This window comes from Takifugu rubripes, chromosome 7 (assembly GCF_901000725.2).
Source record: "Takifugu rubripes chromosome 7, fTakRub1.2, whole genome shotgun sequence".
NCBI lineage: Eukaryota > Metazoa > Chordata > Actinopteri > Tetraodontiformes > Tetraodontidae > Takifugu > Takifugu rubripes.
The window spans coordinates 1,337,903-1,479,589 of NC_042291.1; the positions used below are offsets into that span (position 1 = coordinate 1,337,903).

General features: G+C 43.3%; 9 protein-coding genes and 2 long non-coding RNA genes across 13 annotated transcripts; 8 read left to right on the forward strand and 3 right to left on the reverse strand.

Moving 5' to 3' along the window:
* The first annotated feature begins 1,295 nt into the window (after positions 1 to 1,295).
* Positions 1,296 to 37,570, forward strand: myom3 (myomesin 3). Its single transcript, XM_011605098.2, has 37 exons — positions 1,296 to 1,420; positions 3,007 to 3,141; positions 7,191 to 7,289; positions 11,008 to 11,161; positions 11,611 to 11,768; positions 12,798 to 12,890; positions 12,990 to 13,078; positions 14,073 to 14,117; positions 15,701 to 15,832; positions 15,912 to 16,070; positions 18,456 to 18,597; positions 19,424 to 19,623; positions 20,410 to 20,463; positions 22,051 to 22,178; positions 22,898 to 23,081; positions 23,764 to 23,938; positions 24,027 to 24,148; positions 25,484 to 25,671; positions 27,181 to 27,307; positions 28,701 to 28,882; positions 29,133 to 29,247; positions 29,518 to 29,671; positions 30,976 to 31,094; positions 31,326 to 31,370; positions 32,662 to 32,798; positions 33,661 to 33,805; positions 33,925 to 33,984; positions 34,282 to 34,349; positions 34,765 to 34,875; positions 34,934 to 35,021; positions 35,204 to 35,242; positions 35,324 to 35,429; positions 35,988 to 36,151; positions 36,251 to 36,287; positions 36,424 to 36,446; positions 36,537 to 36,592; positions 36,697 to 37,570. The coding sequence occupies exons 2-37, from the start codon at positions 3,035 to 3,037 to the stop codon at positions 36,964 to 36,966; spliced, it is 4,275 nt and encodes a 1,424-aa protein (XP_011603400.2). The 5' UTR covers positions 1,296 to 1,420; positions 3,007 to 3,034; the 3' UTR covers positions 36,967 to 37,570.
* A 214-nt stretch (positions 37,571 to 37,784) lies between these two features.
* Positions 37,785 to 38,676, forward strand: fabp10a (fatty acid binding protein 10a, liver basic). The gene is made up of 4 exons (XM_003965635.3): positions 37,785 to 37,966; positions 38,050 to 38,222; positions 38,312 to 38,401; positions 38,564 to 38,676. Exons 1-4 carry the CDS (start codon positions 37,900 to 37,902, stop codon positions 38,615 to 38,617), a joined length of 384 nt encoding a protein of 127 aa, XP_003965684.1. The 5' UTR covers positions 37,785 to 37,899; the 3' UTR covers positions 38,618 to 38,676.
* Positions 38,677 to 38,925: 249 nt separating this feature from the next.
* On the reverse strand, positions 38,926 to 42,554 carry pnrc2 (proline-rich nuclear receptor coactivator 2). The gene is made up of 3 exons (XM_003965656.3): positions 42,415 to 42,554; positions 41,732 to 41,943; positions 38,926 to 41,559 (listed from the first exon to the last, which is right to left on the reverse strand). Exon 3 carries the CDS (start codon positions 41,537 to 41,539, stop codon positions 41,072 to 41,074), a length of 468 nt encoding a protein of 155 aa, XP_003965705.1. The 5' UTR covers positions 41,540 to 41,559; positions 41,732 to 41,943; positions 42,415 to 42,554; the 3' UTR covers positions 38,926 to 41,071.
* A 4,902-nt stretch (positions 42,555 to 47,456) lies between these two features.
* On the forward strand, positions 47,457 to 48,072 carry LOC105416609 (uncharacterized). The gene is made up of 2 exons (XR_964642.2): positions 47,457 to 47,595; positions 47,979 to 48,072. It is a non-coding gene; the product is annotated as an uncharacterized lncRNA (long non-coding RNA).
* A 3,517-nt stretch (positions 48,073 to 51,589) lies between these two features.
* Positions 51,590 to 53,604, forward strand: cnr2 (cannabinoid receptor 2). Its single transcript, XM_003965657.3, has 2 exons — positions 51,590 to 51,865; positions 52,365 to 53,604. The coding sequence occupies exons 1-2, from the start codon at positions 51,703 to 51,705 to the stop codon at positions 53,450 to 53,452; spliced, it is 1,251 nt and encodes a 416-aa protein (XP_003965706.2). The 5' UTR covers positions 51,590 to 51,702; the 3' UTR covers positions 53,453 to 53,604.
* Positions 53,605 to 55,085: 1,481 nt separating this feature from the next.
* On the forward strand, positions 55,086 to 59,752 carry akirin1 (akirin 1). Its single transcript, XM_003965658.3, has 5 exons — positions 55,086 to 55,506; positions 58,116 to 58,262; positions 58,786 to 58,914; positions 59,135 to 59,206; positions 59,282 to 59,752. The coding sequence occupies exons 1-5, from the start codon at positions 55,302 to 55,304 to the stop codon at positions 59,290 to 59,292; spliced, it is 564 nt and encodes a 187-aa protein (XP_003965707.1). The 5' UTR covers positions 55,086 to 55,301; the 3' UTR covers positions 59,293 to 59,752.
* Positions 59,753 to 60,130: 378 nt separating this feature from the next.
* Positions 60,131 to 64,105, forward strand: rhbdl2 (rhomboid, veinlet-like 2 (Drosophila)). 2 transcript variants are annotated; one of them, XM_011605053.2, is made up of 9 exons: positions 60,142 to 60,267; positions 60,355 to 60,584; positions 60,988 to 61,231; positions 61,803 to 61,951; positions 62,256 to 62,368; positions 62,466 to 62,566; positions 62,728 to 62,788; positions 62,866 to 62,927; positions 63,314 to 64,105. In XM_011605053.2, the coding sequence occupies exons 3-9, from the start codon at positions 61,001 to 61,003 to the stop codon at positions 63,491 to 63,493; spliced, it is 897 nt and encodes a 298-aa protein (XP_011603355.2). In that variant the 5' UTR covers positions 60,142 to 60,267; positions 60,355 to 60,584; positions 60,988 to 61,000; the 3' UTR covers positions 63,494 to 64,105. The 2 variants fall into 2 exon arrangements, with proteins under 2 accessions (XP_003965708.2, XP_011603355.2); XM_003965659.3 differs by having other exon boundaries at positions 60,131 to 60,584.
* A 1,516-nt stretch (positions 64,106 to 65,621) lies between these two features.
* Positions 65,622 to 67,290, forward strand: gja9a (gap junction protein alpha 9a). Its single transcript, XM_003965660.3, has one exon. The coding sequence runs from the start codon at positions 65,935 to 65,937 to the stop codon at positions 67,288 to 67,290; it is 1,356 nt and encodes a 451-aa protein (XP_003965709.2). The 5' UTR covers positions 65,622 to 65,934.
* A 550-nt stretch (positions 67,291 to 67,840) lies between these two features.
* LOC101069896 (c-Myc-binding protein) lies at positions 67,841 to 69,406 on the reverse strand. 2 transcript variants are annotated; one of them, XM_029839053.1, is made up of 5 exons: positions 69,267 to 69,406; positions 68,839 to 68,911; positions 68,688 to 68,736; positions 68,454 to 68,607; positions 67,841 to 68,266 (listed from the first exon to the last, which is right to left on the reverse strand). In XM_029839053.1, the coding sequence occupies exons 1-5, from the start codon at positions 69,279 to 69,281 to the stop codon at positions 68,228 to 68,230; spliced, it is 330 nt and encodes a 109-aa protein (XP_029694913.1). In that variant the 5' UTR covers positions 69,282 to 69,406; the 3' UTR covers positions 67,841 to 68,227. The 2 variants fall into 2 exon arrangements, with proteins under 2 accessions (XP_029694913.1, XP_029694914.1); XM_029839054.1 differs by having other exon boundaries at positions 68,454 to 68,583; positions 69,267 to 69,402.
* A 543-nt stretch (positions 69,407 to 69,949) lies between these two features.
* Positions 69,950 to 76,791, forward strand: rragca (Ras-related GTP binding Ca). The gene is made up of 7 exons (XM_003965636.3): positions 69,950 to 70,320; positions 71,325 to 71,528; positions 72,044 to 72,243; positions 74,004 to 74,118; positions 74,821 to 74,963; positions 75,044 to 75,192; positions 75,274 to 76,791. The coding sequence occupies exons 1-7, from the start codon at positions 70,138 to 70,140 to the stop codon at positions 75,426 to 75,428; spliced, it is 1,149 nt and encodes a 382-aa protein (XP_003965685.1). The 5' UTR covers positions 69,950 to 70,137; the 3' UTR covers positions 75,429 to 76,791.
* A 22,357-nt stretch (positions 76,792 to 99,148) lies between these two features.
* On the reverse strand, positions 99,149 to 99,803 carry LOC115250493 (uncharacterized). Its single transcript, XR_003889054.1, has 2 exons — positions 99,612 to 99,803; positions 99,149 to 99,466 (listed from the first exon to the last, which is right to left on the reverse strand). It is a non-coding gene; the product is annotated as an uncharacterized lncRNA (long non-coding RNA).
* Between the last annotated feature and the right edge of the window lie 41,884 nt (positions 99,804 to 141,687).

Consider the following 141,687-nt stretch of genomic DNA (forward strand, 5'->3'; position numbering starts at 1 on the left):
TTCCTGATAGGCCTCGAGGCTCAGGAGTTTCCCAAAAGAAGAACTGACAGAGATAACCCCTAGTTACTGTAGTTATTCTTAGTCTCACAGTCATGGCTGATGTATGAGCAGAAAATCCCTAGTGACCATAGCATGAAGTGATATTCCAGAGGCAGGTGTAGCCACTAAAGGCTTACAGTATAAATAACCCCCATGCTTCCAGACAACATTGCAACCATTGTTGATGTTTTCTTCGATAGTGGCCTTGCTCTGCCCGCAACAGGCGCCCTCTGTCTCCTTCAGACAACAACCCTGGACAAACAGATCACATCCATGGCAACACGGAGCAAAGTTGACACTTGAGGCAATAAACGCAAACACAAACACACCTAATGAGCTCAACCAGACACACCTTGTTAAATGACACAGGACAAAGCATATATCCCAACAATACGTTTGGCAGCAACTAGGTAGTTAGTTAAGTTAGAAATGAGTAGCTGCTAGTTGAGCAATTGAAATGTTTTAAATCGTTTCATACACTAGTTTTTCTACTGTAGGTCCAAAAACACCCCCCACCCACCCACCTTCCACACTTCTTAGGCGAGGATTTATGTTGGAACAGTGTAACAGGCAACGGAAACATCGGTAGTGGTTTACAGACCTGGTGGGATTAATCCTGGGATGACACTGATTAGGAATAAATCCCATCACATTTTCATGTCGCTGCTGGCATCATAAATACTGTAATGTATGGACACAATAGCGACAGGAAGAAATTAAGTATGGACACGTTAGGGAGACAATAAGACAAAAACAATATAGATCAGCTATTATATGACAGACAGACAGACAGACAGACAGACAGACAGACAGACAGCCAGCCAGCCAGCCAGCCAGATAGATAGATAGATAGATAGATAGATAGATAGATAGATAGATAGATAGATAGATAGATAGATAGATAGATAGATAGATAGATAGATAGATAGATAGATAGATAGATAGATAGATAGATAGATAGATAGATAGATAGATATCTTTACTCCCACCACAGTAAGTTGTACTTGTTCCAGCTGTTCCTTTCAGCTGTTCTGGTTACTTAGAGCAGCTTCATTGTCCTGAGAGTAAGTGTGACATCCTGTCTGTAAATGGATCTGACTGATGGATATGATGCATGTGTGTGTATCTGTAAGCATTTGTGTGCATGTGTCATTGCTCTATATTTACTAGCTAAAGAAAGAGCGAGCATTGTGGTGTCCACATTCTTGGCACCGATGAAGGCTTTGTGCTTGGGGTTCCTCTGACAAACAGACAGAGAGCGAGAGGTGAGACAACAGCAAACAAGGGCTACAAGAAGAGGAAGGGAGAGCTAGGTGGACAGAAAAGGACGTGGGATATATATCCATCAGAGTTTTGACACCCAGAGGACATTACCTGTTGTGTGAGTGGAATGTTATTATCTCTGCAGCTTTGAAGACAGAGGACTGATGCATTAGTGGACCTCTCACTTTGATATAAGACCAAAACACTTACTGGGACTAAGCAGTGCTCACTTTTCTGGGACGAATAGAATAGAATAGAATAGAATTTATTACTCCCGAATGAATCTATTGACATCAAGAAATGACAAAATGCACAGCTCATTGATTATGCTAAAAAAAAAACAGCTATAGAATGATACAGTTTTGATTTGTTTATTTGGAAATTAAAGGTTATACCACTTTAGTTCCAGGTGGAAGAACAATGTAATAAAAGAAGGCCTAGAAATGGCAAGAATACAAAGATGGCATTATAGTGACATTTGATTTTTTTTTAAATAAATGATCATTATGTTTTTGCTCCATTTACATTTGCCTTCACCCACAGCATTCAATGAAGCCTTTTTTTAATTAAAAAAAGAAAAAGAAATCACAAACAAAAAAGAAGTGATTTTGTTGCCCAGTTCCAGCAGGTACCGTAATCATGGTGCATGAGCTCATTTTAAGGCCACATTGTCCAACCCACACGTATAACAGAGGGTGGGCTAAAGCACTGGAAACTACACTGCATTAGCACAGCTTTCCACCCTCCTGGCACCCATGATGCAGGCCTGCCCAGGGAGACTGATCAATTTTAATGGGTCAGAAATTGACCTTCTGTTACAGGTGTTCATATTTCTTTCCCTTTCCAACAGTGAGCCACAAAAACAAGCAGCAGTTGAATCAATCAGCCCATTAGCCTATCAGCTAACTCACTAATGGTGCTCCAAGGGTTACAGATGCAGATGAGAAAAGAAACCACATCATGATTGTTTATCTTGCTAACACAGGTGGTTGCTATCGGTGCCGAATGAATGGAGCTATAACTCAGGTGTGACAAGATTCTCTGTGTTGGGCACGTTCGGCATTCAGCCTGCAGGAACAAGTACATGATTAATGATGGGCGGGGTGCAAAGAGTAGCACGGCAGGTTTCAACAGATGAAATAGTGGTGGCTCAAGGGTGATTCATTTAACATGAAACTGGAACAGACCTACAGGTCAACGCAACAAATGGGTTCAACCAAACCAAACAAAGCAAAAACCCACAACTGACAGGTTAAAACATCTCTGAAAGCACACTGTACTACTTTATGGAGCTCATTGATTAGCAGTTGTTGTAACACATGTATTACTGCGGTATTGACGCCAATCCTGAATTGAGAGATGCTGAAGATTGCTGATGGTATATTGTGCAGGCCCAATTTCGGGTTGCTGATTAAGTCAATTTGATTATAAAGAGCTATTTTACAACAACATTTTTTCAAAAAACTAAACTAAATATTTCATTTATTGACATTTTTCAAAAGATTATTCAAAATTATTGAATGAATTGTCAATCTTTAAAACAAAACATATACAACACTCTATGTTCTTTCTGGTTAAACCTTGAATTTTGAAATTCAGGGGAGATATTTCAAGTTTCAAACCAAGGCTACAGTGTTTTTTATCAGTCACCGTCCATCACGCTGCTTCCCACAGCCTCACTTCCAGGTTCTCCTCTTTCCACAGGTGCTATTTGGCAAGGAGGAGGGTTACTATGGAAACCAGGACAGTAATGCGGAGAGAGATGGAGGAGCAGTCGACCCAGATGTCTCACAGCATGCAGCTGTCCTCCCAGATTAAGAAGAAGACCTTCAAATCCAGGTGCACACATACTTTAGAGTTAGGGCAAATGATAGGGAAGTAAAAATCTATTGCTGGGGGAAAGGATTTGTCCTCCTTTGTTATTTTTAAAATGATATTTTGATTTGTTTGAATGATGAAATCACTTAAATGGAACCTCTCTGACAAGCTGAAGCATGTTAAAATATCTCACAAAGTAACTCATCATGCTGTGATCTAAAGAAATTCATGAAGAGCTGAGAAACAACATAATTAAATCTTTCCAGTCTCCTCCAATCAAAATGACTCCAACAAAAATTGCTTCGTCACTGACCCAAGAACAGCATCTTAACACCTGCCTCAGTTCATCTCAGCATTCATTATTCAACAGTAATGGAGAACCTGGGAAAAAATGGTATCTATGGCAAATTTCCAACGTCTGCACTGCTGGCCAAAAAAGAACACTTAGGCTCATGACACGCTCGCCAAAAACATTGTGATGATCCTCAAGACAAAGACAAAAGAGTAACCTTTTGAGAGGTGCACATCCTATTAGATCTGGTGTTTAACGAACGCAGATAAGATAAAACAACTTGGTGGTAGCGTGGTGGTCTGGAGCTGCAGGACCTGACCAACTTTCTGTAATTGATGGAACAATAAAGCCAAGGACACCCACCAACCACCTTCTGACTGAAATGCTGTGGCATACCCTTACACAAACCATTGATGATTGAAGGCCCACAAATATGGCTGATTTAAAGCATTTCTGCAGAAATAGCTGGGCAAAATGTTTAAAATCATTCGTTTTATTATCGTCGAACTGAAGAAATGACTCGTTTTGCTTTCTTTTTCCCACCTTTATTGGATTTGCCCTACGGTAATTCCACACTGCAAATTAAATTTATGTCTTATCTCAAGTCTTTTGTTTCACTGTATCTCCCAACACACCAGCTTATGAATTGTCTGGTTCATTATTTTCTTTTTAGCAAATAAAATCTATTGAACTATCACAATTGCAAGCAATATATCACGATATTGTATCTATTCAAAAGTTGGAAAGAGTCTCATGCCAGATTTGGAGATGTTTTCTGCTCATATGACCTTACAGAATGGCAAAAAAGAGACTCAGATCAATCCAGACCTTGCTGGGAAATCATCAATTCAAACTTTCTAAACATAAAATAACATAAGCTGTTAGATAAAGCTGTGGTTTATGCACTGAAAGGGAGAACAGTTCACCAGGCAAATGAATGAATATGCCACTGGGCATGCAAAACTTTGTTTTTTTTATCGACATGTGAACAGGACAAACAAGAAAGTCAGCATATTTGCTGCTTTAGTTGTCTAAGAATTGACCACAGAAAAACAGAAAAACACTGAATATGAGTGACTAAATACTTCCTGTTGGGCTTACAAAGGTGGGAGTGTAAATACATATGAATCTTCTTTATAAAATGACACCACTGACACGTGCCTGGATGAGGAAGCAGTCATGTAATTCAGTAACTCTCTTTTGTTGCGTTTCCATTGAACTCTTGACCCCAGAGGTCAACGCTGCCCCCTCTGGTTTTTAATGGTACTTTAGCATCCCAGTTGTCAGAGAAATTTGTGCAGAAACACAAGTCTAAGTTGGCTTAGTGCAACTCAGTGCACAGTCTAGTCAACTAAAATAGAATCTTATCGCGACTGACCTGCACTGTGGTCAATGAAAATTCAGGGAACACCTTTAAAACTTCTACCTCCATCCTCTTTGGTTTTAGGTCTGATTTTTGAATTCCAATTCTGTTTCAGAAATTAAGTTATTTTTTCCTGTTTGTCACAAGTGCTAATGGAAAAATATTCAGCTAATTAACTTTAGGTCATGTGACCTGGGGTGGGCAAACAAATATATAAAGGCTTTTAGTATCTACCAAAAAGGGCATATTTAATACTAGATATTATTTGAATTATTCCTAAGAAATTTCTTCAAAAATGAAAGAAGTAAAGGCCAATAAGCCAGTGCCCTCGCATTGTCCTAAATAATTGTACCTGAGTATGCTTGCTTGCTTTCATGTGTGCATGTGCAAATTCACTTACATTTTTAAGGAGTATCAGAGGGTACAGAGCTGAATATATGCTGTTTATTTGCACTTTTACCTGTCCCTGCACAGCTGAGGCTCCGACTGTCAGCGCATGTTCAAAGGGAACTAAATCAATCAAAAAGAGGAAAAAAAAGAAGAAAAAAGCAGAAGCTGCCCCCTGAAATAGGGAAATTCCAGTCTACAAACAAACACAAAAGAGAAGTCATATGGATTTGCATTGTTGTGTTAAAGACGTTGCATTGGTGGTTAGCTGTATTCACACAAGCATTGTTTTTCAAGCAATGTTCCAGCCCTTTAACTGAAAGGGATAAAGAGTTAAAAACTATTTTTTGGATGCTCTAGGCTCCTGATTTCTTACCCAGAACCTCACAGATTTTTACCAGGACCGCTTTTATCTCAATGAGTGAAAGCAAAAACATTGCAGGGAAACTTGCCACCGGGCCTCAGCCACACGCACTTTTCCCTTTTTTTAAAAAAAAGTTCTGTTGCTTATGTACACATCTTTTGAACTTGTATTAAGTATTTTCTGGAAGCATTATTCTTAATATTACTCTAAATATACTTTTAATACATACAATTTATGATGTACGGTTATAACCGATTGATTGATGAGCGGTAAGAGCGCTCAACCTGCCCCCTCACTCTGCTTATGAGTGACCTTTTCAACAGAGCTGGAGTCATTTTTTATACAGGAAGAAGGAAATTGATTATTTTTTCTTGATTCTCTCCTGGTTTTGAAGGTGCCCAGTGAGAACATCCCCTCAGTTAGTTGGTGCTCCTTTAAGTCAACAGTTCATGCTTCATTGGGGGCTTCCACAATTACTGTGTGTGCCGTTTATCTAGTCTAGAATGCTTTAACTGACTGGTCACTGTTCCATTAAAGGGCACACAAACACTGCCAGTTGTCACACGCATTGTGGACAATATTGCAGATGATTCCAGGCTGTAATGAGAAGCAAATTAAATTGCAGCACAGCTCATTGACTCTCTATCCAACATGACAGTGTTGCCTAGAAATGCTGTATGAATTTCTCAATTTGCAAACATAAGAGTGGCGTTGGTTCCCAGTCGACGGCTATGGCTCACAGAAACGACCACGTGAAGGAATTAATCCCCCTGGCTATCTAGCTGACTGCATCACTGAGATTTTCACATATTGCAGATGTCCTGTTCAATTAGTTCCTGTGAAGTGTGTAAACAGATGGAGTGAGGATCTTTAGCTACAGCAGAGTAGATGCTCTCAACATCACTCACGTCTAAAATTGCAGAGCGATATTAAAGCTTGTCACCACTCGTTTGCATGTGAATCTCCACGTTCCTCTTTATTAAACAATCCCCTGGTGGACTATACCATGCTGGTTCACACATCACAACATAGCTCATCATATGTGGCAATGAGCGTGACCTTTTGGTGTCCTCGATCAGGCTATGCTTCGGTGTCAAAATTCCACATAGCAAGTGGTGGAAAGGAACCCTACGTAGGTGTCGAAAGCATAACCTGCCATCCAAATGGCCTGAGTTTCATGTGCTGGTGACTGATTTCTTTCTACTGATGTCTCACCTTTTAAACACACAAAAAAGCTCACTGGTAGCTTAATTTGTAATTCAGGCTGACTTTTTATACACTAAAGGGCATTTGAATACTAACACAACTGTAAAGTACTTCATTATTTAGTACTTTATGAGATAAATCTCGAGCTCAGGAAAATCGGTGCAACAGGATGCTATGGCAACCGATATTTCCCCAGCACCACCAACTGTCACTTATGTTTCATGTTACAGTGGAACCGCTGTGCCAGTGCCCACAGAAATGAACACATAGGTGTGTTTTTGTGTGTCTGTATTGTATAATGTTCTATCATTAGTCGTTGTGCTTCACTATGATTACATTTTCATCATTTATGACTAATTAAAGGGCAAATATTTAAGGGCGCTTCCAAGTGAGATGTTTACTCGTGCCAGCATTTCGTGCAAGTCAGGTTGTGTTTTTCTGATCTCTAAATTCAACAGTGATGAAGAAGGCCCCTATTCTTATTTCCATCCCATCATCCCTGCTGACGTGATGTCCGTCAAAGAGATCCTGAACATGGACTCCTGCCGCAGGACGTGGTGAGTTTTCTAAGCTTGTAAAAGTGTTACTGGTCGAGCTGTAGAGGGAGGTGGTATCTACATTTGTATTCTACACTAAACAAGCATGAATTGTCCAGCCTGCATGGATGAATAGGTGAAATAGCTAATAGCTCCTCTTCCTAACCGTTTTATCCGGTGCCACCAGGAGGGTACACAATGGCCGAAGGCAAGGTCCACCTAGATAAGTTGCCTGTTCATCACAGAGCCCTATATGACCATTTGTGGGTTTGGTACCTTGCTCAAGGGTACCTTGGCAGTGCTCTCAAGGCACATTCTCCTACTACCAGAACACCTTCCGAGTTTTGTCGGCACTGGGGCTGGAACCAAGAACCCTCTGCATCTCAGCCCAGTTCCTAACAGACTGCTACCACCACCCAACCATCCTAAAAGCTGCTGTGGGAAATTTTTCCTAATAGCTGACTTGGAAAAATTAACTACAGCTGCCTCATACAGCAGATAGCAGTGTGGAAACTAATCTACCGAATATTATTATTTATGTGTGGTTCAGTGTTGTTGGAAGGTTTTTTATTCTTTAATAGACTCCAGTTATAGACAGTACTTTCCGTGTAATGATGTGACAAATACTGACAAAAACACCGAACTCACTGAGCATTGCTCAACTGGAAGCAGATTTAGACCTTTTACAGCCCATTTCAGTTTGCAGGCCATTTCTTGTTTGCGGTTATTTGACGGTTCAATCTGGCAGCAACTGCAATGAGTCTTTTTCTATAATTCTCCACTTTCCTCCTTCCTGGTTGATTCATGCATCTCATTCAAATTCCGCCTCACCATCAGTTGTCAAAAGCACATCCCCCCTCTCTCTCTCTCTCTCTGGTTTCATCTGTGATCTTTCTGCAAAATCCAGCTGGGGACTTTTCTTAAAAAAAATCTTTTGATGTTTCTGAATGTTACTAAGACAAAAAGCCAAAAACTGAAACTGTTAAATACGGCTTTTCACATTAATGAGGACAAGGAGCGAGCATTGCATTACTGAGGAAGAAAGAAGAGCTGGAAATTGAACTTTACATTTAGCGACTTGCTAAAATATATCTAAAGCAAATCCTGCATGTTTCCACCCTCTCACATCCTGTAGTCTGGTTCTAAACTATTACAATGATGACTTCTAGTGTGTCAAATAGAAAGTTTGAAATTCACATTCCTGTGAATTTAATTCATCGCACTTCAATGGAGGGGCAACTACTGAATGTTTTCTATTCATTAATCAGTAAAAACGAATATTAAAATGACTCGATCTGGTCACTATGTGACCTTGTTTTGCCATTTAAAGTTTGTCTGCCTACTGCCTGAAAGTAAGCACCACTGGAGTGATTCAGGTGTGAGCTGGGTGAGAATCTGGGCCTTGAGATGGAGTCAGAGAGAAGAGACCTCAGAGCCGCAGGCAGACAGGAATGCAATTCTTGTAGTCAGAGTCAGAAGCCTGGTGGTCTTACTGCAGCAATGGAGAGACGACGTGAAACAAGGAAAAAGCTGAGAGTGGTGAGCAGTTGCTTTGGGGGGGGGGCTGCAAAAGTGGTGGAGAAGGATCAACGGGACAGTAACACCAAAGGCTTTTTATGAAATGTTTCATCTCCTTGTGGCTGGAAAGGGAATTGCAACAAAAACACAGAGGGATTCTAACTCGCACATAAATCAGTCATTGAGAGGATTCCGTAAAGGTCACATCGGATCCATCTGGTGGGTAATAAGTGATTTAATGATGATGAAGCTAAAACTGCCCACTATTTGTTAACATGATGGAATAGGTGTGAAAATAGAGTCCAAACAAAGAAACTTAAGGTCACCAAGAACAGGAACTTCTGCAGCTGTTGTTGTTTTTGTTTTGTTTCTTTTCTATTACACAATGTCCATATTTTTTAAAGATTGTCAAAATATCCGCGAGGATTTTATGAAACCATCAAAGCAGCACAAAAAAAAAACCAGAAAATATATTTTATCCATTAAACCACAGAAGGACGAGGTCACAGTGATTCTGAAAATATGAGTAAGGGTAAGACAGAGCTGCCAAAGAGTGTATAGACGGGAAGTCATTGACGTAGCAATCAAAAGCTTTCTGAGACACATCCTCAGCTGCAGTGAGCTGGCCTTGCCAACTAGGAATCTCATTATTGTCCCTTCTCCAGGCCAAACGACAGATAGAAACACACACACACACACACACACACACACACACACACTTCTGATGTTTATTATTATTATTTTTGTTAATTTTCACTTTACCTCCCAGTATCCTCTGAAACTTCTCCTCACTTTTTACAAATTTCAGCCTTCCCAGAAGTTTTGGCAGATATTCAATGGACACTAGAAACACAGGAAATGGTCAATTATTGCCAAAATAAGACAGGAGGGACAGGGTGATAATGCTTGAAGCTGATCGGAACAGCACTAATTCTGGCAGCCAGGCCCTTGTTTTCTACGACATTTTCATTTCCGAGGAAACTGGCGTACTTGAACTTTGCTCGTTGGCAAGTGCGGCTTCACTTCCATTATCTGTCTGTAATGATGTTTTCACAGTTATCATCCAATAGCGTCGCGGCAGAAATATGTAAATTGCAGCTGACTAATGCGGCGCACGCCTGCTTTACTTTGTGAGTTGACTCCGCTGTTCTTCTGCACCAGTAGACAACAGATGCCCCTTTGGAGTACTGTTTACCCATAAATAGCGCAAGTGTGTTTTGCTTTGATGTGCTGCATTTCCTTATCCCCCCAAAACTTGGAGCTTCCCAAGGATTGAACGACGCACACCTAAAACAAAGCAGGTGTGTGTGTTTGTGGAGATGTGCTTGTTCCTGAAAGCAAGCACGTCTTCCTGCCCTTTGTTCATTACCATTTGGCCTTTGAATCATCACAAGTCTATGGGGGGAAGTTCACGCTCCGAGATGTGTGTGTGAATAATTGATAAATAATTAAACACTGGGGGCTGTCGAGATGACAGAGAGGTCACAGGATGCACCTCTGTGGTGTCGTAAACATTCCGGCACGACGACAGCAAGACGTTAGGATGGAAGTTAATAAATGACAATGAATATGGATGAAGTGACGGCACGCTAGAGAGTGCACATATGGAAACCCAACCTGTTACGAGTGGATGGAGAGGCTCACGACACCTGTAAAGAATTTATGGTCCAAATGTGAATGTTGTTATCTTCAATTCTGTAAGGGGTCTCAGTTCACAGCTCCTGGGATTTAAGGCGAGGGGGGCGGCTCCTTGATATAATATGTAGTACATATTTAGATGGACGGTTTTTAGCTCTGGTTTTGTAATTGCCATGACTACCAGGCTGAGGTGGGCTGTTTTTTTGGTCACAACTCCACTTCGGCAACCACCGTCAGACCCACCTGTTGCTTAAAATGCACCATTATGCTTCCCAGATTTTTTTTTTAAAAAAAAGAAGTTATTTCTCTGAGATGAACTGAATGTCTCACAAATCTGTCTGATAGTTATTTTAGAACAATTTGAGCCTTTCACAGCCTTAGGAGTCCTCCAGAGGTTCCCATCTTCATCTGCCATTTACCAGCACTGTTATTTTTTTTCCTGGAAGTGAAACCTTTTTGCAAATCACACTGAAAAGCCTTGAATGTGCTGTAACGTTAATTGGCAAAGAACTGACAAACACACGGTGAGAAAAAAGCATTTAGGGAAAAATTCTGTATTAACACCTGTCTGGTGTTTTGAAAGGGAAATGCTGTCTGAACCTCTGGCAGCTGGGCATGAATACTATAGAGAAAAAAGGACGCTGTTTGGAAATGAAACTCAGAAGGTGGAGCTCGATGTGCTGAGGAACCAGCGGTTGCTACGCCAACGCGTCGACAGACGGACGCTTCGTCAACAGGTAAAAGTCCAGTTTGGACAAATCCAGCTTCACGACCTTTGCAGGACAACGCATCAACTTAAACGTGTGCGCAGTAACAGCAAGACTGTGCAAGATATTGGGTGTTCTCCCCATCTAGTGGAGAGAACAGACATAGCAAGACTTGAGGAGCAGAGGATGATTAGATGGTTAGATTTAAAGAGGCTTTCAGTTGATTTCCGGCTGTAGATTTCTACGCAGAGCGTTAAATACAAACTTAAATGGTAGAATTCCAAAGCAAATATAAAACCAATGCTTGTGTTGTTATTTCACGGCAAATTAATGCGTCTATGCATCTTTTTTTTTTTTTAATTCCCATTTCTTGCCTCATAACTCTTGTCTATAATAAAGCACAGCTAATAATTCAGCACTGTGTCGGTCATATTACCAGCAAAATGTGAAAACATCCGTGAATCTTCTCTCTGCTGCAGGCTGAAAAAAAGGCGTCTGCCCACATGAAATATCTGGAGCGACTGAGGCAGAAGCCCCCAGACTTCACGGTCCCTCTTCGAGCTCACACAGTCTGGCAGCACATGAAGGTGGTTCTCACCTGTGTGGTCCAGGGTTACCCACCTCCAAAGGTCACATGGTAAGAACTTGGAAATTAACATTTTTGGAGAAGTCTATTAAATTTTAGTGAGTCGCTCATGCTGAAACCTCAATTACATTTATTTTCACTCTGTGAGTAAGAGCAGAAATATTCCTGAGGGCCAAAACTCTCACAGTAAAGACCTATACGAGGCATATAAACGCCTTCTCTCCTCATCTTGAGATTTAATGTGTGACATTAACAGCAGGCCAACTGCAGCTGTTATAAAGTCCGTAGAAGTGCAGTTATTGTTAAATATTTTTGAAACTAACCTCAGCAAGAAAAATCCTTTAATTTTACACCCAGGATTTTCTAACTGAACACTTTTTCTTCTTGTGTAATAAAAAAAATGCTTTTTTGTTATTCTATATCATAAATCTGCTCCCACGTTGTCACTTTTGCCTGATGTGATGAAGCCTGGTGGTTCTTGGTTCTGAAGGCATTCATTATCATTTTCTAAATCAGAAATGTAAATGCAAGCAGCCAGTACAGAAACACCTGGATGCCCTTTAGCTGGCTGAAATTTAATAAAGTCGTGAAAGTGAAAGGAGAGAAGTGAAACCAACTATAAACATTCAGGTAATTTGGCTGATTTATCCCTTTATTTCTTAATTTGCCGAGCAACTCTCCAGTTGCTGTGATTAAATAAGCCTCAGAGCTCCTCCTGAAGGTTCTGAGCTTTAAATTATAAAAACTAGACCTGGTCATCAAAATATCAATCTGTCGACCTCAAACGGAGACGAGCTGAGCAGCCTGTGCGTGTTGAGTATTCATGAACCCTCAACTGAAGCTGGCGGGCTTCTCCACTCCCATCAGGGAGCTGTGGACTTCAGCACGCTGCCCTCAACGCTGCCCAAGAATGCAAGAATGCCAGATCAAAGGTTCCCTACAGCTGTTACGCATCCACCCAAACTGAGGTGTGATTACAGAAAGATCTCCTTCGGTGATCAATAGAAGTCCGCTGTTTGCTTTGATCTTCAAAACACGTCCTTAAATGACCTCAGATCTCTGTCAAACCACCTACTGCAGGTACAAGAATGGTGTGCCTCTGAGAAGGTCTGAGCAGCCGTGGAACTACAGTCTCCAACAAGAGTTTGGCCTCAACGCACTGGAGATCAGAAGGTAGGCCTCCTCAAACTGCTTGGAACCTTCGTGCATGTGTGAGGGATGCATCGCGGCCGCGCCGACTCTCCGACCATGCGTGTAACTCTTTGTCTTCAGATGTTGTCCTGACGATGCTGGAGAATATAAAGTCATAGCCAGAAGTCCCCTGGGGGAGGCCATGTCGTTTGGAATTCTGGTGGTGAACTGTGAGTAGTTTTCTGTTTCATATCAACTCCCCCCACCTTGGAAAATCTCTCCAGATAAAAGGAGCAGCGGCTGAAATAGAGGAGATCAGCATCAGGCTCTGAACTGGGAAGGATGATGCTTACAGCAGAACACAGCTGTCAGCTTTAAACTGGTTACATTTGTCCGCTTTGTTAATTTGACTGCTTAAAATTTGATAGTAATTTGATCTGATTCCAGGAACGTCCCTTTATTTCATAGGCACTCAAAGAGGGTGATTTCATCAGCTTGCAGAAATGATTACCGGTACATAGAAAATCAATTTTAACAGAAGAAACAACCAAAACTGCCCAAATGTGTCAGTACGAGCCTCCTTCCTTAGATGCTCCATGTCCGACATGTTGCCAGTTCAAAGTAAAGCAACGCGGGTAAATTGGCCACCTACCCTGTGCACTTACGGCCTCGGGTGAAGCGGGCAGGCACCTGCGTGTGGGACCGGGGGCATAACTCAAGGAGGTGCCTCCACCCTCCTCTTACGCAACATCTCCTCCCGTCCGCTGGTGGCTCCTTCGTCTCCATTATCCTAGACAGACGGACCTCAGTGAGTTACGATGGGTGCATCATCGCCTTGCAGCGCCGTGACTGACATATTCATTATATTAATAGTTTAGTTCTCCCCCGTCTTCTTTGCACTTTCAAAATGACCTCTTCCTCTGCTGGTGCCAGTAGTACAGTTCAGAAACGCTCCGGATCAATTAGCGGAGAGCCTTTAATGAGGCACTTCAAGGCTTCTCCTTGTCATCAATATTTCACAGGCTGCTCTGTTTTTTTTTCCTCCCCTTTGGTTGTTAAAAATAGGTGAAAGGGAATATGTGATGTGACTCGCATAAATGCGGCCTTGCCAAGTCTGATTTGTCTGCTGTTTCTCTCTGTCGCGTCCATTCACAGTTTCTGCCTCTGTTTCTCTCTTCATGTCTGATCCTCCCTGCCTGTTTCCAATCTGCTCCTCCGTTTCAGCATATCAAGGAGCCCTGGCTGGTTCAGTGCACTGGCACACCCCTGGTAAGTTTTGCACTCGGGCCTAATAAAGAGTGTCCCCTTTCATTTTCTGTGGCGCCCTTTGAAGTCGCCCCCTCCACCTGTAAATGAGGGACGGCTGGGGGGGGGCTTTGAAGATAGTGACGCTGCCGCCTGTTCTGCTGTGCAGGCTGCGCCTCACAGAGATAAAACGTGTTGGTGGGTTAACGGCGTTTGTTCGCAGACGCTGCCACGTCAACGTGGGTGTTCGTGTCCATGGGTGCACGTATGTTAGCGGAGAGTTGCTGGGGGGAGGGCGAGAACAGGGACGAGGTCGTCTGTGTTTCATTTCAGCTCTGCCAGGGATTTCTTCCCTTGCTTTGCTCCAAGCTGTGCGTGCTGTCATCATTTGGCCTGGGTGAGCACAGCAATGTCATGAACTAAGTCTAAAATGGCCCTTTTTAAGAATTTATTTGATGCTCAGCACATGAAAACATGCCAATCTCTTTTTTAATGTTTAAAAATGAACATCAACAGTGCAAGTTTACCCAAAAAGATCATTGCCGGCTCCACTAGACTAGGTTTTTGACTCATACTGCTCATGTACCTACATCCTCTGCCCACCAGCAGGAGGTCCTCCCCCTTCCTCATATCAGCCTGGTCCTGCTGGAGGTTTCTTCCTATTAAAGGGATTCTATAAAGCACCTAGAGACAATATTGATTGTAACAGATGCTTTATGAATGTAGATGAAATGAACTTAAAGTAAAATGAAAGTTAGTGTCATTATTTGAAATGAGCCCACACTGAGATTTAAATATAACTGATTTATTGCTTTTTTTTAAACCTGGCACCCAATCCGCTGTCTCCAGATCTCACTTATACCAACACCTAACTCCCTCCGAGCCAAGGAAACCACTTCACAATAGACACATGGAACAATGTGAGCTGGACCCAAAGTAGCAAATTTTACACTAAAGTGATTCTGCACCCATTTCAATAAATGGGTCACTTATTTTTTGTTCAATCGGCCAAATTTCACCAATAATCTGGTAAAACTTTTGCGGGAGGGACGATAACTCTGCCCACGTAGTCGCTTCTGCTGCTGAGTGCTGCTATTTGTTTGGAACAAACATCAATGAATAAAACGGAGACCACATTACTTTAATCACTGCACAGAGAGAAGCAGCAAATGTTGACAGTTGAGCACATTTATCTTTAATAGTCTGAAGAGCTGAGAGTAGCAGGATCATCCGGGGGGGGGGGGGGGGGGGCGTCCCAGTCTCGCAGTCTCATCCCACACAAATGGAACTGACAAGTGCTGGTGCTGCACGTACGGCAGACAAGTGGGAAGAGTAGCTCACGCTAACTTTCTGTTCACTTTAAAATAAGCTCCTCAGCAGACGTAGGTCCATGTAGGTCTCCTCTTACTGTTCTTTACCTCCGTCTGCTCTCCCGGAGGCTCTCGACTCTCCTATTTTCTTTAACATTTAGCTTCTCTCAGCTCTTCTACTGAGAAAAAGACACTTTTGCTCCTGCTAACCTGCAGAGAATGACGAATACCACCAGAAAAAAGCACATCTGGGCCTGCAGAAGGGAAAGTTTGAGTGCTTTGCTTTCTCTCTTGGAGGCTTAAACCTGGAGGAAGAAGCCCATTTTTTGAACACCTTTCCACCAACATGGGTAACCGAGGGTAACGACCTCACCCTGCAGTGTTGCTTCGCGCCAGCTCTGCCGCAGGAAGTTAGCTGGTTCAGAGACGGTGAGCACTGCAAAAGCTGGACCTCAACAGAGGTTTGATCAGTGGAGACCGGAGCGTTGACATTATACACGTTGTTTAGGCATCCAGCTTTATCCTTCAAGCACCGTGGCGATAACGACTGTCGACCACATGACCTCCATCACCTTGAGGGCAGTGCACAAGGAGCATGAAGGTTTTTACACTGTCCGTCTGAAAACCTGGAATGAAGTGGAGCACACTGCTTACATCTATGTAAAAGGTAAGAGTGAAGCGCTAAACGAACCTGCGCTACGAGCATGTTATTAATAATCCGAGTAGCACTTTTAAAAAGGTAATAATAGAGGTTTAATCCTGACTATTTGCACTACTGGCTTTATTTTCCAGTCTGCTCAATAGTTTACTGTCCAGCTCCTCCTCTTATATTCACATTCCTTCTGTAATGGACATGAAAGGTTAGCTAACACCGCTGCCCGCATGAAGCGTGACCCTTGACCCCGTAACAGATAGGAGATGAGATTGTGTACTCACTGTATGCCAGCGAAATCACAACTGTCATAGGAAAGAACGGTTCCTTCCTGCCTCCTTAATGTCTTCCTTCCTTCCTGCCTGCCTCCTTCATTTCTTCCTTCCTTCCTATCTTCCTTCATTTCTTCCTCCTCGCTTCCTCTCTTCCTCCTTCTTTCCTTCCTTCCACTGTTCATTGCACACGAGATGTATGCATGCACATGCAATTATTCAGGGAGAGGTGTCACTGTGACCCGGCTGCCATCGACAGGCGCTGTGATCATCTGGGGGTTCTGTGCCTTGCTCCAGGGCACCTTGGCAGTGCTCAGAAAATGTCCTGGCAGTTCACATTCCAATTTTTGGATTCATTTTTAAACCTTTTAAACCTCCTTATCGGAGACAGCTCCAGCAGACTACTCCAGCTCATGACTGTGAAGCACTGTACTGTAAAACTTTACTGTTTTAACTTGTATTCTGACACTTGGCGCAGCTTGAAGCTAATAGCGATCAGGGTTACAGGTTGGTTGAGGGCATCAAAAGCGGATCAGGAAACAAAAGTGTGTTGATTTAAATGACAACTTATATGTTAGAGCTCATTAATAATCCTCGCCAAACACAGGTGGAACAACTGACACACTTTTTACAGTGTCTGTGCATTCAAGCTTATTATTTATTATTATTTAACTCTGCAGTTGGCTGTTTGAAGTTAGCAGACGGTCACTTTGTCCACGCGAAAACCTGAACTTTTCAACATTTTTAACCACATCTGCAGTTTGCAGTTGCTCTGTTGTCATGGAGACATAAGAATCCATAGTATAGAGTCATTGACAGTGTAGTTTATGGCTCACAACAGCCTCCCAGGCTTCATTCGGGCGTCAAGCTTCAACTTGAAATGCTCTGTTTATTGCTTTGGACTACATTACTGGCAAACTCACCGAAATATTCCTCCTTTCAAGGATATGATTATCTGTTTTCCGTATTTGGATGATGATATTTTCTCTTTAATATTCCCCCAGAACAGCGGCGCATTCAGCTCTTTTACTTCCATTTCTGTCAGCAAACTACCGGTAACCTGAATCATAGCTGAAAATTGCACCATCAATCATGCTGTCATGCAGCAGAGGTCAGGTTTGTCCAGAAACACTATAGATTCCTCACACGCTGCTCTTTTTACTCTGCAGCATGCAAATAAGCCAGAATGCAACTCCCACATACACTCTGCAAGTGAATTTTTCTACAACACTTTCATACTCACTGCTGCATCAAACAAAATCTTCCTTCATGTGGGTTTTGTCCTTCAATCAGCCTTTAAACCTGCATTCCAAATAAGTGTAGTGAGACAGCAGAGAGGGGGACGAGAAGGCGAGGTCACAAAGCTGAAGCCGGAAGGAAATGTGCTTGATGTTGCTGCCTGTCTTGTTAGAAAAATAACGCGTGTGTTTGTGGCCTCAGGTTACAGCCCGTGACCGCGTCTCGTCCGCTCAATCCGCTTGGCATAAATTCCCCATTTCCCTTCCTTCTATTTCCGCTCCGTCTCTACTATTTTGTCCTGCTGAGGTGCAGCAAAGTCATATTCTCTTACTTCCTGTGTCCATCCATCGCTTTAAAAACAAACTTAGACGAGCAGGAATTCATCCATCAGCAGAAATCTGAATCATTACAATACATCAAACATGATCAGTGCTTTTGCAACTTTTCCCCCCGCATCTAAAAGACCATGAAGAGCAATAATGACAATAATACTAACAAGACTAAATAGTAGAAGTGGATCTTCACACCTCTTCTGCATTTCTTTGATGTTAGTTTCCAGTAAACTCATATTAACACCTGGTTCCTCATGTGCAAGAACCCTGGAGTGTCTCATTCTCTGTCCTACTCTGATGTTGAACCCTCCTAACTAAGTGAGTTTAGCATTTTAGTTCATTTCAGACATTCATGAGGATCAAATAAATATGGAAATGCACCAAACTTGCATTAAACCATGAAAATCTCGGCACTCCTGGTTCTTTTTTCTACAGAAATCAATGATTAAGTCAAGTGAGTTATGGATGGATGAAATGAGCAGCAAGCGCCACTATCAGCCTTGTTCAGCTCAGTTTTTCCTTATTTTCAGTCGTTTCTCCGCCTCTTCCTCCTGCAGATGCGTCTGCGACCGTGTTGGGAGCCCCGGCTTCTCCTCTGGCCGTCCAGGTATCTGACGTCAACAAGGATTACGTCTTTCTGACGTGGCAGCCGCCCAGTGCTGACGGAGCCTCACCTGTCGATGGCTACTATGTGGAAAAGTGAGAATGGATCTCTTAAAAACCGAAGCGCTGCTTCATACCACCTAAATATGTAAAAAATAAATAAATAAATAAATTACCAACTAAAGCAATTTAAGTAACTTTGGAGGTTGCATAGTGAGCTTTTTTTTTTAAGTGCTGATCTTGAGGGATTTTCACGCACGCACATCTTTTCTGATACGAAGTCAATGGTCTGAAAAATAGCATCCATCCAATAAGCAGTTTTCTGGGGGGAAATGCCTTGACGACGTTCACGTCAGATAAATTAATGCTGGACCGGTTTGAGCTGAATGAGGGCGAAGCAAGCGTCCGTTGTAGATCAACTCTTACTACTCTGCAGGCTCACTGGGAACAGGCTTTTCCTTTTCCCCGATGCTAATCAACCGTCCAGTTTTTTTTACGTGTGTGTCCATGTGTTAAATGGTGTTTATTGTTACATATTTAGACTTTGCCCACCTGGTTTACTCCAAGGAGAAGATGGAAGTGGTGGTACCATTGATGTCTCTGTTTCCTAGCAACCCCCTGCATTAGGAATCATTTTTCTCCCATTCTTTTGTCTATAATTGGCATCAGTTGAATTTGATGCCAAACTCGTTTGTTTTTTAAATGGTTTTATATGTTGAGATAATATTACCAGGGTGCAATTATGACCCTCGATGGGGCATTTACCCACTTAAAGGTGACGTCTACAAGCTGGGATGCTTTGCAATAGCTGCACCCTGCAGGCAGCACATCACGCGCTACAAGTATGAACGTCTTTCTTTGTCTCCTTAACAGATTTATAACTTTTTTTATCGTCCTCTTTCTTCTGCCAACTCTTTCTCAGATATGACGTCAGTCAGGGCGAGTGGGTGCGCTGCAACATGCACATTCAGAAAATGTGCCACTACCCGGTGTTTGGGCTCAAGGAAGGGAGTCTGTACCAGTTCAGGGTTTGTGCCGTTAACAAGGCCGGGGTGGGACGTCCCTCCAAGGCTAGTGAGCCGGTGCGTACTGCGGACCCTCTGGAACACACTAGGACAGCAGGTACGAAGCAAACCGGCCATTGGAAAAACAAATGAAACACAGTTAAATTTAAAAGAATTTAAGCTAAAATCAACTAAAATTTCTTCTCAGTAACATATGTCACATACCGGTATGTCCAAACCAGTCCCCTCCCCCCCAAATAATTTGAACACTTCTCTCTTTTCTTTAAATAATTCCATATTTCTTTATTTCCTCCATATCTCCCAGTTTCTCCCTGTTGCTGTTGTGTACATACAGTAGAGTATTTATGATGCCAACAGTGGAAACCTGATAGGATCTATCAATTTATTTATCTATTTATCAATGTATTTATCTATCTGTCCTCCCATTCTCCACCCCATCATCTATCTGAATAGAGTTACAATGTGTGTGTGCGTGTGTGCGTGCGTGTGTGTGTGGGTGTGTGTGAATTGGGTTTAGGTTAGCTTTAGATGGTTAGGGGGTTATTTGGGTTGGTTGGGGTTATGAGCTGGGTAATGCATTATGTCAATAAAAGTCCTCACAATGACAGAAATACAAGGAGCTGTGTGTGTTTGGGGGTGGGGGGGACAGATGGGCTGTGGACAGGCGCTGTGGATCATTAAACGCAGATGAAGGACAGACAGAAGGTTGACTGGTCTCCAGTCAGCTCCGTCTCGCTGTGTCGCTGGCTGCCAGTAGCAGCTCCGCTAACATTAACATTAACAGTGTTATCATGGGCTCTCGCAGAACATCATTAAACCGTTATGACCTACAGTTTTATTCCTTCCTACCCCCACCACCACCACCCCCGCTCCCCTCACCCAGTGGTCAAAGCCGACAGAGGACGGACGGTCACCATTACCAAGGATGAACTGGAAGGTGAGCGCGTTCTTTATTTATTTATTTGCAGCGTTGGGGGGTTTGGTCATTAAAAGGAATTTGAACACCTGTTTCTAAACAGGGGTTGTGCTAAACTGGGATACTGGTCCCCCGTCCCACCCCAACCCCTCCCCACCTCACGTTTCCTGAGGCAGAACGCCCACCATGGTGGTGCAAAGCTGCCTGATAACCTTGGAAGTCACTCAAAAATGGTGGCAGAGTGGAGCAAAGCAGACGTGGAAGCTAGCAGAGACAATGTAGCTTTTCCATGCTAACAATAAAAAAAAAACAGGAAATTAGATTTGAACTGGAGGTTTTGGATGTTAACAGGAAATTATATCCCAAAAGGCATCTGTGAACAAAAACAACACCTGGATTTAACCTTAAAAATGTTACATTTTGAAAGCTTGCGTTGAATTACAGAAGGAATATTTGCTAGTTGGATCTGAATGGGAAGATCTGAAGCTTCTAAATGTCCTCCTTTTTATGGAAAAGGTAGTTTAAAATTGTGGAAGCACCTACAGACCTTCACGACAGCAGAGATGAGTAGATATTCTTTAATGTTAAAGTTAAAGTTTTAATGTTGTCAAATATCTCTGCAGTCATGGAAATACTGTTTGCATTTATTTATTGTGGACTAAACACACTGACACTGTACCGGGGCGACTATTGTTCTTTTCCTAGTAGTTTCTACCAGAAATACTCTAATCTGGGTCTGTTTCTTAAATCTTTTCATGAAATTAGGATGATTTTACTTTGAGCTGCAGTTTTGGAGAAAGAGGTGTGAACATCCATAAATCCGTGATGATATGGACTAACCAACGTGCACTTACCTCACACTTCCTGTCGTGATTTTCCCTTTATTTGCATGTTCAGGGAGAATCGTCTGCTGTGTAAGGGTGAGTAAAAAAAAGTACGGGACTCCTGTTGTACGTGAAAGTGACCCTCCTGAAAGTGACCTTTTAGAATGAAACATCAGCACTTTGGATTATTGGAATTGCATCTGTAGTAATTCACTGTTGCCACAGGCAGCAGGACTCCTTACAGGAATTAGCTAGGGATGTAATTTCTCTGAAAGTGGCTTTTCTTCATTGGTTACCCATAAAATCCAGAATGGATTTTAAAATAATTCTTCTAATCTACAAGCTCTCACTCTCTCTCTCTCCATACCCCCATCCATACACTTATACACTATAAATAGTCAAATTGAATGTTTATGCTTCCCCTTAAACCCAGTTTATTTCACTGCAAAGGTAAGACAGAGAATGTTAAAGATCTCAGTGGCTACACTCCCACAGCCCTATGCAGGCTTAAACATCTCTCTTCAAGCTCTCCCGTTGTCTGGAGTTCCAGTCTGATCCACGCAGCAGCTCTGCAGAGAAAAGAGACTGTACGGAGAGTCGGAGGCCCCCTAGATATGTAGTCTTATGAAATCCCCCTAAAAATGGGCTGAATTAGGCGCCGCGACACTGTAACATGATCAGAAATGACACATAAAAAGGCATTGATAGAAAAATGCACTCTCGACCGGCACTTTAAGGAGCCTTCCTCATCCCACTTTCTCCTCCTCGTCTTCCTCTTCCACAGGTCAGGTTAAGGTTCCTTTTCCGCCCACGAATGTGCACGCCTGCGAGGTGAGCGACACGTACGTGGTGCTGAGCTGGACCGAGCCTGAACCTCGAGGCAGGGAGCCGCTCACCTTCTATGTGGAACGGGTCAGACCTTCTCTCACACACACACTCTCTCTCTCCCTCTAATAGTAGTTTTACATCATCATCATCATCATCATCAGGATGATGCTAGGTGCGATTTGGCCTGGCTGTGTCAGGGAGAATCATAGCCTAAAAACCAACTAATTAATTGGACAACACAGACGAGACGGTGTTTGTTATCATTCCGACGCCCAATAGGGCCTAATGCTCTTCCTCTCTTGTCAGTGTGCTGACGGATCACACAGTTAAATATACCTTAAATGTCAAAATTGGCGTGAAAATAACGGCGTCTTCGCGCGGGTCTGGCCTGTTCTTTACCACAATAAAGAATCTCAGCATCCAATAATCCCAGGAACATCCAACAACTTCAATAATGAGAAAACTGCCACAGGAAAAATATGATTTCTTTTATTGGACTTTATAAGTTAAGGCCGTAATAAAACTGTCAAATCTTTCAACGGGATCTCCAATTATTAAGGTCTGCTGCTTCACATCCTCTTATATAACAAAGGCAACATTAAAATGACCCTCATACATTTGGGAATGCCTTTATCATCATCGACGTGCCCCCCCTCTTCTGAGGATTGCTTCCTCCAAAAAAGAGGAACGAGTCTTTTTTGACCCAGCTATTGAATATCAAACATACCTTTCAGGTCGAAAACCAAAAAACAAAATTTTCTTTTTCAAGATCTCCATGCTCATTACCTGTGTTCTTGCCCCAGTCCCTGGTGGGGAGCAACAGCTGGGAGCTGGCCAGTTTGGACTTGGTGGTATCGTCGCCTCGATTCCCAGTGTTCGACCTGGTCAAGGGCAAGCAGTACCACTTTAGAGTGCGCTCCGTCAACAAGCACGGTGTCAGTGACCCGTCCAAGCCCAGCGAACCCATCTCCTTAGGGAAACAGCAAGGTGAGGTGAAGTCACGTCTGCTGGATTCCATCCATTTATCACTCTGCCTTTTGTGAAGGTCAGTCAGATTTTTTTAGATCTCATCTTCTGCTTAAAATGCTGCTTTTGTTGACTTGGACGTCACATATCACACAGACTCGTATAGAACAATATGGGAAAACCTCCTTTGAAATGCATCTTTGTCTCTTTTAATATAAACAGCGAATTAAATGCTGGTTTATGCATCAGTGCTTCTTTTAATCATTTTCTTTCATTGTCATTTTTATCTTAAATGGTGATGGGACACAGATGTAGCCCTTGTTGTTGTTTTGTTTCCTTAACAAATTAATCGTAAACTCTTGCAAATGACCTTTTTAGCAGTCGCTCATCAGAAGTCTTAATAAAAAAGGTCAATGATATAACAGACCATAATAAATGACCAATTTTGTTAGCAGCAGAAATGTTCTCACGCATTAAACTGTCGCTTCCAAAGACTGGCCAATAGGGGGCAGTGTAGCAGACGCAGGTGCGTAACTATTGCAACAAAATGATGTTGATAAAGAAAATCATAATTTACTAGTTTAGCAGCATGTGTTCCACGTTAAAGTATGCTCATACATGAGTAGATATTTAATCAGTTCCAGTTAAACAGTAGCATGAGGTAGTTCATTTAAATTTGAATCCTTTCTTTGTCACCTTACAGCCATCCCCGCTCCCCCTCACTCTGTCCTGGCCATCAGAGACACGGACACCTCGGTGCTGCTTCAGTGGAAGGAGCCCAAAGACAAAACTGGTGTCCTGGGTTACTATCTGTACTACTGCGAGGTTGGAAAACAAGACTGGAACACTGTCAACAACAAACCTGTTACCAGCACCAGGTAGATGGGTCAGATCTTAAACCGTGGAGAGTTCCTGGGGGGCTGGAACCATCATCCCTGCAAGATCATTACCCTCTCTCTCCCCCAGATTCACCGTCCACGGCCTGGAGACACGCAAGACTTATATCTTCAGGGTCAAATCCGTGAGCCACGCAGGAAACAGCGACTACTCAAAGGAATCCGAAGCCATCCTCGTCAAAGCGGCCCTACGTGAGGATTCATCTCACAGCGTTGCAGCCGTTGCATCCCAGATGAATAAATCATATCCACCACCATATGTTCAGGGACAGAAGCTAGGGAGACGGTGCGGTGTTGCTGAAAGTTGGGAGTCTCTGACACCAGCGGGCCCATATTCAGACGCAGTGTAACACACAAACATCAAATCCACCATATTCATACATAGGCGACTCAAGATCCAAACAGTAGCCTTGATAACAGTGTTCTTTATAGAGGAAAGGAAAGTGAGTCTATTTCATCTGTGCTTAAATAATATTCTGATTACTGAGGGTTTGATCCCGAGGAGAATTCCTGGCGAAGCTCAGAGAGATAAAAGAGCCTTAAGAATGGAAAGATTTTCATTCCACAGACCTAGTTAAAGAAATAGAAAAGCAATCTGAGGTGAGCCCAAAGCTCCGGGAGGACCCTGATTATGGAACGTTTGGATGTGGTGCTGATGGCGCCCCGCTGCCTCTTTGTCCTACTCCATTTAAGCGCCGCAGTTTGGTGACCAAGCAGTTAAGTTCTCTGATAGGAAGCTACAAGAAGTGCTATCACAGCACAAACTTGTAGTCATTTAGTACTCTGAGCCTCCGAAGCATCACAGTGGAGGGGAAATATTATACTTTTTTTTAAAAGGAAGTGTTCTGTGGTCAAAAACTACTGAAAAATACGTCAAAAAGCAATGATGAATGCTAACTTTATCTATAAAGCCTGTGTTCCAATTCTAAATTATGGGAGACAAAAAAAAGACACTGGAAATGTTTTAAAGATTCTCACGTTGGGCTGTTTTTTTCTTTCTGTTCGGGGGGGCTCACATTTCCGTGCCTTAGAAGCATTTTATCGGATGTGATACCACAGAACGTTCATTCTTGGAGGACAAAAGCAATCTCCGGAATCTGTTCTTACCGAAAGTCACAGAGAAATGTACATGTGGGCAAGAAGAGTAACGATTAATGTCACTGATATCCTATCTGGGCAGCCTTTAGGAGATTAGGTTAAGTCAGACTGGATAAAATCGCCGCTTTAGCATATTGCGGTTGGATTAGAGGTGTGGACCCTCTTTACTTTCTGCCTTTGTCACCGCAGATAATCTTCTCTTTGCAGGATGCAGTGCTGCGCGGTGATGACTCACTCCACTCACACATTCCCTCGCTCTTCCTTTGAGAGGGGATATGATGTGATATGATGTGATATGTCTCTTTTAGGAATGATTAAAATGGGCCCAGAGCCGGAGTTATGGCGCTCCAGAGTCCTCTGCTGAGCAGAAATACCTGCCTCCACACGTCCTTCATCACCTCTCTTGGAATGTACTGTGTACATTTTCAGGTGTTCCGTCACCCCCGTCAGCTATCGCCCTGCTGCTGTGCACTGGGACCGAGATGGTTCTGGGATGGAGGGCCCCTGCGCGTAATGGAGGAGACCCTGTTCGGGGATATTACCTGGACCAGAGAGAATTTGGCCTCACAGCGTGGAGAGAGGTCAATGTAAAAGCCACCAAGGAGAGGAAGTTTAAGGTCAGTGTTTCTCCTTGTTGCTGGTGTCGTGGAGACATGAGTCACTCAGTCCTGATTGTTGATCTTCTAAACTAGTAATCACCACTAACTGTGCTAAGAAAGTAATTGTAGCATGCTAAGCTAAGTGCTGAGCATTTCCAATTAAATGATTTACTTTTGTTTTGTTTCTTTTATGTCATCTAGCACAAAAAATAGAGTTTAGAAGAAGCCCGGTGATTAAGCCTGCAATATAATTACTGTAATACTATATTTGCAACGTCAATGACCTCTTTATTTGGCAACTACCTCAATAAATTGGGAACATTGGCTGGAGCTCTTGCACCCTGGCTGCGTCACTAGGCAACAGGCAGTGTCCATGGAGATCCGGATGAAAGTTAAATCTAAGGCCGCTCTAATGGAAAATATAGGTGCGCTCTAATTGGACTTTGTGGTTGTTTTCATCTGCCAGGAAAAATACATAACCAATGGGGGAGAGACTACTGTGTTCTGGGAAATACCAACTGCTGAAGACTAGACAGACAAAGAACAATTTAAAAAGATCATGCAGCGCCACCTTTCGGACATAACGAACATTTCCAGTCATTTCAAATACTCCAAACTTCATCCTTTGATGTCATTATAATGTAAAGTAGGAATCTGTGGATCAACTATAATAGTTTGTTGTTTCTAATGAATTTTTAATGAGTTTAATTATTTTTAAAATCTAGAACCTCAGATATTAGATCAAAGATTAAAGCTTAATTTAAAACATTTGTGAATGTAAATGAAAATATGAAAGCAGGATCCACACAATGATTTTTTTCGATACTTTTTCGATGAAAAATGATGCCGATGCACCTCTGGCGCCACCTGATGGACAAATTATGTAACATCAATTTGTTCAGGACAATCGTGAACTTCTTAGTGCGGGCTGTGTAGTGATCAAATACGAAGGATGTCCTGACACCCAAATGTGGTTAGAGAAGGATTTATAGATAATGAATCAGGTGTTGGTTGGATGGAAATTGGTTTCTAGATAGCTGAGATGATATAAGCCCTCTCTGCTTATGTCAATTAAGTGTTTGGGTCGGGGGACTGTGAGCGATTGTAGAAGTTCTCAACAGTTCACAGAGCCGATAATGGCCTTAGAGTTTAAGTGGTTGTAAATAGGAAGATCAATGCCCAGATCAATTATACCCTCCCTTCCTAATGCAATGGGCTCAGCTAAAACTGCTGTCATGGCTGCAGTGTTAATGCCCCATAAACTGCCTGCTTGATTTTAGAAGGGTGTGTCTAAGAGCGTGTCTTGGGGATTTTGCTGCTGTACACTGCGCCAGATTGTCACCGTTTCGCCTGAAAAACGGCCAGAAATAGCAATTCAGATCTGGTCGTTTTGAGTTTTTTGCTCCATTAGGCAAAGCTCTGAAACACAGAATGAACTCTGCTACACTGTAGATGTATGATTAGCACTCAAACAGGCCCTGTGAGGCCTTTCTTCAGTGTCAGCCTGTCTTGGTTGTGTGTTCATAGGTCTGCAACCTGATTAATGGAAGTTACTACCAGTTCCGTGTGTTTGCTGCCAATTTGGTGGGGGTCGGAAAACCCTCCGACGCAAGTGAGGCCTTCTTGTGTGAGAAGTGGACAATGCCAGAGCCAGGTAAGGAGACTGCCCTCTGAGAAATAAGTGTTGTTATTATTATTCAGGAAGCTGGTAATATATGCAAATTAAGGGTGTTTCAAAAAGGAATCATTTTTAATTAAAAGTTCCTTCTCCTGGAGGCCAAAACCAGTTTACCAATAATGTTTTGCTCTTTTTTTTTTATTGTGAAAAAAATACAGATGTATAGATGGTTCTTCCCAGTTATAATTGACGTAGACTCCTAAAGCACCGTGCTGTATAAACTTGATGCCTTTCAGATATTTGGGACATGTTTTGGGACGTAACTATATGAAAATGTGCATTATTAATGTAATTTACATACATCCTAGTTTGATTTTACGGTCAAAAAATTCACCACACTCCCTTTAAGAATGAACAATTTTATCTTTACTGCATGGACCATTTCCATATCAAACCACCGGTCATGACCCTGATGTAAAAAATTGAGAAAAAGCATGAGCAAAGAAGAAAAAATGTTATTTCTATTTTAAATAACCCCATTAGGAGCGTACAGCATTCATCTCACAACAGAACAGGTCGAAACACAGATATTTGCATTTTACGCCATTAAAATGTAAAAGAGAGGCAGAGGTCAGCAGTTAAGAGCATAATGCAGGAGCTGAAATGATACCTGAAGGATGATGCTCGGGCTGGAGGTAGTTTCAGGGATTTTATTTCCTATAATGACTCTTTTCTTCTTGTCCTGTCTGGCAAAAAGTGCCAAAGCTGATGTGAAGCTAAGACTGTTGATAACAAACAGAAATGCTGCACTATCAATAATACCATGCCTTTAAGTCCCCTCAAGGACTGACTCACACGTGGCAAGAACTGGGGACTCCAGTGGGAATAGATTTGCCTTTATAAATTAAAACTATTCTTCCTTTTGGAGAGAGGTGGGTGAAACAGAGATTTTATGAGGAAAAATGAGCTTGACATAAGTAGCAGAGGTGAGTAAATCATTTTGACGTGCGCGACTGGATAAAGTGCTCTTGCATTGGCTTTACAAAGAGTTCTGCATATTTGCAAACAGGCAAAGCCCACGCAGACCCGTCGGCAACATCCTTCCTGTGTCCTTCCATCCTTCCTGGAAGCTGAGCCGGACCTCAGATCAGATGCTGAGAACAGAGGGGCGCTCGTGGAAATGGCCCTTTAACAATGCACCCCCCCCCCCCCCCCCCCCCCCCCCTCCCGTCCTCTGTGTTGTTAATCATTTTAGAGGGACTAGAGATCATTACCTTAATGACCTTCTTAACTCAGATAAATTACGGAAAAGTCCTGACTCCGCTGGTTTTGTTATGATCACCGAGAGAAAAGAGGATTTATCCAAATCTTCTCAACAATTGTTTGACCTTGACCTTGACCTTGATGTGTCTCTCTGGCCGATGTTCAGGTTGTCCTTACGACGCGCAGGTCAGGGAGGTCAGAGACGACTCTCTGGTCCTGCTGTGGGAGGCCCCCTTGTATGAAGGCAGCGGCCCCGTCACCGGATACTTAGTGGAGATCAGTGAAGGAGAACAATCAGACAGCTGGATGGCTGTGAATGAAACACCCGTCTGTGACACGCATTACAAGGTAGGTCAGGCTGTGAAAAGGCTCCAGTTCCCAATCACAAAGAGGCTTAAATGACACCCCCACCTTTAAAACCTGTCACATACAAATGCTGCCTTTAATACCTGTACATGCCAGGGAATCAGCTTACTCAGCAGAAATGACGAGCACTCCAGGGTCCCATAGTCTCCTTCCCCTTGAGTCCAAATCTTTAAATAATTCTAAATTCTAAGAGTGATTGGTGAATATTTCATGTGTTTCTTATGACATCCAGGTGTCGGACCTGCAGGCGGGTCAAACCTATCGTCTCCGTGTGCTGGCTGTCAATGAGGCCGGGGTGGGATGTCCATCGCTGCCCACTGAGCCCGTCACTGCTCAGACCCCACCAGGTCAGCCGTCGTGGCTTCACATGCACGCATTTTAAACACTCATCCTCCAGGCTTCGGGTTCACTGCTGGATCTCCTGCGCCATTTATATTTTTCATGTTTTTAACAAAAAATAAACCTTACTTTTCAGGCATATTCAACAAATAAGAAACAAAAAGACAGTATTCCGTAGGAAATAATGCCAGTTAATAATAATACCAGTTAATAATAATGCCAGTTAATAATTCCAGTTAATAATAATCATAAAGAGTGTGAACGCTTCCTGTGTGCAGGCACCAGAAGCATCGAGATCGGAGTGGACGATGATGGTTTCATATTTCTGGGTTACGATGCGGACATGGACGCTGAGGCCGAATTCATTTGGAGGAAAAACTACACAGAGCCCATCGATTCCAGTCGAGCTCACGAAGGAACCAAAACAGATGGGTATGGTTGCTCGCGTGCAGCGCGCACTCCGGCTTTCACTTTGACTCGCAGGAAACCTGCAGGAATGCTGTCGATCCCTGTCCTCATGTGATATTAGGACAGGACGTAAATACAGACGTGTCATTAGAGTTCTTTAAGGGTGAGCATTTGCTCAAATATTCATCAGAGGCTTTTGCTAAATACTAATCCAAAGTTGTTCCATTTTTCTGCTGCCTGCAGCGACTTCCTAAAAACTGAGATATAAATTCACTCCACATATCATTCTAAGATTTTAGTTGCTTTGTTGGAGTTAGAGTTAGGGACAAGGGTGCGGGTAAAAAAAAAGATTTTATTTGACAGGTTAGGCGTCTCGCCTCACCTTCTTAACCCTTTCGGGGTCAGGGGAGGGTACACAATAGTTGAAGGTAGGGTCCACCCCTGGATGAGTTCCCAGTTCATTGCAGGGCAGCATTTGTGGGTTTGGTACCTTGCTCAAAGGTACCTCGGCAGTGCCCGGAAGGTGATCTAGCACCTTCCATGTTCTGTCTGCACTAGGGCTTGAACCAAGAACCCTCTGTTTCTCAGCCTAGTTACCAACAGACTGAGCCACCACATGACAAGAAGTAAAATAACAATAACAATCACAATAATTGTGTAATGTTTATGTTGTAATTTTATTTCTGTTTTATTCTATATTTATGTATATATGCTTATAATATATGCTGTATATATGCTTATAATGCATATAACGTTCTAATCATATTTGTATTTTATTTACTCTATTTCTATACTTTGTAAATACAAAACCTACACTACAGCTATATTAATCCACTTTAGGTTGCTACTACAATTTAATTTCCCTACAGAGATGAATAAAGTACATCTTGAATCTTGAAAAATAGAAAATTCATGACAAAAATTGGACTTTATTGGACTATATAGATTTTTTTTCATTTACAGTGCATACATTGGGATGAATAGTATAAGCAAAGTTAGATATCCAGTGGATGATATCATAATAACAGTATAGGGAGTATCAATGGTTGCGATATTTATTCTTTCCACTAGGTGGCATTAAACCGCATTTTGGACCGAGTTTTGTCAGTATTTGGTAAATTATTGTTGTTGTTGTTGTTGTTGTTGTTGTTGTTGTTGTTGTTATTGTTGTTATTATTATTATTATGGAGTGTTTACTCCACGTATCTGTCAGATATAACTTTTAGGTACATTTGTTGGGTGCACTGTTAATAAATGAACCTCACTGTTTTATTAAAAGAGAATGCCTACAGAGTGTCTGATTTAGATGTGTGTGTCCCTGTTTACAGTGTGTCCGTCAAGTCAGTCCTCACCTTCACAGACGCCTCTGAAGAGGATTTGGGCCTCTACACGGTGGAAAAGAGCGATGAGCCAGAGCTGTCATCCAGCTACGACTTCACAGCTGAAGGTAAAATGAATTTATGCAGAGTTAAAGCATCTCCACATCAACACCTGGTAATAAGATGTCTTTAGCAAGGTCATTTGCATAAATACGCATTTTCACACACACTTCAAAAACTAAAGTCATGAGCATCATTATTGTAATAGGTGACACCTGCAAAATATAAGCATTTTACATTCATGGCAACTCTGAGGAAAGGGTCGGTTCAACTTCCACTATTGTTGTTCTTCTCTTCAGATCTTGAACGGCTCAAAGAACTCAGCTGGGAAATCCGAAATCCACGTATGTACTAAAGATTTAAACTATTACTCCAACAGGTGGTTTGATCCTTAATGAGCTTGATAAATGTTGAAATACACTAACATATGAGCCGTGAAATAAGATGTAAAAACCATGTCCCGGATTTTAATCCAGAACTGACTTGTTACTACTTGTTTGTTCCTTGAAAACTTGAATTTGATTAAATCAATCAGTGATGCGAACTGATGACTCATCGTGCACAAGTGCAGCTGTCATGGAACCATGCATGCACACTCTGCCTCAACTGTTGCAGATATTCGGAAGCAAGTCCAAATAGTTTGATTCAATTCCACTTTTAACCTCAAAGGAATGAAGGAAAAATGGGTGAATTTTGACTGTGAATGACCCATAATGCATCACTGGAAACTGCCCTGAACTTGGATAATGAAGATAAGACTTTCTCCAGCATCTCAGAATTAGACAGCTACAGCTGGGTGATCCCTCAGACCCTCAGGGGCATCAGTATGTAACTGACCTCTTGATGATTTCGAACCTTCTCATGTTAAATGCAGCTAAGACTCACCAAGTGGTGATAGATACTTATCTTTTCACCCACGGAGAGAGATTGAAATCAACCTTTGTCGGTCTCCATACTTTGATAAAATCCACCCAGATTTGTCTCAACACAATGCTGAATTTACGTGTCTTCTAGGTTAGGCTGTTGCAATGTTCTTTTGTCTGGCCTCAGAACTCTGCAGCTAGAATTTTGATCAGAACCAGTAAAAACAGCCATGTAACCCCTGGCTTTGCATCTCCACCCTGGTGAAATCCAGGCAAGAGCTCATTTTAAGAGCCTTTTTTGTTTTTACTTATAAGGTATTACATGGTCTAGCCCCTTCATACCTATTCGAAACTCTAACATCCCATATTCTGCCTCCTCCTCTGCACTCTCTGCACGCTCTGAGCTCTTAGCTTCTGTTCAGTCCCTTTGTTCAACAGGTCAAGTTTTTGGTTGCAGGGCCTTCTTATACCAAGCACATTAATTATGGAATAGCCCCCTGCTACATATTACAGAACCCACCTCCACTGCAGTCTTTCATACACTTTTTTACCCACTGATTTAGAGAAACTTGAGTTTTGTACTTGTGATAATCATGTCTGTTTTGGTGCTTGTTTGGCGTCTCCTTTTTCCTTTGGTCATCGTGTCATTGATTGCACTTGTAATTAAATTATAATTGTAATTGATTCTGTAGAGTGTCCTGACACCATATTGCTGCCGTGATGATTTTACGCTGATTTTACAGTCCTGAACCGCTCGTCTTGTTGCCCTCAGTGATCAATCTGAAGTCAGGCTGGCAGGTGGAGGTTTCTGAGGAGGGCAACGTCCGACTTTGGCTTCAGACGGAGAGTCTGAGCGACTCCGCTGAGCTCCGGCTCATCTTTAATGACCGAGAAATCAGCAGCAGTCCAGTAAGAACTGTCTCACTTTATTCTACAACACTGAATATATATAAATAGAACTGATGAAGACTATAAAAAAACTCAGTAATTCTTCAAGTAATGCTGCTAAGTGCTATAGTGTTTTGAAATAAAAGTGAAATATTAACAATGAAACCTTGATCAGACACACTATAATGTATGGAAAGACAGTGATACCACATCTGTGGTTAAAAAAAATAATGAACTGGTACAACAATCTCAATGCACTGGGTTTATTTGCCAAGTCTTGAAGCAACACGGCAATGTAAAGCTAGCTGAAGGTAAATGACCGGCTGCAGGTTATGTCATCAGGCTAAAAATAATCAGCTGTGCCATCACGGTTATTGAACCATAAACCAGAAAAATGTGCTGGCAGAGATGAAAACAGACAGAGCAGCAAAGTCTCTGTTCTGTATTCTCCGTCGCATCATGATAGATGTCCTGTTGGCCCGTGTGAGATGAGGCGCAGCCGCTCTTCCCCAAAAATCACTGTGGCGTCTGAATGGTGCAGATTCCGCGTCACTTATATATGAGCACATCACAGGGTTGTGGGTTGAAACGCGTTGCAAATAATAACAATATACGAACGGGGCAGCGGTAGCTCAGTCTTTAGGGGGGGCTGAGCTGAGAGGCAGGGCGCTCCCGGTGCAAATAATGGAAGGTGTTCTGGTAGCAGGTAGAGGTGCAAGAACACCCTCCACGGTACCCTTGAGCAAGTCACCAAACCCCCAATGCTCACATAGGGCCCTGCAATGAGCTGGCAACTCGGAGCTGTTCCCTGCCTTCACCCGTATGCAGCTGGGATAGGCTCCAGCACCCTCCCTAAAAGAGATAAATCCTCTGTCTTCTGCAGCACCGCCAGATCAAGTTCAACAAGGCCGAAGGTCTGGTGGAGATTCTGTTTGACCAGCTGTCTCCAGAGGACGAGGGCTCGTACACGGCGCAGCTTCAGGACGGTCGGGCCAAAAATCAGTTCACTCTGGTCTTTGTGGACGACAGTGAGTCACATTGAACACGTTGGTTCATGACACAGAGCAACATGACATGTTTAACACATCCAAAGACCCTCCAGAGTATTTAGTCTGCTCTTTGGTCGTGTTTCTTGCCTCTCCGTCAGATTTCCGTCGGACGTTGGCCCTGGCTCACGCCAAACGCAGGGACCATCAGAGGAAATCTGGTGAGAAGTCCGCGGTCTACCACAGCTCAGCCTGCAGCTGGGGCAACGTCCGGGTTGCTCAGATTTAGAATTCAGAACGTTCCTCAAATGTAAGCTGTGCCTTCCCCACGGCGCAGCAGAACTACAGGGGGAAAATTACACAATAGCTGGATGAAAAACACACTTGTGTTTAGACTCAGCTGTCGCCGCGCAGTCACAGCCAGTTAATTGTGTTGAATCAATGAATTAAGTTCTATAAATGTTTAATTAATTGCCATGAATAAATGACCGACCAATCACTGCGTTCTGTTTTCTAAGGACCGTATTTCCTGGAGTTCCTGTCATGGAGTGTAAATGAGGAGTGTGAGCTCATTATAAAGTGCAAGGTACATTTAGCTCCAACTGTCAATGAAAACACTGTCTAACTGACATCTGGCAAATGTTTCAGAACTGCTAAAGTACAGTTTGGGAGAGTTTTATGAGGAGATTTATTAGAAAGGGTGGAGATGAAAAAAAGGTTCAAGGTCTTCTTTAATTCTGAGGAGTTTCTGTCATTTTTAAGGGACATAAATAGCAACATTAAGACATTTTTGGAGCATTCTGCATCAATTTGGCTTGAACCTCCACTTGCATCAATGGATGTAGATTGACGCATAGAAAATGCATTTGTGATTTTACATTATTTATAGAAATAAAACCAGAATTTCCATTCTTGTTACATTTCACACTTTTCCCTAAACACACTGAACATGAATAATATAAGTTATATATGATAATTGAAGGCTTTTTGTTCTTCCACAGGTGACAAACACCAACAAAGACACATCTCTCACGTGGTTTAAAGAAGACGGGCTGCTGTCCCAGGCCGTCTACGACCAGTCGTCAGGCCTCAGCACACTCACCATCCAACAGGTACCGAAAACTTTTTACTGTCAATTTCAATTCCAATAATTTGCAATCCTCCATCCAGGTTACAAAGAAAACTGCCGGTTCCTACAGAGCTGTGGTGTCAGACAAACGCGGCGAGGATGTCAGCACCTTAAATTTACTGGGTGATGGTGAGGCACTATGGTCCCCTCATTTGTGAAAGTTGGTACTTAAGCAAGCTTATTCCTGCCTCTTATTCCTTCCCCATCCACCTCCCCTGTAACAAACATCCCCCTGCAATCTCGTCTGTTTTATTTCTGCAGGAAAGCACTAGAACGCTGCCTGAAAGCTTAATCATTATTTTGCTTTTCAGAGTATGACAAGTTTCTTCAGCAGCTGAGTCAACGCTGTGGTGAGACCTGTGTGAACTATGCGTTTCATTTTATTCAATATCAGGATATGTGGATAGACAATAACCCATTTCCTTCCGCAGCCATGTCGGCCGGCCCACTAATGATTGAAAGCACCGCTGAAGGCTTCAAGCTCTACTGCTCGCTCAAGTATTATGTGAACCAACTCAAGACCAGCTGGCTTTTCAGGTGAGTCGGGATTTAGAGTGGCAGCTGAGGAAGTAAACATAGGCTGTCATGTTATTTGCACACAAAACCAGAGTTAAATTGCATAAAACATTTGCAAATATCATTTGCACTGTAATGTCATCATAACTGCCGTCAGCTACTGCTGGGGCTGCTGAAATATTCTTGATTTGCTACTAATTCGCTACCAAACCCGGAAAGCCTATTTTGACAGTTTTTTTTTTAATTTCCTGTGATATTTAACTGATGAGGAGCATCTAAATGGTAATTAAAGTTCCCCAATTAACATTTTTGAAGGTTATGCAAAAAGAAAAAAAGACAGACAGAGCTAGTAGCACCACCTGGTGGTAGAAGTAACAATTTCTATGAATAAATCCAATAAACAGAATCCTTATTCATCTTTATTTGATTCGACTCTGCATTTGTTTATTCATACCAGTGATTGATTAATGTAACAGAGGGCGAGCAGAAGGTTGCAAAAGAGGCAGGTTTAGATTTGTGTGAGGCACTTTGGTAAAAACAAATGCAAACCTGTGACTGTGACTTCTCCCGTCCACATAGAGACAAGAAGATTGAGCCGAGCTCCAGGATGAGAACTGGCAGCAGTGTGCAGAGAGTCTGGTTGGAAATCCAAAACCCGACTGAGAGCGATAAAGGCAAATACACCTTGGTGATGTTTGACGGCACCGAGACACACGAGCGGTCTCTGGACCTGTCTGGACAAGGTGTGTGTGTGTGTGTGTGGGGAGGTGTCAATCCCAGAATTTTCTTCTATACTGCGGCAGATGTGTTGAGACTTTTTTAAATGTTTTTTTCATTATCAGTCTTTGCTGATGCGCTGCTGGAGCACCAGAGGTTAAAGTAAGTGCAGTAGTTGATGCTTTAGCATGGGTTGCTGTCACACTAACAGACAGCTCAAAGGCTTGAACGTCAGCATGATAAATCCATCGCTCTGTAATGTACCTGCCTAATGTGACCATGTCTTTGATTCTCTCAGGCAACTGGCCATTACTGAGAAAAGTGAGTCACAGATTATTTATCATTTCTATCTACAAGAATGAAAGCCACCACAGGAAAATCGCACCACATTAATGTCCTCTTCCCCCCCAGATCGAGCCAAAGTATTAAAGGGTATTCCAGACGCTGTGGCCATCATGGAGGGGAAGGTATGAGCTGTCAGGAAACTTAAATTCACAAATCATTCCAACTATTTCCTTTTACAGATGATAATTGGACTTTTCTGGTGTCTTTCCCATCATGCTTTGCTCAGTCGCTGTGTCTGACGTGCTTTATTGATGGCACGCCAGATCCAGAGATCATCTGGCTCAAGAATGACAAGGAGATCCTCGACCAAGGCCAGTTTACCATCTCCAGGGAGCACAAGGGCAGCACCATCACAATCAACAACGTCATGGTGGGAAATTCAGGAAAATACAGCGTCTTTGTGCGCAACGAGTACGGCTCAGAAAAGGTGGATGTGACCGTGAGCGTCTACAAGTGTGGAGAGACACCTCCGGAGAACGCTGTGGAGATGGGCTAAGAGATGTCCACGCAGGATGGAGACACGTGTGCGTGCAAGAATCTGAGTTAGATGGCTACAAAGTGGAGTGGTGTGTTAGTTTATAGAGCATGAGGAACTTTTATTTTAGCCTTTAAATGTTTGCTGAGACTGAAAATAGGGCCTCTGAAAGCTGCTTTTAAATATAATTTGACAGCTCATTTCACAAATGACTAATATCAACTTTAAAAAAAGAATTTCTCCAAACAAGCAGCACAGTACCTTTACAAGTATGGATGCATTAAACATACAGACTTAGCATGCTACTATTAGCAGCTACTATTAGCAAGATGAAAAGTTCCATTTGCAAGATTTAAACTGATTTGTTGATATTTATTGGGATCTTTTTTAATCTGTATTTGTTTTAGGGATATTTCCCCTTTATCGTGGGTTCTGACCAGCTCATAAATGCTAGTCCACATATTTCTGAATGATTGTGTAAGCCGCTCCTGTACTTTAAAAGCAAACAGTCCGCCATGTCATTGCCCCCACCGCCCTGTCAGGTGATGCGCTGATGGGGTTCAAAGGCAGGCTGAGAGATGTTCAGTCAAGATGTTGCCTTCATGGACGCTTCCTGGAATCACTTTAATAAAGAGTTGGTGTGTGCATAAAAAGCGATTCTTCATTTGGTCTCCAAAAGTTTGCTTGCATCACTTTATCCAGTCAGGCTATCTAGTCAGTGATGGACGTGGATGCACGTGACAAATATCACAGGAGTAAGTGAACCTAAGGTTGTTCAAACAACTGTGATTACCTCAGAGGCCTGTTACTCATTAGACACAGAGCCGGGCCCCTAACCTGTCCCCTATAACAATCAGAACCACTCCAATCACATCCTTCACATTGTGTTGAGCTTCACACAGCTGTCACAGCCTCCAGCCCACCTCGGTTAAGGAGAATCCAGATCTAGACGACATGGACTTCAACGGAACATGGCAGGTTTACGCCCAGGAGAACTACGAGGAGTTCCTCAAGGCCATGGGTGAGAAATAACACCGGGCCAGACCTTGCTCTGATTCCAGATAGACTTAGTGTGTTAAATGTGTGGATTTTTTTTTAAACCAGAACTGCCAGAAGATGTCATCAAGATGGCCAAAGACATCAAGCCCGTTACCGAGATCAAGCAGAACGGCAATGACTTTGTTGTCACCTCCAAAACTCCCGGAAAGACTGTGACCAACTCCTTTACCATCGGCAAGGAGGCTGATATCACCACCATGGACGGCAAGAAGCTCAAGGTCGGTCGGCCCCTCTGGCATGAGCCCGCTTTATTCACGCTTCCAGTTTTGATCACGTTCTCACTTGCACCATCTCCACAAACCCACAGTGCACTGTCTCCATGGAGGGGGGCAAACTGGTGTGCAAAACTGGAAAGTTCTGCCACATGCAGGAGCTCAAAGGTGGAGAGATGATTGAGGTACAGTAGATGTCTTCTACAGACACACCTTTAATAGTAATATGAACAATATAGGTCTTCATATGTAGTCTACATATGAAGACGTGTGTGTGTGTGTGTGTGTGTAAAGCTGACGTTGCTATGTTTTTGAACAGTCACATTGAAGAATTTGATTATTTTCAGACTTTGACCATGGGCTCAACAACTTTCATCAGGAAGAGCAAGAAGATGAACTAAGACGGGAAAGCACAAGGCCTATTTAAAACAAATATGAATTAAATATGTGTCCCTACAAATGTGATGTGTGGCAATTCTTTACTTAAATATCTAATTTTCATTGGAACATCGGCGTGCATCTGAAACTTTTTCCATAAACTTTAGTCTGAAGTTTGGATTTTAACTGCTGCGGCCTTTTTACGTGGTGTTGAAAGACGATCTTTGCTCTGAAAACTGACTTCATGGACAGGTTTTAATTAAATGAGAAACCATTGATAATTAAATGAGTGAGTTATACTTATCAACCAAGAAAAAACACAGACAAGAAGTGGGGGAAGGGGGAGGGATTTATTTTCTTTTTTTAATTTAGACATGAATTTAAGAGTGCATTTGCCTTTAAAAACAAAACAAAAAAATAAAAACTCCAATTGTAACAAATCTTGAATAGGGGACATCTTCATCTTCTTGGTGACAAAAAAACAAACAGTGGGACTAAATTGGCAGCCAATTGATCACAGGTTTCAAATTTGGAGTAGAGAGACGTTGCCATGTATGAACCAATCAGGAAAATGTGATGATGAGAAAATGGAAATGATTACAGAACCAAAAACAGACCCGGTTGCATCTTCAACTGGCGGAAGATACAGTTGAAAAACGGCGGCCGGATTTCCAATATTGTCAGTTTGAGAATAAACTTCAAAATAGGCACAAAAGAGGGGGGGGGTACAAGGATCATGATTGATAACACAATAGCACGTCTCCCACGGGGTCCAATTCATACTTTAGTTTCAGTTCATGTGCATTTAGCATCTTCTCCCTACACTGCATAGTACAAAATATAAAACATGTGCAACAACTCAGTGCAGGGGTACTGACAAATGCTATAGGCAGTTTTTTTTTAAACAAAAATATTCTTCAGTATTGAAGTTAAGACACGTCCTTAGCATGTCTTATACATTCAGTGTTAATACTAAAAATACTTTTGTCAGACAGGCCACAAATCGGGCCTGTAAATGTACATATGCTACAAGTACTTTACACCATTTCATTATTTACATGGCTCTTGAAGTCACAAATAAGCTCTCATACTTTGTTTAGTCATTTTAGGCTGGCTGTAAACAGCTCCAATTCTGCACAGGGAAACCAAAGACAGCCCTCTAAGAAGATTGACTCACAACAATATAGAATCCAGAAGGAGATAGTCGACAACGCACCTGGCCCTGGAACTGATGAGGAAGTTGACAAGATTGCAGTGCAAGAGGATGAAAAAGAGGCTCTTTTGATTATGTGTCAGTCACCCTCCCGAGACCTAGTCTGTAAACATAAGGTTTGGCTCCATGCCTCATAACAGGACCCCTTGATCACACCTTTTTGCCAAGTTACTGCTTATCGATGCGTGCAGCCAACAGGCCCCTGCCGTGTGAAAAAAAGCACACAGGCCTGGCCCCTTCCGCGTGTTAAAGCTGCAGATCTATTGTAAAAGAGTGGAGGAATAATGGTACTGACCACAGCGAGTGTGTCGGGTGACCAAGGGGTCTAAAAATCATTCACTGCTCAGACTGGCAACATTTAAGTGGCAGTGGATAACACACCGACCACATAAAGGATATCCAAGAAAATAGAATGAAGCATTACTTTGGTTACAAACAGAAGTTCACATCTTTAAACAACAGAAATGGACCTATACAAAATAATGCAATGTTATTGATATGGCCTAAGACAAGGTCAGCTCCTATAGTGCATGTGCGCACAGCGCAATAAAAAAAGTTACAGGAGCTGCCAGTCCGAAGCCCTGTGCCACGGTGTGTAATTACCCTTCAGTTAGGGGCTTCTCTATTTACCTGTACATACTCACAATAGCTTATTACCACCCGTAAAATGGCAAACTTCCCTGCAGAATTGCAGCCGAGTGTCTATCCCTTCCAAAAAAAAAATAGGACAAAATTTAAAAAAAAGTTGGACCCTAGTCAGAACACGGAGCTAAAATGTTGAGTTTGTTTGCACCTGAACATCTAGAGGCGCCTCTGGAAATCAAACTCATGTAAAGTAATAAAAAGATACGTCAAAAAAGGATGGTAAATTCTTACAAGGGGCGGCAGATATGGAACTACTTTTGGAAGTATGGCACTACCATACTTTTAGGTTTAAAAACACTCAATCTGTTGACAGCCAGCATTAAAGGAAAACAGAAGTACATAAGAAATCCAGTTAGTCATCAATTTCAGAAACTGACTCCTTACAAGCATTACCCACCAGCAAGACCCAAAACCTGTAAATTGGTCAAAACATATGCTTAAAACTACAATTTCCGTTGAATAAACAATCACAGTGAAGGAGACTGTAAATGCTTGACAACGTTGGGGTCAATTTAAAAACAGCTAAAATTGCTACAGCTCCGGCGTTGCTGGTGTGTACGTACCTACAAAGAGCAAAGGTCGTTGGGATTGTTTTGATGAGCGGGTGTTGGCGTTCCTCTCAGCCTTGCACCTTGAGGAGGCTCTTGAGCTGGAAGGCCATCATTTCCCTGTTATCACAGGAGTCCATTGGGAAGGACACCCAGTGACTGGGGGGCTTAGGCAACACGCTAGGCGAGGGCGGCTCACTGAATTTGGGCCCAGCATAGCTGGGACTTCCCTGGGTGGTCAGAAACGCGCTGAGGTGAGACACTGCACCCTCCCAGTTCTGGTCGTAACTGGTGGCAAAACGGACAGAAGCATTCTTCTCTGCAGACACGGCCTGCCGCGCCTCAGGAGACCTGTGGTAGACCGAGCCTTTGTCATTCCTGCGATGCCCGTGGTGGTGAAGGGCTCCCACCCCTCCCGCGGAGGCTGCCGCCCCGTTCTGCTCGCGGTTTCGCTGCTTCCCCCGACCCAGGTGGTTTTTCTTGGGCAGGGGGTGTTCGGGATGAGAAACTGGAATGTGGTATCTCTCTCCACCTCCCATGCTTCTGCACTAGATGTCACCTGTCAGAGGGGGGTAAAACATTAGAAATAAGTCGGAAATCTATACAATGCTCCCGCTCTTCCCAGCAGCCGCACGGCCTCCCACTAGAACCGGCCGAGGGCTACGTGCAGGAACACCAGTCTAGACCGCCCCTCCCCCCGCGCAGCTCCGACCAAAACAGCTCCAGCGTACCTCTTTGTTGTGGCAAAGTGGGCTGAACCGATTTTGCTTGGGTCTTCAACTGGGCTCCGGGTCCTTGGAGCAGCTCTCGATCTGCTTCTCACTGCACTTCTATGTCCAGCAAGACCCAGGGTTTTCATGTGCCAAAGAGCGTTGTTTTGCCGTGGAACCGAGCTGAACATCAATTCACCTCGGAACACGATGCTCACAGAAGTCGGGAAAAACTGCAAAGGGAAAAAAATTATATAAATATTTTAACCCAAAGAATTCCAGGCGTTCGTAAATTCCTGGCGATTTTCTATTGAAAACGTCTGTTTTGTTGTGGGCTGTTTTTACTGTTTATAATAATATAAAATAATATATTTAGCACTGCATTTACCAAATGCAGTGCTAAACGGGGGAAGAAAAATTAAATACACATCATATGATCATATTAGGTCCAAAAAAATAATCCCAGCGACGTCATATTCCAACTGCGACATCTTACTTCCTCCTTTTTAAGTCGCTTGAAAGGGGCTTTAAACATCTTTGTTTGGTCACTCCAATTCGACGCGTTTGATCAGGACGAATATTTTTAAGATAAGCGATAAGACGCGATAAAAAACCCCGAAAGGGTCGGACTACGCTGGCAGAAAACCAAAACAAAGGAAGGCTGAGCTCAATATGGCGACGAGGCACCGAGCTGCGTCTCTTACCGACTTCTTCTGGCCTGATTGACGACGACTTTCGTCAAAGAAAAATGAACGCCTGTAAAATCACTCGAAGGACTCTGCGAGAAGCACAGCGAGCTGTATTTTCCCGACGAATCTACCGACTTCAACAGTTGTGGTGTTCGATGAGGTTTCAATAAACCACCATCTTCCCCCGACTCCGTCTGAATTGCAACAAAATGGAATCTACAGGACGACTATGTAGCGCAAGCTTTCTCGGAACTGACCAATCACGTTCCGAGAACGCCCACAAGGACCAATCAGAAAGCGAAACGCGAGACGCTGCGCTGCTGTTGCCACACCGGTGACGTCAATCACCGACCCTCCTCTAATTTCGGGTTTTCTGACGAGAAGTTAAAAACACAAACAAACGAGAAACAAAACACTTCCGATCGACTAAACTTTTAACATTTTGGCGAGAATCACACACATAAATCACCACGCAGAGAATTCGAGTAATCTCCGAAATCGGGTTATGTAACGCCGGTCCTTTGTTCAAATAAGGCAAACTCAGCTCTGTCCGCGTCGCAGCCTGAATTAGGTGCTTTGTTTTCTTGATTTCTGCACTTACCGTGTACCGATCATTCTTGTTTCGCTTCCTGTTTGTGCACATGAACCAAACATTTCGGTTGAAACAGCTGCAACAGCCTGTACTATACAATAAAACCTGGCTTTAGGGTTGCCCATCCCCCATCTGCGCAGTTGTCTTCACAACAAACTAAGTTCGATAGTCAAGCCTAAATCATGAATCACTGCTATGAATGCTGCTATTAAAACTAATCATCTGTAACTCTGTAAATCTTTACCCTTGATGTTTTTTGGGGGGTTAAAATTAATACTATTGTTACAGTTTCCCCAGCAAGGCAGATTACTGTTAAACAGAAACCACAGTGTCATTTGACACCAGCAGTTTCCATTTTTCCTGTTCTAACTTGTTTAAATGTCTGTACTTTAAAAGAGTTGCGCAACAGTATTTGTGCCAGCCAGATCACCCAGCTGATGACGTGGGTCCACTCCCCAGGGCGAAGCAGCCTTTGAGGCAGGCCGTTCCAAAAGTGAGCCGTCTATGGAAAATAGGTCAGCCACAGGCTTCTGTAGGTCATCAGGTGGACAAACATCCATATATGAGGGCTCCAAAAGGCACGCTGTCAATGCACAGTGGCTATTCCTTAGAAACGGAATGAAATAAAGTTGTTTGAACTCTACTAAATCCACTTTTTGCTTCCTAATATGAGCCTTTATTTGTAGCTGTTGACTGGGAAACCAGAGCCAGGTTCATAAGCCCCTTTTCCACAGAAGGAATTTTTTATCATTTAATTGTGCTTTGAAGGGTTTTCTGTGAGTTTTTGCAGAAACTACCTGGGGGATGGGGCCCCCAAACCACAAACTTTCCCTGATAAGAGGGGGGAGGACTTTCAGATTATCTGGAATCCTCAGGGGGTGGGTCTCTGGGCTGGGGAAGGCTTATTATCATTTGGAGAATGGAGCAAAAGATAAGATGTGAGAGGTGGGCGGGCGATGAGGTTAAGGCCGAGGAATAAATTCAGAGGCTCAAAACGATCAAGTCTGTGGAAAAAGAGCTGACAAGCCGGCGAAAGTAGGGCACACACCAAAAGAAATCTGCAAATAGTTGAGAAGGCTTCTTTTAGTACACTCCTATCATTCAAAAGCCTGATTTTAAAAACGTTTTTCAGAAATATGAAGTTTGGGAAAATGCACACAGGTTAACAGGAATTTGTGTTACCTAGGAGAATAAATACCTGTTAATAAAGTTCCCTGGAAATATTGGTGGAAAAAGGAAAGTTGAAGTTTCAAATGAATTTGAAGCCTGTTACAGAAAAGCACCCACAGAAAAACAATAACAAAACAAAAAACAGCAGTGTCTGTAAAGCCAAACCCCTTGTTACTTGCTTGGCACTTTAGTGGTTCCTGGTGGTGGGTAAGTGTAATTGCAAGTAGAATAGGGAAATGTTTGTGACGTCACCACACAGAGGCGTGCCTTCCACACCTGCAAGGTGTTTCCAATTGTCCTCATTCCCAAGCTAGAAAAGCAATGAGACAATTCTCGAGGTGTTTGCTCGCAATGATCTGGAGGGACAGTTGGTAAGCACTAGTGATGGGACGAGCGACACTGGCGCGTCAGCACTGTGCCGAGAGCTCAAGAGTGAAACCCCGTATCGGTGCGTGTATCGCTTTAAGAAAGACTGCCAGTTTTCCCCAGTTTAGTCACCTGACAGCTGAGCGTGAAGTTCTTCACCGCAACGCGTATGTGGATGATATACTCACATCACATGATGACCTTAAGCAATTGCAGGCTACTACAAAAGGGGTGGAGGATATTCTTAAAGCAGGAGGGTTTGCCCTTAAGCCATGGGTTTTTTCTGGCCAAAGTGGGAGGGGAGACCACATCGACAGACAAGAGACCATGCAAAAAGATGCCTTTGTGTTGCCCAACCAACTCCCCGGTGGGCGTTTCAGGAGGCTAGAAGTGAGCAGCATCCTGCAAAGGATACTTGGGACAAGGCCCTCTCAGCGGAGCTAAGAGAGGATGCTATCAAGCTCTTTGAGGAATATGTCAGGCTCAGAGATGTGAAATTTGAAAGGGCTCTAACACCATCAAACTTCATCGGAAAGCCATGGGCGCTCACGTTCTCTGATGGAAGTGAGCACTCCTATGGGGCAGTGATGTACCTAAGATGGGAGACGGATGAAAGCCCAATCATCAGACTTGTGGAGGCCAAAGCTAAACTGTCACCCCTTGACCAAAAGGGCGATGCTGTGAAGGCAGAGGTGTGTGGTGCTGTCATCGCTTCACGGCTAAAGAAGTATTTTCAGTCCCACAGTCCAATTCAAGTTGACAGGTGGTTCCACTTTGTGGATAGTCAAACCGTCCTTGGAGCCATTCAGCGAGAATGCTATGGGTTTCAAACATTCTTTTCCAACCGGATTGGTGAGCTCCAAACCAACTCCAGAGCTGAGGACTGGTGGTGGGTCCCCGCCCCACAAAATGTCGCTGACATGATCACAAGGGGTGCGAGTCCTGAGAGTCTGACAGAACATTCCATTTGGCAGAGAGAGCCCGATTTCCTGAAAGATCCAATAGACACTTGGCCAGTCAAGTCTGCCAAAGATATAGCAACCACCGCCAGAGAAAACATAAGCAAACTACAAAGGAAAGCTTTTGTAGCTGCCATCACCAGGTCCATGGCAAATGACCCAAAGCAAAAGATGGTGACGTCTAAAGCGGAACCAAGAAGACCATTGGCAGGGTCTGAAATCAAGCACCTTGTTGATGCCAAGCGATTCAGCACTCTCGCAAAATTCATCAAGACGGTAACGCTAGTCTGGAGGGCTGCTAAGAACTTCTTGAGCTTTTTAAAGGATTTTGAGAACAAATACCCCAGTATGTCAAAGTGGGAGGCAGTTTCTTCAAAGGGACCCATTTCTGTTAAAGAGAGAGAGGACACCCTGAGGGACATCTTTCTTGCCACGCAGCAAGGTGTAAAATTTCAGGACTCCACTCGAAATCGTCTGGTGGTCTATAAAGATCCAAGCACTGGACTGCTAGTCGCTAGTGGGCGTGTTCAGAGCTTTAGAAATGATAACAGAGGAGTTCCTCTATTACCTTATGATGCTTGGGTGTCCACGCTGCTGGCTCGTGAAGCTCACGGTTGGAGTCATGATGGAGTGGCAGGGACATTGCTTAAGATGAGGTGCAAAGCGTAGGTCATCAAAAGCAGAAGGGTTGCTCAAAGGGTCGTTGACGGCTGTGTGTTGTGTAGGAAGATACGGGCAAGACGTTGCCAGCAGGTGATGGCTGACCTACCCCCTGAAAGGACACAGCCTGCAGCACCATTCCAATTTACCACTGTGGATCTCTTTGGTCCTTACCTTATGAAGGATGATGTCAAGAGAAGGGTGACACTGAAAACCTGGGGTGTTGTGTTTTCCTGCATGGCTTGTAGAGCAATCCATCTAGACCTAGTGAATTCTGTGTCAAGTGAAAGCTTCTTGATGGCATATCAACGATTCACAGCCATAAGAGGGCATCCCAGTAAGCTTTGGTCAGATCCTGGCACTAATTTCATCGGAGCAAAGCCGGTACTACAAGACCTATACCAGTTTCTGGAATTCCAAAATAAAGCAGCCTTGGTGGAGTATGCAGTGAGTAGAGGCACTGAGTGGAGGTGGCAGATCCATCCAGCTGACTCGCCACACCGGAATGGCACTGCGGAGGCTGCTGTCCGTGTTGCTAAAAGAGCTCTCCAAGCCCTTGACAAGAACACCATGTTGAGCTGCAGTGAGTTCCAGACGGTCCTTTTCACAGCTGCAAACTTGGCTAATGAAAGACCAATTGAAGCCAGAGTGCAGAGCAAGGAGGACTGCATCCGGTATGTCTCACCAAATTCTCTCCTGCTTGGCCGCGCTTCTAACAGCAGAGACTTTAACACCTTCGACTTTAAGAGTTACTCTTACAAAAGACTCCAGGTGATCCAATGTGAGGTAAACAACTTCTGGAAAAGCTGGAGTCAACTGGTATGCCCAAACCTATTCATTTGAAACAAGTGGCACACCTTGCATCGAAATGTCTCAGAAGGGGACATTGTTTGGGTGTGTGACCAGAATTCTCTCCGGGGACAGTACAAACTGGGCAAAGTGGTCAGGGCCAATCCTGATGCAAGAGGCATCGTCAGAGATGTTGACGTAAAAGTGGTCCAAAGTCATTGCATTCCAATGTTTAAAAATGTAAATGATTCTGTTAACTGTAGGACAGCTAAAAATGACAAGTCGCATTCCACAGTTCTCCATAGAGATGTGAGGCATTTGGTAGTTCTATTGCCTGTTGAGGAGCAAAAGTAAGGGTAAGATCTCTATAACAGTAAATATTTAGTTTGTCTTTTGTACATGGCGATCATCACAACAGTAGTTTGTGTGATCGAGTGGGAGGTGTAAAGCCAAACCCCTTGTTACTTGCTTGGCACTTTAGTGGTTCCTGGTGGTGGGTAAGTCTAATTGAAAGTAGAATAGTGAAAGGTTTGTGACGTCACCACGCAGAGGCGTGCCTTCCACACCTGCAAGGTGTTTCCAATTGTCCTCATTCCCAAGCTAGAAAAGCAATGAGACAATTCTCGAGGTGTTTGCTCGCAAGATCTGGAGGGACAGTTGGTAAGCACCATTTTAATTTGTTTTAAGCCTTAAATGTCAGTGTGTCGGAAGAAAGACGTAATACTGTATTGTGACTGCGCTGATTGTTGAGTTAGAACGTTCACTTTCACAAACAGTACTGTTTACAATTAGGATGTTGGTGTTCAGTGAGAGGCGCAGGCCCAGACATATTGTTGTAGTTTGTAGCGACTGAAACACAGTTAAACCTGGTTGTCTTAATGAAATTATGGTGTAGCCTACTTCCTTGGTTACATTATTGCGAGTTTGCACATTTATATTTATGACTGTTGGGTTTTATGTGTAATGTCTGTGTGCGTTCTTAAACATGTTCATTTCTTTGTCGAACAGTCCCATATGTTTATATTTCTCTTTTCTATTTCAAGGTTTTTCACCTAGTGGCCACTGGGCTACCTGTTGTGATCTTGGGCTGTCTGTCTCTAAACTAAGAAGTCACCCTGATGGAAATATTATAATAAAGGAAAAAAAACGGAAACCCAGACTGTTGCCTTTGAGTGAAATCCTATTCAACCTTCAATCTTGCAATTCCTTTCAAGTTGGAAAATAAGGGCAAATAAACCTGAGAGAGAGAGAGAGAGAGAAGGAAAACCTTCTCCCCCAAAAATAACTTGACGGTGTCACTACAAACCAATTAAAGAGGTTTTTGTCCACCTGACAGTTGACAGTTTAAAGTTTAAAGTATCACCAACCAGCTTTGTGTTTAAATTCATCTTAATGATTTGAGTTTCCCATTCATAAAACTCATAATCACATAATTGCTCAAAAGTGTCTATCGTTATATTGACATCAGTACCAATGGATGATACATAAGGGCTTATATTTCACTTTCTCAGGCCCAAATAAAACCATTAAGAATTATCAAATCATTTTCCATTAAGTAATTTGATTTTTCTTTGATCTTTTTGCCTCTCCTTTCACTGCAGTGATCTGATATTGGAGAGGAAATGTGACTAATGAATTCCAGCTGTACCCATACGCTGTACACTGTTTATGTACACGGTCATCTCCAAAAAGAGGTTTGTGTGACAGTGACGTGATCCAGCTGCTAATTGAACATTTCCAGCCGCATTCAGTCCTGTGTTCTGTTCTGCCACTGGTCAGACAGACAGTGACTGAGAAGAAAGCTTATTAGAGCGCGCAGCAGTCTGCTTCTAATCACATTTCCTTCCTTCTGTACTGCTGGATTTATCAAGCCACAGGAGGGGAAGACAACACCCGATTTCTATTTCCTTTAAGGTCCATATTTATATATCTTTTTGAATACCTAAAGGTTTTTCAGAAAACATCTCTCTCTAAAAAAGGCCTTCATCTGTCTCACCATTCAGTTCTCGGGGTTAAAGAGTTGCGTCGAACCACTTTGCTACGGTCTGCCCCCTGTCGTGCATAAACAGTACTGCGCCTTAAATCCGCCCACCAATGGTAATTTTTGGAGTCTTCAATGCAGTTACACCAAAAACAGAACTTAAATTCCCCCCAAGAGAGCATCGGATATTTGAAAAATATGGTAAACGTAGGCTGTTGTCCTTGGGAAGGGGTGAGCATACATTGCATCTGCAAAATGAAGATTAATTGAAAGTAATCAGTGAAATAGTTGGCAGGAAACAGTGTTGCTGCCCATCCAGGAATAACCTCATGACACGATGTCTTTGGCTACCTTGATGGACTTTTATCAGATGAAACAAGTCATACAGGATGAACAACTGAGACACTTTCAACTACAGTTCTGACCGTGAGAGTTGTAGGCTGTCTCGATCGGGCTGCTAATGCATTTGAAAATCTCCCCATGGAATCTTAAAAGGTCACTTTTGCTTGTTTATCACAAACTGGTTTTCTTCTATTGACATGTTTTTCACTTTCGGCTGCCACCACTAACACCTTTAAGTGTACTCCTCCCATGTGATGCTCAGGTCTGTGGGAATTGAAACATAGGATTGATTTTCCAGTTTGTATTTATTTTTTATTTTTAAAATAAGAGTAAATACACGTTTTGAGTTCCCCGAGAGACTGCTACAGCAACACTAGTGAAAAGCCCATTTGGATGTACATGATTTGTGTGCGTGTGTGCGTGCGTGTGTGTCTCCTCCCTCATGTCATCACAACCACACTCCTTAGCTTCACCCCTCAGTTAGCCACCAGACAAGTCTACAGCTCTGTGCAATCGTGCTGTGGTCTGCAGTGCTGCTGAAAGAGAGTTGCGCTGATCTCTGAATCTCCAAGGTAAGCGTGTTAAAAGTCAGTCATTACAGGTTTCAAATGAAGAGGAATTCCTTTGAGTTGGACAGGTTTTCTCAACAATATATCCTTCGAAGGTTCAAGATGCTTATTTTTTGTGTTTTGCATGTTTCTGCAGCTTTTAACCACTGCAGCTTTTAACCACATGTTTCTGCAGCTTTTAACCAACATTGCCATTGTATTGGACATTGCTGTTAACTAAAAAAGACTAAAGATAATTCTATTAAAATGTGACAAAATGGTTTTGTTACATCACATCTAACATTTATCTATTTGCATTGCAAATATCTCGTATTTAAGAATATTTGCTGAGAAGAACAGAATAAGTGAAAGGTGTGAGTTATATGACGTAGACAGTGAGTCTCATTTTCTTTTGTACAAAATAAGATGATTCAAGAAAGATATTATTTAATGAGGATCTGGCTGTTTTATCTGTATCTTTGTTGTCTAATCGGCTTGATGTGTCGATGATGACGTGCTCGGGTCCTGGTTTGTCTTTTCGGTTTCTTATAAAATGGCCATACAGTTTATGCAGGACACAATAATAGCATTTCATTCATTCATACATTGATGTAATGATAAATGTATTAAAGAATATTTTCATGTTCTTCATTGTAAAGGTAGGTTGTAAGGTATTTTGCAACAATGTCGCTGGCTGCAAGAGTGACTTAAGGAGTTATTGCCACATCAGGTTTCATTGTTCATATCGCGAGAGATGTTGCTTTTTCCTTCTCATGTATCCAACCAGGAGGAAGCTTAGAAATATCCGGTTAGTACGAGTCTAAAGAGAGTAATCTGCAAATGAAAAATAGCACCTCATAGGAGACAAGCAGCCCAGGGGTATAATATTCACAGTCCAAACACACGTAGTCGGATATTGAGATGAAAAAAATTTGGTCCTTGAAGCGTTGTTTAATAAAACAATTCATCACCAACTATATAGCTTATGCCTTCTTGATTTAGAAAGATGGGCAAAACAAATCAAAGCAGCATAAGATAAAAAGTTACTTCTTTTGTCATTTCTAAAAATCAAGCAACTTGTTTATACATTTCAGATGTGGAAAAATGGAAGCATTTTTCTATTCCATGCGTCATACAATCGCTGTCAGTTGATTACAGAATGATTCAGTTTAATTAAAGCTTCTCTCATCAGCCTCCATCAGCAGGTTTAATCTATTGATTGCATACTGATTATACACTCTGCTGGAGATTTGTTTTTTATCCTGTTGTGACCTTCAAGTCAGGAACATCAAACACATCCCCTCTCTCTCCAAAAGGGGGCACTCTTCTTCCTGTTACACATGAAAAGAAGCTATGAGAGACGCTGAGTTCCTATTCATGTGTTGCAGGAACGTAACATCAAATTTAAATTCTCTATATGTGTATATTTGTGAGAGAGAAATACGACACTAGTTCAGTTAAATGCATTTAGATTACAGTATGAGGCTTCATGGATCTTTACCCGAAATTAAGTAAGAAATGCTTTATGACCTGCTGTAAACCAAGATCTACGGCCTTCTTGCAGTTATCTCAAGCGGATCAGCTCCAGCAGATAACGAATCATCACTGCCTTATTTACCCTGATCTCTAAATGCATGGCCAGACTGGACTCACAAATGATCATGGTCCTTTTAAGCTCTACAATTTCAATATTGACAAAGAGAGGACATGTCATCACTTTAAGTGTTTCTCCACAGGAAGTTGCCGGTCTCCTCCTCTAAATGTAAAACGTAAAAGGGTTTTCATCAACAAAGTAGGCAGACGCTGAAGAGGAAAACAAAGCAACACATTTAGCTTTTTATCTTAACGCTCCAGCATGATGTGACATTTATTTTGTGTTTGCTTGACACAAACTGTATGTTACGTACCTTATGGACAATTAAGCTATATCTTTTGCATCTATCAACTTCTTTTCTCAAAGAGCTCTATAACAAAACCCAAAAACAGTCAGAGGTTGAAATGGAGGCCTGGGAAGATCAAGTGTCTTTAGGATCCAAAGAAAACTCCTCAGCATCTATGGGTACAGTATTTGTAACTTTATAAAAGATCGATACGTGCAGTTTCCCCAAGTAATGCATTTATGTACAAATGTTTCTGTTGTTACGTTAAAGTTGCACTTTATAGCAGAACAAATGATGGTGTGTTTTTATTTGACATTTTTTATTTAACAGCATCAGAGAAGGGCATTATTAAATAAAGTGTTTTAGACATAGCACAAGAATTATTTAAATAACAATGGTTGTTGCCTTTCATTGCCAAAGAGGTTTTACTTGTGTGATGAGGAACTCTCACTTTACCAAAACAGTCTGTAAACATGGTCTTTTACTAAAATATTTATTTTGATACACTTTGAACCTCTAAGTCTTGTAAGCAATTTGTAATGATTTTATACCCCTACATGATAAAGTTTTAATAAGAGCGTTGTGTCTAATAACACAGTGTAAAACAGTAATTTCCCTTTGCTGGAATGTATAAAGTATTCCTGTGTAGAGTGTCAGCTAAAATGTGCTCTTTCACAGACAACAGGTCTTGTAAGAATCTGGGATGCTTCATGGTCCTGGTCGAGGCAGAGAAGAAAGCCATTGGCACCATCTGCTTACTGGCAGGTCCGATCACGCTGATGGAAAACGCCATCGTGCTGGGAGTCATAGCTTCCACAGCCACCCTGAGGAAGCGGCCTTCCTATCTGTTCATTGGCAGCCTCGCGCTGGCTGATGTTTTTGCCAGCTGCTTCTTCACCACCAGTTTCTTGGACTTCCACCTCTTTCGCCGCAGTGATAGTGCCACTGCCTACCTCTTTAAATTAGGTGGTGTCACAATGGCCTTCTCCAGCTCAGTGGGGAGTTTACTTCTAACTGCTTTGGATCGGTATCTGTGCATCTACCAGGCTTCCAGCTATAAGGTGCTGCTGACCCGTCGACGAGCTCTGCTGAGTCTGCTGATCCTTTGGCTCACCACTATCTTCATCTCCTTCTTGCCTCTGATGGGATGGAGATGTCCAACTGACCTAAATCCTGCTTGTTCAGAGCTTTTTCCATACATTAACCCAGACTATCTGGCCTGCTGGACTAGCTTCATCCTTGTACTATTGGCTCTGATTTTAGGGGCTTATGCTCTTATTCTTTGGAAAGCCCATCGCCATGAAGCTTCCATGACAAGCTTCCAGGGACCAGTGAGGACCGGCCATGCCCGCATGAGGATGGATATCAGGCTAGCTCGTACCTTTGGTCTGATCCTACTTATACTAGTGGGTTGCTGGCTCCCTGCACTCTCCTTCATGCTAGCTGATGTCTTCAGGCAGCTGACACCCGCTCAACGGAAGGCTTTTGCATTCTGTAGCACCCTCTGCCTAGTCAACTCTGCAGTCAACCCTCTGCTGTATGCACTCCGCTGCAGAGAACTAAGACTTGCTCTGCTGCAGTTGCTAGCGAAACTGTGTGACACTGGGAGGTGTAGACCTTCCTCAGCGGACTTAAGCCCAGGCTTTCCTTCTACAGAGGAGAACACAACCAACCCATATTTGAAAGATGAGGTGCCCGGGACCAGAAGCATTAGACTTAACTCCGTCTCCGAAATAGTGAACAATCAGCAGATGAACATTGGGTGAAGAAATAGCGGTACAGAGACAAGTCTGCATTTATGGCTGTATGGTATCACAAGAACAACGCTATACTGTATATTAAAAACTCACACGCTTGGTTTATTTCCATTGCTGTGTTAGTGCTCATTGTGGAGGCAATGAAGGCTATAAATTAAGTTGTAAGTGTAAAATGTAAAGTTTAAAGGAAGGCTTGATAAATTTAGAGAAGCATATTGCAGTGTATTGTCCTCCTTTGCCAGGTTCCTCTGAAAATCCAAGAGACCACATGCTAGTTTTATTTTATTTTTTAAAATGTAATGTATGATAGAACTTCATACTAGTGACAGAGTCATGTCAAAATAAAGCTTTTCAATTCATGAGCTAATTGTTGCAATGCTGCTTGGCTTGTTCTGATGTCAGATAATGTGACATATAACCTTTGACCCCTCTGCCATGTCAGAACAACACTCTTGGTCACACACTGAGCTCTATGAAGGAAAGTGCTGACAGCGGGTCGCTACATAGTAGAAAGGCAGATTCGTTGTGTGTTCCCTTGTCTGTGTTTGAGAATGCCCCACCAAATATGCAGGAACAGAAGACCTTGTGGTATATCTACACTACCCCTACATGAATGGCAGAACTCAACAAAAGCCTGGAGCTAGAGGGGGTTTGACACAATGTTTACTGCATGAATCCGAGCAGAGATAAAGACACGAGCCAGGATGACAACAAGCACACACCAAAAAGTCCCAAATTGTGGCCATGTCAGTCTTTTTGTGGCATCTTAAAAATGAATTAACTAGGTTTATATATTTAAGTATTTTATGTAAGTGAAAAATGTGCAGTCATGTGAAAAAAAACAAGTCATATTAATGACTGATTAATAAAAAAACAACCATTGTATAATACAATACCCTAACACATATGCAGGATCAATATAAAATAAATATATCACCGCTCCAATGTACAGATATCTGTGTAGTTATTTACTGACACACCCATGATCCAGACTTCAACCAAATAAAACACAAATATGTGCCATCTCGGGACTTTGACACAAATTTTCTGCTACCATAGTCTTTATCACCATCAGAAGACGTTTATATATTTACTTAATACCACTGAATTTTTTAAATTGTTGAAATATTTAAAAAAAAAAAAATCTTATCAGCCTTTTAAGTGTGTGTGGGGGGGGGGAGACTAGCATACTTACAATATTAGGCATGTGCTCTTTATTTTGCAAGACATCGTCAACATATTACAAATGGTATTTCTAATACACGTAACAGACTATATGTGATATATGGACACGCCAGAGTGCAATTTTTAAAAAAATGTAATCACGGTTTTCATAGAAATCTAAATCATTTCCACGATGTCCCAATTTGGCTGACTCGGAAGTTGACGTTTTAATTGTTCAAATTTTCACATCCCCGTCTCGTGAACCTTGGATTTAAGTTCAACGCGAGAACAATGAATCGCCTCAGCAGGTGGGAGTCAAAAATGGTAAAACCGTTTAATCGGCAAGTTGTCGTCCGTTTTACATTCCGTTTCAAAACAATCCAGGTAAAAACTGAAATGAAGACGCCCGTCTGATCGTTATGTTCAATAAAAGTGAAAGATTTTGAACGAACCGTTTGCGAGTCACCCCCGTTTCGCCACATGGAACGGTCTGCCATTGTGACGTTTTAAAAATTGAGCAGGCAGGCTCGGCTGCGGGCTTTACTATTCAGAGAAGAAAATCCGTTGTTGTGGAGAGGAAGAGCGGCCCAAGAAAGCCAAGGACTAATAAGCTTACGGTCTACAACCGAATACCCCGGCTTTCTGGGTGTTTTTTCTTCCCTAGACTGTTTTTCTATCGTTTTGTTTGACCAACATGGCTTGTGGGGCTACTTTAAAGCGGTCGATGGAGTTTGAGGCCCTCCTCAGTCCCCAGTCTCCCAAGCGGAGAAGGTGCAATCCACTACCGGGGACTCCCAGCACTCCGTCGCCACAAAGATGCAACCTCCGTCCCCCGGTCGACAGTCCTACACATTCGATGTCTCCCTCAGCCATAGGAGGTGAACACCGTCTCACCCCAGGTAAGGAATAAAGACGCATTTCTCCTTTTCTCTTCGTTTTTAAGGGTGGGTATTATGGGGGAGGGGGTTTGGGTGGAGTGGAATGGATAGCTAGCAAGTTGAGAGTCAGAATGGGGGTTGGAGGCTCAACCTTAACGCATGAAAGCTAACGTATGGAAACGAAAAGCTCTTATAATGCTAACTCACGAAATGTAAATGTTGATAATGTATTCGCACACCGAATAACAAAGCTGTTCTCTTTCCGGCTCGTGGAATTGTTGAGCAGCTAATGATCATTTGCTTCCGAGAACGCTTTGAGTTGGCGAGTGAATAAAATTGAATTCATGCGGCTGGCAGTTTATAGTTTCCACTTCTGGGGATGTTAACAACGGCTCTGCCCTCGAATGATCGCATTTTAAAAATTGCGATGAAAGAAAATATTAGCCTAAGCGCCCGGCTAACGCCGTAGCATGTTGGCTCTCCCGAGGAGACGAGCGGTACCGGGGCATCGAGCCCATCACTGCAGGCTGTTCACGAGCTGCTGGGCTAATGTTTCTTGGCTTTAGTGCCACAATTGTCTTACACCGAGGTGGGGGGTTCCGACTGTACACCCCAGCCATTCCGGTCCTCTGCAGGCCCAGGTCAAGATTTAAATTCGTCGAATTACATTTAACACCGGTAATCAGCATTGCTATAGAAGATATGGGGCGGCGGGCGTTTTAAGATCAATTCTTTGCAGTTGACCAGTGTATAAATGGGCTAAAGCGTTTTAAATTCTACTCGCCAATCTAAGAGTCATTCATTGCTGACATTTTGTCTGAAAAGTGAAAGTGTCTTTACTGAATGCAGATAAACCGTAAGTACAGACTCTGCATGCTAAATCCAAGGCTGTGATTTAACTGCTGTCATTGTCAGGATCCTGTCCTGGGCGTCCGTGTTGCCTTCACTTGCACTGTGCATTCTGCACACTAAAGATTGTGGCAGTGAGGTTTAGTTTTCTGTTGGTAAACCCCCCCCCCCCCCCCCCCCCCCCCCCCCCCGTCCCTCCTGTGCATGTATCTGCTGTTTGCATTGACTTCCTACTGTGGAATATGCTGGGGTTAACATTAATATGCATGCCTGTGTGATGACCCTTGCTCCATTCCCAGAAGTTACCGGCATCAGTTAATGTTAGCGGAGTCTTTTACTGCCGTTTGACATTTTCATGACCGGAGCGTGGAACGTTCCTGGTGTCACTTTAAGGTTTGGATATATCGGTTCCTTGTTCTTGTCTTGATGGTGTCACTTTGTGCAAGTTATTCCGCCATATTGGTGAAATGAAAGTGATATATTGAGCCTCGTCCTTGCATCTATTTAAACAGGATCAGAGTCATCTACAGTGTGATCTTAACATAGATTGTACCCAATAAGAAGCCCCTGGCTGGAGTTGCCCATTCCAGCTGAGCTCGGGAGCTTTTGTATTTACTCAGAATGCAGCTGTCACGCTCCCACGGCCCCTGCCTGCTCTTCCCAGCTCTTCGTATTTGATTACAGCGAGACCAGAACGGAAATCTAACCGAGGTATAGTCGAAAATGCCGCTTTGATAGATCCCAAGCTCCATTTGGATCCGAGTCAAGAGTCGTTTGTTTTGCTCTCTTTCCACCGTGCCAGTCTGGCCGATCCTGCCCTCTTCATGTGTTTTGACTGCGTAAGACCTTAGTTGCGCCCTTTTCTGTGGTTCCTCCTCCTTCCTTCTTCCTGGAAACCTCTGATTAATCGCCGTGCCTGCTCGCGGTCCGGTCACGGTTGCCAAGCACTGACTGTAGTTTAACTACTTGGATAAATAACGAAAGAGGAATTTTGCTAAATGTTCAGCTGTGCCTCAGAACCAGAGTAACTAGCTGAAGAATGATTTTCTCACCATTTTATCCAGATGAACGTGTAAATTGTCTGCTGTAGCCTTGATTTCTGGACCGCGGTCACTGTTTTTAACGAACGGCTGCAAAGACAATGATTTCAGTTTCGGTCGATCAGAGGACACAAGTAGCAGCAAGTGGTTTTCTTTTTAAAAAAACAATGGCAAGATTAATGCAGGATTTCCCCCAGGAAACACTGCGTAAACATCCATGAAAAGAAACGCAAACCTCCCCTTTGGAAAGAAAGGAGGTTTATTGCTGTGTTCCCAAAACGTCAGTGACTCAAACTCCATTATACTGGTGCGTTTAAAAAAAACCATTTTGCCAACATGGCATTCTTGAGTAGAAAATAATTTTCATCTAGTTTCCTTCCTCCAGACAAGAACATGTGGTGTTTGAAGTGTGCTCTCGCCTCCCTCCCCACCCAAGATAAGAGGTGCCGCTCACCAGATAGACACAACACGCTGGGTGACGTGACCTCCCGCATACGAGTTATTAGCTCTGGATCCTGCAGGTATCTCTTGAGTCAGGTTTAAGCTGCGCGGATGGAAGACAACAGGGCATTTAAATGAGGTCTTATATTCAAAAGTATAGCTTCAAGCTTGCAAATGAGGCGCTGAAATTCTGTGGCCACACACTTCCTGTTCCCCCAGGACTCCTAATTTCCTCCTCGGTGTCGATGCCATATGTTGAATAACTGAGACATTGCTCTTTGTTTTATGTTCCGCCCACAGAGCAGATCTTCCAGAATCTCCGTCAAGAGTATAGCCGCATCCAGAGGCGGCGACAGCTGGAAGGGGCCTTCAACCAGACTGAGGCCTGTAGCTCCAGCGATGCTCCCAGCCCCAGTTCCTCCCTCCACGCTCCCAGCTCCCCACCAGGTAGGTGGATTTGCGTGGACGGATTGCTCCTCGTGTCCCATGAAGCTGTTTTAGAGAGCCCAAATAGCAGTGACGGGTCAGGGTTATTTATTTGGAGCTTTTGGTGGAGTAGTTTTTAAGGCGCATAAGCTTTAAAGGGTCATTTGAGGGTCATTTCCTCAGAGATCATATTGATTGTTACTAATCTGGCCTCTAAGGTGACCAGCAAGCCACACCTGCTGGTGATTCACGATCACCTAATCCAGGAGTGTCTAACCCTAATCCATCCCAAGGTTCTGTCCTACCCTGTAGGACCAAAGCCCACATACTTCTACAAAGGTCTGGAATGCATCCCACAGTGTTTCCTGTCCTCCTGCCATTCCAGTGTAAAAACAGGGTTTTCAGTTGTCGTGGAAACAGACACATTCGTGGTCAGAATTGACCCCTCAGTCACCCTGTTGGTTCCGTGTTACCTCGCTGTCATCCCGTCCTGTGACTCCTGCCTGATGTGAGTCCACGGCTCATCCGTGGTTCTGTCCACCAGGTGCCTCAAGAAAGGACCAGCCGTCGTTTACACTGAAGCAGGTGAGCTACCTGTGCGAGCGGCTGCTGAAAGACCACGAGGAGAAGATCAGGGAGGAGTACGAACAGATCCTCAACACAAAACTTGCAGGTAATCAAAAGAGGGAGCTGATGACGTCTGCTGTGCTGGTGTCCATGGCAACGTGCGATCTGTTTATAGTTCCCGGCGCAGATAAGCACCATAAAGGTTGCACGATTATTCAAGTGTCTTAAGAATGTTCCGTGCGCTCCCATTAAAAGGCCGGAATCCAAAAAGGCTCAACTTTCTGTTTTAGACGCACACGCTCATCTTATCTTTCCTCTTTTTGCAGAACAATATGAGTCTTTTGTGAAATTCACACAAGATCAGATCATGCGAAGATATGGAGCCCGGCCTGCTAGTTGTGAGTATCCCGACTCATGTTTCATTCGCAACCTGCTGCTGTGGCCTCTTTTAAAATGCTCTCCGTGTCTTTCAGACGTCTCCTGAATTAGCATCGATGAGACCCCAGCTTCCTCTCACAATATGGCTGCTCTTCTATTTTTATTTGGTCTCCCTTTTTAATCCCACCATCTCAAACTGTTTGGGTGCCATGGTTTTTTTTTTGTTTTTTTTTAAACGCGAAGGTTGATTTCTAACTTCACAAAAACTGCTGCTGGCCAAAAGTTGGAAGAATCTGAAAGTATGTTTGAAGCCCACAGTGTTTTTTTCCCCCCCAAATGTTAATATGCTCTTTCTGGAATTTGTGATTTAAGCAGATGTGTGTCAAATCTTCTGCTGGCGCTGTAGAAAAAAAGCTTTTTGGCTCATGTATAACCTTCAGCAGCTGTACTTTAAAGGCTCCTGCTTCTCACACTGTCCCACTATTATTGCCTCCTCCCTTACAGTCTTTACCTGAGAATGTGGATTTTTCTTCCTTTTGAAAAAAATAAAAGTTCTGTGATCAAAACCTTTTGGCTGGGTCGTTTGTTGTACAAAATTAAGGGGTTCTGTCGTCATTCTTGTGGATGACAATAAGTGTGTTGTTGAGTTTCAAGGAGAATCCAGTGAAGAACAAACTTGATTACATTACAAGACCAGTCAGGGAAGGGCATCTTTGGACATTCATGCCGATTTAAACATATACTGTTGTGTATATTGCTAGTTTTGTCAGAATGCATGTATGTGAATATGGAAACACGGAAATAAACCTATTACATCCTACCAAGTACTCTTTCTGGCAGGAGAATCGACCGTGCACGCTGCTACTTGTGCTTTGGCGCCACCCGGTGGTAGAAGTGGGTAAATGCAAGTATAACTTCAATGCACTGACTTCAATTTCCGAGATTGTGGGGCTGATAATGGGCCACATGGCGACTTTTGTTCTTTCGTTCTCCTTTCATTTCTGTGTGAGACAGAAACGAAAACCCAAAGCTGAGCCGCTGGCGGTGACGTCACGGATCCCAGGTGTGGCCCGGTGAGCAGGTAAGCTGTTGTGTTCCAGGCTCAAACCGCGCAATTGCAAAATCGACCGTCGCCGAGAAAATAGATAATATCTTTTTGTTTGGGAAGAGGAAGGAAGTCTGATGCAGGAAAGAGCGTCAGGAGGTCTATATATATCTGCAACCGCGTTTTCTGTTTGTTCCGACCTCCGTGTTCAAATCTCCTGGAGACTCCTCGGCTCGCCTGACAACATGGAGGAAAAGAGCTGAACACTCTCGAAACGCACATTTAGACCCCAAACGAATCGGTTTTTGCTCCACCACTCGGAGGCATCTGTACTCTTCATGGTAAAGGATTAGGTGAGTCCGCCGCAGTTAATAAAAGCGAGCTTCCAAAAGTTAGAAAACTCTGAAATGTAAATATGCGTTTGCCCCGACTCCAGTAACGCCCTGTAAATAGGAAAAGACCCTTTAGTTCAACGTGGGCTTTATTATGAAGGACTTAAAATGAAAGTTTCCCTCCAGCACTTGGAATGCGGCAGTGGGTGACAGTTTAAATTCCCATTTAATACTGCATTAAAGAATAATATTCAGTGATGTTGGCTTTCCCATCGTTTTCCTTTTCTTTTTAAATGCTGGATAATCCATCAACATATTCGTTTTAATTGTAGTGAGTTTTGAACGGGCTCACTGTTCTGGGGTATTTTTGGAAATAAAGCAAATCAAATGCATTTGATCTACTGTTTGGGCTTTTCTGTTGAAGGTTCGGAGCAGCGATGGAGGAGATCGACCTCGAGCAGCAAGAGCCGCTCCCCGTGGACCGCGACGGCAAAACGTTCCGGCCTGGAGCGGACCGACCCGACGGCGAAAGGGAGGTGGGCTGCTGCGAGAAGTTCCAGGAGTCCGTCTCCAGATGGATGCTGCCTGAAGACGCTCGCAGCAAGTACCTGGAGAGGACCAACTGCTGCCCTCCCCCCATCTTCATCATCCTCATCAGTATTGCAGAGGTAGAGGCACATTAAAGGTTACTGGTTCTAGAATTGCCTTGTTTCAGGATCTCCAAGCTGCAGCTCCTGTTGCTTCATCTTAGTTTTGGGCCTCTTTAAGCCCAATAAGTCATTAATGTTTCCATATTTGTGTGGTGGAACTTTTATTTTGGGGAACTGATTTGTAAAAATCAGACGCTGAGGTTTGATTTTCAAATCTGCTGCTTAAAAGGGGAATTTTTCTTTGGTTATTGTAATTCCTCCCAGACGTCTGTTCCTCTAGCTTGTTTCACGGGCCTCATATGTTAGGGATAGGTGGAGTTTTTAAACACCGCTGTATGGATGAGCCGTTTTAGCCTCGCGGCTAACGGGACGATCGCGTTAGAGCAGAGTCCCCTCTTTGAGGGACGCCTGTAGATTTGAGTCACTCTCTTCCTTCCTCTGGCCAGTGTCTGTGTGAGAAGTCGCTTTTTTCCCACGGTTGACTTTGGGATTTCCGCTGTCCTCGTCTTTCTCTGCCGTCCACACGTATTCCCGCCACCCCTCCAGCGAACGCGCATCTCAGCCGTCTGCGTTTGTTCCTTCTGTCCAGTTGTCGGTGTTTGTCTACTACGCCGTGTGGAAGCCGCAGAAGCAGTGGGTGACCTTGGATGAGGGCATTTGGAACAGCCCGCACACGTACCAGCCCGAAAAGAGGCAGGAAGCGTGGCGTTTCATCTCCTACATGTTCGTCCACGCCGGGTGAGCGTCAGAACCCTCGGCTCGCTCTCGGAAACGACGGCAACTGGACCAAACCTTTCATTTGTGTGGGGTTGTTCTCCTCTTCTCCTCGCCACCAAACCTCCCCTCCCCCCCCGAACACTGTTCATGAACTTAACTGTTTACTCATCTGTCAAAACACTGGAAATCACGTGACCGAGCGCCATGGGAACCCTGGGAAGCCCGACCAGCAGGACTTTAAGACTGTAGTTGTGGTTTAAATGTGTTGTGATGTTGCTCTTCCTTTGTTGTTTAAGTGTTTCCTCTCTTCTCCACCTCCATGTAGAGTAGAGCACATCGTGGGCAACCTGCTGCTGCAGCTGCTGCTGGGAATCCCGCTGGAACTGGTCCACAAAGGATTTGAAGTGGGGATGGTTTATATGGCAGGCGTCCTGGCAGGTGGGGCAGCGCCGCAGCTTTCCACAGGATGGCTTTTTTAGTGGTGCCGTTTGTCTGGTTTCTCAGATTCTGCACCGGTTTTCCATTTTTCTCCCAGGTTCTTTGTGCAGTTCCATCTTTGATCCTCATAGTGCTTTGGTGGGTGCTTCTGGGGGCGTCTACGCCCTAATAGGGGGGTACTTTATGAACGCAGTGGTGGTAAGTTGGTTAATATACACCACTTACTCTTCTTCCCTGACTTGCACAGTGTCCACCTCCGAATAGGTTCAGTCCTAGATGTCATATGATCGTTTCTAGTTTCCTTAATTTAAGTGTATTTCCTGTTTTATTACAACAACAATCTTTTTTTTAATCCACAGAATTTCCGAGAGATGATTCCTCTCCTCGGAGTATTTCGTATTCTTGTCATCGTGATACTGGGTAAGTTGCACGATTTATTATTGTTATTATTCTGCTGCTTTAAAAGGCTCCATTCCGACACCTGTTCCCCTTTTTAGTTGGCACCGATTTTGGATTCGCCTTCTACAGGCGATTTGCCGCCGAAGAGTCGGGCTTGAAGGTACGACCGACGCGTGCTGCAGCAGAGAACCAGATTGAGAAAGAGCCTAAGTGGGATCTAGCTAATCTCTAAACGCCTGACAGTGTTTGGTGATGGTTGTAATTAGCTTGTGGCTATAAACAGGATCAGCTTCCCGGGACTTCCCGGGTTTATTCACTCTGTCTGAACACATACTGATCACAGAACTTGTTAGCGTTAAAAACTGATAGTAAGAAGGGACAATTGGGTTTGGGAGCGCAGTTTCTTTTTGGATACAGACCCTTTCATGTCATTTCTGTGACTCTTGATACATCTGGGCTGTTAAACTGGTTCTACAAGCTTGGAGGGTGGGTGGGGGGGGTCTGTGCTTCATTGTTTAAACCCTGACTTTTCACAATCTTTTCTAGGTGTCCTTTGTGGCTCATTTTGGAGGCATTTTAGCTGGAATGTCCATTGGTTATGTCTTCTTCAGCGCCTACAACCAGAAGCTACTTAAAGACCCTCGTTTTTGGTTGTGCATCGTGGCCTATGTCATCTTTGTGCTTTTTGCTGTGCTCTTCAACATTTTCCTGAGCCCAGCCTCGTAAGATCATATGTTTTTACACCACCAATTTTGCCATAATTTTAGGAACTAAACAAGGCTTCATTTTACTGATGGGAGGAACTTTGATAGGATATTTTTTTTAATTTTTAGTTTTCATTTAACGTCATTTAATAAAAGATAGATTTCAGGTTTTGTTAAATGACGCCTCCTGCTGTTAGCTTGCAGCGTTGCAGAACGTATTTAATATTTTACCACACTTTTGGGGAAAAAACTTCTAATCTACTTCTGACTTACTTTATTGTTCCTGAATAAATATTAAATAAGCTCGGATTGTTTTGTAAACCTTATTGTTAACTCTGTCCTTCTAGGTTCTCATTCATCCAGGTTATATTAATCCATAAAGTCTAGCAAAGAGTCAACTGGACATAATTCCAGATAGAAGAAGCCTTTGTGATGAAAGGCAAAATCTCTTCCGCTTGCTTTCGTCAGTCCAGTTGACTCTTCGCTAGACTGCGTGGATTACGGTTAACTCCATGGTGCTTATTTTTTGTTGAATACTTCCAAGTCTTTCAGTATTCAAGAATGTGCATGGTCCTGCTCTGATTCCTCAAAAGACTGAAGTTGTGAAGACTTTAATAAAAGAAAATGGCTAAAACATGGAAGAATGTGATTTGTCAGCAGGCCTTAGTGTCGTGATCTATAGATGCAGCACGTAAAAATGTAAATTTAGTCTGACCTGCTCATCTTTCCAGCAACTAGTAATTTTAAACAATAAAAATCACCTATCAGGTGTTACAACATACTGATTTAATCATATCTCCATAAAAAAACAGTAATGACCTAAAATTACAGCTAGAGGCACATGAATCTGCAGCTTTATTCCAGCTTGAGCCATTTTTCTTCTTTTACTGTATGGAAAGTTCCATAGATTCCAGCACATCAATGTAACTTCAACCATCAATATTCAATTATCAGACATTCTGCGGTGACCCTGAAACCGTGGGTGATGAACGTATGTGGCACAGTGCCCAGACGCCTCTGTCACTATTATACTGTAGAAACGGGCATTAATACAACATAGAGCGCAGACGTCTTTAGTGAGACAGGTGTGTCGGAGCAGGAGTCACATCAACATCTGGGTCAACAACTACCAGGAGAATAGTTTTGCTCCATGAAGAAGAAACTGAAGCCACTGGACTCCTGGGAAGAGCAGAGTTCGTATTTAGTTACCAAACTACCACACACACAGGTTCGATTCCCCCACCCCCCAATTTAATAAATGATAAGCTTTAGAAAACAAACATGGAATTTATGTGTTGAATGAAACATGTGCAGTTATATTAACTTTAGGTGCAAGTAAAAATTGATTCGTGACCATAAGAGGAAGGTTGTGTGTGTGGGAATTAAACCCTCAGTGTCCATGATGTTTTTCTATCCTGATGCAAGATGAACCTGCTGAGAGTTTTGCTTTGGTTTCCCTTTTTCTTACCTCATAGCAACATTTAACATCTTAGGTTACAACTGTCCTCCGATGGGACATTTTGAATTGCGTGCACGGCCTCAACAACATTCGTTTTTAAAGGGGGCAACACAGCGTGGAACTGGACACAATAGCTCTCTGACCGCTACATGAGACGACTATTGATTACATGAGTCCTGTGTCAATAAATGATTGGTGTTAATCATTTGGGGGATACCGTCCCCTTTTCCATATATGGAGCTGATAATCCAAAACAGAACAATTCATCCTAGACTGGATTTACAATACATACTTAGGCTGTAACAGCCTAACAATTTCAGATGCTTAAAATCAGCACATCTAAAACATTCAGGGCTGCAACCTTTTGACTCTCCATAAGAATTAAAAAGGAATAAACTTACTCAGACAGACACAAAGTCTGGACCTGCTGAGCTTATTGGTATATGTGTTGCAGCCGGTTTTAACCCCGCCACGCAGAGGCCATGAGCCAAATACCCCAGCGGAGCTGTTGCTATTGATTTCCTCTCTTCAGACTAGTGTTGGCAACGTTCCCTCAGCCACTCACTTTTTTCCAACTTTGTTTCTGGCAGCTGTGGAGCACAGTCGGGTCACTGGGATTTGGGTGAGACGCCAGGACTGGTGGAGGTCACCAATGATTTTTTTTAAAAACTTTTTTACTGGTGACCTTTACGGGGCCACATGGCCCGAAGTGTTCCAAACCAGCACCGGCAGTCTGTCCACGCCGCTGCTGTGAGGTAAAGGGAACACACGGCCTATGGGGACCATTTAGACGGGAGGATGTAAGAGGAGGAAGAGATGATTTGATTAGACGTACAAGCCCAGTCCGGCCATTTCTTACTTTCAAGCTTGTGTTATTCCCATTATATATAGAAATGTAGATTTTTTACCTACTGTTATATTTAGTGTTTTATTTCTCTGCAGTTCTTTTTATTTAAATTTTTGATCCTTTTCTCACTGATTTTAGTCAGAATGGCAGAGTGAAGATGGGAGACTGGAACTTCCTCGGAGGGATTTTGGAGGAGGTGCACATTCACTCCACCATGGTGGGCAAGATCTGGCTCACCCTTCTCTTCGTTTTCCGCATGCTGGTCCTCGGAGTGGCGGCCGAAGACGTGTGGAACGACGAGCAGGCTGACTTCATTTGCAACACCGAGCAGCCGGGATGCAGGAACGTTTGCTACGACCTGGCTTTTCCCATCTCCCTCATCCGCTACTGGGTGCTGCAAGTTATCTTCGTGTCCTCCCCCTCGCTGGTTTACATGGGCCACGCTCTGTACAGACTGCGGGCCCTGGAGAAAGCACGGCAGAGAAAGAAAGTCCTGCTGAGGAAGGAGCTGGAGTTGGTGGACGTGGATCTGGCCGAAGCCAGGAAGAGGATTGAACGGGAGGTGAAGCAGCTCGACCAGGGCAAGCTGAACAAAGCTCCGCTCCGGGGATCCCTGTTGCGCACTTATGTGGCACATGTGGTCACCCGGTCCGTTGTTGAAGTGGGCTTCATGACGGGCCAATATGTCCTTTATGGGTTTCACCTCTACCCACTTTTCAAGTGCGAGCGGGATCCTTGTCCTAATGCTGTGGACTGTTACGTCTCCAGGCCGACGGAGAAAAGCGTCTTCATGGTCTTCATGCAATTCATCGCCGCAATTTCCCTCTTCCTTAACATTTTGGAGATGGCGTATCTTGGCTACAAGTGGATTAAACAGGGCATCTTGGATCTTTACCCGCAATTACAGGATGAGCTCGATGATGACTTTATCTCTAAGGGGGGAAAGGAATCTGTTGCGCAACTCTGCGCCAGTGCGGGCCGGAAGATGACGATTACATTTTCCCCAATTGATGGCAACCTAATGCAAGGAGCCGTTGGTCCAGCAGCGGCTCTTCCTCTCCTGAGTGACCTGTCCAATCAACCACATCTGGGGGGTTCCACATGTTTGGCCCAAAGCCCAAAAGGGCGCAGCACGATCCATGCGAAGCTTTCTCTCCCTCACAGCCAGGAAAAAGAGCGCAGTGACAGTGGCAGCCCAGACTATCCAAAGTGCCAACAGAAACCAGCCCCCCCGCTGCCAGTGAGCGTACCGCGGAGGCCTTGGAGGGCTCATTCTTTCAAATGCGCCACGGTGCCGGAGGGGAAGAGTTCTGACACGGATTCAAACGAGGAGCTGTGCGCTCAGACGTCGCCAAACCAGCGCGTCCGCCATCTCAGCCGTAGCTCCACGGCGGAGTCTCTGCATGGCTCCAGCTCGGGCTGCGCGCACAGCCCCATGCTGCCCCCCTCTTACTGCAAAACATCATCACCGAGCAAAAGCAGCAGCAGTCGGGAGCCAGACCTGCAAATTTAAACTGAAAATGGGAATGTTTCCAATTCCATCTGGCTGAGATCACTCCTGGACAGCGAGTATATAGAATGCAGTGGTCGGAGATGTTTTATACATTGTCTCTTTTATAAAAGTTTATGCATCATGTACACCGAGACTTCTGCTCTGCTTAATGTTGAGCTGCTGATAAATTATTCTCATATTTTCATGATATCAGAACTGTTCTAGCCCTAGTTTAGCCTAGAAGGGCTAGAACCCTAGTTTTAAGGCGCTCCTGATCATATCAGTCAGCAGCTGGATTAGTGTCCTTACTGTAAATGAGTTAATCTAAAGCTGAAGAAACACATTTACGGGAATGTTTTGGCACAGAGATGGTCAAATAATGGAGACGCTGCACTTAAAATGAATCTGATTCAGGGATCAGTATGACAATATGAGAATAATTTCTAAATGACAGTTAGATGTAGCCGTTATTTTATTTCTACTGCTTGCAAAATGACAAATGTTTGTGTGTTTACACACCTGCAGATGGTCCCAGGTGCATTGACCAGCAGTTCAGTGAAACAGCCCATAGGTCTTTTATAACACCGTGTTTTATTGTGCTTGAGACACATACTTCAAATTTACATTTGCAACTTCTCACACCAGACCCTGTCAATGATTTCCCTGTAGACGAGGGCACTGTGTGTGTGTGTGTCTTCTACACAAGTATCAGAAGTATAATCATGTCATATTTTTCCTCACAATGACCTTTTCTTTTCAAACCAAAAGGGACCAAATATAAAGGAATCACATAAACGGAAACAGATGCAATAGAATCGAGATTTACAAAATGCAGCACGGCTGCATGAAAAACATCCTTTCAGTTTTCTCGTCTTTAAATTCAAGGTGACAACAGTGTAACCCACCCACCCCCCACACTCCCCCCCAAAAAGAAATCAAGTTGGAGACCTGCCGACAGCTACTCTGCTGTGGGTTCATCTTGTTTATAATGCTGCAGCTGGAGAGGGAAAAATGCATTAATGAGATGCCGACCTACATCATTGTGTCGTATATATCTATACATACAAACTGAACACGTAATCTCCTCCTGCATCAAGATCTCATGTGGCTGAATAACCCCAAATTTCTAATAGAGACAGAAAGGGCATTCTTCTGCAACGATTTAGCAGAAGAGAAATGCTTACCTGTGCTTTGAGGTCTCTATTTTCCTCTTCCAGCGCGGCGCACCTTTGCCTCAAATCGTTGACCTCCTGCTGCAGTGCGTTGACCTCTGTGGAAGCCATGCCCACTGCGCCCATGCTCTCCTTCAAAAACCTGGGACAAGTCAAGTCAAACGATCTACGGCCAATTTTAAAGGTCTTATTTAAGGTTATCAACTGTAAACAACTCAATTCTTGATCTTGTGTACAAAAGGATACTCCAGTGGATTGCTGGGCCGGTCTTGATGTTCATACAAAGCCACAAGAACTTAAAAAAAAGAATATTTAAAAATGAACAACTTAGTTCTCCTAACCTTGAAATGTTGTGAACACGGTGAGTGAAAGAAAATAAATTCAAATAAAAACATACCACTTGTGAGGCTGTCAACAACGCCAGCCTTCTCCAGGTATCTCCGAAACTGCTCCCTTTTTGAGTCTGGAGCCTAATAAAATGACATTTCATATTTAATCAAAACACTTTCGTGGCTGTCTGCAGTGTGTTATAAAAATGCATGAAAATACACGTTCTCGACAACAAATTTCCACATGGCCATACATATAATTTTGAAACAATCGTTAAAGTGATATACAGCAAACAAACAAACAGAAGGATGACAAAACAGGCAGTCTTATACGGACGTTAATCATCTGGTTTAAGACTTGTTATATCCACAAATTCTGAACAAGTCTTAAAAAGCGAAACATAAACTCACAGGTGTTCAAGTTTCTCTCTAATTAACGTATAAATTAGTATACATTTGTTCAAAGTAACAGCAAATGCACTTACTCTATACTTACTCTATAATGTGCCATGGTACCAGTAGTTTAGAAAATTTGTGTTATCATCGATAAACACTACAGTTAGTAAGTTTTGTTTTCTCAGCGGTTCCTCCAAGCAGCTCCGCCTATATTTAATGGTGCATTCAGGGGAAATCTAAACGACAAACATTCCACGCACCGAAAGTAAAATGAAAGCACAATATGCCTTTCAGTAGTACAGAACATTAAATACTCTCCATTTACAGAAGAACCTCTTTTTGTATTATTTTAAAAGACTTGTAAAACTCGTACTTTTGAGCAGAAAAATCATGAGATTGGCGGCTACATTTCTTCCGACCTTTTAGTGAAACAATGAACGTCTCAAATCCATTGTGATGTATTTATGTCGCCCTCTGTTGGTTATATAGCCACATTTCGAAATCACTATCTTATCCTTAACAATTGTACCTGTTTTTTATGCTATTATTAGCTATTATATCCAGTCCGTTAATTATAAGCATCACAAAACGTAAACTGGTTGGAGACGTTTCAAAAGTGTATATGAGGATTTGCTTCCCAGGGTGAGAGTTCACAAAACTAGTCCGAGTACTAGTCATGTGACAACGACATAACCCCGTTGATTGACGGGCGTATTCGCCAATTATATCCCTTCTTTTATTTCTTTCAGCCAATCAGGATCTAAGGGTGGGGCCAAAGGGCGTCTTTTTTTTTTCAAGAGAGGAAATCCTTAGGAAATGTGTGGGATCATGCTTGGTGTTTCCGAGCAGTTTGGTCATTATTGACAAACCCGCATTAGTTTTTGGTTCTTAGTGCTCGCCCGACCCAAAGACGGACGTGGTAAGAGGCAAGTAAAGGGGGGAAGAGGGGATAGGACCGCCGTTTGGTCAAAATGTCGATTCAGTACGAGGTAGAACAGCTGGCTGACAGCTACGGGGTAGCAGACTCTTTTCCTAAAGATTTCGGTTATGGTGAAGAGGAGGCCGACATGGAGGGCAGCCCGGTGCCGTCCGATACCAAACCGAGAATTCTGCTCATGGGCTTGAGGAGAAGTGGCAAGTCATCGATCCAGAAGGTAAGGAGTGATGTGTACTTGCTAGCCTTTCGAGGCGAGCTGCGCTTTTCAAGCCGCATCACACAAGTTAGCCGAAATAGCTAATAGTAGTTTAGCCCGTCCCAGATGATGGAAAGCACAACCTGCGTGGTCACATGACAAGACTGCAGCTGGGATCAAAACCATCCCCGCAGTTGTTGATTTAGCAGAGGGAGCTAGCATTAGTAGAGCTGCAGCGTTATTTATTAACCAGGTGGACTGAGTTGCTTGGCGCATCTCTCTCCGTTGGTGACACGAAGCATGTGACTTTTAGGTTAACGACTTGTCAAATAGGCCCAAAATATCGCAAGTCCTACCCAGCTGTGAGGCACAAGGATGTCTAAAGTGCGGCGCTCACGTGACAATAAGCCGGCCACACCTTCCATTCTGGAGGGAGCAACATTAAGTTGCAATAACACACCACATCACCTGCAGATTACTCACAATTTCTGCATTAGCAAGTTCATTTTCTGCCCCCCTGATTTCAATTTTTCCCAATGGATCATCAGGATGTAGTGATAAGAATGCTTTGCAGGAAGTCGTCCCCAATGTATGGACAAAAACTACATTTAGAATCCTTGAATTAAAACTAAAAGTAATTGAATTGCTGTCTCAAAGAAGCATTATCTGGATGGATTTTGCATACATGACTGGCAGAAAACGCTGAACACACACTTCCATGTTGCATCATATGAATGTTGGTCTACGCTGCACTTTATCCTCACTTGGCATGTGATGTTCCATTATGACCTCGCTCGGTGTTGACACCAATTTTTGTTGATTTATGACTTTGTGGTTCAGACAAAACACTCGCTGTGTGACGCTAAGAGAATTAGCGTAAGCAAATGATTAAGAGGTGCTGAAACGATGTATAAAAAATGACCCATTAGAGCCAAACGTCGCAGATTGGAACACTTAAAATCCCAGTACTGATTTCTGGTCAAACGCATTGCCTCTGCTGACACTCTTAACAACTCTGGTTACAGGTGGTCTTCCACAAAATGTCTCCCAACGAAACCTTGTTCCTTGAGAGCACCAACAAGATCTACAAGGATGACATCTCCAGCAGCTCCTTTGTCAATTTCCAGATTTGGGACTTCCCGGGCCAGGTCGATTTCTTCGACCCAACCTTTGATTATGAGATGATCTTCAGAGGAACTGGAGCTTTAATATTTGTCATCGACGCACAGGTAAGTTACTGAATAATCAAAGTTTGTCCAGTTTAAAATGCATTTTAAACCCCTCATTCTTTGGTGGCAGAGTAAATACTTCCTGTTCTTTACGGGCTACAATGTTGGAGCACTGACTACCATAAGGGGAGATTTGATATTTAGAATTGGAGCAATTTAACTGCTAGGGCAGAGCTGTCCACCCAACTTTTAGATTAAAGAGTAATCTCCTCACGGAACCGTGATCTGCCTGAGCAGGTGGTCACACGCTAAAGTCAGTTTCTGTCTCCATGTGGTTTGGCAGGTGGCACATTGCTACTTTCTCACACCCCCACATACGCTGCTGCTTTTTTATCTCACTATCAGCTTTGTTTAGAATCACAACACCTTATGTATATCCTTAGCTACAGTAAAACCCTTCCGTTCCCATCTACTACACCGACATTAGTAATTCTGGAGATGTTTTAAAATCAAGAGTTTTAACTAAAGGTTTTTCTGGCAGAAAGCCTAATGTTGGTTGGTTGTTTGCTTGTCAGGACGACTACGTGGAGGCTCTGAGCCGGCTTCACCTCACTGTGTCGAGGGCCTACAGAGTCAATCCCGAGATCAACTTTGAAGTCTTTATTCACAAAGTGGACGGCCTGTCCGACGATCACAAGATCGAGACCCAGAGGGACATCCACCAAAGAGCCAACGATGATCTGGCAGATGCCAGCTTAGAAAAGCTGCATCTCAGGTATTTTTCATCCCTTTGTTTTCAGTTGTACTGTCACTTTTCTCTTCTGCGTGGCTCTTCCTGCATCTGTTGGACTTTAGTTGTGAAAAAACAATTTTAAAACTGGGGTGGTTGTTGCAAACGAGCGCCATGAGTTTGCTCAACTCGCCCGCAGTTATGTCTCACTAAGGTGTGAGGTGACTTTAATTTACGTTGGGTGGAATCTGGATTGCAGCAATTTCACACTATTTGACGCCTCCACGAAGAAGCAACGTTTAGTCCGACTTCATTTCATCGTTGGCGTCCAGCCTAAAGACTTGGCTTGTGTTTGTTCGGCCCGATGACTCAGCAAACAGTTGATGCTTTCCAGTTTGCATTCTCAGGTTGTTACTGTCAGTTTCTTCTATTGACGTCTTCTTTTAACTACATCTGATTCAGATACAAAAGCTCTAAAGGTGTGGCACCCTTAAAATATGCAAGCGTTAAGGTTTTACAAGAGTTGAGCGTCAAGTAAAGAAATGACTACATTTAAATGAAAATGGTTAAATTCAAACCCTTTTTGGGGCGGACGTTATAGTATATGTTGCAGTCAAAAGGTTTTTCAGGCAAAAGTCAAAACAAATTTACACATTCGCGCCACAAACTACACTTAATACCCCAGAATGAGATGGCGAAAACAGAATTTTACAACATTTTTCAAGATTCTTAAAAAAAGAGAAGTGAAATTTCATATATACATGAGTATTCAGATTCTTTACTATCACACTGGGACCTTCCTCAGGGGCCTTATTCTCAGTCTGTCGGTGGTGAAAACACTGGATCGTCCAGTCCTTTGAATTTCAACTGTGTTCAAATAAAGCTCTCCTTGTGGGTTACTGTTGCAAGTGCACTTGCTGTGTTATTTTATGGTTGACTAACAATTAATTCTGTGTTTAGAGCAAGTTTAGCAGTTACTTGTAGGCTTACGTAAAGCAATGTAATGACAAGCTTTATTCTTTTCTGGCTGACAGCGTTGTTGGCATCAAATGGATTGTGGCCATCTGGAGGACGGGGTGAAGTTGGTTATATGGTCCTGGAGCACAATGTGATTTATATTTTGGGCTGCAGTGAAAGCCGCTTGGAAACCCGGGGCCCCGCACACTCATTCCCGCTGGTGAAGCTTCCCTTCTCATCTGAAAACAGAGTCGTTTAACCAGCGATCCAATGAACGGCAGTCTTTACTGCCTCAGGCCCTGCAATGATTTGATCCACTAATGACTCTTTACCTAAGCTCTCACCCTGAGATCAAAAGAACTGGTTACAATCTTGGTAAGAGATGTAACCAATAACGCAGTGGTCACTTTGGCTGAGCTCCAGAGATCCGGGCTCCAGAACGGTCAACCATGTCTGCAGCTCTCCAAGACTCTAAAGCCCAGCCGCGTGGACGAGCAGAAGAAAGAAGCCAGATAGAGAGAGCGAGCTCTAAATATGGCCTCTTTAGGGGGAACATGGCTGAGTTCTCCTCTCTTGGCTGTTTCAGTGTTGAGCTCCGGGACCTGGAATTTCTTTCCAGGTTTTCTCCCATCAGTAATTCACATCTTGGTAACCAAAGTCCCTGAATCACGCTGGCTCAGTATATCCATGTTTTTGGCCCAAGTTGGGTTTAGATAGCTTGTTTCCATCAGGGTCAGTCTGTCGTGCACTCACGCACTCATGTGTATTTTCACCTAATGTGTTATGAGGAAGTAACAACTGTTTGCAGCTGTTGCTTATTCATTTCCTTTTGTTTTCACCTCTTTCAGCTTTTACTTGACGAGTATTTACGACCACTCCATCTTTGAGGCCTTCAGTAAAGTGGTGCAGAAACTCATTCCTCAGCTTCCTACTCTGGAGAACCTGCTAAACATCTTTATCTCAGTAAGTGAAGAGCAGTAAATGATGAGCGTGATGTGCAGTGGTGTGCAAAACAAGGTCGAACAGCGAGAGAACTGCTCCCGGGATCAGTAGAAAAGGAAAAGACCACCAGGAAGATTTGGAATCAGAGGCCGAGCTGGCTCTGGAATTCTCCAGAGCTTTATTAGCCAAGTCCTTTTGTATATAAAGACAGGAAAAGTAAATGTAATGCCTGAAAGAAGGTGTTGGAGATTGTGGAGATATCCGTTACGTTGTAGGCAAAATGAAAAGTACATGTAAACAAGTGCACACAGGCTAAAATACCAATTTAGCTAGGTGCCAGGATGTGTGATGTGTGTGTGTGTTGTTTACAGTTAATTGTAGGACGAGATGGAAATAATTGAGGGATACATAAGAGGAAAAGAGAAAACTCATCTGCGCCTCAGCTTGAAAGTAAAATGGGTCACTTTTTTTTAACGGATGAAAAACCTTCAAGCAAGAACCTGAATGTCTTTGCTGGAGACAAAAAGCCTTTACAGGCTGTGACGCTTGTCAAAGGAGGCTGCTACTAGTTACCCCAGCTGTGCAGTGGTGCCAAAACCTTTTGTCGGGGGTCTTTTTCCTTTTCTGCTACTTTGAAAATTGACCAGAGTTGCCCAAACATTTGCCTGCCAATCTACACGTATGACACGAGTCACAACTGTGTGTTTCTGCTAATCAAAACAGAATTCAGGGATCGAGAAGGCCTTCCTGTTTGATGTTGTCAGTAAGATCTACATCGCCACAGACAGCTCTCCGGTAGACATGCAGTCCTATGAATTGTGCTGCGATATGATCGATGTGGTCATTGACGTCTCCTGTATCTACGGGTAAGCGAAATATTCTTTCACTGAGCCGCGTCTTAAATCCACTGTTCTGCTTTAACATATGATGCTGTGTTGCGCCTCAGTTTGAGGGAGGACGGAAGCGGCAGCGCCTACGACAAAGAATCCATGGCCATCATCAAACTCAACAACACCACTGTGCTGTACCTGAAAGAGGTCACCAAGTTCCTGGCCCTCGTCTGCATCCTGCGAGAAGAGAGCTTTGAGCGCAAAGGTAAGCAAGTCACACGTTATAGACATTTCAAAGCGGGCGTCCTTGCAGAGGTAATCACCTGTTGTCATTTGCTCTGCGCAGGGTTAATAGACTACAACTTTCATTGTTTCCGGAAGGCCATCCATGAAGTTTTCGAAGTGGGAGCTTCCACCCAGAATACAGTGGGCCCCCCGGTTGTCGGGTCGCCTTGCGGCAAGGCCGTGGCGCTCAACGGCACGCCTCGCAGCACTGTGTAGACTGATGCAAGTTCTTTTTTTTTTTTTTTTTTTTTTAAAAGAAAAAGAAAAAAATCAAGATGCAAAAAGAGGGCACATGAAGGAAACGAGGATCAGGGAGCCTGTCGAGGAGGGACTAAAGTGAGGTTCTCTGTCATGCAAATCACAAATCCCTCACTCCCGGCACCCAAACGACCGAAGGAGCACAGCGGGTCAGTCTCCTCAAGCTGGGATGGAAGAGAAACCTCTGGATTTGTGAGGCAAACATTCAGCTGCTGGTCCCTCTAAAGGAATAATGTGAGGAGGTCACACAAACCCTCATCATAACCTCTGGCCATCGACAAACTGTGAAGTCAGATTTCAGGAATCTTGTCTCGTGATAACAACCCCCCCCACCGCCTCCCTACAAGCTGTGTATATAAACTGTTGACATTCAGAGATGGCCTTATGCAGATGAAGCTTGTCAGTAAAACAAGCTTTTTCTCACACCCACCACCCACCACCATTCACCTCACTACCTGAATGCTGCCCAAAACCTGCTTTTTGGTTTCATTTCTGAAGGGAAAACGTGGTTTTCTTGGCACACTAAAAAGGGATTGTTCTGTCAAGCTACTCGTGTGTGTATGTGTGTGTGTGCGTTCGTTCCAAAGAACGACTTGTTAATGAAAGAGTGTCCCTAGTGTGTTGCGATGAGACGCACTGAAAGAATGTCCCCTTGATCCTCACCCATTGGCTAACTTTTCTGAGTCAGAACTTTTCCACATGGACGTTACTGGAAATGAAACCCTACTTGACTTTAGAATCATAAAAATTACTTCTTTAAATGTGGAAAGGCTTCCCTTCTAATTCAAACACAAAAACCATGCAGTGATCATGTTGTATTGGCTTGTTTTGGAATGATGGAGCCTTCGTAGGTCTTCGACAAGGGTCTGAAGCTCGAGTGCATGTCCTCCCACCAACATTAGCTAATTTAAACCATACTTTCTTTGCATTCCAAGCATGTATTCATACATTGGTGCATTGACATTTACTGTATGGTTCTAGGCTGTAACACTGCTCTTTTCATTCAAAGTCAAATTTAAGGCGGCGCAAAATATTAAAATACTAAAGGACCATATGACCAAATGTCAAGTTTATGCCATTACATACTCAAAATGCATACGTTAACTCGCTGTCTTGACACATTTTCAGAGGGGAAAATGATGGAGACGCTTTAGTTGTCGAGTTACTCGGATGCTTTGACGCACCTCCACCTCCAAGCGGACCCGAGCTCTCCGAGCCGCCATAATCACTTGCACATCGAAACTGTGATGGATGATTGATCGATTAGTGTATTGTTGTATGTGAAATAAATGAACTTATTTTTGTTCCTGTCACTCAAAAACACAACGATTTTATTTTGGGAACATGTCCACTTTTAGTGCTGGAGGTAAATTCGAACTGTCAATGGTACCACAAGGTGGCGCTGTTGGGCTGCAGGAGCGCTTTCCTCAGTCACGTATGGCTCTCATGCTATAGCAAGCAGGCAGTATTTGCTGAATAGGTGCAATTGGTGATACAGACGTTGAAACATGACTGTAAAATAGCTGTTTCAGCAGAAATGAAACGAGAAGAAGCCGCGTTTGGTTCAACTTGTTTAAGATGTTTGAATTAACATCCCTGCAGCACGTCTCTCATAAAAGCACCCCTGATGTAATAACTCCTATTTCATTTTAATATTCATCATACCTGGATGTTTTACCTCCTAAACCTTTGTTTGGAACTCACTGAAGTTTGATGGCACCTCTGTTTAATGTTTTATTGATTGAGAAGGGAAAGGAGCAAAAAAACCAAAACAAACTTGATTATAGCGCACATAAAAACATCTCTAAATAGCTTTTCTATGCAAGTTATTTACTAGTTAAGTTAAATAGGCCTCACAGCTACTGTCACGACCCATTATGTAGGGAGCAGACGAGACGGCTAAACACCGCCACACAATTTAGATGCAATAAAACACTGACAGCTTTTTTATCCACTTCATTAAGCCGGTAATTTCTTATAAAAATCTCCCGCATTAATCCTGGCCATGGTTTCCCCGGCGGTTCCTTAAGCTCTCCTCCAACCTTAGCCGCCTTGCTTTGATGCTTACTCAAATAGGCGCTAATTTGAGATAAATTATGCATCCGCATGTAGCCTTCCCGTGCCAGGGAATATAAAGTGTGACACTCTGAAAGATGGTGAATTAAGGCAAAGTGTGATAATGTGGACGGGCCAGTGGCAGATAGGTTTAGTCCATCAGCCCGATGCCTTGTCAGAGGTCATGTTTGCGTGGTTTTGAAGGGCATTCGCCGTTGCTTGTTTTGTGGGTGGTCATTTAACATGTAAAAAAACAGTTGATGTCTTCAAATTTCTTATCTTTACAGTTCGAAAAGTGATATTTTATGGCTCTCACAAGGAGATAGGGAGCAATAATAGGATAAGGGTACTTGCAAGGGACACACAGACACACACAATCATGCACATGAACAAAAGAGTTTAGTTACATGGCCTGAACTTAGTAGATTTAGAAAAAGGTTGGGGGCTCTTTAATCAGCAAAATGATGCAATAAACACAGAAGGTGTTGGTATTACAATATTCAAACCTTGACCTTTCAGCATTCTCCTGCTTTGTGTGATTAAATGGCAGCGAGTCCAGCAGTAAAATCACATCTACACCTCCTGTTGCATTTCCTGCGACTAAAGAAATGTCGCAACAAAAATCCCCCATCGTGGGCCAGATGATCAGAAGAGGATTTTGGAGCGATGGGGCAGTCACAAGGAGAGGAACGCCAAGCCATCTGTAGATGGGGCTGTTGTCTGCTGCTTCAGCTGCTGCCGCTCGCTGCTCTGCTGCACAGGTTCCAGGCTAGACGTCACCCCACAGCTCCAGGCAGAGAAGTTTGGAGATTTCTGCATGATGTGCATGTGCAGTCCTCCATAGAGGCTCCTGGAATTGATTTGCTCGAACAAAGGAACCGCTGCTCGTCTTTTGTCCGTAATGAGGAAGCTTAACCAATAATGAAACGAGCCCATCAGAACATACGTTTGGCTGTGATGTCCCCTCCACCTTCCCCTTCATCATAGACATTTTTAGTATCATCACAATTGTGATATTCTCATCTATTCTTAATAAAAGTCAGGCGGTCAGCCATTATCTGCCATCTCAACTTTTTATTACGCTCATGAGGGAAGAGAGAAATGGCCTAACTGAGAGGAGGCAGAGGAGTTGCTACAGTAATACATCAGCGGTTCATGAAAGCACATATTTAGACTTTATTCTCCATGATTAATCTGTCGCCACCATGTTGCAAACTGTGCACGCTTTATACTAATTAGTTTGTCAGCTCGCAGGTATCACGGCTGCGGTCGAGCCCCCGAAACTCAGCTGCTGAATGAGGAGAAACTCTGGTGAAATTAAAAAAAACAACTGTAAATGTAACTACAAATAATGAACATGAGCATGTTTGTGACTTGTTAAGTCACAAGGGTATCTTTATTCTCCCAGTGGATTCAAAATGAATTACTTTTAAAAAAAAGTATGTAACAGGTCCATATTTCCCCTCCCCATGCCATAAAGTTTCCATTCATTCATACCATTCATTTAAAACCCACAAAACAATAAATTATATTTTTCTAAAATATACACAAATATATAAGTTATTGGATTAGTATCAGGAACACACTGCACCACACAAGCCAGGACAATGCAGGCCCTGACACTGATAGACATGTGTGTGTGTGTGTTTGTGTGTGTGTGTGTGTGTGTGTGTGGGGGGGGGGGGGGCTGTGTGTCGCTGAAGTTGGACTATAAAAGTCACGCTGTGGGTATTTATATTTCAAACTGCTAATATATTAGTAATAAATAACCTTTGATGCACACAGGATTGTGGGTATTCACAAAAGCTGATCTCTTTAAAACAAACCCTCTTGCATTTAATATACCATGTGTGGCATCATGAATTCACACCTCCTCCAACCCAAACAGGACGACACGGATGGTGGTGCATGGCGTCTCCGGGCCTTTTCTTGCTCAGGCAGCGGAGCGTGGCGCGGCGGCGGCGGTGGCGGCGGCGGCAACGGTGACCAGCAGGCCAGCAATCGGCTAATAGGGACCGACCGTGAGCAGCGGCGAGGGACATTGCTGACAGAGAGCGCAGCGGCAGATGCCATTATCCCAGCCTCATGCAGATTCAGAGCAACTGGACAACGTAGGCCCTGACACTGTCAGACATGTGCTCGTGTGTGTGCGTGTGTTTGTGTGTGAGAGACATGAGAAAGGCCTGTGTGACACTGAAGTTAATGAAACAAGATGCAGCAGAAGTGGATTATCGCACAAACGGCAATTTCCTGGTAACACTTGTCTGAGCTCCTCTGCAAACCGTGCACACATATGCACGTGTGCACGTCAAGCGTGTATGTGGCCACGGCCCGCACGACCCGGCCTTGTTACTGGAAGACAGCCAGATCAGTCACCCATCGCTTGCTCACAAGGGGGTGGGGGGGCAAATTTCGGGCCCAAATTTCAGCGAGCGCCGCTCTTGGCCTTAAAAATATGCGGCTTCCGTCCCACTCTGGGATGTTCTGGTCATTTGGAGAAACCCGAAACATTTCATGGTAGACTTTTGAAGGTAGGTGGGGGGATATGGAGGATTGGCAAAGAAGGGCTGATAAGCAGCAGGTTTTTTTTGGGGTGGGGGGGCAATAAAAACTGTGAGCTTTAGCCAGTGTGGCGCAGCGAGACGGGACAGCGTTATTGACTGTGGCGGCGGCTGCGGACGGTGGATTGTCAGGCTCTGCAGTCATTTAGAATGAATGAATACAAGGTTGGAGTTTTCTGTGGAGCCAACAGAACGAGAAGAAAGTTAAAGAAAGAGAGAAGGCAAGAAATAAAATAGAGGCAAATCTGGCGCACACACGCGCACACACACACACACACACTGAGTGGTGGAAGCCCCGCTGAGTGTCTGACACTGATGCTGCCAGACTAATCAGGCTACTTTCTGTCTAACACTTGCTCATTAGTGTTAGAGCAAAGACCAAACACTTGCGTCGTTGTCGTCGCCCGCGTGGTTCCTGCTGCACTTTCCTGTGAGAGGCTAAAGTTTGGCGTTAAATCCCAATTGATAATCGGCCCTCGCATGACAGAAGTAGCAGAGAATGGGACTCTTTCTTCCTAGAGTTTGCGTGTTCTCCCCATTTTACCATCATCTCAGATGCGATTTTAGTATTATTCAGAGGCGAGCACTTGCTATTATGTTTATACTCTCCTCTTTTATCAATTTGTTCATGATCCAGGGTTGTTTTGTTTTTTAAAGAGCTACTTTTACAGTCCGGGCATGTTTGTAAACCATGTGACTTCCATTTGTCTGGATTTATTTTTCCTAAAGGAAGCTGCAGCAGTGGAAAGAATACTGAAGCAGACGCTATTAAAACAATAAACGGGATCTTTGGTGTTGAACTCAGCAGACTTGTGGGGGGTAATAACGGGCAAAAAGGCCTCTGAGAATTTCAGGGATGAAGCAGACAAACTAGCGCGGACTGCAAAGATGGTTCAGGGAAGTGCCATGGAACATCCCAAGGAAGGAGAACCAGATCAGAGATGAACCACAGGGCCCTTAAACTTAAATTTAACTTAAATTCTTAACCTTAACCTTCTTCTTAACCTCCCAGTCATGTATTATTAACACTAGATGCCACAAAATCCCACTTGCCGAACACTGAAGTAATTAGTCATATACTATATATTCATGCATGTCCTTCGTAGCGAGATGCTAATCATACAGACAAATCATTGTTTTCTGTGTCCATAAAAGGAAATAAAATTAGTAAAATCTCACACAAAAGTGACAGTAGGCATGGTGCAAACAAATTTAAAGTCCAACACACAAGTTTGGGGTATCCTGAACTTGGGATTAACCTCTAACACACAAATGTGGCTTTTGGTTTGACGTTGCCAGTAAATTAATTGTTTATGGAGCCATGAAATGTAATGGTTGGTTAAATTTACCTGGAAATGACTTCATGGTTATTAGAGCGTTAGCAAAAATCAATTATACAATACACAGAAATAAAAAAAGCACTAATCTCCCCCGGTTCACAGTGACAATGACAAATAAGATTATAAAAGTGTGTCCATGCCAGTGATTGCCTTTCGCTTGTGTTTTTCTTCGATAAAGTAATTTGATTCCTAATTGCTGAGTAAATTTTTTATAGTATTTTCTTGTGAATTTACTCCTGAATTTAAAAAAAACAAAACAGTATTTAAATGATCGATTTATTCTTCATCCTCGGGCCAACGGATGCGCTGTATATCCCACAGTATAGCTTGTTTGACGCACACTTTGATGGATCCATAATATTGGAGTTCTCAGGAGCCGGTGCTCAGAGGTCCAGATTGAAGATGCGATGTGTGCTAATGCATTCAGAACAGAGGTGAGGCGGTGGGAACAGCCGCCACAATATGGTAAACTAGAAAGGCGAGCATATTACAGTGGCTGAGTAATGAGAGCCACGGATCTCTCTCTCTCTCTCTCAACACACACTCACACACACGCAGACACACACGGGCTGGTCGGTGGGAAGTGTGAAACAGTGTAAGACTCCAGCAGAGTTCTAGCAGCACCGCGCTCTCCTGATGGTGATGCCGTGTGAAGTACAGAGCTGTTCGACACAGACTCCAGCTGCTGCTGCCCTGTATTCAAATGGCGCCACACGACGCCAGCTCGCTGTCTCTGGGTTCTTATTAGACTCAGCCTCTCACACTTTTTGTCTCTGTCTTTTTTCCACCCCGCTAAAACTCTCACAACTATTGACACCAGCTGCATCCTTTCGCTCTACCTCTCTAGTTTTTCTGCTTCCCCTCCTCTGTCTTGTATGTTCTCCAGAGACAGTCAGGTATCACATTCTGCCACACCTGCGGAGGAAAAAACCCCAAAGATGAAGGCAGGGATAAAGGTGTAAGTTTTCTAAACGCGGTTCCTGACAGCCGAAGTCTGTCAACTGTCGGTGAGAATGTGCATTCCCGCTGCCTCTAAATTCCACGACAACAAACCTTTTCAGTAAGTTTGGCAGTGTGGCGGACGGACGAATATTTGAGAGCGGTTCAAGCAGGCAGCATTGATCAGAGAATTATTAGCACGTTTGCACCATTGTTCTAAATGAGCAGCTGTAAATAATGATAACAAGCAGATAAATAAGCTGCTTTCAGGTAAGTATCAATCTGTGCTTGTGTTGATTGCATCGGTTTTTAGTCAAATCAAATCAAATCAATCTTTATTTATATAGTGTCTTTTACAATCAAAATTGTTTGCTTTCCAGAATCCCAGGGCCTGACCCATGTAGGGGGACCCTCCTGCTGATGGCCGGCTGGGTAGAGAGAGAGGAGAAGAGAGGAGAGGAGAGGAGAGGAGAGGAGAGGAGAGGAGAGGAGAGGAGAGGAGAGGAGAGGAGAGGAGAGGAGAGGAGAGGAGAGGAGAGGAGAGGAGAGGAGAGGAGAGGAGAGGAGAGGAGAGGAGAGGAGAGGAGAGGAGAGGAAACCATGACCCAGTGGGGTGACAGAGGCCTGTCAGGTGATCATGTTTCCGGACCCCGGCAGCCTTGGCCTATAACAGCATAGCTAAGATGTTAACCTAAAGATTAGACAACCCCCTAAGTATGATAATTTGTCTGTCTATGATAGTAACTGGAACTACAGAATTAGTAACAATAAGCTTTTTCAAAGAGGTAGGTTTTAAGCCTAATTTTAAAAGTAGAGATTGAGTCAGCCTCCCGTACCTGGACAGGGAGCTGGTTCCATAGCAGGGGGACCTGGTAGCTAAATGCTTGGCCCCCCATTCTACTCCTAGAGACTCTGGGAACCACAAGTAGACCAGCATTCTGAGAGCGGAGCGGTCTATTGGGCTGGTAAGGTGTCACTAGCTCCTCCAGGTAGGATGGAGCTAGGCCTCTGAGGACCTTGTAGATCAAAAGAAGGGTTTTATAAAAATTATTCTAAATTTAACGGGCAGCCAATGAAGAGACGCCAGTACAGTTGTTATGTGATCTCTTTTGTCAATACCTGTCAGAACTCTGGCTGCAGCATTTTGGATCAGCTGGAGGCTTCTTAAAGAGGAGTTTGGACACCCTGATAATAAAGAATTACAATAGTCCAGCCTGGAAGTAACAATTGCACTAACTTAATGAGTACTGACTGATGTGTATTGTGCATTACACTAGAGTACCAGACACTACCAGACAGCCTAGATATACACTATTCTTTGCATCATGTTGACATTGGGAATGCCTATTTTGATTTATTTATTGTAGTTTTGTAGTCCACAAACCATAATATTGTTCTTCCTTATCACAGTGATTCTGTGTAGGTGTAGTGGGTGATGTTGCTGTCAGTGAGTTTGTTAGTCTTCCAAATGGTTTTGGAGCCGTAGCTGACTAAAAGATCTCTTGACACTGCATAATACACTCCCAGTTTATGCATGCAAGGTAAAGGTTTAATGAATCTGTTTCTCAATAAGAGCCAAAATGATTTTATTTTTCTGAGGTTAAAAAAGCCCCAGCAAGATTGAAACCCTACAGTCAATACTCTATCCACCTCTGGCCCAGCACTATACTCAATTTAAAAGACAGGCAGCTCATCTGTGGGGATCCGAGGCCACCAGTGCATGCTAATGGCCGCCCCATTCCCTGGACCCACACTTTCTCATTATGCAATCTGTCTGCAGAATGCAGCGATGATGTGCATTTTAGACAGAACTGTGTTCGGCTTCCTTGTCTTGTCGCATCCCTTTTCATATTACTGCTATTTTAAGGCACCTACTGTATATCCGTGTGGATGTTTGAGCATACCCGGACCTACGTGTGCGCACAGCCATACGTCAATGCACACAGCAGGAGCATGGCCTGCAGCTCTTGGGTGTTTTGCAGGTTGGATCCACACCAGTGCTCTCTGCGACTGCACTATTGTTATTTAAATGTGGAAGGGCGATCAGGAGCGAGCATTAATAGCATCCTCAGCACTGTGGGTGAAGCACAAGACACACAGACATCTACACACAGACACACTCTTCTACGCAAATCTCGTAGACGCACCTCGAGGGCCATATGAATAACAAATAGCCCTGCCATCTGCAGAACCACAGAGTATTCGCAGCCATTTCGGCATATTAGTCAGCAGTCCTTTGACTTGGGCTCTCCACGCACCACTTGGCGTATAAGCAATGCCCTCCTCAGCCGCGCCGCACAGTTTAAATGTGCAGCCTGACGAGAAGTTTGTTTTTGAAGATGAAACTTTCCGTTGCCGCCGATCTGACCTTGTCCTCTCCAGTTGGATGCGGTGGGAGGTACTCGACGCGTTCGCTGCGGCAATGTTTTGTTCTGTCAAGGCCAATCAGAGCCGAGTCGGAATACCGTCAGTGATGGTATCGTTTTAAACTGGTGAAGACCTCCTCTACCCTCCTGACACTGTCAGACCAAATGGGATTAGACAGACACCCCTGGCCATTAACATTTGATCCTTACCTGGTTTTTTTTGTTATTTTCCCCTCCGTTTAAACTCATGGCTACAATAGTTGAACATATTACCTTTTTTAAAAATTCTGCTGGATATTAATAGTCATCTGTCTGTCCGTCTGTCTGAGCTCTAATCTGATAATCAGACACAACGGTCCTTAACGGATCTGTGTTTTTACATGCGTGCCATGTTGTTATTGTTACATAGTTATTTATTGATTATCTTTTATTGAATTCACACTTTGATTAGCACAATTGAATCAATATACGAGGGCTGTAAGGGGCATCTTTATTTATATTTCCCCAAGTCAAAAAGTTGTAGTGTGAGCTACAGAATACTGGTAAAGCTACATTGATTCGCTACTACATTTGCAACATGGCAAGGATTAGTGTGGTTCAATGCTTTATTCTGCTTGGAAACTCACCTGAATTAAATATTAATATTAATGCAGACCTAATAAAGCCCTTGAAGGCAGTGCTGTGCTCAATAGTGGGTTCTCCTCCAGAAGTTTGCCCTCCCAAAACACAAAAACTATTCAGCAATGACTCAAGGAACATGGCAGAGAGCCCAAAGGCATGAACCTGACCTCCAAACTCCCCACATCCCAGTCCAATTCAACATTCATGGGATGCAACACCACAATAAACAAAACAGTTTGCACCAGTTACAGGTCTCAAACAGATCCTTTAATGTTATTTTTATTTCACTTATAAAATACTCTAAATTGTTTCTTTAGTTTGCTCATTAGTCTTTTAAAGGAATATTTTCAGCCCAGTTTTACATAAGCTAACGATGTTTAAGTAGTGTTTAGCATAAAAGAGCCTCATAGATTCAACTCTTTCTAGAGTTCTGCAGCCTTTTTTCCCCTACCAATTTAGGTAATGTGATTCTATTTGGTTCTATTTGTTAGGGATAATTGACAGCTTGTGTTCATTTATCTCAGGTGTAATTAAAGCCATATCCTATAGTAGGATTTACTGTTATTGTTATGTTTTTGCTTTAAGCAGAGCCTTATTCCACAGTTTATGCATGTAGCATCAGAGTGCTCACATTTACCCTCGTGTGTTGCTGGTTTTGTGGTGTTTTTCACAATGTAAAATCCTCAATGTACCATGATTCCATCTATCTGGCAATTTTGCAGAGAATATTCAAAGATTTGTGTTGGCAGATCTATTTAAGTAATGGCCAAATTGGTTCATGATTAGTAAACAATTAAGTGAATGTACAGGAGGAAAGGAACCGAGAGGGTGAACATCAGCAGCATAGGTTTTTGTAGCACCAGCACAATTACTGTGTGTGTGTGTGTGTGTGTGTGTGTGTGTGTGTGTGCGCTGGGGTGCATTTCTGTGAGTTTGTGTGTGTTGTCAGAAGTGATCCTATTTTCATTACTCAGTAGCTCAAAGACTGAGGTGAGGCCTGTGCTCGCAGCAGTGATAAATGCATTACCCCAATAAACTCTATCTCCACTGAGGTGCTGAATTCTGGCACACGAACAGACACACACACACACACACACACACACACACACACACACACACACACACACACACACACACACACACACACACACACACAAGAAAGGAGTGTGGCGACAGAAGAGAGGAATGGATAGATAACTGGAGTAAAGAGACAATCAGATGGCAAGAGAAAGACGGTGACAGGTAAAAGGAGATAAAGAGGAGATTGAGTAATAGAATGGTGAAAAAGACAACAGAGATGGGAAGACAGGGAAAAGTGACAGGTGCTGGGGTAAAGAGAGCGGCATGAAAGGTGGAGATGGGGGGAAAAAGTCAGACAGGCACGGGGGGAGGTGGAAGGAGGGGTGCAGAGAGACAGAAGGTTAGGAGTAGAGAGGCGCTAATGGCTGTATGCAGAGTAGGGCTGTGGAGCATGCAGGAGGTTGTGGGGGCACAGGGATCGGCGCGTATGTGTGGGCGTAACTGAATGAATGGATAGAGAGAGGTATGGATGGAGTGATGGGAGGGAGGTGGGAGGTGAAGTATCAGTGGTGTCCAGATGGCCTCTTCCATGGCCTCTCATTAGAGCAGCACAGGTCTGTCATGAATAGTAATCTTAGAGGGAACATGAGAGATGTTTGCGTTTCCATTGGGGTGCACCGACTCTGAGTGTCTAATACGCTTATTTTTTTGAACATTTTGGAAGGAAGATTTATGTGTGTTTGGTTGATTTCTTAAAAAAGTTTCCTGTAGTCGAGTGTAGGAAAGCTAAGATTTGAGAACAGAATGCTAGCCACTACCTATTTGGTGTGCTTGCTGCATTAACACCGAATGCTAAATGAAGTTTTAGGTTGGAACAATGATATGGATTTCATCTACCACCTTCTAATTATGGTACCAAGAACAGAGATTTGGAATGATTCTGTTTGAGCACTGAAGCCTGCTCAGTGGCACTTTCAAACATGCCTGACATAGCCAGAGGTATTGGTGCTTTTTATGTCCTTTCACCCGTAATTTCAACAAGTATTGTAGCAGAAATGTTTCAGATGGTACAGACTCCCTGTGGAATGCAGGAACCAGCAACCTTTGTAACACCTGAGCTACAGGTAGTGGAGTATGCTGCATTCAGGAGAAAAGTGGAAAACTGTGCTGAGCTGACCTTGAACTACATACCTTGAACTAAATACTACAGTATTTAATGTCATTAGTTACAAGAGGTTATTTTGAAACCTAATTTTGACTAGATCCACCCCTGTATCATAGTTGTCCACTGATTTTGATGCTTCCAAGACTCTTATTCATGTATTCCTCTCGGGAGCAGCTGAGTCACTGGGGATATTTAAACTTTAAAATCAGTGTATTGGTGCATGTCAGTCTATATTTGTACATGCAGTATGCAATTATTGAGGAAAGATTAAAGTCCCACATACATACATACATACATGCATACATACATTCTCTCTTTCACCCCCTGTACTTTGCCTCCAGTCCACCACCTCTGGTAATGAGGTGAGGTTGGAAGCAGATCATAACCCACAGCAGAGCGGAGCAACATCGTCCTCAGCCTCAACTACCTGCAGGTCAGGCCTCCCTCATTAGCCGCCATCACAGTGACATCACAGGTGAAAGCACTGCTGTGCAAATTGAAAACACAGAGTTCACCGAATCAAATCAGAACCTCTGCCAAGACCTGCAAAGTCTGACAAAAAAAAAAATCTAAAAGCCAAGCAGATCTTTTAATGTCGCTTTGGGATTCTTGAGGAATTAGAAGAGTTGGATATGATGTGTTGGAGGGGGTCAGATGGGAAAAACGAAAGGCTGAGGTGGGTGCAGGGCAGAATACAATTAAGAAGGAGCAGAGAGTCAAGGGGACTGACCTGGGGATGGGAGTGGAGAGGGGGCACTTCTGAGTGCACGTGCACCACATAATGAAAGCTTGAACTTTTTGCGGCCAGGGTGACATACAAAATCAACTCACCGTGGGAGTATTGAGAGAAAAAGCCAGAGAACGAGGAGGGAGAGAGAAGATTGGGAGGAGAGATGGAAACAACAAGCCATGTGAATGAAGAAGAGAAAGGCAATGGAAAACCAGGGACTTATCAAGGGGGGTAGGAGGGAGGTCGAGGGGGTACCGATTGGGGGGACAGAGGAATGGAGACTGATGTACTGAATGGCAAAGGAGAGGAGGCGGGTGGAGAAGGTGAGGAGGAACGCTAAAGAGAGCGAGAGGCCTCAGCTACGTGGCTGCCACGGGGGCCTGAGTGACAGAAATTAATAATTAGTGACAATGATTGACAGCGCTCCCTCCATCTGCGGCTCTCCGCCGCCTCACAACGCCTGCCTCCGCCAGCGACCGCAGGCACAATGAGCTCCAGAGGGATTGTGGGAGATGCTCTTGATTGACAACTGCCTCCTGGAGAGACAGGGGGGAGGGGAGGGGAGGGGTGCGATGGAGAGGTGGGCAGAGCAGGAGGAGAGAGAAGAGAGTGTGAGGAGGGGTAACGTGCACAAGAGGGAGGAATGGATGGGAGAGGTGGGCGATGGGGGCAAAGAGGGGGCCGTAACAAGAGGAGAGGGGCTCGGAGGGGTTTCAGAAGATGGTCAGAGATTGAAAAAGAATTACTGCTATCAACTCCCTTCTGTCTTTGCTTTCATTACTGTCCACACGTTTCCCCCTCACCGCTCTGAATACTTGCGTCAACCCACTTTGCTTGGTGCCTCGCGCCAGTCTACACCACTGTAGGGCACCATAAGTGATGGAGGTACCACTTTATGGAATAAAAAGGATAAAATGAGGGCTAGGGTTAATTTCTAAGGTTTCTCGCAGCGTTGATGAGTTGTAATAGTCTATAAGTTGTTCTCATTTTGGCACTTGACTTTGTGACTAATCTAAGTTTTCTCTTCATAACTTCTGCTCTATAGGTAGTCTTTCTCTCTGCCTTCAGAACGAACACAAGATTGTGTGTCGATTTGCTTTCTCTTTTTCTTTCTTGGAGACATATTTGGATGAGTCCCCCATGATAGTGCACGCGGGACACCCACTGCACATTTTCCCTTCCTCCTTCTCCTCCTCTTTCCCTGCATGTTCTCCTCTCACCCATTCGGTATACCTCTTCCCCCGTGTGTCCCTCTCTTCATCTTTTCCTCTTCCATGCCAAGCTTGTTTAAGCCTGCCATGACACGGCCTGGGCTAATGTGCTCTACTATAGCTTAATCGCTGTATGGGTCTCCAAGGCTTACAGCTACACACTGTAACAAAGTACACCATTTACCTCAGGGCCACAGAGAGAATGGGCTTGCACAGAGCACTGCGAAAATCCAGTGGGGAATCAGTTTCACATCACAACACATTATTGATTTTTCTGCCCCCAAAACAGACATGTTATTCATTGTTGCCTGAGCACGGTTTCCTATCTCTTTGTCCCTTTCAGAGGTGTGAGCTCAGGATTAAGGTCATGCCCTACAGGTAAACACTGAACATGGGAATCGTTTTGTGTGTTATTCCACAAACCTTTCCTCATCAGAGTGAGGACTCATAAGTGACTCCTTTGAATTGCTTATTTAGGTAAATAATTCTATTCATATTCAGTAACATGGACATCAAACTTGACCAAATACGTGATCCTTAAATATAGCAATTCTTGTCAAACATCATTAATTAAAAAAAAGAAGAATTTTGAACATGACTGGCACTGCAATGGACACAACATCTTGGGGAGTGTGTGTTTACTCTTTAGGAGCAGCAGATGCTTTAGACCAAGACACAGAATGCTGAGAAATTCATGGCAGGATGCAGTACATGAAAGCTAGAGGGAAAGAGGATCCTCTTCATGTCTGTGTGAGTTTTGTCTGGTTTCAGGCAGGGCAAAAGCATGCGAGGTTACTTTCCAGTTTATTCCTTTGACTTTAACACCCATTAAAGACCTGGATCCAGTTCTGCTCTTCTGCCCAGCAGCAAATGTAGAGGCCAACTAACATTTCTGACAGATATAATGTGTGTTTCCTACACAGATCTGTGTATACAATCATATGCTGTGACCAGGCTTGAACTCAGAAACTGACATGATCAGACCTAATTTACACAATCTTTACACACGTTTTAGATAATGCACAGAACTACCATGTTTGATTTTATTCCGTATAATCTTTGCAGGTACGTAACTGTATTCCTCTATATTTTAAGTTGTGAACTGATGTCCTTGAAGGTCCCTCTTTTCTTCTTGTCCTTTGTGTTCATCATGGAACTAATGTGTCTAACTTTGTAGCAATCCCTTACACTCTCTCTTTCTCTCTCTTGCGCACACACATACACACACGCACACACACACACACACACACAGTACACAACACGTGGAGCTGACAGCTGGTAACTGCAGGGCCCAGCAGGTGCGCTCTGTGCCTGGCCCCAGAGGGCCCCTGACTCATGGCCAGAGAGGCAAGCAGAGGTGCGTGTGTAATGTGTGTGTATTTAGATATATTTGGATGTAATGGGGTGGGGGCTTTGCTGACTGGCTAGCCTGCAGTTGGCTTCACTTCAGCTCTGGTGATTGATTGGAATTGGCCTGGACATGGGGCGATGAATTGCCTGTGGTTACTACCTTTGACTACCTTCATTACATCAATACTGCCTTCTTTCTCTTTTTCCTTTTTGGCATTTGTGTGCCGTCTAACCCTTAGCAGAACTTTGAGGAGTTGACTTTATTATGGTAATCAGCCTTGGACATGCTTTGGTCTTCTTACCAAGACTCGTAGGCTTTCCTTCTTATCTGGTAGTTGCCTGTAACTCAAATTGCAAGGATAGTTTGACTCGCCTGTGATTGAGGGTCAGAATTTACTGCGTGCTGAAAGTATGTATCCAACTTGACATTTAAAAAAAAAAAATCTCTTTCTCAGCAGAGCCAGATTGTTCCCAGCTAGTATCTGATTTGATGGACCGAGCTGTGTCTGACTACACAGTGCTCTCTTGAAAGGCACCGTGGCACACACACCTGGCTGCCGGCTGCCTCTTTGGTCTTCCTCACCTTTTGTCAGCATCATGTTAATGAAGCTCTGTCAGTGTCCACCGTTGACACACTGGGGCGCCTTTTAATGAGTTCAATATTTGATCACGACAGACACCCTGCATGATGCTCATTGTTTTTCCTTTTTCCCTTGTTTTATCCTTCACGGATGATGCCGCTTTGCTCCGTGAATCTGTGTTCTCACAAGTGTGTGTCTGTGTGAGGCTGAAGGCAGGGGGGGGGGGCAAAAAAGGAGGGGGTGGTCAGCTGATTGGGTCTATTTTTTTTCCTAAGGGGAGGGTGGGTGTCTATTTAACACAAAAGGAAAATGAAAATTATTATTTTAATCCCCTCCCTCTCAGTACCCAAGTGAGATGCAGTTCTTCCTTTTCAGGGTTAGATGAAAGCAGCTGGGCACGGGGATTGAACAAAAAGTGCCAAGTGATCACAAACAAACCTTCAGATGAATCACATCAAAGGCGCTGCCCCAATTGTTAGCCCTCTCGTATCTGCGGAAAATTGGCTCATTAAGGGCAAAAAAAATGACATTGTTTACATTAGCCGGGGCCCTGATTAGTGCCGGCTATGTTTGTTGTGTTGCTCTGGCCACTTCAGCTGCCCCGCACAATCGCTTCTTTGAAGGCTTTCTCCAGAATAAAAAGAGGGATAGAGCAAGAGGACAACAACAACAACAAAAAGAAAGGGAAAAGAGAATGGACAAATTCATCCACGTGCAGAGGAGCTGTTCCAAAACCCACACAAATGGATATGATTGCCGGCTTTTCTCTCTCCCTCTCGCCTCCCCTCTGGTTGTCGGCTTTTCTCTCTTTAGGACTAATTAGGTTGCATGTGGAAATAGAGGCAATAGGAGAGGACAGTTAGTCCAATGATGAGTCTGTTTGTGCTGTAATTGCATTGATAAAGAGGGCGGTGTTGACAATGAGAGGACCCCGGGGCTATCCTCTGCACCAATGGTGTTGTCTTTGTGAAAAAAAACCCCAAAACATCTATTGTGGTGCTGAGGTTTTATCAATCAAGATGATTTCTATTCTGAGGGAAAGTGGCTTGTGTGTTCAGGGAGGGGGCGCTGCAAGTGTTTGATCTCCATGTCCTTCTGCCTTCCCAACTCCCACTTGAACTCCTGTCTTTGTCTCTTTTTATTTTTGTTATTATTTTCTTTATAAAATCTTTAAAATTGAAATAGTTATCAAAATCAATTAAATCTCACGTCTGGAACCCTTTGATAGAACCCAGCAGAGTATATTGTATGCTAGTGCTATAATGGTTCAGCTTTGCATTAACAAATAGATAGTTTCAGGTTCCAGGATAAATCTTTAGCTATGGGGTCTTTTTTATGTACTGCACCATCTAACCTGTAGTCGTGTCTGTTTTAAGCCATAGGGTGTTGTCATTTAATTCCATTCAGTTCCACTATATATTTATAATTACCATCTGTTATAATCAAGGTTGCCTCTAGGTGCTTCTTAAAACCCCAGAGTCGGACCCTCAAACATAATCACAATTTCTTAAGTTCCCAAAACTTCAAATATTGTTCGACCAAGATTTCATACCCTTCCTCTCCCCCAACTCAGTCGCAGGCGTGGAAAAAAAAGACAAAAACTTGGGGAATAAAACTTCAAGTTATAGGTGAGCAGGTCAAGCAGCTTCGCTAAGGACAGCCGCTGACCCAGAGCCAGCCCCCCATTACCCTTCACCTCACCGCGCACCCCGGGCCACCTCACCTTTGCCCTGGGACAGAAATGGAGTCTGAGCTAGAAAGAGGAGAGTGTTAGAGAGAAAGATGGAGAACACCTCCCCCTCAACATAATGATAACCACTGAGAGGTGGCCATCGTCCCCCACCGGCCCCTGGACACTCAGCCCGGCGGCCCCCGGGTCGGCTCAGCACATTATACCTCCACTCTCCTCCTGAACTCTTTGACTCCGCATTTACATACTCACCACTTTTTTCTCCATCTTCCCTTTTTTTCTGATTTGCTCTCTGTCCTTTTTGTCTTACCATTCTTCATCTTCCCTGAACTCCTCCCTTTTCTTCTTTGTCTTTTGCATTTCATTTGTACAGTCCAGGTAGTGTGTATACAAGCCAGCATTAGGGTGTGTGTGTGTGTGTGTGTGTGTGTGTGTGAGAGTAATAATTACCATTTAGAATACTAGCAGATCTCTGAGGGAGGAAACCAAAGTTTGCCAACAGTGAGGCATTGTGGGATGTGTTTGGTTTGTATTTAGGTGCCCTTGGTGTGCTGTGCAGAGGAATAAGAAATTTCCTTGACTTTTGACCGCCTTTGTCCCCAGGGGGGAGGCTGGGAGGGGTAGAAGGGCAGGGACTGGCTTCTATTTGCCGTTTAAGGACCCATATGGAAAATATAAATTGGTAGCAGCAGGAAAGACTGAAACCATTGGCATTCAAGGCCCATTTGAATTCATGAGGTTGTGTCTCTGCCCACTTCTCAGTTGGAATATTGAAGAATGTGTTACACAAGGAAAGATGGATGAAGATGTCGACAGATTAGGTTGATGTCATTGTTTTCTGTTGGACAGCCTTAAAAACGCTCTTTGGACTTTTTGGACTATTGCTTTGGACAAATTAATTTGTGCTTTGGACAAATTAAAATTCTGCACTCCTGTGAACCTCTTTTATATCTAGCAACTTCTTAATGTTTACGTTAACATTTATGACTCCTATACAAGATGTGTACAGTGTGTGACATTTTAGATCAAGGACACACAAGAGCGAGTGAAAATACTTGACAGAAGTACAATTCATCAGTAGGTAAGTAAGTGCAGATGATGTTTAGGACACAATCTTTACATGTATGTTTAGGGTATTTAAGTATATTTGTATAGTGTTTGTATACATCAGGTTAAAGAAAATCGTTATTGCAGAAACAATCAGAGCACAATCTGGGCAGATATTTGGTGTTTCCTTAAAATATGAGTCTTTTCTTGAACTGGAGTGTTTATTGAACCTTGTTACTTTTTTTTTTTTAAATAAAAAGCCACTCGCATTGATGAGTTTTTATTTGTTGTGCAATTTATTGAGTGTGATTTGTTTATCTGGAACAAACAAAATAACAACACAACAGGCAAATATGGAGCAAACATGGAGAAAATATGATATCCTTGAAGAAAGTAGTGAATTAAATCTGAATAACTGAAAGCAACGTGTATCTTGTACTTGACATATAACAATTACAGTAAAAAGTTTTACGGGGCTACATATTTCATCCATAATTTTGAGTATAGTATAGTATATTTACACACACATTCAAAATGAGTGAACTTTAACCCCTGAAAAGGAAAATACAGCTGTTTTTCTTATTAGTGCACTGTATTTTAATATTCCTTACTTGTCCACATTGAAATAACCTCAAAGTGTCCAATAAAAATGAAACACTAGCCTGAGACACGAGCGTGATGCCTTTAGTCATGAATCAGTCTCCCAATGACCACATAATAGACTTACTGCTTTACATCACCACAATGCATTCCATATGGATGGGCAGGGTATGTATGTGTATTGTGTGTGCATAGGTGTGCACGTGTGTGCACTGCAGCGAGTGTATGTCTTCATGGGAGCGGGCATCGTGGAGGACTACATTAGGAAAAGGTTGTGTCCTACTCATGGGACAAGGGACCGAGTGTGACCTTGTGGATAATAACTGCCACCAGGGGTCACAGTGAGCCGCAAAGAGAGAGGGACAGAGGGTGAGACAGAGAGGACAAAGCTTCATCACTTTTTCATTCTATCCATTTCTCTCCCTCCCGTCCATGTCACAACTATCAGTTTAAATGGAGCATTATGCAAAACGGAGACGATTTTGGCTTCGGGGGCTGTGATAGGGAGAATTGCAGGTTAATGTGGGGGAAAAAGAAAAGAAAGATGGGGATTTTGTTGGGTAGGGTTAGTGTGATATGAGGTTGTGGGGTTTGGTTGGGGCAGGTGGGGGTTGTCGGAGGAAAAATGGGGTTTAAGAGGGTTAATAAAAGTGACAAGTGAGTGTTTCATTCTATCTAAGCCAGCTTCCTAGACAGGTAACACACTTAGAGGATTCGCTGAGCGAGGGGGAGAGGCTATTGGGGGAGGGGGGGGTGGGGGGGGGTCGTCGTCGTCACTTCACTGTCTATCTCAATATAAGCCGGAGGCGACACGCGACTCTAGGGTCCAGCCTCCCCTTATAACAGCCCACCTGAGAGCCCACACAATAAAAGGCCACTCAGCCAGATGCAATATAGCGCGAAGAGAATTCCCAGAAAAACTTGATTTACGCTGCAAAAGGAATTGAAAGTTATTTGCAAACAGCAATTTTCCAAAATCATATACCCCAGGTTGACTTAGCAGAAGCATTCATATAAGATTGACCGTTATCTACAAGTTAAGTGGATTTAGTTTTACCTGACTCAAAAGAAAAGTTATTGAAAAACTCACTTTACTGAGTGTACTGTCTCCTTGCATTGACTAGAGAGGTGAAGTGCAACCCTATACACAATATAGGCATATAGATTTTTCTGTTTTTACCTCTTACATTGCGTTTTCAAAGGAAATCAGATAGAAAGGTGCTGATAAAGCTCTGATTTCCTACAGGAATATTGCCCTTGCCTTTAGTCAAATATATGATTTTCTTTAAAAGAATTCTGAAACTTATTTTTCCATCTCTATGATATCGAATATAATTAAGCGCAAATAATTTATATTCGATGGCAATTTTGATCAATACAGAATCTGAGCAACAAGTAAAGCTGATTTACTATGGTTTATCGATAATATAATGTAACTGTATGTATAGAAGTGATGTGACAACTGGCATTTATTTTGGTAGGAAAATACCTCAAAACATAATATAATTTAAAATGTCAAAAATGGACCAAGGAAGAGCTCTTTAAATGTTGGTAATGGCTCCGATCTAAGTGACCTTCCAAAGCATCCTCCATCCATCCATCCATCCATTCTCTACCGCTTATCCGGGGTCGGGTCGCGGGGGCAGCAGCCTAAGGAGAGAAGCCCAGACTTCCCTCTCCCCAGCTACCTCCTCCAGCTCATCCGGAGGGATCCCCAGGCGTTCCCAGGCCAGTCGAGAGACATAGTCTCTCCAACGTGTCCTGGGTCTCCCCGGGGGTCTCCTACCGGAGGGACATGCCCTGAACACCTCACCAGGGAGGCGTCCAGGGGGCATCCTGACTAGATGCCCAAGCCACCCCATCTGGCTCCTCTCAACGCGGAGGAGCAGCGACTCTACTCCGAGCTCCTCCCGGATGGCAGAGCTTCTCACCCTATCTCTAGGGGAGAGCCCAGCCACCCTACGGAGGAAGCTCATTTCAGCCGCTTGTACCCGTGATCTTGTTCTTTCGGTCATTACCCAAAGCTCATGACCATAGGTGAGGGTAGGAACGAAGATCGACCGGTAAATCGAGAGCTTCCTATGTGAAGTAACCTTGTATCATTATTGCCTATGTATACTGTTCCACAGGTGTGTCACAAGAAATGGGAAAATGAGGTGCTTGATGGTCTGAGCTCTCCAAGTGTGTTTTCCAGTTGTGAGAAGTAAGATTTTTGTATTTTTGACCCCACATCTGGCCTTAACATTTAGTTGTACAGGCAATTGCATAGTAAAAAAATAAAAAATCTTGTTCTTATTTCCAGACTTTTGAAGATCCCACCATTTTCATTTGTTAAAAAAGGAAATTTATTCACATTGCCTCAAATTTGTGTTTTTAATATATCCAAGATAACAAATCATGCTTCATGAATAAAATACTAAATAGCTAAATGTCTTCTGCTTGGTTAAAAACAGCAAAGCTCCTCAAAGATCTTCATCTTTTTCGATTGTATTTGTTGTTTTCCTGTAATCTACCATTTCTAACCACGCTCAAAACTCAGGCTACACATCAGCCGTGTGCAAGATAAACAGGCTTAAAAGATAAACCGAATTTTCTGCTCGATTAGTCGTGGAAAATGAAAATATTTTGCATTTCGCTGCACAAAACAGTCATTCTGTGTTCCTGTTTTATGTAATTGATTGTTATTTTTCAGAGAGCTGTATCCCAAAGTTCCTGCATTTTGAAAGAGCAGACAGCAAATATTTGGATTGATTATTGCACTTTAGCATTAGCTGTTATTAGAAAAAATAACCCTCAGCTGTGCACTTGCTTGTTTAAAGTCGCTGCATACGACACCACCCAGGTTTCCGGCACCTTTCACAGATGTTTACAGATGTTTTATGATGAAGCCTCTGAACTATCGGCTAACATTGTGACTTCATCCGAGCCATCAGATGTGAAATCCCTCTGGGGTGTGTTAAATAGTTTCTCTGCATCATTATTACAAAGGTTAACAATTATTTTTCCTTTAAAATGAGGGGCACTGACCCTAATATGAGGCCACTTAACACTCATAATAAGATGATAATTGGCCGGCGCTGATGGGCTTGCCCTTCCCCCCACCCTACTGTCATTTAATTGTAATAGATTACATGTGCATTAGTTGCATTCATCATTTCTGAAATGAAACACACAGCGCCCGGCGCGCATCCGCACGTGGCGTGGGTGAGCGATTATCTGTGGGGGAGGGGGGCGGCAGAGAGTTTAGATAATAATACTTCAAATCATTTCCTCCTTCTCCATCCCGACACTTCTTTTTTTTAACGCTCACCGCCCCACTTCCTCACATGCGCGCTTCACTGATGACTGTCGTAATTGTGTGTTCACGGGCTCGATTTCCCCCGAGGGGTTCCCCAAATTAAAAGAAGTCATCCCACTCTTTCCTCATCTCACTTTCCAACACTGTTTTCAACACCATACACATCCACACACTTTTATCTCTCCTCTCCTTGTTTCTCTCTCTCTCTTAGAATCTCGCTCCGGGGACCTCCTGCTTATTTGAATGGAACTTTCTTGTATTTTTTTTTCTTCTTCTTCCTTTTCAAGCTGCGTGTCACTAATGAATAAATAAAGCACACACAAGCGGAGGATTGACTTTCATGCATGGCTGCACATGGCTTTGATGAGACCCCCCCTTTGTATCTTGCAGACACGTTGCTGAGGACAGTCACTCTCTGCTGTGTGCACACTTGTCCATGAGCAGATGATGCACATCTTTTACACGCGTTATGTTCAATAAGGAAATTTGAAGGCAAATTGGCAAAGGAAGAATCCTTTATCAGACCTTAGAAATGTTCAAAGATCATATGCACATGCAGTCATTGAGGGAGAGGTATCAGAGTCAATACGCTCACCCACCCTTGACAGGCAGGCTGAACATTTTGAGGTTGGGTACCTCGCTCAAGGGCACCTCAGCAGTGCTCCTCAAAACTAGTTTTTCTTTCTTTCATTCATGACTGATGCTGAACGTGACCCTCACAATTCGGAATGCCTCCTAAAATCCTAAACAGATCTGAATCCTAAGCCCATGTTGGCACACACTTGCAAGTGCAGGAGTCCTTGAGTTCGATTTTGGATCCTTTACATTTGAGTCTTGGAGGGGAGAGACAAAATATTCTAACGGGTATCAAGCCAAATCATTTTTGAGGCCACAGCGACACAGTGAAAAGGCCAAAATGGCTGATTTAAAAGGAATGTCTACATTTCTAAACATATTAAGGTGGTATGCCCAGATGGACTTTACACCCATGTTGTCAGTGTTGCGCCTCTAAACCGCCAAAGGCCTCAAATGCCAAAGGGGCAGGGCGATGGTGGCACTAATTAGTTTGTAATGGCATCATAAATTATGAACAACTCAAGGCTGTTCATTGACCAGGCACTTTAATGAAACGCTGTAATGGGTCATCTCCAGAGATCCGAGGGCTCGGATCCTCAGACCTCGGAGTCACTTCGGTGCCACTGTGGGTCGGGTTTGTCAACAGAACCTGTTTGATTGTTTTGTCATATTTAGGGAGAGAGCTGACGTTCCAGCGAAGGATTCTTTTCCATCTTCGGCTACGTTTCATCAGCTTGCATCACAGTCGCATATGCGTAGGGAGTCACACGTGCATTGGTTTCGCATTTGAGCTGCAGCACAGGTGATTTTTCCCAGAGAGACGTGACACTCTCTCATTAAGGGAATCTTTAGACAAAACAGACATAAATCCATTAAACTGATGGTCAAATAAAATCATTCAGGGACTTATTGATGTTTCTTTTGTCCCTCTGTGAAAAACCCAACTTATGGCTACAGCTGCCGGATGAGCGTCTGAGAATCATTAGCAAACCTGATTTGATTTACGTCCTGTGTAGACGGGGCCACCCAAATGATCTGCCTCGCCATGGCCATCATCAATCACCGCCAACCAGAGGGCACGGCAAGCACGCATGGGAAAGCGAGCGGGTGGCACATCAAAGCACCCACCGGCCTGTTTATGTGCGAGCACGTGTGCACGTGCTTTGTACGAATTTATATTCTGTAAATGTTTATGTGGATGTCTGTGTGGAGAATGGATTTGTGGGAGGAAATTTGGGCGTTTTATTATGCGCCTTTTATGCAAAGCATGTGTGCACAGTTGTAGGTGTTTGAATTAAAGTATGAAAGTAAGTAGAGAGTACAACTGTAGGTCAAGTGTAGGAGCCTGATTGCCAGGGATGAGGAACTCACTGTCCTGATTTCCTCCTAAATATAGGCCTTTTTCTCTCAAATGGAGGATTTAAATAGAAAACATAATAATATATGGTGTAAAAAGAACATTGTGGTTGCTGTGCATAAAAAGGAAAATCACCCTTTTAAATTGCGCAGCTTGAGATCATGATTTGATGGCTGGACTGTTGAAATGCAACCCCGCTCATGCACATACCTATAGTACGTCATGTCCAACAGACAGCAAAACCTTGAAACCCAGAAAAAAAGACCCATGTTAGAACCTGAAAGAATGAGCAAGGTTTTTCAAATGCCATTCATGAGGTCTTGGAATCAAAGTTAAATTGAGTGCAGCTGCTTAATCAAGACATTCAGTGGTCTGATCAAACCACCCCCCTCAAGTACTTCCTCTTTTCGCCCCCCCCCCCACTGCCAATGTCTGTGCATGTGTGCAGATGGGTGAATATCCTTGTGTCTGTCTGACGAACTAAGCGAAGAGTGGTGGGGGTAAATGAGGAACGTGTGCGTTTCCGTTTGAGGGCTCATGATTGACGGCCAACTTTGCCTTCCCCGGGAGCATGTTGATGCTGGCAAGAATCCACGGTGCCTTGTTCACTTACAGAGCGCTGGCACAGGTTCCACCTGGAGCGGCACACAATTCACATGCCATCGCTCTGTTGCATCAGCAATAATCTCTTAAAGCCAAAACAGACAGGGAAACGGATCAGTGTTTCGTTAATCGAAATGCCTTTCTCCAAACCTCCTCCCATCGTAACCACCTCCACGCTGAAACACCGCGGCACCCGTATTATTGGAACATGCACGCTCAAATATCTCCCTGTGATATGCTAATGAAACACTAATCCTTTATAGTGTAGGTCTATTTGCACTTTTATAGCATTCAGAATCCGGTGATTCCATTGGATTCAGGTTAAAGGAATATCAAATTAGATATGCAGCCTTAAATCCTGAATTTATGACTCAAATATAGGCCTATTTGTTTTGTTTTTGCTAATATTTTCAAACATGGAAAGCTGTAAAATACTTGCAATCATAGAGCACATAGTGTGGATTACATTTACAGCACGAATATCACACACTGGGGAGCACAGGGTTGTGCGTATGCATGTGTGATTGTATGTGCACAAGGGGTGAAGGCCAAATTAGCCAGGTTGTATAAGCAATTATTGGGGCACACTATGTACCTAAGCACCCTAATAGGTACGTAGAGGAGGCATTATTCAATTAGAGTGGCAGTTTGCTGCAGCGAGGAGCAGAGCAGTGGTGACAGGGCTGGTGTCTTCTCCTTATGAAACAACCTATTTAAGCTAAATCAACTCCCACTTAAGAGCTGCGGTAATAAGCGTGCGGCGACGCTCACCGGCCCGCGGGGGCCCATTCGTCATGCTGTAATACGGAATCAGAATGAGTGATAACACCTAGCCCTGCTACGACGCCTTAGCCGCTGCCACAGGAATGGCTTACACACACACACCTGCACAGCAAGCGCATGAACACATGGCTAGCAGCAGCAATACTGCCTGGATGGCTCTGCTCATTTTCCTCTCCCACGGCCCTCGTGCACCATTAACGTACATCTGTGAGAAGAAATTGTGTTTCTATGGATTTGGAAGCATGAATCTCTTTCACCTTCTAAAGTTTAAGTCATTGTCTAATGGTGAGCCCGCTGGACTGTACATCACTGCGGGGGCTCTTTTTCTTCTTTCAAAGAAGGTACAGGAAGTGTACTCTTACCAACTCATAGCAACTTTCTAAAAAAAGTGAAAATATAAGGCCTGCGTGGTAACACACACACATTTTTCACTCCAATATGTTATAGAAGAGGTGTTTTTGGTAATGTTACTCCATTGTGGAGTGTAGTAACACTGGGTCCAATACATCAAGCATAACCAGGATTTATATCATACATAATTCAGCGTTCTAATTGAGTCTTTTCCTATAGTCACTACTGCTAAAAAGATGCTTGGCCATACAGGTATTTCGACAGAAACTCAGACCACAGAACATGAATGTAAACCTTTATTCATTATCCTACACATTTTCTGAGTAAAGAGGAAATAACCAAATTTGGTTTGAGAAACAAAATAAACCCTCCAAGTGCCACTTGAGGATTTCTGACAGCTTTGATATAAGAAGGGGTTGAGGACAGGTATGACCCAGGAGTCAGCGGTGGCAGAATGAGATACCACAAAACCACAATTCATCTCTTTGATTAGAGGGTACTTTACTTTGTAGAGCGCAGAGCATCTTTTCTGCATTTCTGTAATCTTCTCACCGCTGTTATGTGTACACATGAAATTCATTGAAAAACAGAAACACTGATGTTGAGGTTTTTCCTTGTTTGAATTATTGATAGATGAATGAACAGATGAAAACAACAGCAAAACATCTACAGAGCGATGAAAGCAGAGGAGGAAAACACCCAATAAGCAGCGGGCTTGAAGTATTTCAGATGCTTGGTTTCATGACATTCTTATTTCTATTTTTCATAACTTGTTTGTTTTGCTTTTCCATTCAATCCCCATCTCCCGTAACCCCCCCCCCCCCCCCACCTCTCTGGCTCATCAGTGTGGTTGTTCATCGGTAATGACTCCCACTGTGGCAGGGCCCCTTTAAGGTTGAGGTCCCCCCTCCCAGTCCCTCCATCCTCCCCCTTCCTTCAGTCCCATCCTTCATGCATTATTCATGGATACACAATCAAATGAGGGAACTACGGTTGGTAGCAGGAGACATGGAGCATGGCTCTTCCTCTCCAAAAGTCCCCTGAGGTGCCCCAGTCTGGTACCCACCATCACCCACTTCCCCCTAACCCCCACTCCGGCCCAGTGCACCACCTTCCACCCACCCCTCAGACGCACTGACAGTTTTTTTTTTTTTTCTAAATTTATTAGGGTGGGGGTCCAGACATATTGACTCCATCCCATCCTTCCCCGGGGTCATTGGCAATCATGTTGGTCAGTAGTGACCTTTGTTGGCCTTTGGGATACTCATCACTTCCTCTTAATCTCCACGGGGATGTACCCAAAGTGTCTGGCACCTTCTAAGGAGGGTTGCTAAGGATATTTAGGCTTTGCTTGTTATGCATTCTTTAAAACACAAGCTTGGAATCACATATGACTTTGTATGTGGAATGTATGTATTGCGTATTATTATGTATTGTATGCATTATGGCCAAATCTGACAGTAAAGCAGCCCCACAGCCTTTTGTCATTAGGAGATAATCATCTGAATGGCTGCTCTAATACCTGGTCAACAGAGTTTTATGCAATGCTCTGATAAAGGGAACGCCACATTACCCTCAGCTCGGAGCACAGACCGCTGTGTCCTGTGTTCCTTCTGCTATCTAAGCTAAAATCAGCTATAGGCATCATATCTTGATGCTAGAAGAACTAATGTAAATGTATATTTTGCTATTAATGTCAGGAAGTAAACCTTCTAAATCCATATGTAGAAGGTTACATCATTTTTCTTAGCTTAGCACTTGACAGCACTGTCCCTGAAAGAAATAATAATGTTGATGATGATGATGATGATGATGATGATGATGATGATGCTAATAGAGCTACACCAGAACTAAAATATGTGGGTCACTCTAGGCTGTAAATTTGAACTTCAAAGAGGGGAGGCAGTGATGTGCAAACAAACTAAATGAAATTGAATTAAGGCCACCCAGTGAATGTGAGGATTTCCTTTTTCAACTTCCAGTTTGCTAACTGTTATTTTGTGCATTTTGCCTATGGCAAAGTGGCAGTTAATTTGTTTTATACTACTGATATTTTGTCAGTAATGAGTTCATTTACTCTTTACTGGCATTATTGGATAAAGTTTTGATGGATATTACATAAAGTTGTGTTCACAGAACAGAGTACAGAGTATTTCTCAATGACATGAGTAAATGTATCTCATAACACTGTAAAACAAGGGTATAAAAAGACAAGTAGACATAATGAGATTTTATTTTATTTAAAATTCATTCGAAGAGAAACAGCTGAAAAAATAGAAGAAATCTGTTACCTCTGTTTAGTCAAATGTTTCAAATTTTCTTTAAATTTACAGGTAAAACTATAAATGCAATAATATCTTATCTATTTAATCATAGATCCTAATGGAATGGTGATCTTTATATGAGAGAAAAGAACTGATTTCGGAACCCCTTTAGGGTTCAAGTTCAGCACCATGGACAGCACAGAGTACGTTATTATGTTTAAAGCCCTAATGTCTACGACGAGGAACATTTTTACAGTTTTAGCTGATGTGACTAGCAGCACAATATCAGTGTGGAGGAAACTCAAGGGACACCTCAAATCCTATAAAAAGTTAAGGTATAATACTAAGCTCTAGCTCCCCTCTCCCCGCCTTTACTGAGGGAGAAGCCGTTTTTAAAGTAGAGCCCACACATATTTGGTTTAGAACGGAATGTTTAAATGACTAATTGATTTAAGATTTTCCTTCATTTTGGAATTCCCAGCATACATTCTGGTATTCAGAGCCTTTGGCGTCATAAAAAAAAGTGTTATGAGAGAAAAAGGGAGGAAATTCCATCAACGCTGTGGTCGTACTAGGATAGTTGAATGAAGAGGAAGATTTCAGATTAACATATTAAATGCCAAGATAGGCCCACCTGGTGTGTGACAGATCTTTCACAGAGCGTGCTCAGTGGAAATGGAAATCTGGGTCTCTCGTGAGTAATTTTATTCTGATCACTCCTGCTTTAGTCATTTGCAGCGTCTTTTATTACAGGCTTTATATATGAAGGATTAAGTCCCGTAATCATGTCGGTAATTGAAATCACGGGCTATGATATTGTGCGGTGCTTAAAGGTGCACAGTTTCACACAGTCACCTGCTTCTGAATGAAGAGTTTTTGCTCTTATTCTGCCTCTTATGCAGAAGAACCCAAACGCGGCAGCCACAATCCTCTTTTCCCTTCCGGCCTATAAATATGCCATTATGGTACGTTTATTATCCTCATTATTGGGGTGGCTGGAGTGGCGCCTGCGTCTATCAGGGCACTCTAATGTGGGTCTAATGGTTCTGACCTGTGTGGGACACAGGTGGTCCCCAGAGCAGCCTTGATTGGGCCCATTTATTAAAGCTGGTCTGGCGCCAGAGATGGCCCGGTTAGCGATTTGCGTGCGGGGCCGATTCCATACCCAATACTGTTGATGGACTGGAGCCCCCACCCCCCACCCCCAACCCAACCACCGCCCCATGCTCATATACACTCTGTTCTTCAGCATCACCCATAGCCTGAGCTTTGTTCTTTACTAATGGCTCAATTAAATGGGTTAATTTGGAACGGGACCCTCTTGAAATCTATGATTATTACCTAGCCCCCTACCCTGCACATCATTCTAATACACACACACACACACACACACACACATTGCTTACCTCCCTGACTGCAAGCCCACACATTTATTATTCATCGCAATCAAATAAGTGAAGTGGATGAAGAAAGTTGCCTTCCTCTCTCTCACTTTCATTCTCATCTCTTCCTTTCTCCCTCTCTCTCTTTCTCTCTCCCACATTCTGTCATTTCTCTATCCCCTCCTGCTTCTTTTCCACCTCTCTACTCGTCACCTCTCCCAGGAAAGAATTTCTTTTATTGCGACAAACACTCCGCGGAGCCCTTGGCTTTTCAGCAGCCCCAGCCAGTCATTGATGCACGCAGCCAGGGAAGCAGGCAGCCGAAGCAGCCAGGCAGCCCTCCCCATCAGGAAAATGAGCAATTCTCTCATTGTAATAATGCGCCTCTGTCATCTCCCCATTATCGGCATGATAAAAGATGAAATATTCAGGGAAGCTGGCCTCCTAACCTGATCTGGGCATGATATTGGGCCTGTGGAAAATGAGTTTTATCAGCTTTAATATACTCCTTGGCAGACTGACCCTTGAAATTAAACATTATTACAGAGCGGATATTTAAAAAACCGGGGCCACAAATTACATCAAAATGAAAATATTAAGGAACATTACGAATATATCAAGTGGTGCTTCTTTTCCTCTCATCTCACACTTGCACACGGACTCTCTTCATTCTGACACCCCCTTTCTCATCCAGACTCACCCACCCCGCCATTTCACCTCCCCCCGAAACCACCTCAGATGATCGTGGTGGATGCAGCAGGCAACATTGTATGTGTCATTGTCGTTGTATGTGTGTGTGTGTGTGTCTGCAGAGGGCTGGCAGAGAAATAATAACAAGGCTGCCTGTCCCACCAGCTTCAATACGTCTGCATAAACTAATTAAACCTCAATGCTCTCATCACCTGTTTTATTGAGAACGGAGGAGTGAACACAGCCAGGAAATGTGAGGCTTTGAGTGTCGGAGTGTGTTTGTATGGTCGTGGGCCTGTGTGATTTGGAGGGAGGGCTGGATCGAATGTGGTGCTGTGATAAGAGTTTTAGAGGTAGAGCAAAAGTGTGTGAGCTTCTAGAGCTGCGTGGGGGATCCGACACATTGTATGAGATTTATGGGCATGTGGGAGTAGCAAGAAAGTGGAAGCTCAATAAACAAATAAAAGATTTTATTTTATTTTAGCGACATGTGACTCTTGGACTCTTGAACTGGTCGCTGCTGTCGTAACCATGGAAATTACCGGAGTCGGGTGCAAACAAAAAGGACAGAATGAGTTCCTTTAATCACTTTAAAAGTGAAAATCCCCCAAATCTCCCAGTTCTCCAAAATGGGGAGAAAGTGGTGTTGGCTCTGTGAAATGTGTGGTGATTTGTCACTTTGTGATGGGGGATATGAGAAATGCAATAAAAGGCGGAGGAGAGATGTGATTTGAATAGATTTCAGAGGAAGTCAGTCCTTGGGGGAGTTGGATGAGTAAGCAGTGTCCCTGAGGACCGAATTAAAACTTTACTTTTGGTCACAGCGTCCCCCTCCCCGTCGTGCTCTTTCGCTTATCAGTGTGTGTGTGTGTGTGTGTGTGTGTGTGTGTGTGTGTTTGCATATGAGCATATATGTCTGACTGCTGCATTTGGGTTTGTGCTTTCAGATATATGTGTTTCCACTTTTGCATGTGTGTCCCACGCAAATGGCGCTCTCTCCCCTGCCCCTCGCCCCGAGGTTATGGGGAGATACACACTGCTCCCTCTGCCAGGCTCAGATGAGTATTCACAGCAGCACGCCCCTCTCCCTTAACCCAGCGCAGGGGAGCTTTGCATATTGAGTTTGTGTGTGTGTGTGTGTGTGTGTGTCTGTCTGTCTGTCTCCCCTGCCCAGAAACAAACAGGGGGCCCACTGTAGTTGATTCCATGCACATGCATTATTATGGTTCCACTGGTGATTTAGCTGCCAAACTCATACGTGCCTGCGTGAACAGTGGCACGGCATTAAGTAAAGCATGATGGGTGATTACATCTGCTGTGAGTACACAGACTCAAAGCTTCTCATTAGGTTGGTTGATACTTTATGCAAAACACAGCACATTAAGTAAGCTGACAGAGTGTTTTGTCCGGTACAACCTGTCTGATCAGGCTCAGCAACGTGGGACAAGAGGCAAAATATGGGGAAGAAAGAAAGAAAGGAAAAAAAAATCTAAACGCAGAATAGAGGAAAAGTCACCACGGGGGTTGGCTGCAGAGAAGGGATGAAAACAGCAGAGGGAAAATGGCTTTCTCCCTCCCTCCCTCTTGCTCTTTCTATTTCCCTCTCTCACTTGATTCATTATGCTGATATACACAGTATTTGCTTCCTGAGTGAGCCCCCTGCACTCCAGCGCTCCTGGAATGCACACACTAGCGAATATAAGCACGCAGAAACACTGAACGTGATGCTGCTGGTGCTACCATAAATATAGCAAACGACACAGCCTAGCAGCTCAGCAAGGTCAGCCACGGTCCAGGATGACAGTGCCGTGGGCGCTGCACTGAGCCCTTGTTAGAAATGCACACAGATAGCTCATTAGGACAGGCCCTTGAGGCCCCCCAAATGCACACATGCACACACAAACATATACAAACATTGATCCATTTACTATTTAATTGCAAAGTTACAGTGAAGGCGAAGCTGCCTTTGATAAGATTCAACCTGCTCCTCTCATCAGCTCGTCCAAGGTTGTCTGCAGGCATTCAGCGTGTTTATAACATGTATCTGCAAGCCTGCACACGACAAGTCTGATTTTAATTTGAATAACTTCAAGGTAAGTCTTCGACTTGTGTTTACACATTGCACGATAAAAAATGTTTTTTTTTAATTTTTTTTTTATGCTATCCTCCAGTCCCACTAGATGCACCGTGTTAAAAAAAAGAAGCAAATATGCACCAGTGTCTTAAGGGATTTGCACATATAGGGAGGCTTCAAATGTAGAGGTACGCTACAGAGGTGCGTCTGTTTATTTACGTAAAATGAAACATGGTTCCAAAAATTAGCTGAAAATTATGAAAATGAGAGAATTGAAATCACTTGGCGAGCCCTTTATAATTGCAGGATGGTTTGAGTGCATCACATGCGCATAGGCAGGGCAGCCAAGGCGAGGCAGGTGTGTGCACTTGTATAAGCGTGTGTTTGTGCGCGCGTGAATGTAGCTGAGGTACTTGGCTCATGCTCCGGACACGCCTGAGAGACTCTGTGAGTGTTGCCCTCCTCCAGACACATGCTGGGACACACGCCTTTATCCCATTTTCTCCTCTATCTCATTTTTACAGATACTTTCTTTTCCAGCCAGATACCTTTTTTTTCCTTCTCTAGTGCGATCGTACCTGCGTACTGCAAACTATCATTTATCTGCTGAATAATTGCTGTTGTTATCATGATCCCCGTGTCGCCTGAAACAACCTTACATACCAACAGGAGGCTCAGTGGCACCCTATCGATTGTCCTCTCCATCCTGCTACATGAGATGGATAAATTCATTGGATACTGATTGTCCCCTGTGCCAGTGTCCACCTCCGTTTGCCCCCTCCACTGCCCCCTTCCTACCTCCTGCCTGGCCGGGGCTGGTGTCAGTCTGGCAGGCCTTGGGGCCCGTCAGGTGACCAGTGGGCTGTGACGGGCAGCAGCTCCGCGTCCCTCTCCCTGCAGTCTGGCGCCCGCTGGGGTCTCGTCCGGGAACTCAGCCTGCCAAAGTGACCTCACTCCAACTGAGTTTAAGAAAAGAAAAAAAAAAACCCACAAAAAAACACCTACTCGTACAGATCGGGGGTTGAACAAGTGCCATATTTTCAATTGAAAAACGTGAGCCGACACAAAAGTATCTATTTCTGTAATTTAATTTTCCTAATTCACTTGAATTTTCTCCTATCCTCAGAAAGTCTCTAACAGCTCTAAGTGCAAAGGCAATGGAAAAAGTTATCCTTGTTTATTCTGTTGACATTTACGCTGATCTTTTGGTCGTTTTGCTATTAGTGTCTTAAAATCGCATTTAACCATATAAACATTAAGATTACAGAGGCATAAAAAATAACAATTTTCATCCATTAAAGATATAAATTCTAATAATAAAGTAAATATAGTTATATAAATTAGGAATGGAAAAATAACTATTAACACTAATTGGATAACCTGTGTGCAATCTAATGTCACGTTTGAACTGTCACTCATTTTCCCCCCCCTCCACTTCCAAATTCATCTGAAGGACTTTCCAGGCAACATTTAGCAGCTCTTGCAGCAGATGAGCCGAGTAATTATATGTGTGCCAGAAAAGATCCAGGTGCATTACACAAACAATTTCCCTGCCACCATCTCTGGTGGCAAAAACACAACCTCGCAGTCTCTCCTGTGACTGAGCGTTGTGCCGCGCCTGCTGAGGCGAACCTCCCCCTGCATCCCTGAGAGGGTGATGTAGCGAGGTGACACTGTTAGGGAGGAGAGCTCTGTGTGTGTGTGTGTGTGTGTGTGTGTGTGTTTGTTTATCTGTATTAATACACTGTGTGTCTGCTAAGGCAAGTGTGTTTTACTCTCTTTTTGTGTGAGTTCTGGTGACTTCACATCCAGTTCAAGTGCCTCTTTCCGGAGTGTGTTTGCGATGCTGTGCTCACACCTCCAGAAGTGTGTTTGTGTCTGTGCTTTACTTCCAACCACAACTCCCACCCTCCCCACCATCCCCTCCCAGTGCCCCGCCCTACCTCAGCCCCACGGAGATGCATTGGGGTCAGGGAATATGGGGAGAGGAACACAGGGAGGCCGCACTCCACAACTTGAAAGGAATTCTAATGAACCAGCACAGTCGCACTGACTATTCCCACGACAACAGGCCCCAAACAAATAGCTGCATTTGAAGTCCCCTCGTTTTATGACTTTGAAAATGCTGGATGTGTGTGTGTACATGTGTGTGGTTGTTTTTGTTTTCCAAGTACAGTACGAGCGGGTTGGGTGAGTGTGTTTGTGCGCTCGTGCATGAGTGCGTACCTCTATTTCTTCTAAGAAATTGGCCTGGGAGCTGATTTACTTTAATGTCTCCACAAGAAGTTGTAATTATTGTCTGCTATGACCACAGAGCCCCCTTTTTTTTTCTTTTTTGGTGTAATTTCAAATTCATTTCTCTGTGCATCCCCTCCCCGTAAAAGTCCACATTACATGTATGAAAGGAACAGTCCAGGTTAGCAGCTATTTTATATAAACCACCACAAAACTAACTAGTGCTGGTAATTAGATATTGAATTCTAGAAGAATCTTAGGATTGGGAATATTGATATCTATGCTTCCCTCGGTACCTCACTGCTACATTTGATGCTGTTAAGCGTGTGACACATATTCCAGGTGATTTTGCAAATTCAAATGCTTGGATGGGACCATAAATATCTCTTGCTTTGAATTTTAGTCATGTAGTGAATCTTTCTCACACCAGTACTCAGGAAGAATTTAAATCACGCTGCTTTCAGCTGTAAACCAATTCAGTGAGAGGAACGATTTCAATAAGGATCAATCTTTTAGCTGTTTAAAAATGGTTTATCATCTTCACAACCTCTGTGCCATGTTATTGTCGTTTTCCCCAAGAAAAGCCAACAACCCCCCTCCTATCACATGGTTTGTAGTATTAGAGTAAAGACCCCTTGTATTACCTGTTAGGACCCTTGCTTGACCCTCTCCGAATACACAAAAGAATCACTCCGAAGGAAAAAATAAAAATGAGCAAACAGATGAGTTTGGTACTGACCAGTTAGGTGCCTGCATACATATTAATATCTGCACCCCAGGGAGGCAGCGCTCCCGCTCCCACCCTATTTCCAACCCCCTCTGTGCATGTGTGTGTCTTTCTTTGACAACCTCAGGATGCGTGTACAACAACTCCTATGAACCGAGATGTCTTTTATTTCTCAGTCCAGCGCCTTTGCATCAACTGAGCGTGGCGTGGAGCACGTGGCTGCCGGTCTGGTTGGCTGCCTGTTTTTGGCTGGCGGGGCTGGCTCGTCTGTCTGCGCGGTCTGTTGTTTCGCCTGCTCTGCGCAGACGGCGAGGGTGAGAGTGTCACCTCACAAAAGCAGCATGCGTTGAGCTATGTAAACAGTAAATAATAAACAAGTGCTCTAATACATTATTGAGAGAATCATTTTAAGCAACTGGGACAGCATGAAATTCATACCCCCCCCAAACCCCTCCTTCTTTCCCCTCCGAAACCCTTGATGTTTTGAACTAGTGAGACAGCAGCTCTGCAGCACAATATGACGGCAACTAAAATGCTATTTTGGATGTTGCATTAAAATATTGACCTTTTGTGACGCCTCTTCTGCCTGCTGTTCATTTCGGCGGCTTTCCAGCTACTGAGACACTAACGTTATTGAGGAAAGCTGGCAAAAAGTTCGCTGTTTGTTTTGCTGCAATGCTTCAAATAAGTGCTGATTAAATCTCAGTCCCCTTATAAAAGCAGATGTCTTGTTTCAGGAACGCTGAGACACCTGCTTGGTATTTTTGCCCTTTTTTACTGGTGGATCTCGCATTTCCTAGAACATTAAACAAGTAATAATTTGATATTTTTCAATCATTCCCTCCATCTTCCCCTAGCAGCACTAAAATGCATAATCACTCCAGTGTTAATCATAAAAAAAGCAACAACCTTGTTAAAAATGCATGTAATTTCCCCCCCTCTTAACCAGTAGCATGTTTGCTTATATTGTGTGTAGATAAAAGCATTTGAATGTACCTTCTTTAGAGCATGCACTAAATGGAATATCCTCCTCCAGTGGCTTATTGAGCAGAATAATTACATTGCACATATTGAATTCCACTAATGTTCCAAAGGTAGGTCTTATTTAATACCACAACTCCCCGAGGGTGCAGAGCATGATTTGAAGCACACATCTCTTCACCGCACCTAATGCCCCACATAGATTTGTACATAAAAAAACATGTCCGGCATTGTTTCAGTGGTAAACGTGGCAGCAAAGGAACCTGGGAATTGAGACATTATTCCTGCGTGGTGATTATTTTACCACCAACATGCTGCATATTCATACTGAGGCAGTTCTGCTGCTTATTTCAACACACAAATCACTTCTGCTCTTGAGTAAAATGAGTTCGATGTACCTTTCTGGGACTTCTTGTCTTAAACGCTTTAACAGATGAGAACTGTTTGATTCTGTGAAACAGTCAGGTGAAGTCATGTTTCTATGAAAGGTGGAGTGAAATTAAAAGAGGTTAGAGGTGGGACTGTCTGATTTCCACGAGTGAACCATCAGGAGCAGCAACAGCAGCAGCAGCAGCTCAAAGGTTTAGAAATTCAGTGTTGTTCGGTTAATACTCGCAACAGCCTGAAGATGGCAGCCAAAACCTAGTTAGGTGCCATATGAACTCAGAGGCCACTTTTATTACCTCACAGGTCAAATATGCCTCTCTGTCTAATCATGTTTCACCTACCTGTGTTCACTTCACTTAAAATACTGTCGTCCAGGTAGAAACAGCACCAATTTAAGCTTTGTCACCTTTAAGTGAGATGCATGCTGTGCAGAGAGAGGAAGGTTTAGCATGATGGATGGCACTAGGCGTTACAGTTCGAACAAGAGAGGGGGACAATTTATATGATTGGGCAGGAAAAAAATGGAGCACTTGTGCTGTTTTATGACACTTTTGAAAGTTAAACAGCATAACTTCTTGAGAGAGGAGTGACTTTAAATAAGAAAATGTTGTACAATGAAGTGACTTCAGCTCTTGATGAAATTGGGTGTAAATCTTGTAATTAATGTATAGAACAGCAATTGCACATATACACGAATAATATTTATATATGTTTTTTTGTTGTTTATTCTTCGCCACAACCTGTCTGATGAACCTCCCAGGCAACAATTCTCGACATTAGCAACCTGCTTTCCCCCTGACTGCTTATCCCTCCATTCTAGGCTGAGACAATGGAGGGAAGGAGGGAAACAATGGGCGGTTTGGGTGGATGAGAGAGGAGGGGAGGAGAGGGGGTTAGGGAAGAGTCTGTATGGGACACACACACACACACACACACACACACTGGCCACTGGCAGACAGAAGGAGGGTGGCTAGGAAGGGAAAAGGTCATATAGGTCAGTGATCAGGCTCCCTTTTTGTGTGTGTGTGTGTGTGTGTGTGTTTGGTATGAATATGCAGGATTGTATGGATCCTTCCATGGACCCACACTCACAAGTTCACATCTCAACACCATGGGCAGTCTGGGCCATGCCTGTCCCTTCACAGTCCGCTGCACCATTATTGACGGCTTGAACTGATACCCCAACAATAAGGGAGAGCCCAGTGTTATATGCCCAATGCTTATGTCCGTATGTATGTGCATCTGTTGATCTGTTTTGATATGAGACATAAACGCTGGAGAATTGTCTAGTGCAGAGCAAATCTGGATTCCTTAATTCATTTGTTCTTTTTAAAATAAATTAAAAAAAATAAAAGATTTCCACACAACCTCTGTTGACACACCAACTGCTGGTATTTTGCACGCATGCACACTCTGGCACAATGGTAACCGGGTGGGGAGCCGGGAGGAATGGGGCCCCTACGGGAGGGGCCTCCTCTCGGCCCAAATCAATATATGAGAAGCCATGCAAGTATAACAGAATCATTACTCTCGCAGGGCTTAGGAGGTTACAATGCACTCTATAGCTTGTGTGTATGAGAGAAAGTGAGTGAGCAGGCGCGTGTGTTTGTGCGCGTGTGTGTTTGTGTGTGTGGGTGTGTGTACTTTGACACCTGTTGTCTCAATGCTACTGGTACCATTCTTTCCCCCAGAAGCAGACTTTCTTTGATATTATTAGTGCTAAGAGAAAAAGCACGTCACTCTGCATATTTATCAGTTCTGATGCATCTTTGTTGCTCTTTCCTCTCACGATCTGAATTTAACAACACAGCTGCACACATCTGAAGCGCTCGGTGCCAAGCGTGCGCAGCACTTCTGGATCGGGGCAACGAGCCACCGCTGAACCTGCGTCTGACAAGAAATTGCAGTTTTCACACTAATAACGATCACTGCCACCGTCTTCCCCTCCAGCCCACCTCTTTTCCCCCCTTTGCTCATCACTGACGACCTCCTTTCATCTGCTCACATCCTCCACATCCACAATGTATTTACAAGAGCTGGAATGAACAGAGCAATTACTATCAGCCATGTTAATTCTGCAGATAATGATCAAAAGCGGATCTCCTTTCGTTCTGCTTTCTCCCACCCTGCTTGCTCTGGGGAGCTAACAGCGGTGACAAACCTCTCCTTTATTATTTCATGGCTTGTTTAAAGATTTAGCGAGGCCCACACGCCACTGTTTTTAATGACCAATTAACAGGAGCAACGCTCTGTTCGGAAAATGCGGCCTCGCTTCAGGATTCGCTATAGCAAACAGCGACGCGGCACCAGTTGGGCTTCTGGTGGTAAAGGGGGTCCGTGTCTTGTTACCGGCTCGCTGTAACACCACACATACAGTATGAGTTGATACAAACACACACACACACACACACACACACAGCGCTTATTAAATCCTGAAGGAGTGCCGGTGCTTACCAAAACCTTGAGAGAGCCAGTCAGCAATAGTCAGAGTGAAGAGTCCTGCTTATCCCACTGGGTGCTTGCTTTTTTTTTTTCTAAAAAAAACCCAACTTTTAACACTATTTTTTTAAAGGATGAAATTTTAAATGATAAAGCGTGCCGTAAAGCCAGCCCAGCTAAATCTGCTACGAGAGCCAGCGTAATGGTGTTGAAGAGAGAGTAAATGAGTGGAGGCTGGGTCATTAGCATTGCTCAATAATGTAGCTGGGGGGTAGGACGGCTCCACTCAAGGCCACAGGCTTTCTGAGCGGCTAATTTGGGCCCGTCTTGTTTATGGGCAAAGCAAACTGGCCCCTCTAGATGACTGTCAAGCTGAGGCTTGCTCCCCAAACTAAACAAACACAAGTGAATACACACTTCTTGATGAAATCCACAACATGCATGAGTGATCAAGCATATACTGTACCAAAACACATCCATAGCTGCCTAATCACTGTAACTTCTCAGCAGTTGGGTTTTGAAGTACAGGAAAAGTAGAAATGCTGCTACTTTGACTTATTCCAACATTATGCAAGCTGAATTTACTTTTGATAATCTATCTGACATGCTGGTTTCTGTTTTAATAAACTCCTTTTTAGCCCATACATGGTTATTAGATAGAGGCAAATCTTTATATGTCAAGGACTAGAATACATAATCTTTAGATTTATAAAACAATCCTCTGAATAATAATTTGAAGATAAAATCTTCAGTTAATCACACAAGCACTTGATGCTTTTGTACATGAAATAGCCAACTCATTGCAGCCTCATCAGCTTTGGTAAACCATTGTTTAGATTTAAATCATCACTGTTTGTGCTTAAAAAAAGGGACTGTGATGTCTCCTGGGACAGAGGCCATTACCAGGGGTTTGTAACCTGGAGTAACTGATCAAATCTTCTCCTGCTTGGTCTTAAAGTGGAGCTTAACCCTGGACGTCCTGCAAACATGAAGCTCAAATGGCCAAAAGCGCTGCAATGATTCGTTCACCGACGACCCAAATCAAAATGAGCCCTTGTAATTGAGCCTTTCCCGAAGGGTTTGCATCATTCTTCACTGTGTTTCTTCAATTTCAGTTTCTTCAAACGTCTTTTCAAAGCTGTACTATATCAGTCCTATATCAACAAAGTTTGTTTTCCACTTTAAACGATCTACTATTTCATTCCACTTCCCTGTTTGTTTCGCTCAGATAGGATTTCTAATTTTGTTCATAGTACTGATATCCCATTACTTTTGCCCAATTACAAACCACGGTGCTATTGTGTGCTTATGCAAACGTCTATTGACACTCACGTCACTGGTTCACCATCAGCGCATTGTAGTGTGCAGAACACACACGGAGATGGGATATTGTCTGGAAGAGGAGGTTTAGGAGAGCATCAGACGACCTGGTTAATAAGACAGTGTGCTGATTGTATTTGTTTTCCATTTGTCTCTCGTCATTTGCGTTGAAGACACTCGGTGGTAATTAAGCCACTAAGTGAGACTGAACTAGACGGGTCATGGAGTGGAAGCAATGGCAGCATTATGAGAACAAGAGCTTCCAGTTGACAAGCGCCAATGAACAAAAATGGGACCCCCCCCCATGAATATCCTATTATAACAGACAAATACAAGTAGAAAAGACAATAAAGAAAGGAGCACGAGGGACTGATGCCCAGATGTTTAGCATCATGACAGTTGTAAGGGCCACATTTGACAAAGCCTCAATACAGTCGACATTAATGTGTTCCTTATCTGCCGATTTTCAATTCGTAATCCAAGGTGTTTACAGAAACCCAGAGCCTGAGCCCTGAGCAAGCAGCAGCGGCAAGGAAACTCCTTTACTCTTAACAGGAAGAAACCTTGAGCAGGACCAGGTTGGTTGCCAGTGGGGTAAAGGAGGAGAAGAGGGGAAGCTAGGACAGAAAGAGGGCAGACTCATGCACCATACTTCAAACACTCTGTAATTTTTGTGGTTATTGCTTCTAAATTATTGGTTACTTAAGAATAGCAAAATTAGCATGACTTCATTGATATGTTAGTTAAAAACATTTATATTTATGCTGGATAAATAAACTCCCATATATAATAATTGACTCCTTTTTAATAACTAGATGTAATCCCACAGTTTTTTCTACTTTCTAAGCTAGTCCTAACTCAGAATAATTAACCAGAGCTCATGCGTCCCTCCTTCCCTCAACTCACCTCTCTGGAGGTCCAAGAGAAGGACGAAGACCATGTTTTGGCCTCACATTCCCTCTTTGGTGTACCTCCTGTTCCCTTTTCTCCCTCTTACCCAATGAACCCCAGCAACAAATCAATGGCCAGGGATAAACACAAATCCCCTGTAGAGGTGACTTATAGAAAACAATTTGAACCTGTGCACCTCGCTTTAGGCAGCCCTGCCCAGCCTTTTTACTGTATGGCTGTAACCTCAAACCTCCTCCGCCTGACAGTCAATTGGAATTAAATTTCCCAGGTAGCAGGGGGTGGGGGTGGGTGTCCACGTGCAGCATCGGGAGCTCTCTTCCTACGCTGGGATGCACAGTATTCCTGCATAAACACAGAAGAATGAGCATTCACATTAAAAAAGGTGGCAGACTTTGTAAGGAGCTAGATTTTGAATGAAAGGGAACACCAGTACTCCAGCACTTTGAAGGCTTTAAACATGCACATCACATTAATTGCACGTTTTATACCAGCAGTACATTCAGCACATGGAGACGCGCCAATTGTCAACGTACATTTACTGGACTGTTGGTCTTGCTTGTCACTCACTTTACACGTGCTGAAAGGCTTTTGATGACTTTTGTCAGTGTCGAATCAGGATTTTGCTTTCACCAAGAACATCCGTGAACTGTCTGTCACAGTCTTTAGCTTTGATTTTTCTGGTGGTTAATGTGAGACATGTATGACACTGAGTGCTGAATCCCAATAACTGAAAAAAAAAAATCATGCTGAATTCAAAGGGATGGGTTGAATTTATGATGCAAATTCCTGGAGGGGCATCTATATATGTAGAGAAATGTGCCTGCTTGCACATGTAGGATTTTTTTTCTCTTTAATTGATCCTCTATGAGTAGTGAACAAAATGTAAAAGATCCAACGCATGTAGTGTATTTTACATGACTGATGGTTCGACACCCAATGACCCACAAAATCAAATATGACGTGCAGGGTATAATGAAGACGACCCAGAGATGAGGCCTTGGCTTTCTCAAGGGGAGCCCTGAGCCCGCGGTTCATGCTAGAGAAGTGTGAGAGGCGGTGGGGGAGTTACAGTATCTTGGGTGAAGAGGCTGAGTGTGAAGAAGGAGGGTGGTAAGACTGGGGTCTGGTGCTGAGTAGGCCCTCAGAGGACTGGGATTTCCAGACCTAGTGCGGGTGGTACTTTTGCACTCCTTTTTTTATTCCACCCTGCCCACCCCACCCTCAACTCTCCTCTCTTTCTGGTCATGCTAATTGCTCCCAAGGTCAGTGCATCGGCTGTGCTCCCCCAACTGCCCCCCCCTCACTCCAGCCCTGACTTTGAATGGCATGTTTTGATCAGGCCTAATTTGATTGGTCGATGCTTTCTGGGGTGGATAGGGACAGCGCTTTACAGCCCACTGCTTTTGATGTGTGTGGATGTGTGCATGTGTGTGTGTCAGGGTGATGCATGTCAGGTTATGAAGTGCCTGTGGATGAGTGTGTGAGAGTGTTACACGTCAGCAGGGAAGTGTTTTTTGAGGGGTGTCAGAGTGTGTAAAGGGTAGGGTGTGTAAAGTGTAGTTTGTGTCACGGGCTGAGGGTGAGGTTTGTGTATGAGTGTCAAGAAAATTTTAACGTACTTTGACAGAGCATATGGAAAGTTTTTTGTTAAATATAGTCTGACATGGACTCAACTCAGACTGTAATATTGCTAATATACAGTATGATACAATGGAAAATGTGCATCAACTGTAGCAAATTCATTTTAAAAACACCCAAAACATCTTTTTCCTTTTGTTTGTGCTTTTTCATAAACCAGTCCCGGGTGGTCTGTCTGGGTAGGTGTGTTGGCAGCAGGAGAGGTGTGGGGACACGCTCAGGGCACTGCCACGGTACCCTTGAGCAACTCCCAAATGTTCAGATAGGGCCCTGCGATGAGCTGTCATAAACAAGTGAATGCGTGGTTTGATTGTTTGGACTGGAAGCTGGAGAGATTCTGGTCCAAAACCCAGTTGTGGCTCAAAAACATTGTAAAGTGAATTAAGTGCCAGAATACTGCTGAGCAAAGCTTTGCCCTTGAGCAAAGCACCGAATCCCAAAACACTCATAGCACCTGTCCAGGGCAGCTTACACACTCCGACTCCTCTCCCTCACTGATCGCATGTCTTCCTTGTATAACATGTTTATTAGCATGTGTTCTTAACAGAGTGTGCTTCCTTATTCAGATGGGCTCACTCAGTGAAGTCAGCTTCATGCAAAGTTCAAAGCAGCTTTATCGGTGAACAGCCTCAATAATGTGTGTTGTAACGCTCATAATGTCTTCTGAGGCTGAATTGCGACGGTAAATCCATTTTGGGGCATTTTTAGGAGGGATTTAAAGTGGGATGATCTGGGTCGCCATCTGAATGTGGGAATTTTTACCTTTCAATGAGATGAAACGAGGTTAGTCAAACTCTTTACTTTGATACAAATGCATGGGAACATGTACAGACACAAATATTTCCTGTCTGTCTGCACAGAGATTTGGTTCTATCCATTGACTGACTCACACACAATCCTGGACACAAGGGGGGTACGGCGAGCCTCGACTCCTGCCGCAGCAGCAGCAGCAGCAGCAGCAGCAAATAGGTACTCTGTGCCTGTCACTTCCATGTGTTCCAACACTCAGTCACAATGTCAGGGAGCTGAGGCAGACACAACTGACAGGGATTTGAATCAGATCTGTGAGAATCTTTGTATTATGATTAGATTATTATGGTGTTTATTGACTGAAATAGAGTTGAGCAAACTCTCTATTTATAATAACTGGACGATGCGAGCAGGAAAGCTTCGTCTCAGATCACTCTGACTACTTTTGCTGCGGTTTTTAGTGTGAAAATCCTCAGCAGTGTCTTTAAATAGAAACTGTTTTGCATTTGGAGCTTTAAGAAGAAATTAGATGCTGTTTTAATTAATTTGTGTGTTAAAAATTTCCTTTTATCACCTCTCGAATTTTCCTCTATCATTCTATACTCTACATATACCAGGAAAAATAGGGCTTTGAATTACAGGTATCGCCGCCTTCAGAGCTGCATGATGACCTCCGGCCCCGCTGACCCGCTGTATAAATAGTGTGTTTTTGTATCTGTTTCTGTTTCTGTGCTCTGTGCCCGTCCTCTCCTCTCCTCTCCTCTCCTCTCCTCTCCTCTCCTCTCCTCTCCTCTCTTTACCCAGCCGGCCATCAGCAGGAGGGTCCCCCTACATGAGCCTGGTCCTGCTCAAGGTTTCTTCCTGTTAAAGGGGAGTTTATCCTTGCCACTGTTGCTTGTCTGGGGTTAGGCCCTGGGATTCTGGAAAGCGCTTTAAAACAATTTTGATTGTGAAAGACTCTATATAAATAAAGATTGATTTGATTAAAAGCCAACTGCCTTTAAATCTGTAGTTACGTCAAAATGCTTTTTTTAGGGTTATGAAGGTTACTTCAGTCTTTGTCTCCCTGGATCATCTACTTGACTGTGCCCTTGATGTTGTTTTGTTGAGAAAAAAATCTTTTTTTTTCCTATTCTGCTTTGCATTTGCTATAGAATGTTCCATAGCATTGGTAGCACATTGGCCAGTATTCCTATCTGACTCTGTGATGTGTCACTGCAAAAGCTTTATGCCTGATGGTCCAACGCTGTTCAAACTATATTTTGTTCAAATCAAATGAAATCAATCTTTATTTATGCAGCTTGTTGTACTCAGTCAATGAAATATCAGATAAATAAATCAAATACACATAAATCACAACCATTAATGGTTGCAAGAGATGTGCTTGAGCTTTATAATATACAATATGATATCTTGTGTATAGATGTAGCAATTGGGAGGTAGAATATATTATATTAATAATATATTATTACATTTCTATTAAAATTAACATAAAAGATTTAATTCATTACATGATCTTATCCATTTACTGATAATGGAGTTATCAATTTCTCAACAAAATACCAAAAAACTTATTTTGGTTTAAAAAAAATGAGCTTTCCTTGCTAAAATTCCCCATAGGTTTAATTATTAGCCTCAAATACGGCTCTCCCTCTCCCAGCTACAGTCGCTACAGTAGGAAGTCCTCGGCTGGCAAACAGGCCGTGTGTGTCTGCTGTCTGACAGCGGCACTGATCCGGCCCCTATGAGTGAGATTGATAGGGCCTGTGATCAGGGACGCCGCGCTCCCTCCATCGCCGGCGAGATGGATCACATCACACCGCCGTCTTCTCCGCTTCCAGGATAAATGAACTGAGGGGGAATCTATCACTCCCCAAGAAGGAGAGGGAGGGAGGGCAGAATACCTTGCAGAGATACTGATGAGGGCCCAGAAGTAGGAAGTGATGAAAAAAAAGGTAAAACAGAAACAGCAAACCAAAAGGGGGGGGGGGGGGGGGGGGGGTGATACAGATGAAGTGAATCACGCAGGATGTAGGGAAAAAGAGGGAGAGGGCAAGAAAAGGGGCTGTGATGGAGACAGGCCCGCTGCGTGGTCAGATTCCCCCCTCCTTAGGCCCAATCCCCCTCACAGGTTAGGTGTTAGGGTGTAGGCTTTTTTGTGTTTGGCTGTCTCCCGGCTATTTGTCACAGTGAGCGATCTGATGTGCCGCTGAATCAATCACCCAGACGAGCTGTGGGTTCTGTGCACTGTATACATGTGTCTGCACAAGAAACTGTGTTTGCGCATGTGAATAAATGAACATATGTGTAAGGTATTGCTCTTAACGGGAGGTCACGCTGTACTTTCTAACCTTTTTTAAATCGCACTTTACATTGATCGCAATCATTGCTTACCCCCCCCCCGCCCCCATCTCCAGACTCTATTTCCTGTTGCTCGTTTGGCCCAGCATAAATTAGGCTTTGTCATGCCTGATTGGGAATAGGCATCTTATTGCATTAGACCATGGCTTATTAAGCAAATGCTCTTAAGACAAGCATTGCTTAACTGGGTGACACCTTCTCAGTCAGGTCTCCTGTGAAATATGCCCAGGATAATTGCTCCTGAACACACGCTCACGAATTGGATTAGGATTTCTCCGCGTTTGCTTGTGCGCGCGCGCCGCTGCCTGCCTTTGATGTGATTTGTGTGTGCGTCTGCCTGCGGCGTTTGCGTGCATGTTTGCAGCTGACAAGTTGTGTGTTGTTTTTTCTCCCCCCTGAATATAGTCGCTCACTTTGGCTCCTGTCCTTCTGAAATCTTTGCCCAATGATTATAATTGACTGACTGTCTTTAACTTTCCGTGCCTCCCTCAGTGATACCAACATGGCTTTCAAGTGGCTCTAGGCTGTCTTTATGAGGGCCCGCGTGCGTATTTTATGATTGCCTGATGTGAAAATGGCAGCAGTAGAACAAGGGTGTAATTTGCTGGAACCTAACAAAGAAATGTTGTAACAATTAATCACGGGGTGAGCACCAAAGAACGCGGTAATTATGTTCATTAAGTGGTGAGCATGAGGGCAATTATCTGGCATCAGCTCTGCTTGTCATGGGTATATCAATTTGAGATATTGTAATAATAACACATCACTGTTATAGGATTTTTGCATATAGCTCGATAGTTATGTTAACTATAAGGCCACAGAAGGGTCACCTGCTTTAAGTGCCACCTTGTGCCTTTTATTTTCAACACATAACCAGTCCACAAAACATTAACATTAATGTGACTCAAGAATACACGAGAAAAGTGCAAGTTAACGTGACATATTTTTCTTCTTTGTTGGTTTGATGTCCTTTTAATTGGAGATTTGCAGAAAGAGTGAAAGGAGATCATTATGAGGATATAATGCATGTGGTCAAATGGCTGTTTAAACATGTGAGGATATTTATTAAATATTAGCATATTCTGTGGAGGTCAGTGGTTCATATCGAACTCCATGAATCTAGGCCAAAAGGGATTCGTGCATCAGAATTTGACAGTTTGGCGTCGCTCATTCCACGATTGTTCCATCTCGGTCTAGAGGACACAAATATTTACCTTAAATGTGATATCTTTATCTTGTTTACAGATTTTTTGTTGCTACTTTATGTGTTCTGTGGACAATTAAACAATTGGTACTGTTCTGTGAGTTTGGCTGTTGGTGATTAAAATAGTTGTGAAGAACGAAACATGACGTTTTTGATAGCTGACAGAGGGAGGAGACGGTTAAAGGCTGAATAATCAGACGGGCTCAATCGATGTTCACTGGAACACCTTTAGTTACATGTTTATTCAAAGGAACAACACTGTCCTTTGGAGAAAGTGGAGAATTTGATGCATTTTTATTCTCTAACGCACCTCCAACTTCCTTCGACGGATGCTCGGTGCACAGCTGCTTCCTGTCTGTCTTACAAGCCCCAGTGAACCCTGAAACAAAAAGCTGAAAGTTAAATCCTTACTCACAAATCCCAGCCTTGTAGATACAAAACCTGGAAATACCATCGAGCTAATTAAGCTGATTGGCCTTGTCTGTCCTGCAAGAGGTCTGACCTGCCAATCAAATATGAATGTCTGTGCTGTAACAAACTCTGGCAACGGCTTTTCTTTCCAACTTGAAGCCGGGGTAAGAATCAGCCTGACAGCGCTGCATGTGATTGGACAGGCGTGTGCAGGCTGTAGCTGTCAATCAATCAGGGAAGAGTTTTCATAATGCTTCCACACCTTTGAAGTGACGATGCATGAAAATAATAGATAGTAAACTTAAAAGATTCTCTCTATAAGAAACAAATCTGCAGAAGACGTTAGATTCTCCACGATGTGAACACAGTGGACACGTTTCTTGACGATGTCTCTTTACATTGCGGGGTTTGAAAAAAGGATCTCCAGGTATCTATGCTCTCGAGGAGGGCAAGGCAAGAGAAAGACAAATAGCGTGGGCTTTTATCACCAAAGCCCTCCTGGAAATAGACAATAGCCACACAGATCTTATTTTAGTCGCTGTATTTTGTGGCTGGCAGCCTTCTCAGGCTCCCTCTTTCCCTTTTGCCTTTATTTTGTTGTGTTTTTCCTTGGGCACCGTTCTTTCTCCCCCTCTTCCTCTTTCTTCCCTTCTCTTTCAATTGCAAGCCTATTTGGAGCATGTTTGTTTTCACGCTTTCTCCTTTCATTCTCAATCTCTACCTCCCTCTCATTTTCTCTTGCCTTTCCCCTCCTCCCTCACCCTCACACTTGTGTGTGTGTGTGTGTGTGTGTTCTGTACATCCATCGATGGATGTGAGGCATGTATAACCTCAGGTAAGCTCAATGAAGCAGCCTGACTAGCCAGAGTGTCTGTGGGAGGCTCTGGCTCATCTCCGCCTGCATCCTGTAGCCTTAATCTGTGACAGACCATTTCATAATCACAGCCATGGGGGCTTCTATCTCACTCCCTGTCTCTTGCTCCTCTTCTTCCTCTCCTTCTTCCTCTTCTTCTTCATGTGCTCCTCATCTCTGTTTTTCCTCTTTCCACCTTCCTCTCCAAATGTGCAATAATTCACAGGCATGTGCCCTCCCACAGGCGGATTAGCAGGCAGCGTGTTCATCATACATAATCGGAACACAACGGAGCCCCATACGTGCCATCGCCACAGCCACGCCATAAGGCACAATGCCCCCCCCCCCAACAACAAATGACACTGGACAAAATGGACCTCATCCAGCATACAGCACCTGCTCTACAGGCAGACCAGTGAAGGTCCAGTTGCTTTTCAGCGAAGAAATGTGGGCTTAATGAGAATAGGAAACATCTTGGAAAAACCTTGCTTCTTAAACCTTATAATGGCCCTGTAAGTTCCTTTTAGCCTTCACTGATATTTCATTTAGAGTCTATCTGGCATTTTCTGTCTGGCATGTGTGTTAATGACACAAAGACATTTATGGGGTTCTTTTTCATTTTTTTGAAATAAATCTTTAGGTCACGTATGAAACCACTGTGAAGATATTCACTATACATCATTTCCCTCAAAATTATTTTCAGCTCAGTAGTACGCAGCGTGAGACATTAACATATTGGAAAAAAGAAAACAGAACAAGCATCTTATGATTCATTTTCATTGTCAGAATAATAGCTGAGCCGATTAGCAGCATTGTTTCCATTGGAGAGGCAAAACATCATTACGCTCCTCAATCTGTTTGAGTAATTAAATGATTTGGGAAAACCATCTCGTGTGTTTGCTGATTCAGTTGGGGGAAAAAAAGAAAAAAAGAAAACGGCTGTTGAGCTCTGCTGCTATAAGTAATGTAACATTTATGTATTAGCTTTAAAGGGCTTAAGTGTGAAGCTGTGCCCAACTGCTCTGGTAACGGAATGTCAAATAGGATCTGCCGCCCCATTCCAATGCATTTCATATAATACTATAACGAAAAGCAAAGGATTTATACCGTATTAGTATCAAGCTCCATCAGATTTAAAGCCATAAATCCATCCTATATCCTGCAAGTTTTTTTTCTCCTTTTTATTTTATTTTTTTACATTTTCTGGGTGCTTAATTTAATTTTCTTTGAGATTGCCGGGCAACCGCTGTTATTTGGTGTCAGGTGAATGAAATAATTTGAACATACTTTATGCCTAAACCGTGAAAATCCGGGAATCAATTGCACGCTTTTCTATATCACACAAACACACCAAATCTCCTTTTTCTCCCAATGCTGCCGTTGAAAGTGTGCTATTAGGTTCCCTTTCAAAGCATGTAGTTGGAATACCAGTCCCATTTGATTTATCCTGCCCTACCTAAGCCAGATCTACTATGTAACGTCAATAAAACCATTGCTCTGTGCCCATCTTTTTCGATGCTTTTGTGTTTGCGATACATGACATATATTAATGCGTCTTTGGGTGAGATCCAATCAACCTGCCTCAGGTTTCCTGGAGACATGGCCTGTATGTAAAACACAGACACATTCAGTACGGTATAGCCTCCCCTCATCTTATCCCATTCTATTTTGCCACCTCAGCACAAGCCCACACTGTGGTAATCCCTCACAAGTCAGGACAAAATGAGTGACACAGGGAGGGTCTCAGCTGGAACATGCAGGGCCGTGCATAAAATTCTTCTGGATTCTGCCCCTGCCTGGGCTTACTAACAGCGCTGGAATGTATTAGTGATATGACTAGCCTTATGGCCTGGCATGTAAGAGATGTACTACACAGGGCCTTTTCACACACACAGGTTTAAAACACAGAGGACGTCATTAAAAACATCACTGTAAGATCATCTACACCGTATGAAAGCTACACGTACGTTCAACCCCCATCTGTGTTGCAACTCCAAGGAAGCTTGTTATGTTTGTCGTCCTGTTACTCCAACACCTTTAAGCACACACTCATAGCTTAGCAGAGGTTATTTATATGAAAAATGTGTTTTGTTGGAGTCTTTATTGTTCTGCCGCTCTCTAGAAGTGTCCCAAGAGCATCAAAATTACACAGCTGATGTATGTTTCATTGACAAGTAATGTCTAGGGAGTCTTGCATTCATCCAACTTCACGTATGTGAAAGGAAAGAACTAAAAAAGAAGATTAATAATCCTATATGGGGCTAAATATGTTTAATGTTATGTGGTTGTTGTCTCATTTTAGGCTTTCTTTGTGTCCCTTTTTCCTCTGTCTTCCACTGTCTCTCCCTCCCTCCCTCTCTCCATGTCAGCCTGCTGATTTATGGCTCTGTTTAAGCGAAGGCCACACGTCTCTCCCGACGCTGCTATTTGTTTCAACCCTGCTTCATTTTTCCACTCTTCCCACTTTGAAGCCAACTAGGAACCAACAAAAATTAACCCTTGGCTCATGCTCGCTCAACAAAGTGTGTTTTCTGGCTCTCCTCGTGGTTGTGTGTGCTTCAAAGGAACTTGACGAGGCTTCACGGTGGCTCTGCTGCTGTTCTGACAAAGTGCTGAGCAGACCCAGCCGTTGTTGTTGGGAGCATGCTAGCGATATAGAAAAATGACATGCCACAAGGATGCCATTAATAATGTTCAGGGGCATGGTTGGAAAAATGGCCGACGTCACAAGGCCCTTTTATCAGCCTAATTTCATGAGAGGATTTCATGTCTGAGCAGGGAAAAGTGGCTATTTTTCCTGCTCTGTTATATTGTAAACAGACATTACATGCAGAGGTATACAGGCCAGCTCTGGCAGTAAGTGGATATGAATTTCAGCCTGAACCATTCTTTTATATCAGTCCCTTTCACAAACACTTTGACATAATCGCAAGATCAGACATGCCTTCTCTTCTCCAACACTTGAGCTCAGACGGCACCGTAATTCATTGCATTTTCTTGATGAGACTTTTTTCTAATCTTCCCATTGTGACACTGAAAATTAGTTCTTATAGATTTAGCTGCAAACTAAAGCAATTGTTTGACTAAATCAAAGAGGCAGCCGGAGCCACAATTACATATTGTGAGGGTGATTGTGTTGCCATTGATTCTAAAAGTCTAAAGCATTGCAAGGGATGTGTCTGTCTTGGCTTTGTGTATTCTAGCTTGGTTTTCTGCTACCAGCCATTATTGCACCACATTCATACTTCTTTATTCTCTCTGTGCCTTTGTGGCAGGCTGGCATGGAGAGGGTTGTTGTTTACCCCGGTAAGCTGCCCATTGTCTATGATAGGAATTCCGTTTGGGAGGGAGAACCACCGGAACAAGGCTCAGAGGATGCAGAAAAGCATTGGTGGGGCCTCGGTGCATCCACTGGGAACTGGTGCTGGGATGTACGATGGTCATTGAGTGGAGGTGGTGGTCAAAGGGAAACATTAGAAGGGCATGAAAGAGAGAGCAGCAAGCTCCAGGTGAGACAAACCCCAAAAGTAGCATAAAACTAAAAGGACAAAATATGAAGCTATTCTACTGTTATGTGTAACTCCACAACATGTTATTTGGGCCAGTATATGTCTAATTTTCCTTAAACATATAAACTGCGTAAAGGCAGATGGCGTGAAAATTCCAGAGCAGTGAGTCAAGATAAGAAGTAATTACTAAGTTTATTAAAACAGCAATTCCCATTTACCCTATTATTTAAAACTGAAATGTATGTTGAGCTGAACCACATGATTGACAGCTTGTTTTGGATGTGATAACAGACAATACCACAGCTCTACTTTCAAACCAAATTATGTCAGTCACACAAGATGGCAGCATATCTGTAAAAGGTTTAAGTGGAAGACAGCTGGGATAGGCTCCAACATGGTGTTTAGGAGATTGATAGATTATTATTATTATGATTCTCTATTTTAGAAGGGTGGCTTAATCTGTTGAGTGTCCCCTGTTTGAGTCCAGTGTGGAAAAAAACCTGGGAGGTGTAATGGTAGCAGGGGCTGTACAGGATACCTTCAGATTGTTGCCGAGGTGCCCTTGAGCAAGGTCCCCAAATGCTCACATAGGGCCGTGAATGAGCTGGCGATTCATTCGGTAGTGCACCCTGCCTTCACCCACATGGAGCTGGGATAGGCTCCAGCACCCTCCCAATGACCCCGATGGGGATAAAGCAGTCAAGAAAAAGAAAAGGGGGGTTATATATATTTTAATACCTTGCTAAGAAAACCCCAACAGTACTGTTATAACATTTTACACACATCTCAATCCAAATCAAGCTTCCTGTATGACCTTATCCTGATGCATGTTTTCCACTACAGTCAATGCAGACCGGAGGCCCGATGCGCCTGGAGCTGGAGTGGAGGAAGCCCCAGCTCAGGTGTGTCGTAGATGATGCAGGGTTCTGACAGGATGGGTTAGTCTTCTGGCTAAATGCGAGTTGACAGTGGTGCAGCTCGCAGGGCCGAGCAGGCAGGTTGGCTGCTGCAGGGCCCATAGTGAGCCAAAAGCAAGTGGAGCACAGGGAAGAGCACTGACTCACATCTCCAGTCAAGCAGGATGAACTGTTGTTCAATCAGCACTGCTTTATATCTTTGTGCTGTTTTACCAGTGGACAGCCTAATAGACCGTGTGTTAGTTTTATAATTTGAAAGAACCTTTCAGTCTTCAAATAGGTCTCTCCCTAAAGGAAATACACCATCAGTGTCATCATCTTTTTTTTTCCCAGTTGAGGTGAGAATAATTCTAAATCTTGATGCTGTTTAGGAGCACTGCTGTTCGCCTAAAGATGTTTAAATGCCATTGGCAATGGCGGACAGGGATGTAAAGTTCAGTGGAAGAGAGCCTAATGCCTTTTTAAGGTGAGCCATTTCAGCATGCAACCGCATTTGTATATGTCTGCGTGTTTACCCGCAAAGGGAGGGAGGTGACCTTTCCATGTAGAGATGGTGTCTGCATGGAACTGCTGCTCGCTGAATCCTAATGGCCACGCGGGGCCCCACAGCCATCCTAATATTTGCCCCAACATGTGGGAGCAGGTTTTTTAATCCTTGAAGTTGAACACCTGAAATTGCAATAATCAGAAATAAGGTCAGAGCAGTGAAAGTGTGGGATTAGGAATCGATACATCAGATTTTAGGAGTAGTGGGAATTACTTATAGACTGGTAATGGTTCACAATGCTGTTTCTTGTTTTGTGCCGTTTTAGTGAGACTCAGTCATCAAAAGTGAACTTTCTGCGACTTTGAGCGTAAAGTAGTTCATGCGCTAAAGTTTTATTCGTGGAATTCACGTCAGAAAGTACGTTAAAAAACTAACAAGTAGGCTCAGCTCAGTAAAAGTGACACAGTATCATTAGCAATGCTGGTGCTCTGACTGAGGGTGAGGCAGAGGTCTCCCAGTCAACATGGCTCCCTGCTTCCTACTGCTCTGTGGATCATTAAGAAAATGAATGATTGGAGGGTCTCTCCCTCTCTCTCTCTTTGTGTGTGTGTGTGTGTGTGTGTGTGTGTGATTTCAGTGCCAGTGGGCAACCTGATTACTCTGCTCTGTCTCCTACTTACCTGCCGGCCCACTGACTTACCTTCGGCATACTAACTCTGTTCACTTCTTCCTACACACACACACACACACACACATGCGCAGAAGGAATCACAGTTGCATTAATTTGTCTACATTTATCTCCGCAAAACTTCTGAAAGTATCACAACCTGACAGATGATTCTAGGCCAGTAAATCCAGTCCTCAGGGTATCTATGTGCCTTTGGAAAAAAAAAATCCTTTACCTTAAAAAAAAAAAAATCCCTACCACCCGTTCTCCCCTGTTTTATACGTGTCTACCCAATTGTGTACTTCATGGGAAATGCACACATTTTCAAACTGCTAAAGACTGTGGCCAAAACCCTGAAAGATGGGAGAAATTACAGGAACCATGATTGATGTCAGGCAAACAAATCAGAGCAAGAGCCTGGAGATTTTTCACTTCTGTGCCGGCGTTTCTGAGAGATGTTCCGATTGATAGATAGGAGATAATGTTGGTGTGTGGACACTGTGGGTGTGTATGTGTGTGTGTGTGTCTTCCTGAGCTTAACTCACAAAATATACGGCGAGCCACTGAACTACTGTCATCGAAACAAACTAGCAGTCGCTTTTCATAATATTTTAAAGTTATTACATACTTTATATTATAGTAATGAATGTAAAGGTATTATATCATCATGTTCACAGGGTCCTATCTGAGCATTTGGTTTGGTACCTTGCTCAAGGGAACCTCGGCAGTACCCTGGCACCTCTTCCGTATTCCAAGAAACCAAGAACCCTCTGCTTCTCAGCCAAGTCCCCAACAGGCTGGGTACAAACTGGCCCCCAAAGTGAATAGATAAATAATAAATAAATGAACACACACACACACACACACACACACACACACTGTATGTGCATATATATATATATACACACACACACACATATATATATACACACACACACACATATATATATATATATGTATGTGTATATATATATATATATATATTGAGTTGTTTTCTCACTTTAAATTCCCATCATTCTTGCAACACAAACAAATTTACACTTTGCGGTTCACACATTAATTATGCAGTTAAAGAAAAGGTGCAATGGTGGAAAGTAAGCAAGGTGAAAATGAGAAATTCACTTTGTTTCTCCCCTGTTGAATATTCATATAAAATCAATTTTTGATGCTTTCGGGTGTTGTTTGTCCCAGGGAGGCAAAGTCACTTCCTATTTGTGAACCTGTTAGTTATGAGCAATTGGGTGAATCTGTTATTATTATTATTTTTTTGGTTTTTAAAGGAGAGAAAGAAGAAAGATGTGCTTTAAAATAGACATATGTGAGATGTGTGTGCTAGATTGCACAGTGATTTCTTTCCCCTTCCAGTTCCATTTATATCTAAATTGCACCTAGAGATTGTTGATTATATTTGTTTAATTTGTCATTCAGCGTCAACGACTTGCTCTGACAATGCAGAGCATGCCCGAGTTCCACTTTTGCGGTTTTATTTTCCTGTCAATTTTTTTGTCTCTCTCAGATCTGAAGAGTTTCTTTGAGCCTTCCAAGATATTTGAGAGCACTTAAAGATAATTATTTCAAAATGATGCTGTAATGAAGGGAAGGGCTTTTGTTAAATCTTTGCTTGAGAGCTACGAGTGCTTGCTGTGACGCTTCATTTTATTTGCCTGTTTGTTCAGTGTCAGACTTGCTATAGATGTTGCCAAAATCTGACGTATGCCATAATAATCGGCTGGGCGCGGGAGATGCAAATTGCTCGGGATTTATTAAAATGCATCTTAAAGGGGTTACAAATGTCTGTTCGCTGGTAAAATTACCATTTTCTCACTTTAAATCTTCCTTTTTTGTCAACCTTTCTTTAACTTCCTATGCTCTTGGAAGAGGTCAGATGCAGCCATTCATTTGTGGAGGAGGATTTTCGTCTCTCGCGGAAAATTGCAAGGCATTTAGAGCTATCGGAGAGGGTCAGGGACCTTTCCTTTAATTTGCCTTTATCTTCTCTACCATGCTGCATGACCCCGAGCACATCACAGTGCTGATGTCTGGCCTGTCTGGGTGTATGCTGTTTATTTGTGTACCTGCTTTTTCCTCCCAAGGAATGGAATTTCCTTGGAAGAACCTGGCTAAGGCTTCCAAGCTTTGGATCATCCCACACTAAGCCAGGAGCGCTAACATGACGTCGCTGTGGCTGAATTGAAATCAGAAGGAGTAATTTAATTTTGATTCTTCACAATTATTTCTGTGGCATGATTAATGTCACATGCAGTTCCTACACAAACATTCTTGCAGCTAAAGGTTTTGTATTCAATCTGGAGCATCGACAAGAATATTAATGACTTTGGCTGATTGTTTCTGTTCAAGCAATGCATTTCCTAGTGGCTGTTTTGCATCTCTTTGGTATTTTGAAAAGCCTGGGTTGCCCCGGGAACAAAAACACTGTCACCGGTCACCAATAATTGACAATTGTTTCTCATCAATGACATAAGAACACAATAACGTGCACACAAAGAGGAGAATGTCCTCCTATAAGTTTTCTGAGAAGGAGCACGAGCCTTTCCTCAGTAATCCGTAACCGAGACTTGAAAGCAAGGGACTGGAACTAATGAAGACAACTATTCAATTATGAGCTCAATTAATGCAAGTGCCCGGAAGCACAGATCACAGATGAGCCAGGCAGCTAGCCTTAGATGATATGGACCACAACTGGAGGCAAACAACACATTGAGTTTCTCCCTCAATCCCTTGGCCTGGCACTTAAGGTTGTCTCCACTTTAAGATGGCTTTATGGGTTCATGAGAGGGACATAAGCGTGTGCCTCAAACCTCTGTGCAACGTGGAGGGTTGTGAATTGACGTTGCCGAGAAATGGGCCCTCAATCTCTTCTTGAGTATAATGTTGTTGTTGCCTCAGCCTCCAGAGGTTAATTTCTAGCCGCACTACTTGACCAAGCACAACAGAAATTCCAATTTAGCCTGATTTTCCTTATTCCAGCTTTGATTTTTGCTTTGACTCCTATCGATTTCATACAACTTTCCTCTGTCTTGTTTTTGGATAAATCCATGTTGTTTACAGTGTGCGATGACCCGCAGGGCTTTAAGATTATTTCTAACCCTCTCTCTAGCTGCGGTTTTGTGGTGTATCGATAGATAGCCATGTTGGCTCATAATTAAATCCCTATCACACACAGGTGGGATTCCAGTCAGACCTCTTTGCCCAATTAAAACAGGCTTTTCTTTCTCAGAAGTGTTTGATTTAAAACACCATAAACACCTTATTTTCTATAAAGCAGTCGCACAGATTGAAACATGATGTATGCATCCTCATGATGAAACGCAACTGCGAATTACCACAGAATATTACAGCCTTACATATAGCACCTTGTTGCCCAAAGGGAAATCTTCCATACTGATTAAAGATTAAAGATGAAAAACAGAGGCTTTGCAAAAGGAGAAAAAAAAATCTTAATTATTTCCCTAGAAATAAAATAAAACGCTAAAGGCCACTGGGGAGTTGTACTAATTATTTCATTTATCTGTAAAGGGTCTCATGAGGATGTTTTGCCTCTGTTTTTCTTTTACACCTTTAGCATTCCTCTTTTTTATTGCATTCTATTACACCTCTTTCTATAGTAGGCCTTTGAAAGACACTTTGAGTGTCCTAATTGAATTGCATACATTCACTGTATTAGTGTTCACTGATGCTACAGTAGAGTAGGAGACTGTGAGCAATTCAGACTTGACTTATGATCTTGAAACAAACGAACATTGGATTCAATTTCTGGCAGAATAAAGAAAACCCACTCTTGCTTTAATCATATCACTAAAAACCTGATAACAACATCTGCTGTCCAATGAATTAACATAGCATTTGTAGCTCAAAATGACTGCATGATTATCTGTTGCTCTCCTGCCAGATATAAGAACTCCAGTGTTACATAAATTTTAAATCTGTAAAAATATATTATTATTATTTTACAAATATCATTACATTACAAAATGCACAAGTAAATCCACAGAATCTCAAACACGGTCGGAAGGTTAGGTATTGTATTTTTATGCCTACATACCCCCATAAACAAAGCTCAAGTTAAGTAGCTTAACTTTTAAAAGCATCACTTGATGATGCTGATGCTAATGTTTCTACATTTTTGGGTTCATTTCTTTCATGTCAAATCCAGATGGCAGTCTTTGCACCCCAACAATAGTATTGTGTTGTTTTGGGGTTTTTTTTTCCCTCTCCTTTAGCACAAAGCAGCATAGCTGACATTATGACAGCAGGCAGCTGCTGTGGCCATTTTCCTTTTTAAATGACATGTTGCCACTTCTGTTTGCACTAGACTGCTGTTAAAAAAGTGTTTAGATTACAGTATGTTGCAACAAATATCTTTGCCCCAGTTTGTTTCGGTACGTATTTACTGCGACTGATTGGTGCTGGAGTTAAGTTGTATTGGACCGTTGACTCAATCAGGCAGCCCTAACAATGACCATGGCTGTAGTTCTCGTGACATGTGCGTGATTGTTTGTGTGAGTTAAGCTCACCAAAAATAAGGTGTCCTTAGAGTAAGGTGACAGAAACAACTGGGATGGTAAACAATAATGACAGTAATCATATGTTTTTCCAGCATTATGCTTCATCGACTGTCCACCACCAAAGCTTGTAAAGGGACAAATGACTCCTAATAAAGCATATTCTATCGCCTCATTTCTCTCCCTGGCTCCCTCCCTCTCTTTCTTTGCTTGTCTCAGCCCTACCCCCACCTGAGCTGGCCAGGTTGCCAGGACATGGGGCGGTGGGATTGGCCGGCTCCACGCTGAGATTGATTACCCCTCTAATCTCAGGACTGCCAGTTTGTCTCCAGGGCCAAACTGCAGCATGAATTCAACCCCCAACCTCCTCTGCCCCCAACTCCCACCCTTTCACTGATGCCGCACCTCCTCTCTCCCCTCTCCTCCATCCCTTTCGTCCCTCTGTCCCTGTGCTGCCAGAGGCACTGAGGGACGACACTAAGTCACAGCCCCAGACAGGGCCACTCTCTTGCAGTCCCTGCCTTGTTCACCATATGTCACGGCAAATGGGGCTCTTGTGGACTCTAGCGTGGATTCAGGAGAAATAATGACATGAAGTGGTGGATAGGGGATGGTGGTGGATCGGCAATAGAGTGAAGCAGAAAAAGTCAGCTTGGCTTTGAAAATCATAAAAAAGCAGATTATATTATAAGCCTCGTATATATAAAGTAACTCACTTCTCGGGCGTTGATGTTTTGTGTCTTCTGTGTTCACACGTTATTTATTGAGGGGGTGCAGGTGATGACACGACACTCTTCTGCTGTGCACTGTCACAGCATCAAGAACACAAGATGCGTGACAACTTGTAAAGGTGACAATTGTGCTTGGTGGTGGCTCGACCTGTCATGCATATGTGGGCGAGCTCACTTGGTAGCACTTCAACTTTCACTTGGAGGTTGAGAGACGTTGGCTTTTGGTGACATTAACTTTCAGAGTGTCACTGTGGCAGTCTCCTGTGAAACCGGTTTTATTTTGGATGCCCCGCACCCCCGATAGAACAATTAGCACCGTTCCGATTCTGCACATAGCAAAAATAAAATAAGAAAACTGTTCTGAATATTGTCAGAAACTAGTCGGGGGTTGTGATTTTTAAGGCTTAGAGGTTTTTGGTCCTTGCCTCTGCTCACTGTCACTGCTGACTTTTGGTTTCATCAGATTGCGAGCCCACAACAACTAGGAGAAACAAAGACGAGGCGATGGCTCTGCTGGTGTCCAGTCCTGTGATTCATGACTGGAGTAAAAGTGCAAGCTGGGGGCTGGGTTATAGAATACTGTGATGGTAGATGAAGAGATGGTGCTGCTGCTGCTGCCGTAATGTTTTTACATGCGGTTGCATGTATTTACCCCTGAGGGTCATATTCAGCTTGAATAACCTTGCTGTATGTTTAATAAAACAAAAGCAAATAGGTTCAATCCTAAGTGTTCAATTACCCTGTTGCGTCTTGATTTTATTTTAAAAGGACATGCATGTCAATAGCAATAGCTGCACGGACCCTCTAAACCCAGTCCTCGAGGGCCACTTGCAGCCAGGTTTTCTATCCCACTGAATGCATTTTCAGTTTGGTAGGAAAGAAAACCCAGCTGGATGTGGCCCTCGAGGACTGGGTTTGGACATGCCTGCTCTAATGATTTAGACAACATATTTTAGGGAAATGTTTCAAAATTTGCCAAAGCCAGTTGAGTAATAAAGGCTGAGTCCATTTTGTACACACCATTGTTGTGCCAACCGCAGCCGCAACGGTCAGAGAACCATCAGAAGACTTTTTGAAGAGCTCTTTTAGGCGACCATAGATTGCCCCCCCCCCTCACTCACACACATGCACACACAAACACACACACTCACAGACACTTGAGAAAGTCTTTGAGGACACTGTTTTCTAATTCACCTCTGCACCTGTTTATACCTTCTCCCCATTCTTTCCTTTTTCCATGTCTGAGTGAGTCCGAGTCATAGGCAAAAAAGGAGGAAAGAAAAACAGCGTGGGTGAATCTAGGCAGAGAAACATCCTCTGGGTCTTTTTCCTTTTTTAAAAGAACTCCTCCAGATCTCATGTTTAATTTATGAAGGAGGGATCAGGCGTGATACATCCTGGCATGACAGGCAGAGTCCATCTTTGTCTGAGAAACGTGGATCGGACCGGACCAGGGGTGATATGCCAGTCCCTGTCACGGCCCCCGGGGTGCCACAGACTGGTCAACAGCTGGGAGCAAAACCAACCCTTTCATTGGAACCAGAGCGTGGTTAATTAAACAAGTTCCCCTCGGTCAGAAAGCAGCTGGAGTTGGTTTACTCCATGTGCCAGTCAGTGCCAGGCTGGCTGGAAGGCACACTCCACCGCACAATAGAAGAGAGGATGTGACACTGTTTTTCAATGTAGAGTGTACGTAACACAAGAAAAGAATGATGGGATGTTGCTGTTTAAGAGTATTTAGATTTATAGATTCCGAGTCTAAGGACAGGAGTGGGATGTGCTTGCTTTTGCTCACCCACATCCTCCTGTAAGCGTCAATCCACAACCCACAGCCTTAAACCCAACTGCACAGCTTTCTGTGTAAGCAAATAAAAAACAAATTGAATTTGTTTTAGGCCAGAGCCGTATACTTAAGCAGAGAAAATCGTACCAACACGCGGAGATGCAGTGGCAAACACGGCCGCTAACAAACTTAAATGAGTGAAATCTTGTCAAGAGCATCCAGCAAGGATTAAGCAGCCTTGTCCGCCTTCACTGCCTCTGATGTCAAGGTCAAAACCTTGGGCGGTTTCAGAAAGTAAGACAGAGTGACACTTGAGAGTTGGAGAGGAACGAAACAAGTCGTAGGGCGCTAAATCTGTGGTTGGGTTGCAAACTTGGGGGAGGGCAATAAAGAGCTTGCACGAAAGAGGTGGGGAGGCTGGGTACAAAATGGCCAATTTCATAGTACACATGTGGATTAAGTTTCCTCCTTTGAAATTGCGCCGGAATGCCCATGTACCAATTACACCCCGGTGGTGCAGGCAGGAGCTACGGGGCCGTGTTTTCGGATGTTCTTGTGCCTGCGCGCGCTTGGGCTTGCCAGATTGTCTGCGGGCAGCGTTTGTGCCTGCTTTGATTTGGTGCCAGGGAGGCCTCGCAGGCTCTTGGCACCCTGACACCCCCCCATCAATACACTGGCACCATGTTGTAGGGGGTATCAAAAATGACCCAATTAGAGGATGGCAACGTGTTCTGACAGGCGCTACCTGGTGGGGCGTGTTTAAAACTGACTTTCTGTCCTTTTTCTTTCTCTTAGGAGAGCACCCGCTATCTCGCCTTTCCATCTTGTACGCCGTGCTGCTCACATTGGCTGTCAGTAGTAGAGATGTGACTACTTTTGCACCTCTTGACATCCTCTTTTTGTATGTGTCTTTTAGCTTTTTGATATGAACTTTGCAGCAATTTGCAAGCATGCAGACATGAAAAGACTGCTTTGGACTAGGAACACTGTGATTAGAGTGATCACTGACAAAAACATTATCTACAATTGCCTTGTCAGCGTGTGCTGAAATGACTGACAAGTTGCTGGACTTCCGTTCTGGCTTATGTCTCCACTGCTCTCCTTTCACTCCTTTCATTTTTTCTGCATTTGTGTGCTGTTACAATTCACAATTTTTCGACAAATTAAATGAACTGAGCAAATAATTACAGGAACATCGAGTGTTATTATATTTATATGTTTTGAAGTTCTTCCAACCATTTTGCACTTACATATAGTGCAAGTCTTTAATTCCTTATATATTAAGTCTGGCAAAATTGTCTATTTCTTGTCCCCTCTCATTAGATGTAATGCCTCAGTTGCTCCATCTGAGAGTCGACTGTGAAGCTTTGGCATCTGATGCCTTCTGGCTGTATACTGGTCATGAGCTGAGCTGTCACAGGTCTCGACTGGCATCTTACAGCAAGCTGCCAGGCCTGGATGGGCATTTGGCGCCATGTCCACTACCAGCTGCTAAGGGTTCTGTGACATTCTCTCTTCATCTATCAAAGTCTCCACCACTCCTTCCTCTCTTCCTCCTGCGAGGTGAGCTAAACAAAACTACTTGGTGTTCTGATTAAACTAAATGACCTATGGAAAAGGTCATTTGTAACATTAGAGACCCAGTTTAATACAACACTATAGCAATCTCTTTGTGCTAAATTACATAGCAAAATGGTCATTTAAAGTTCTGGTGGGGACACCAATCTGTATTTAAATATCTAACTTCAGTCCCATTCTTTCTGGATTGTTGACCAAAAAATGGGCCTGCAGAGATAATGAATAGATTTTTTTTCCCATGACTGAATTTGCAATTACACATTGACTTTTTAAAATTAATACTGCTAAATATTAGTGAAGAAGAATGACACATAACATCTTAAATTTGTATATCTAGTCCTCTCCAATCAGTTTTATATCAAATAATTTCTGGGCTCTGGGTTCGCCACACACTGAGTACCAAAAGTTTACATTCTACTAGCAACGTGAGGACATTTTTGGGAAGTGAAGACATTTTGTCTGGTCCACACACTTTCAAAGACCTGTTTGAGGATTGGTTTTAAGGTTGGGGTTAGAATTGGCTTTAGTCAGGGTTACGGTAAGGGCCTGAGGAATGCATTATGTCCATGAAAGTCCTCACAGACACAGAAGTACAAACAGGTGTGTGTATGTGTGTGTAGGGTCCCTAAATATAATCTGAGTTATAAAGAGAATGGTTGAAGGATGGATGAATTGAATCATTTCTTACTAATGATTATGCAATTGGATGATGCTATATATTATATATATTATATCAACTGAATGACACATAAAAACTTTGAGAATCAATGAAATGGCTTTGTTGCCATCTAAAAGGGGACACTTCATAATGCTTCCTCCACATCACTGCTCCCCTCACCTCAAGCCTTCTTTTTATTTCATTTTTAGGGGTGATTTCTTTGCAGAAAATCTTCCATTTTCATTGCCCCCCCCCCCCCAAAAAAAAGGAGGTTAAACTCTTTGAGGACAACCTTATCTACAAACAATGGCACCTCCTCCCATTCGTACCACTGACCATGTCTGCTGGAGGGCAACAGCTGAGTGCATTCGGAGGAAGACTGATTTGACTTTGGCTATTATCTTTTGATAGATAAGACATCTGCAGGTGCTTTGCTTATCCCTCGAGGTAAGGTTTGGAAGATGGAGGACATGTTTTTACCCAATGACATTGATGCAACACATACCAGAAGCAACAGTACTAATGTCTGTGTGGAGTCCACTCAATCCTTGTACCTGGTGTCCTTTTCTATCCCTAACCACAGCCTGCGGACCCCTATAACCAAGGACTGTACCAGCCCGCCTGAGTCTTTAAAGTCTGTGTTTAGACTTGGCCTGGGGTCATTGTGTTGTTCAGTGATGGATCGTCTCGCTCCACACCAAACACTTTTTTCCCCACTTCCTTTGCACCACTAAAGAAATAAAGAAGATCTGAGATTGTTTTTCTCTAGCAATTTAGCCAAGAGATATATAGTAATCATTATAAAGAAACGTTTTTGAAAAGAGCAAAAATATTTTGGTTGCATTTTTGTTTTGCCTTAGCTGTAGAGAAATATTGTGTAAGAAAACCCACCATTTTCCATAAGCAGAGACAAGTTCTTTTGTTGGCAAGTTTTGAATGGCAAGAGTTCAAAAGTTTTAGGGACAAAAATCACTTTGCAAATAATTGAAGTAAATCTTTTCATTTTAGCTTTTTAAAATCCATATTTAAAAGCCAGAAACTTGACCATTAACCTCCAAATGGATATGAAACACCGCTAGTGTTCTTACACTTTCTAAAAACAATGTGCCAGAAAAAAAGCATGTAAAATGAAATGATGAGTTTTAAATGTCTTTTTTCAGGCAAACTCAATTAGTAGGACCTTCCCCCACCTCCACTTTTGCAAAGAGCCCTACATTAGCACCAAGGCTGGTTATTATTTCCAGCGCGGACATCTTTACAAATTATTTCTCTTTGCCTTTCCACCGCTGCCTCTTGCGTGCCACCATGTTCCAAAGAGGGCTCCAATTATGAAGGCATTAAAAAGGCCGTGGAAGGATTTAGGTACATTACACCACTCAATGACATTCTACTCGCCATTATGTTATTAGCAGCCTAGTATGTGTAAAAGGGGCCTTTAATTTAGAAAGTGTTATAGAAAATAATTTTAAAACAGCCCCTGTTACCCTTCTTCCCATCCTCCTGCATTGGCAGCTGTGCTCATTGTGAGGAGCTTCTCGTCATGGCTGATTTGATTAAAATCCGTCACTCATGGCTTTTCTTTTTATTTTATTTTTTGAGCAGAGAAAAATGCAGTAATATAAAGTGTACAGGAACACATGCAGCCACACTTCTGTAAATAACGTCACATTTTACATAGAGTACAGTATAGATTTATTGCATAGCTGTTGCATAAACCATGTAATTTGTCTTATAAGCTAAAAATCTCAGGGTTACACAACAATTAACAGACCAGAAGCAGAATGCAAGGAGAAAACCTGCAAACAACTTTCACCGTAACTGTAATCGTTGGTATTTACTGGTATTGATATTTTTGTTAAATAAATTGATAAATGGGTAGATGTTAAATGTTTTTTTTGACGTAGGTCAAAGTCAAGTCTCGGACGTGTAATATGCATTTAATAATCAGATACACTCATTTCCGTTACACTGTGAACCGTTGCTTCACAGCCTTACCGGTGCTTTCTATATTTTCCACATTCAAAATGGAATTTTCTTTCAACTCAGATCAACAATCTGTCACCAAGTCCACACTAACAAGATTTTTTGACAAGCTTTAATATTGTCTTTATTATCATCATTATTATTATTATTCTTACAAATAAATGCTCTTTTTGTGTCCTGTTGGATTTAAATGGTGTGCTGTGTTTCTCTTTTCTTTTTCCATCTTCCTGTAATATGGCAGAGTGACAGATGGAGGTGAGGTTCTGTTCTCTGCTGCATCCACACACTCTGTGTCATCTGTCATTACATTCAGGTCATTGTTTGGAGCTCAGTGGCAGCGTGACTGAGTCGGCCACAGCTTGACAACTGTCCCTGCTTCATGAAGACAGGGAAGAAGCTGAAATCACCCCCCCCCCCCCCCCCCATTATATCACGATAATCCTTCTTTTATCTGTTACATTGCATACTATCTGCATAATAACTGATGTTTAATCTTTTACCCTTCAACC

Coding starts and splice junctions, on each gene's coding strand:
- fabp10a (XM_003965635.3), top strand. CDS start 37,900: ATGGACTTCAACGGAACATGGCAGGTTTACGCCCAGGAGAACTACGAG. Junction 38,223..38,311: donor TGGACGGCAAGAAGCTCAAG/GTCGGTCGGCCC, acceptor ACAAACCCACAG/TGCACTGTCTCCATGGAGGG. Junction 38,402..38,563: donor AAGGTGGAGAGATGATTGAG/GTACAGTAGATG, acceptor GATTATTTTCAG/ACTTTGACCATGGGCTCAAC.
- akirin1 (XM_003965658.3), top strand. CDS start 55,302: ATGGCTTGTGGGGCTACTTTAAAGCGGTCGATGGAGTTTGAGGCCCTC. Junction 55,507..58,115: donor TGAACACCGTCTCACCCCAG/GTAAGGAATAAA, acceptor TTCCGCCCACAG/AGCAGATCTTCCAGAATCTC. Junction 58,263..58,785: donor CGCTCCCAGCTCCCCACCAG/GTAGGTGGATTT, acceptor TCTGTCCACCAG/GTGCCTCAAGAAAGGACCAG.
- myom3 (XM_011605098.2), top strand. CDS start 3,035: ATGGAAACCAGGACAGTAATGCGGAGAGAGATGGAGGAGCAGTCGACC. Junction 7,290..11,007: donor GACTCCTGCCGCAGGACGTG/GTGAGTTTTCTA, acceptor GTGTTTTGAAAG/GGAAATGCTGTCTGAACCTC. Junction 35,430..35,987: donor AAGACCAGCTGGCTTTTCAG/GTGAGTCGGGAT, acceptor CCGTCCACATAG/AGACAAGAAGATTGAGCCGA.
- rragca (XM_003965636.3), top strand. CDS start 70,138: ATGTCGATTCAGTACGAGGTAGAACAGCTGGCTGACAGCTACGGGGTA. Junction 74,119..74,820: donor TGCTAAACATCTTTATCTCA/GTAAGTGAAGAG, acceptor TAATCAAAACAG/AATTCAGGGATCGAGAAGGC. Junction 74,964..75,043: donor GACGTCTCCTGTATCTACGG/GTAAGCGAAATA, acceptor GTTGCGCCTCAG/TTTGAGGGAGGACGGAAGCG.
- LOC101069896 (XM_029839053.1), bottom strand. Junction 68,737..68,838: donor TGTTGACAGCCTCACAAGTG/GTATGTTTTTAT, acceptor CTTTTTTTTAAG/TTCTTGTGGCTTTGTATGAA. Junction 68,267..68,453: donor ATAGAGACCTCAAAGCACAG/GTAAGCATTTCT, acceptor TTCCCTCTCCAG/CTGCAGCATTATAAACAAGA.
- pnrc2 (XM_003965656.3), bottom strand. CDS start 41,539: ATGGGAGGTGGAGAGAGATACCACATTCCAGTTTCTCATCCCGAACAC.
- rhbdl2 (XM_003965659.3), top strand. CDS start 61,001: ATGGAGGAGATCGACCTCGAGCAGCAAGAGCCGCTCCCCGTGGACCGC. Junction 61,232..61,802: donor TCCTCATCAGTATTGCAGAG/GTAGAGGCACAT, acceptor CCTTCTGTCCAG/TTGTCGGTGTTTGTCTACTA. Junction 62,789..62,865: donor TCTTGTCATCGTGATACTGG/GTAAGTTGCACG, acceptor TCCCCTTTTTAG/TTGGCACCGATTTTGGATTC.
- gja9a (XM_003965660.3), top strand. CDS start 65,935: ATGGGAGACTGGAACTTCCTCGGAGGGATTTTGGAGGAGGTGCACATT.
- cnr2 (XM_003965657.3), top strand. CDS start 51,703: ATGTTACGTACCTTATGGACAATTAAGCTATATCTTTTGCATCTATCA. Junction 51,866..52,364: donor AAACTCCTCAGCATCTATGG/GTACAGTATTTG, acceptor GCTCTTTCACAG/ACAACAGGTCTTGTAAGAAT.